General features: G+C 46.0%; 2 protein-coding genes, 1 long non-coding RNA gene, 1 other non-coding gene and 1 pseudogene across 8 annotated transcripts; 4 read left to right on the forward strand and 1 right to left on the reverse strand.

The window, feature by feature from the left end:
• Positions 1 to 28,429: 28,429 nt before the first annotated feature.
• LOC119436368 (F-box only protein 7-like) lies at positions 28,430 to 84,499 on the forward strand. Of its 4 annotated transcripts, XM_037703187.2 has the most exons (12): positions 28,430 to 28,638; positions 29,533 to 29,598; positions 34,983 to 35,145; positions 48,530 to 48,701; positions 55,739 to 55,822; positions 56,197 to 56,292; positions 59,477 to 59,529; positions 59,641 to 59,767; positions 59,860 to 59,900; positions 60,892 to 60,963; positions 61,025 to 61,069; positions 84,258 to 84,499. In XM_037703187.2, the coding sequence occupies exons 1-12, from the start codon at positions 28,586 to 28,588 to the stop codon at positions 84,438 to 84,440; spliced, it is 1,155 nt and encodes a 384-aa protein (XP_037559115.1). In that variant the 5' UTR covers positions 28,430 to 28,585; the 3' UTR covers positions 84,441 to 84,499. The 4 variants fall into 4 exon arrangements, with proteins under 4 accessions (XP_037559115.1, XP_037559114.1, XP_049513162.1 ...); XM_037703186.2 differs by having other exon boundaries at positions 28,433 to 28,638; positions 60,892 to 61,069; XM_049657205.1 differs by having other exon boundaries at positions 28,434 to 28,638; positions 29,533 to 29,603; positions 60,892 to 61,069.
• LOC125940743 (uncharacterized) lies at positions 79,810 to 84,079 on the forward strand. Its single transcript, XR_007463944.1, has 2 exons — positions 79,810 to 81,074; positions 83,033 to 84,079. It is a non-coding gene; the product is annotated as an uncharacterized LOC125940743 (long non-coding RNA).
• Positions 84,500 to 84,813: 314 nt separating the features above from the next.
• LOC119436366 (ras GTPase-activating protein-binding protein 2) lies at positions 84,814 to 119,400 on the forward strand. 2 transcript variants are annotated; one of them, XM_037703184.1, is made up of 6 exons: positions 84,814 to 84,902; positions 86,064 to 86,200; positions 101,906 to 102,077; positions 113,758 to 114,138; positions 114,262 to 114,445; positions 118,829 to 119,400. In XM_037703184.1, the coding sequence occupies exons 2-6, from the start codon at positions 86,106 to 86,108 to the stop codon at positions 119,383 to 119,385; spliced, it is 1,389 nt and encodes a 462-aa protein (XP_037559112.1). In that variant the 5' UTR covers positions 84,814 to 84,902; positions 86,064 to 86,105; the 3' UTR covers positions 119,386 to 119,400. The 2 variants fall into 2 exon arrangements, with proteins under 2 accessions (XP_037559112.1, XP_037559113.1); XM_037703185.2 differs by lacking the exon at positions 84,814 to 84,902 and adding an exon at positions 84,924 to 84,988.
• On the forward strand, positions 102,161 to 102,260 carry LOC119437960 (small nucleolar RNA SNORD16). The gene has a single exon (XR_005189593.1). It is a non-coding gene; the product is annotated as a small nucleolar RNA SNORD16 (small nucleolar RNA).
• Positions 119,401 to 119,900: 500 nt separating the features above from the next.
• Positions 119,901 to 121,597, reverse strand: LOC125940741 (tigger transposable element-derived protein 4-like; annotated as a pseudogene).
• Positions 121,598 to 138,595: the final 16,998 nt, after the last annotated feature.

The following is a 138,595-nucleotide window of genomic DNA, read 5'->3' on the forward strand; positions in this document are numbered from 1 at the left end:
AATCATACGTAACTTATCGATCTCGCGTTAAAAAAACATACATTATAGATTTGGCGTTCTAAAAAAATACATAACGCTCACGCAGGTAATTGCTCTGTAAGTGACGCATTTTATCGTCAATTTTTCAAAGAATTTGGAGCGGGCGAAGAGGCGCAAGAAACACGCCCATTCGTGCGTAAAGCGCTAGTGGTGAATCGCCACCGAACGGCGTTTAAGAGGAAGCTTTAGCTCGGGCCCAACTCCGACGGGACCTGTTCAAATACATGTAAAATGCAGAAACGCATTTCTGAGATAAGCCCTTGACTGATTTTAATGAAATTTGTTTCATTTGAGAGAGAAGGTTAATTCTAGTGACTGTTAGAAGAGGAATTTAGATTTATAGGCTGAATACTTTTTGAAGAATTTTCAAAAATTCGGAAGTTCAAAAAAAAAAAAAATAGAAGCACGAAGTTTACAAATTAACAGCTGTGCATCAAGAACATATATCGCGGTTCTGTAAACGGCATCCGTTAGATCATATAAAGCGGACAAATTCGATATGTCAATTTATATATTACATGAATTTGTTACGTTGTGTACAAGGATTCGGCAAACGCTGGATTTTCAGGTTACTATGTTTTTGAGATTCATGTGTAACATATCGATTTTATCCGCTTTAGATGATCTGTTAGATGCAATTCACAGAATTCTGATATTATTTTTCATTGCTTAGTTACATAGTTGTAAACTTGATTGTTTCGTTTCCTGAAAATTTGCAATTTTTGCCAATCCAATTTTAATAAAAAATATTACTATAATTTTATAAAACGTATGTTTTATAAACGTACATGATTGGCCGGGAATCGATCACAGCTTCTACTTCAGTTAAGGTTATTTGTAGCTTTTTCTCCGTAAGATATCCCTTTCCGACGCACTTCTTCAACGTTGGCTTGACAGACCTGATAAGTCTCTCGTAAAAACCGCCTCACCACGTCACATGATCGGCGATAAAGTTTCATTTTATCTGATGGTTAGCGATGTAGTTACAAACTTCTTCATTTATCAATGACTGCCACAATCTCGAAAGCTCTCTCTTGCTCTTCTTGAATGCTAAGGCGTTGTCGGAATATATAACAGAAGGACCAGAGGTGAACAGCTCGAATCACGGCGCACCTGAACAGGCAAATATACACTTTGGCGTAGTCATCTAGATGTTGAACGTAGAGGGGAGTGGCGAAATCTAGTCCTGTTATCTGAAAGGGTACCGAAGTGGTCACTCTTTCAGGTGGTAACGGTGCAGTTGCTTCGGAGAAAGGTCTGACGTTGTAGCGTTAACATACAATGCATCCTCTGATGATCTTCTTGACTAGCTGTCGTCCTCGTAATATCAAAAATCTTTCCCTTATTTGTACAAGTGTATCTCGAACTCCTGCATGAAGAAGTTGTCGATGGTGCTGCATGACGAGGAGCTCGCAGTAGTTGTGGTCCTTTGGTAAAACGATTGGTTGATTTTCATCGTAAGATCTCTTACTGTATGGTAGGCGTCCAGCGACACGAACAACTCCATTGTAGAGGAAGCAGGTCACGTCCCTAAGTGTAGAGTCCTTTATACAGCAGTCACGTGCATGTCTATACGGACGGATCGACTACATCGACCAGTTCTGGCGGTACTGTGTTTATACCGACAATAGGGTAACAATGCGATTCAAGACCTCACATGTCACGACGTCCACGGCTGCAGAGCTCACGGCTCTGCGCAGTGCACTTCAATTTATAGACGCAGAGAGTCCTGGTACATGGGCCGTGTTTTCCGACTAGAGACCGGCTTTACAAAGTATGCAGGCAGTTCTCCGACGTGGAGCTCACGAACAACTAAGGTATGAAATTGTCAAACTTCACCACGACGTCAAACAGAAAGGCCACGAAATTGTTTTCCAATGGCTACCTGGCCATTGCGGGGTCAGTGGAAACGATCTCGCTGACAAAGCTGCCCGAGAGTCACATGAAGAACAACACAGCGTTCTCATTCCTCTTTCCAGGACAGACGCTGGAAGGCAGCTTCGTCACCTGGCACGCAAGCTCTCTTTAACAGAGTGGAACACCCCAATTATAAGACGCACGAGGCTAGACGAACTGAACCCTTCGCTCCAACTCCGACCTCCACCCGGGATTCACCGACGTGAGGCATCGCTTCTATCTATACCGGCTGTGGTTGGGAATGGCTTTCACGAAGGCGTACTGTGCTTTGATTGGAATGACCGAAAGTGCCACGTGCGACGTCTGCGGCAGCGAAGAGAACATAGAACATTTATTGTGTCACTGCGCTTGATTTCAGTTGGAAAGACAAACTTTATCGAACGCATTGCGACGACTTGACGATCGACCGTCCCCATCGCTCGTCAGCCCACAAAGCTGTGAAGGCACTGTTGTCTTATTTGAGGACGACTGGCCTATGTGAACGCCTTTGAATTGCTCAGGCCCTCCGCGTGCGTGCGCGAGCTCACCGTGTCCTTCCTCCCCCCCCCCCTCCTCTCGCTATCTCATCTTTCTATTCCCTCTTTCCCGTCCCCCAGAGCAGGGTAGCCAACCAGACGCATTTCTGGTTAACATCCCTGCCTTCTCTTTCTCTCCTCCTCCTCCTTTATACTCTGAGCTACTTTGGAGACGCGGTCAATTTCTTGCGAAAAGGCTTAGCTTTGAACCTTTTTTATCCAGTGTAGTTCACCGGCTTGTATTTCTTCTGAATTGAGGGCTCCCCGGGACACACTTTTCCGCTTCAACTTCGAGGCAAATCATAGTATACAATCTGTAACACGGTGCAGTCGCGCAAGAGAGCTGTAGTTGTGAATGTCCATAAGTGGTTCGGTTTGAATGACGACTTGCAAGGATGGTGCCCGATGCCTACGCTCCTCCGTGACACTCGGTGGAAGATTGGTTAAGTTTGGTCTATGGTGTGGTGGTGTCAAACACCCCGTGAACGAGGCGCCAACGCCGGGCCAAATTCCGAAGCCTACTTATCAGCTTCCGAAAGTAACCCCACGAAATCAAGGACAATTAATAAGGAGCCCTATGGTGCGCCAGCGAACGCCGGTTGTGGTCCAAAGACTGAGTCAGAGCCCACAGTTGTGAAAACAAAACAAAATATATTCTTCAAATAAGGCAGTTACATACACACATGCACACTTCGGTTAAGCACAACACAATGTAATTCAGATGGGTATTAACAAAACACAGGAAAATAATTAACGACAAGCACTAAGAGTCCAACAGGTACAGTACAGAATGAATAGGAACACAGTGTCCACTCGTACTCACCCGTGCTGGTCTTGAGGCGGACGATCTCGGCGTAGCTCGAAGCAAATCTCGAAGAAGGTACTTCTTCCGGAAATGCAGATGCTCGACGAACTCGTCGACTAGTTTGCCGGGGAATTCCCTTCTTCCGCAGACGGTCATCTTCACGTCACATCTCTTCACCGGTGCGGTCTGATCCCCCTGCTGATTCCCGCACGGCGCTTTTATTGCCTTCGCCGGAACTTCTCCAACCTTCTGACGGAGTCGTGATCCCGTAGCATGAAGAAAGCTTGGGAATCTTCTAGACATTTCTCGCGTTTTCGACCGCAACCGCCGAAGTCTTCGAGGAGGGTGGTGAATCATCCGTTCGCGCACGCTCGGGCTGTCACCCTTCTCCTCTCTCTCGGCTCGCCGGGTGAGAAGGGTTTCGGCGCGCGCGATCCCTCTCTCCTCTTAACCTTCGCGTATCTTGTCGAAGCTTCAAGACTCCGTTGATCGCGTCGGCTGTCTGTGGCGTATACGCTATCCTTAGCGAACGCCTCAATCATCTTCATACCTACTTGAGGGCAACTGACTCCGACATCGTACCTCTGCTGTCTACCACGGAAGCTGAAGCAGAGCTTGAGCGGGTTGTGGACTGCAATGGGCCTCTTCGATTAGGCAATCCCGGACTGTCCGCAAACCGTCCGCGGCTTCCGGTCTGACTAGCCATGACAGAAGAGCACGTCACAGTCACGTGATCCAGCTGTCGGGGACTGTCCGTGATTTCGGTCGAAGCACCGCGACCGGAAGTCACTCTCCTGGCTGCCGTCGTCTGCTCTTTGCTACTCATATAGATAGCGCCCTACCCAGCAAATTCATTAGTGTGGCCTCATAAATGGTGCAGTCTCAGAGGACACGTCGCCGACACAAAAGTTAAAACTAAATTATGGGATTTTACGTGCCAAAACCACGATCTGATTATGAGGCACGCCGTAGTGGGGGACTCCGGAAATTTGGACCACCTGGATTTCTTTAACGTGCACGTAAATCTAAGTACACGGGTGTTTTCGAATTTCGCCCTCATCGAAAGGCGGCCGCCGTGGCCGGGATCACGTCGCCGACACATCCATAAAGCTTGCACGGTGGAATCGTAGCCTTAGCGCGTAGAACGTGTTCGCAAAGCACAGTTTATGTCGCGCTAGCTACATTGCCTAAGAAATTTAGGCGGAATTCCCACACGGACATAAGCAAAATCGTGGTGGTGGTGAAAACTTATTTATTAGCCCTAAATTGCTGCGGAGAGACTCCGAAATCATGGTCGTGCCACGTCGCTGTTCATGCAGAAATCACCCGCCGACATCTTCAGAGCTCGCGAGACCGTCTGCTAATTAAAGGCCCGACGCGTGTCTAGGATCGAGGGAGCGCGTGAACAACGTCTACTAATCCTGCACGTCAAAAATCAAACGCTCGAATTTAATGACAGAAGGGATCAACAGATATGTCAACAGCAATCCGCGAAGCTCCTACTGTATACCACCCCAGCTACCGGCGTGAAATAGCCACATGCAATATATGATTACTCGCACGCTAGTTTCACTTACCCGAAAAGCAAAATTTACCTGCTTACTGCGTGTATAGCAATGAGCATGACAGATTTCACGAAACACATTAAGAAAAGCAAGCATGTGCGCCTGATAGCTTAAAAAAAACGAAGACTAAAGCTACAGCAATTACACGGCTCGTGAAAAACTTGCACGATGGCACACGAAGCACCAATGTAAGAGAAGCGATAACTCAATCCACAGTAGTTGCCGTCTGGAGCTCGCAAAGTACGCAGAAGCACACGGCATCTTTCGCAACATGGCGTCAAACACCGCGCGCATCTTTTTAAGACAGCCGTCGTCTGCTAGCTAACTTGCGCTTGCCCTAGCAAACATCTGCTGACAGCTCCAACAGTCCGCGGGCAGTCAGGAACTTCCAGTCCGTGAAAAAACAAACGCGGTTCTGACAACTCTCAGACTAGTGGGCGGAGCTTGGGAAGCTGTCTGAGCAAAATCGAATGCGGCACAGCAGTCCAAAGCTGTCGGGGACTGTCAGGGACTGATAATCGATAGTCTTGGGCAAGTCCAGGGTGGGACCAATGAAGGAGACAAGCCTTACCACGCTCGAACTACTAGCCTGTCTCGTCTCAGCACGAATGTATGAGTATACATGCGTCAAGAGCTAGCCGAGGACATAACATCAGTGCAGTTTTGAACTGACTCAATGATTGCACTGTACTGCATTACCGGCGATCCTAACAGATGGAAAGACTTCATTCGCCATAGGGTAACGTAGATTCAGAGTAAAACCGACATCACATTGTGGAGGCACTGTCCTGGAAAGCAAAACCCTGCTGATTTTTTGAGAAGAGGAGTTTCGGCCCGTGAACAACAAACTCACTCTGGTGGACAGGACCCAATTGGCTTATTTGTGAAGAGAATGAATGGCCACCTGTCACAAAAGTGCGCTAAATCGAGGCGCGCGCCACTCAAGCCAGCGAAGAAGCAAACCGGCCCCGCTGCAGCTCCGACAGAGGGAGAGAGCGTATACGCCACAGACAGCCGACGCGATCAACGGAGTCTTGAAGCTTCGACAAGATACGCGAAGGTTAAGAGGAGAGAGGGATCGCGCGCGCCGAAACCCTTCTCACCCGGCGAGCCGAGAGAGAGGAGGAGGGTGACAGCCCGAGCGTGCGCGAACGGATGATTCACCACCCTCCTCGAAGACTTCGGCGGTTGCGGTCGAAAACGCGAGAAATGTCTAGAAGATTCCCAAGCTTTCTTCATGCTACGGGATCACGACTCCGTCAGAAGGTTGGAGAAGTTCCGGCGAAGGCAATAAAAGCGCCGTGCGGGAATCAGCAGGGGGATCAGACCGCACCGGTGAAGAGATGTGACGTGAAGATGACCGTCTGCAGAAGAAGGGAATTCCCCGGCAAACTAGTCGACGAGTTCGTCGAGCATCTGCATTTCCGGAAGAAGTACCTTCTTCGAGATTTGCTTCGAGCTACGCCGAGATCGTCCGCCTCAAGACCAGCACGGGTGAGTACGAGTGGACACTGTGTTCCTATTCATTCTGTACTGTACCTGTTGGACTCTTAGTGCTTGTCGTTAATTATTTTCCTGTGTTTTGTTGATACCCATCTGAATTACATTGTGTTGTGCTTAACCGAAGTGTGCATGTGTGTATGTAACTGCCTTATTTGAAGAATATATTTTGTTTTGTTTTCACAACTGTGGGCTTTGACTCAGTCTTTGGACCACAACCGGCGTTCGCTGGCGCACCATAGGGCTCCTTATTAATTGTCCTTGATTTCGTGGGGTTACTTTCGGAAGCTGATAAGTAGGCTTTGGAATTTGGCCCGGCGTTGGCGCCTCGTTCACGGGGTGTTTGACACCACCACACCATAGACCAAACTTAACCGATCTTCCACCGAGTGTCACGGAGGAGCGTAGGCATCGGGCACCATCCTTGCAAGTCGTCATTCAAACCGAACCACTTATGGACATTCACAACTACAGCTCTCTTGCGCGACTGCACCGTGTTACAGATTGTATACTATGATTTGCCTCGAAGTTGAAGCGGAAAAGTGTGTCCTGGGGAGCCCTCAATTCAGAAGAAATACAAGCCGGTGAACTACACTGGATAAAAAAGGTTCAAAGCTAAGCCTTTTCGCAAGAAATTGACCGCGTCTCCAAAGTAGCTCAGAGTATAAAGGAGGAGGAGGAGAGAAAGAGAAGGCAGGGATGTTAACCAGAAATGCGTCTGGTTGGCTACCCTGCTCTGGGGGACGGGAAAGAGGGAATAGAAAGATGAGATAGCGAGAGGAGGGGGGGGGGGAGGAAGGACACGGTGAGCTCGCGCACGCACGCGGCGGGCCTGAGCAATTCAAAGGCGTTCACATAGGCCAGTCGTCCTCAAATAAGACAACAGTGCCTTCACAGCTTTGTGGGCTGACGAGCGATGGGGACGGTCGATCGTCAAGTCGTCGCAATGCGTTCGATAAAGTTTGTCTTTCCAACTGAAATCAAGCGCAGTGACACAATAAATGTTCTATGTTCTCTTCGCTGCCGCAGACGTCGCACGTGGCACTTTCGGTCATTCCAATCAAAGCACAGTACGCCTTCGTGAAAGCCACTCCCAACCACAGCCGGTATAGATAGAAGCGATGCCTCACGTCGGTGAATCCCGGGTGGAGGTCGGAGTTGGAGCGAAGGGTTCAGTTCGTCTAGCCTCGTGCGTCTTATATTGGGGTGTTCCACTCTGTTAAAGAGAGCTTGCGTGCCAGGTGACGAAGCTGCCTTCCAGCGTCTGTCCTGGAAAGAGGAATGAGAACGCTGTGTTGTTCTTCATGTGACTCTCGGGCAGCTTTGTCAGCGAGATCGTTTCCACTGACCCCGCAATGGCCAGGTAGCCATTGGAAAACAATTTCGTGGCCTTTCTGTTTGACGTCGTGGTGAAGTTTGACAATTTCATACCTTAGTTGTTCGTGAGCTCCACGTCGGAGAACTGCCTGCATACTTTGTAAAGCCGGTCTCTAGTCGGAAAACACGGCCCATGTACCAGGACTCTCTGCGTCTATAAATTGAAGTGCACTGCGCAGAGCCGTGAGCTCTGCAGCCGTGGACGTCGTGACATGTGAGGTCTTGAATCGCATTGTTACCCTATTGTCGGTATAAACACAGCACCGCCAGAACTGGTCGATGTAGTCGATCCGTCCGTATCGACATGCACGTGACTGCTGTATAAAGGACTCTACACTTAGGGACGTGACCTGCTTCCTCTACAATGGAGTTGTTCGTGTCGCTGGACGCCTACCATACAGTAAGAGATCTTACGATGAAAATCAACCAATCGTTTTACCAAAGGACCACAACTACTGCGAGCTCCTCGTCATGCAGCACCATCGACAACTTCTTCATGCAGGAGTTCGAGATACACTTGTACAAATAAGGGAAAGATTTTTGATATTACGAGGACGACAGCTAGTCAAGAAGATCATCAGAGGATGCATTGTATGTTAACGCTACAACGTCAGACCTTTCTCCGAAGCAACTGCACCGTTACCACCTGAAAGAGTGACCACTTCGGAACCCTTTCAGATAACAGGACTAGATTTCGCCACTCCCCTCTACGTTCAACATCTAGATGACTACGCCAAAGTGTATATTTGCCTGTTCAGGTGCGCCGTGATTCGAGCTGTTCACCTCTGGTCCTTCTGTTATATATTCCGACAACGCCTTAGCATTCAAGAAGAGCAAGAGAGAGCTTTCGAGATTGTGGCAGTCATTGACAAATGAAGAAGTTTGTAACTACATCGCTAACCATCACATAAAATGAAAATTTATCGCCGATCATGTGACGTGGTGAGGCGGTTTTTACGAGAGACTTATCAGGTCTGTCAAGCCAACGTTGAAGAAGTGCGTCGGAAAGGGATATCTTACGGAGAAAAAGCTACAAATAACCTTAACTGAAGTAGAAGCTGTGATCGATTCCCGGCCAATCATGTACGTTTATAAAACATACGTTTTATAAAATTATAATAATATTTTTTATTAAAATTGGATTGGCAAAAATTGCAAATTTTCAGGAAACGAAACAATCAAGTTTACAACTATGTAACTAAGCAATGAAAAATAATATCAGAATTCTGTGAATTGCATCTAACAGATCATCTAAAGCGGATAAAATCGATATGTTACACATGAATCTCAAGAACATAGTAACATGAAAATCCAGCGTTTGCCGAATCCTTGAACACAACGTAACAAATTCACGTAATATATAAATTGACATATCGAATTTGTCCGCTTTATATGATCTAACAGAAGCCGTTTACAGAACCGCGATATATGTTCTTGATGCACAGCTGTTAATTTGTAAACTTCGTGCTTCTATTTTTTTTTTTTTTTGAACTTCCGAATTTTTGAAAATTCTTCAAAAAGTATTCAGCCTATAAATCTAAATTCCTCTTCTAACAGTCACTAGAATTAACCTTCTCTCTCAAATGAAACAAATTTCATTAAAATCAGTCAAGGGCTTATCTCAGAAATGCGTTTCTGCATTTTACATGTATTTGAACAGGTCCCGTCGGAGTTGGGCCCGAGCTAAAGCTTCCTCTTAAACGCCGTTCGGTGGCGATTCACCACTAGCGCTTTACGCACGAATGGGCGTGTTTCTTGCGCCTCTTCGCCCGCTCCAAATTCTTTGAAAAATTGACGATAAAATGCGTCACTTACAGAGCAATTACCTGCGTGAGCGTTATGTATTTTTTAGAACGCCAAATCTATAATGTATGTTTTTTTAACGCGAGATCGATAAGTTACGTATGATTTGTTCCACCGAATGACGGTACTTACCGTCTATGTCATTAGTTCATATTTAGATTGTTGTTCTAACTTCTTTCTCGCCGTGCCTAAGATGATTAAAAGCATCGTTAATGACGATTGCTGGGAACCGCCAACTCCTGCAATAGTATCGCTTCAACTGTCTGACGATCTGTAGGACGCTGGTAAAAAAAAAAAGAAAAAAAAAGTTGCAGAAGATCCTTTTGCATATTCTTATAAGATGAGAACACAAAAGAGTTTTTTTTTTTTTTCGGCTATCGGCTGTTACGGAGTGGTGCTGCACAGTGGTGTTGCCGAGTTGTGTTATAAAGAATGGGGCTATGTGAGAGGCCAAATTGTGTTTACTTACATGATTTGGTGCCGTCAAAATGGTGTCCACACCACTTTACAAGTCCTCTTCTATGTCATCGTCGAGACAATATGCATCACAGATCTCGAGTCGTCTTCAGATCTTGGCACCGGCGTCAGTTCCGGCGGAAGAGGTCACGTGCTTGAGTGAGTGAGTGAAATAACTTTTATTGGAGGTCCGGCGAGGACGCGAACTCGTCGCGCACCCGGCTAGTCCCACGTCGGGACCAGCAGGTCTAGCCCACCGGCCCGGTCACGGGCACGCCGGACAGCCAGTATTTGCTTGTCTAGAGCGGGGCTACGCAGAAGCAAGTCCCACTCCTCCTTGCTGAACTTGGGGTATCTCGATCCGCACTCCCAGAGCATGTGTGCTAGAGTGGAGGTCTGCCCGCAGGACGGGCAGGCGTCGTCGCGATATACGTCAGGGTAAACTTCGTGCAGAACGGCCAGACACGGATATGTGCCGGTCTGTAAAAGTGCAAGAGAAAAAGCTTGCGCCCTATTCAGTTTGGGGTGAGGGGGTGGAAAGACCCTTCTAGACATGTAGAAGAATTTCGTAACCTCGTTGTGGGTAGCGGGAGCATCCCTGTGGCCGTAGGGGGGAGGGGTGTCGGCTCCCCTTACAGAGGAAGCGCGGTCGGTGAGGTCGCGCGCAGCCTCGTGAGCAGACTCATTGAGGTTCGGGGGAGCACCCTCGACCAACCCTACGTGAGCGGGAAACCAGTAAATCGAATGATGTGTGAGAGTATCCGGAGACGCTAAGAAGACGAGCAGCTTGCTCGGCGATGCACCTTCTGAAAAGCCCTAACTGCCGTTTCGGAGTCGCTATCTCAGACCCACGACCGTCTAGCAGAGCGAGGGAGATGGCGGCTCCCTTGGCGACTTCGGGGTCTGAAGGGCGAATTGAAGCGCTATTGGAAAGCTTGCCGCTGGATTCGACCACGACGACGGCAAAGGTCTTTCCATCGCTGTACTCCGCGGCGTCGACGAAGCGTGCTCTGATGCCTTGTTGCTTGATCTGTTTGAGAATTGCTACTGCTCTCGCCTTGCGTCTGCCCTCGTTGTGGACGGAATGGATGTTTCGAGGCACGGGGGCCACTTCGAACTTGTCTCGAATGCACCTAGGGATCGGGGTACTGACCCTCGAAGATAGCGCAGGAGGGTAACAGGATGCGTTCGAGGATGCGTTTACCCGCCGCTATGCTGGTCAGGCGAGCGAGTTGCACGCGTTCTTGGGCTTCGGCAATCTCCTCGGTGGTGTTGTGTACCCCCAGCTTGAGGAGCTCTTCGGTATGGGTCCTAATGGGTAGCCCGAGAGCCCTTTTGACTACTTTGCGGATGAGAGCGTTGAGATTGTCTCGCTCCGCTCTGAGACAGATGTGCATAGAAATCGTGTACGTGAAGTGGCATAATACGAAGGCGTTGATCAGGCTGAGGAGACTGGATTCCTTCATGCATCGGTGTCTGTTTGCGATTCTGCGAACGAGGCGGAAAGCGTTATCTGTCTTTGCGATGATCTTGCGGAGAGCCGTTCCGTTCCCGCCGTTGAATTCGACAAACATACCCAGGATCCCAATGACGTCGACCCTGGGTATCACCCCTCCGTCACAAGTGCGAAGACTGATGCTGCTTTCGGAGACTGGCTTCCAATCTTTGGGTCTTCCTCCCTTCTCTTTTCTGTAAAGCAGAAGCTCCGACTTGGTGGGCGAGCACCGAAGTCCGGTGGGGCGGAGATACTCCTCGATCACGTCGATCGCCTCCTGCATGGCTTCTTCGACTCTGCCCTCGCAACCCCCGGCGCAGCAGATGGTAATGTCGTCGGCGTAGACGGTGTGCTTGACGTCCTCGACACGTGCCAACCTCTCGGAAAGACCAATCATACAGATGGTAAATAGTGTGGGGGAGATTACGGCGCCCTGAGGAGTGCCCCGTCCTCCGAGGGGCTCATCTTCGGAGCGGAAGTCTCCAATGCGAAGCTTGGCCTTCCTGTCCGTTAGAAAAGAGCTGACGTAGCTGTGGAATCTGGAACCCAGACCTAGGTCCAAAATGGTCTTGACGTACTTTCCGGGCACGGCTTTTGCGGAAGCATTTTGCGGACGCCAGCTGGGTGCGCGCTTTCGCCAACCTAGCCAGGAAACGCTTTCGCCTTAAAAATTCAGAGCCCTTACACTACTGTGAAGATGGAAGCCAGCGAAGCTGTGAGTATGATGGGTCTGCAGCAGTGAATATTGCTATAGTGAATGTATTATCATCATCAGCCTATATTTATGTCCACTGCAGGACGAAGGCCTCTAGCTCCCTGCGATCTCCAATTACCCCTGCCTTGGGCTAGCTGATTCCAACTTGCGCCTGCAAATTTCTTAACTTCATCACCTCACCTAGTTTTCTGCCGTCCTCGACTGCGCTTCCCTTCTCTTGGTATCCATTCTGTAGCTCTAATTGTCCACGGTTATCCATCCTACGCATTACATGGCCTGCCCACCTCCATTTTTTCCTCGTAATGTCAATTAGGATATCGGCTATCCCCGTTTTCTCTCTGATTCACATCCCTCTCTTCCTGTCCCTTAATGTTAGGCCTAACATTTTTCATTCCATCGCTCGCTGTGTGGTCCTCAACTTGTTCTCGAGCTTCTTTGATAACCTCCAAGTTTCTGCTCCATATGTTAGCACCGGTAGAATGTAATGATTGTACACTTTTCTCGTCAACGACAGTGGTAAGCTCTCAGTCAGGATTTGGTAATGTCTGCCGTATGCATTCCAACCCAATTTTATTCTTCTGTAAGTTCCCTTCTCATGATCAGGCTCCCCTGTGAGTAATTGACCTAGATAAACGTACTCCTTTACAGACTCTGGAGGCTGAGTGGCGATCCTGAATTCTTGTTCCCTTGCCAGGCTATTGAACATTACCTTTGTCTTGTTCATATTAATCTTCAACCCCACTCTTAGACTTTCTTAGTTAAGGTCCTCAATCATTTGTTGTAATTCGTCCCCATTGTTCCTGAATAGGACAATGTCATTTGCAAACCGAAGGTTGCTGAGAAATTCGCCGTTGATCCTCACTCCTAAGCCTTCCCAGTCTAAGAGCTTGAATACTTCTTCTAAGCATGCAGTAAATAGCATTGGAGAGATTGTGTCTTCTTGCCTGACCCCTTTCTTGATAGGTAACTTTCTAGTTTTCTTGTGGACAACCAGGGTAGATGTGGAATCTTTGTAGATATTTGCCAATATATTCACGTATGCCTCCTGTACTCGTTGATCACGTAATGCCTCTATGACTGCTTGTATCTCTACTGAATCAAATGCCTCTTCATAATCTATGAAAGCCATATAGAGAGGTTGATTGTACAACGCAGATTTCTCGATTACCTGATTGATGACATGGATATGATCCATCGTAGAATATCCCTTCCTGAAGCCAGCCTGTTTTCTTGCTTGACTGAAGTCAAGTGTTGCCCTGATTATATTGGAAATTATCTTGGTGAATATTTTATATAGTACTGAAAGAAAGCTAATGGGTCTATAGTTCTTCAATTCTTTAACGTCTCCCTTCTTATGGATTAGTATAATGTTGACGTTCTTCCAGCTTTCTGGTACACTTGAAGTCGTGAGGCATTGCGTATAAAGGGCTGCAAGCATTTCAACCATGATATCTCCTCCATCTTTGATTAAATCGACTGTTATTTCATCTTCTCCAGCAGCTCTTCCTCTGGTCATGTCTTTCAAGGATCTTCTAACTTCATCGCTAGTTATAGGAGGGGCCTCTGTATCCTGTTCATCACTACTTGGAAAGAACGTAGCTTGGCTGCTCTGGCAACTGTACAGGTCAGTGTAGATTTCTTCCGCTGCTTTTACTATGTCATAGAAATTGCTGATGATATTACCCTGTTTATCTTTCAGTGCATACATCTTACCTTGTCCTATGCCAAGTTTTCTTCTCACTGATTTCATGCTGCGTCCATATTTTACTGCTTCCTCAATCTTTTCCACGTTATGATTTCGAATATCCCTTACTTTCTTCTTGGTGATCAGTTTTGACAGTTCAGCGAATTCTATCTGATCTCTTGAGTTTGTCACTTTCACGTTCTGCCGTTTGTTTATTAGGTCCTTTGTTAATTGGGAGAGCTTACCTACTGGTTGCCTTCGTGCCTTACCTCCCACTTCAATTGCTGCTGCGGTTTCATTCATTATCCTGTTCTAAAGCTGCATATTTGCTTGCGAGCACCAGCCTGAATTGGTTTGCGTATATCCTTACTGCGTCTAGGTTATCCTGTTTCTTCTTGACTATAATTTTACTCTTTCTCTCTTCAAATTTCTCTCTGCAAACCCTACCTAACATTTCTACATCCTGCACTATGCTGGGATCGGCAGAGAGTATGAGATCTATTTCATTCCTTGTTTCTCCATTAGGGATTTTCCAAGTCCACTTTCTGTTGCTGCGCTTCCTGAAATAAGGTATTCATAATTCGGAGCCTATACCTTTCCGCGAATTCTACCAACATCTCTTAGTGTTCCTAGAATCGATGCCGTAGTTGCCAAGCCCTTGCTCACCAGGCAGTTTTTCCCCCACTTTTGCATTGAAGTCGCCCATGACTGCAGTATATTGAGTTGTGACTGTAATGCTGTAGAATTCATCAATGTTGCCCGCTATGTCCTAGAAATCCTACCCCGAATTCTCTCTTATCTGCAAGACCTCTGTAGCAGAGGACGTGGCCGTTAGTCAGCGCTGTATAAGCCTCACCAGTTATTATAACCTCACTAAGGCCAATAATATGCCAGGGAAGCCTGACTCGAGAGGGTGCGCGGGTTCAACGTTGCCAGGTTCAGTTTCCAGTGGCGGCCTGTCGGGACCCAGAGATTCGTAGCGTCGCAGGTCTGACCACCGTATTGGTCAAGTGATCTGCAGCCGCTGGGGACTGAGGGCCATGGGTTAATTGTAGAAGTCATCAAGGAGTCATATATATGTGTATATATTGCCGAGAGCTAGTTTGGCTATACTAGTCAAGGTGCAACCAAATTAGCAAGGCCCACTAAGCTTCAACACAGTCACGCCCTCACCAGCACAGAATGTGGCCTCCCTGGTGCAGTATTCAGCCACTACCTCCCAATAACTTCTACACTTAACCCATGGCCCTCAGTCCCCAGCGGCTGCAGATCACCTGACCAAGGCGGCGGTCTGACTGCGACGCGGTGCTAAGAATCTTTGGGTCCGGACAGGCCGCCACTGGAAACTGAACCTGGCAACATTGAACACGCGCACCCTATCGAGTGAGGCTTGCCTGGCACATTATTGGCCTTAGTGAGGTTAGAACAGGCGCGGATCCAGGGGGGATGTCCGGATGTCCTGACCCCCCCCCCCCCTCAGATTTCTGCATCGCCCCCTCGCTGACAGGGGGATGGCCCTGTCGCAAAAAAAAAAATATATGGCCACCAGCATTCTTCAAAAGTATTTTTCGCGAGTACCAGTGGTATCAGCCATGTAGAAGTAAAGCTAGCTCGCTCACAAGCTTAGCTGTATTCCGTAGGAGTGTGGTGTCGCGAAGTTGCCGTAGTTATTTTTTCTCATGAACACCTTGGACCTCCTGGCGCCTGCCGTGCCTTACTCGTCCCGTCGGTGGCGTCGAATGAACGAGGGGACGTCCCTTTTGCCAAACACGCCGAGGTCCGCTCGAGCGCCTTCGCGCCTGATTAACTTAGTTTCCCCTTGGGGTGTCAACGGTTGCCTCATTGGCTGTCATAGGTTCCGCGACCAACCTGCTTAATGAAAGAGATCTCTTGCTGAAGTGTTCATATATAAATAATAACAACTAACAGCTAAACTAAGAACTACGCATAGGCATCTTTTTTTAACTGTAGCACTCATTGTGATCACAGTTACACGTTGACAATATCCAGTACGAGCACAGTACCGTTCGTACGCTACAAGTTTTTCATTGTAACTTCGCAGTTTTATTGTCGTACATTTAGCATAGGAGGCTCAAGCCCACCAGATCCGTTTATCTGAGTGGGCGTTCTCGCGGAGCGGGGCGAAGCCTCGAGCCGCGGCTGTGAAATGGGGGAGCGTGACGTCAGCGGCAACGCCAGCGCGCGGGCCTAGGATAGCGTCGCGTGGTTAGAGAAACGGGAGCAGATGCGCGCCTTGTGTAAAAGGATGACGTCGCGTGGGAAACAAAACATGAAGACGCTGGCTCGCGCTCTCGCCTACTACGCCACATCGTTATTCTTGTAGGTGGCGTCGTGAGACTTCATGCGCGGTGATTCGCATATCGTAAACAACCAGCATAGTGGTTGCTGCGTTGGAGCGGACCGTTACGCTCGTATTCAAGAACGCTCCTTTAGTCAACACACCACCACGACTCAAGAGAGAAGATGGCACGGTCATCCCTCCACAGAAGTGGTCACTGAGCTTCATGATCATTCACGGGAATTCATGAGAATTGTCGCGTCTTTATTCTCGATTATTCTGCGCAGTACGACAATTGGAATTTGGAGTCTGATATCTCGGAGCACGGACACGCTAGAATAATTCTTCCGACTGATACTGTGTAGAAACTCGACTGTCTCTAAGTTTTCAATACAAACATACCCACTTACTGCAGTCAACCAAAAGATAATTGTTCAATTTTAGTTAATTGGGCTGCTCACAGCGATAACTACCATCTCACTTTGTGCCCCCTTAGCCACATAACTTATTTGCACAGGTGGTCTTCGCATGCCTCCCAGTGCCTAACTTTAAGAAAACCATAAAGCTTAGTTTTATTGCGATAGCAATTATATGGACACTCCAAAGCAGATTTCTGCCGTCGGCGTCGCCGTGAGGTTCCGTATGACGTCAATGGAGATGAAATTGTCGCCGCACGCCGCCGAACGCTGTATGTGCGAGTGAAAGGGCGCGAGGGACGCGCGCTTTCACGGGGAGTGAACGCACAGCGGAGAACAAACGCGCGTTCTGTGCCGTGCTCCCTTAAGGGCTGCAGAAGTAGGCGTCTCTTTCCTCCTTTACAATCACCATATATGTAGAGCAAACGCGCCTTCTTCTGACACACGAAAGGCCGTGGGGGGGGGGGGGGGGGGGGGCAGGGAAGGGAGGCGACGTTTAGCTGCGGCACCAAGTGCCTATTTATATCAGAGGCTCCGGCAACAGTCACCAACGCCGCACGCATTTTGTGCGAACGCGGGCAAAACGCCGACGGCGTCGACAACAGTGCTGTGTGTTGCCGGTGCTGCTGCATGTCCAAGTTTGTACAGCGGATAAAACTACTATCCTTACTTCGTATAGCTCTCTACTAAGTTGCTATCGCAATTGATGCTTCGCCTTTCGGGTGAAACTGCGACAACTTTTTATTTAACACCCTGTATTATCAGGCGCAGCCGCCAAGCCCATGGCTGTATGGGGTAACGTCCTTTTAATATAAGCTCGGAGAAACCGATACCTGGCTTCGCTACAGGTTTTCTTCCTCTTTCTGGGGTTTTACGTGCCAAAACCAGTTCTGATTATGAGGCACGCCGTAGTGGAAGGCTCCGGATTAATTTTGACCACCTGGGGTTCTTTAACCTACACTACAACGCAAGAACACGGGCGTTTTTGCATTTCGCCTCCATCGAAATGCGGCCGCCGCCGCGGGTATTTGATCCCGCGATCTCGTGCTCAACGCCTGAGCTGACTGAGCCAACACGGAGGGCTACAGGTGTTGCTTTAGCCGTATAAAACGCGGGTGTATCGTGAGGAGAAACGGTAAATTTCGGTAAATAAGAAAGGCTACTATCATCATCATCATTGACAGAAGCTGACCCCCCCCCCCCCCCCTCAGAAAAAACCTGGATCCGCCCCTGGGTTAGAAGAACTGGTGATGCTTATATACAGTGCTGACTAACGGCCACGTCCGCTGCTACAGAGTTCTTGCGCAGCAAACGCACTACTTGGCTTTCGCGCCGGCCAAAAACAAGACGCCAGTATCCTTGCTCTTTGACGAACATGCCGAAGACGCTCAATAAAGTCAATAATGATAATATAAACATTCACTATATATATGGTGGCGTGGAGCAGAGGTAGAACCTGTTTCTAATCTGAAGGTCGTAATTAAGTTAGAAGCCTCCTTCAGTCCACCACATTTTCAGGCATGGAGTAAGGCTAACACCGGCAAATATGTATATATATATATATATATATATATATATATATATATATATATATATATATATATATATATATATATAGCCTCACTCCATGCATGAAAATATAGTGGACTGGAGCAGGATCCGAACTTCCGACCTTTAGATTAGAAGCCCTGTGTTCTACCTCTGCTCCACGCCACCATATGTATAGTGAATGTGTATATATATATATATATATATATATATATATATATAATCATGATTGACTTTATTGAGCGTCTTCGGCATGTTCGTCAAAGAGCAAGGACACCGGCGTCTTGTTTTCGGCCGGCGCGATGTCCATGTAGTGCGTTTGCTGCGCCAAGTTTGTTGCGCCAAGATCTCTCTCGCTCCTGCTCTCGGCGGCTTATACCCACATATCCAACGCGGGTATGAGCCACACGTGATTTCTTTCTTACGTTCTTTCTTTCTCCTTCTTTGTTTTCTTCATTCATTCCTTACTTGTCTCTTTCTTTGTTTCTTTCTTTCTTGTCCCTGGCTTATACCCGCATATCGCTGACTCATACCCCCATATCCAATGCGGGTATGCGCCACACGTGATTTTATTATCGTTAATCGTGACGTAACTGACGAGCATGGGATGCTATTGATGTCATGACCTATCAGTCATGTCATGCATTCATACCCTTCCATGCCAATTTTGGTATATACCAAGTGAACGAGACGCCACAAGATTGTTGCCTACTTCCGGTGCACACGGACGCGATGTCCTATAACCTAGCCCTTAACAGCTTCGCTGTATAAATGTGCGTGGAATGCACTATGCCTACTTCTGTATCCTGTGGGTCAATTTTCAAACATCGCGATTCGTTTTCTTTGCTGATGCTATCTAATTATATAGACTGCTAGAAGGCAGAGAGCTTGTCCGGAACTTCCCGGTGCCTCACTTACCACCCTGCTGGTCGAAATTGTAATAATCACGTGTGGCTCATACTCGCGTTGGATATGTGGGTATGAGCCGCCGAGAATGAGCGGGAGATATCTTGGCGCAGCAAACGCACTACATGGACATCGCGCCGGGCGAAAACAAGACGCCGGTGTCCTGGCTCTTTGACGAACATGCATGCCGAAGACGCTCAGTAATGATATAATATACATTTACTATAGCAATATTCACTACAAAAGACCCATCATCATAGTCACAGCTTCGCTGGCTTCCATCTTTGCAGTAGTGGAAAGGCTCTGAATTTTTAACGCGCAATTAAGCATTTTTTGGCTAGGTTGGCGAAGGCGCGCACCCAGCTGGCGTCCGCAAAATGCGACCGCAGAAGCCGTGCCCTGAAAGCACATGACCTCTCCCGCCGGAACTGACGCCGGTGCCAAGATCTGAAGACGACCCGAGATCTGTGATGCATACTGTCTCGACGACGACATAGAAGAGGACTTGTAGAGTGGTGTGGACACCATTTTGACTGCACCAAATCAAGTAAGTAAACACAATTGGGCCTCTCACATAGCCCCATTCTTTATAACACAACTCGGCAACACCACTGTGCAGCACCACTCCGTAACAGCATGTAGCCGAAAAAAACTCTTTCGTGTTCTCATCTTATAAGAATATGCTTAGGGATCCTCTGCAACTTTTACAGCGAAAATGTTGAGGGCTCACTCTTCGATGGTCGCGTCCGGCAATATATAAAAAACTCTCATTGGCCGTATGCTGTATGTGCGAGTGAAAGTGTGCGAGGGCGAGGGACGCGCGCTTTCACAGGGGGCGAACGCATGGCGGAGAGCAAACGTGACTTCCCAGTGGAAAAAAAATTAAATTATTAAATTATGGGGTTTTACGTGTCAAAACCACGATCTGATTATGAGGCACGCCGTAGTGGGGGACTCCGGAAATTTGGACACGCTGCGGTTCTTTAACGTGCACCTAAATCTAAGTACACGGGTGTTTTCGCATTTGGAAGGGGAGCGGTGGGCGAGGAGAGCATCCATAAAACCCCTATATATAAAAGGTAGCGTCACGCTTTGAAGAATGCCGCCGCCTCCTCGCACACCCTGTCCGAGGCCGACGCCGCGTCGGTATTGGCCTAATGGCATCACGTGGACCGTCGCGCCGCCGGGCGCTGGCTGCGTTTGTTTACGATCACGCTCCATCGCCATTTTGGCCCGAGAAGCGTCTACCGACTGGCGAGGAGCACAACGATAGCGGCGAACACAGTCCGCGATCGTCGAATCTGATCAGCGGCGAAAGAGAAACGAGTGCACGTGTTTCAAGCGGTGTAGGCGGCGCAGCGGTCGAAAAAGGAGCGCGAAAGAGAGGAGAAACGAGGAGGAGGGAAAGCGGAGGAATAGAGTGTCACTACTTTGGCTTTAAGCATCGAGGCACCCTAGGCCGGTATTTTGTAGCGATGCCTTTAAAGTAATAATGCCTTTTCGCGCTTATCGCGCTTTGTCAGTGGTCAGAGCGACGGTCCGCTCGCGTTATCTACGTTGATATCGTGAGCGGACCGTCGCTCTGACCACTGACAAAGCGCGATCAGCGCGAAAAGGCATTATTACTTTAAAGGCATCCGCTACAAAATACCGGCCTAGGGCCGGTATTTTGTAGCGGATGCCTTTAAAGTAATAATGCCTTTTCGCGCTTATCGCGCTTTGCCGGGCCGGTATTTTGCAGCGATGCCTTTAAAGTTGTAGCGATACCTTTTCGCGCTTATCGCGCTTTGTAGGGCCGGTCTTTTGTAGCGATGCCTTTAAAGTAATAATGCCTTTTCGCGCTTATCGCGCTTTGTCAGTGGTCAGAGCGACGGTCCGCTCGCGTTATCAACGGAATCAGCCGGCCGTGAGTGGTGCATGATTAAAAAAAAATTAAATTATGGGGTTTTACGTGCCAAAACCACGATCTGATTATGAGGCACGCCGTAGTGCGGGACTCCGGAAATTTGGACCACCTGGGGTTCTTTAACGTGCACCTAAATCTAAGTACACGGGTGTTTTCGCATTTCGCCCCCATCGAAATGCGGCCGCCGTGGCCGGGATTCGATCCTGCGACCTCGTGCTCAGCAGCCCAACACCATAGCCACTGAGCAACCACGGTGGGTGCGCGGCGCATGATAAGACAATTCCAAAATAAGTCATAAGGCATCGCTACAAAATCGCGGCCCTAGACTGCGTGTGCGTACCCGCTCTCCCACTGCAGTGCATGCGTGCAGCCCTGCCGGCCTCTGCCGCCTGACGTGACGCCGACTCTCTCTAGGCTCTCGCCCGCCTCTCCCTAACAGTGTCAACAACGGCGTGTCTCTTCACAACCACAATCTCTCTCTCTCCGTCACATAGGCAGCGACAGCGCTTCTGTGCGGTCACACAAACAGTGCGCACAACTGTGTCGACGGCTGCGGCGCTTTGCCCGCGCTCGCACTAAAGCTATATATAGCTCGCACCGAACGCGCGCGGCGTTGGTGACGTGTTTATGAAGAACGTGCCTACCTTTGCCGTACACACTATGGCGGTGTACCGTAACGACCATAAGGCAATGGTCCCTGTGGTCACTGAATAAATGAAAACGACCGTATCATATACGTTTCTCATCCTTTAATAGTTCAAATAACCAATTACACAATCACATCGTAGTAGTCATAACTGGAAATACAGAATTCCCACGATAGTACAGCTTCGCTGGTCTTCCATCTCCACCCCAGTAGAAGGGCTGACAGGTTTTCTTTTTCTTCCTTTCTTCTTCTCTTCTTTTTTTTTTCTTTTTTTTTTTCTTTTACCTGCGTCCCGTCAGACATTCGAAGCGATACTATTGCAGGAGTTGGCGGTTCCCAGAAATCGTCATTAACGATGCTTTTAATCATCTTAGGCACGGCGAGAAAGAATTTAGAACAACAATCTAAATATGAACTAATGACATAGACGGTAAGTACCGTCATTCGGTGGAACAAATCATACGTAACTTATCGATCTCGCGTTTAAAAAAAACATACATTATAGATTTGGCGTTCTAAAAAATACATAACGCTCACGCAGGTAATTGCTCTGTAAGTGACGCATTTTTTCGTCCATTTTTAAAAGCATTTGGAGCGGGCGAAGAGGCGCAAGAAACACGCCCATTCGTGCGTAAAGCGCTAGTGGTGAATCGCCACCGAACGCGTTTAAGAGGAAGCTTTAGCTCGGGCCCAACTCCGACGGGACCTGTTCAAGTACATGTAAAATGCAGAAACGCATTTCTGAGTTAACCCTTGACTTATTTCAATGAAATTTGTTTCATTTGCAAGAGAAGGTTAATTCCAGTGACTGTTAGAAGAGGAATTTAGATTTATAGGCTGAATACTTTTTGAAGAATTTTCAAAAATTCGGAAGTTCGAAAAAAAAATATAGAAACACGAAGTTTACAAATTAACAGCTCTGCATCAAGAACAGATATCGCGGTTCAGGGGCGTAGCCAGAAATTTTTTTCGGGGGGGGGGGGGGGGGGGGCAAGCTTCTGCTTTCCTCTACGTCACGTGATCGATAATAAATATCGGTAGTTTAAGCAGACTCTATACATGTATATCAATGACATGGGACCGCCCCCCCCCCCCCCCCCCCTCGCGTGTGCGTGTTCTTGTGAAGAAATTAAGTAAAAAGTAAAGTAAGCTCAGTAAATACAGTAAGTACGACAGGTATAGTGGGCGTTTGGAGCAACGGTCTCTCATCGCGCCACTGAATGGACCAGTCTTCGAAAACGCATCATTGAGACGACCCGTGCGATCGGAGAAGACATCATTAATTGTTAATTTCCGTTAAGCGTAGGTGGCGTCGTCCTCGTCGGGGCGAAGTGCGTTTCACAAGTCAAGGACGGCTATACGCGTGAAAATGCACGTGTGACCGGGCTATACCTACTCCCATAGCAATAGCTTGTTCGCTGCGTCTTTGCGCTAGAAAACTTAAATACGCGCAAAAACGCGTAATGCTTTTTTTTTTTTTTTTCGAAGCTTTTGTCGCCCTGCTCCCTCATACGAGAGAGTTGCATTTCCTGCGGCAAGTGCATGGGTCGCTGTGTCTTCCGCTGTGTGCGAGCGTGCAGCCGTCATTTGCCTTTACGTCAACAGATTCAGAATTGTACAGAATATTTCACCACACAGCATAGATATGGCATGTGTACGCATTTTAAGTAGTGCGTGCAACTCATTTCTGCTTCACTTACGCCGGTGCAAACAGGAAGCGGCCTTGTACCTCACAGAATCTCGACTGATTGGTGTACTAGTGATGCAGGAATGAACTCCGGTCTTGTTCAGTGCATAGTGCCCATAATCAATATCTCAGGACGCGTGAACTCCGACGAGAACTGTCAGCGCCTGCAACTGTCAGCGCCTGCGAGTTTACTTGCGCTGTACTGCGCACAGCAGTAATTCATGCTTGTCGGCTGTCTGTTTCGTGCATTCTGTTGCGAGACGGTGGAATTTCACTGCTGTCATCAACTCCTTCGTGTGTACATTGCTGGTTTGGGATTCCACAACAAAACAGCAACTACTAGCCTTCCGTAATTGCTGGTTTGGGATTCAACAACACAACAGTAATTACCAGCCTTCTGTAGGGGCGCAATCGCAAACAAGAGACGTTTCTCGCGCAGACTAAGCCTACGTTCACACTTGCGAAGCGGCAAGCGGGCGGAATGGCCAAAGCAGGCGGAAAGGCCAAAGCGGCCGGAAAATTTTTTCCGCGCCTGTCCAAGTTGTTCACATTCGTTTTGCTACCGCTGCGGCCGCCGCTGCCGTTTTCGTCCAGATCCATCTAGTCTGCGTACGTTTGTCGGCGTGGTGGCGCTCATTATCGCATTATTTCGAGTGGTATCGTGGTATGTTCATTCATTGATCCACGTACCGTCATCAAAAGTGATCATTTTACTCAACTTCGCGTGTCATCTGCGATCTTCGGTAAATACCTCGTTGGCGTTCCGTAATTCTCACACGGGCGCGGTATCGCTGAGTCACAGGTTGGTGCCTAGGCGTGATAATATTTCTTTATTAGCTTTTACTTACAAGTTGTAATAACATTTCATCATTTCGTATTGTCGGCGCCTCCAGGACACCAAAGGGGCAACGGGAACACCCCAGCTAAAACCCGGGCTGGCCCTTGTGTTGGGGCTCGCCAAAGCCTGCGCGTCCTACGTGAGACCTACGCTCTCTATCGTCGCGACGAGAAAAGCACCCCGCGACTTCTGCAACATACCGTACACGTGCGAGGAGAATTATGGAGCGCCAACGAGGAATCTGCCTAACTATGGTCTGCCATGGAAGTGGAAGAAGAAATGGCTTTTATACTTCTACCTACTGGTTTTCTAGAAATGGACAATGAATAAACGGAATACGCGGACACCTCGGAAACGGCGGTGGTGGGTTCGCCTGGCTTTGCAAAAGCGCGAGAAGTTGGGTCACGCCAAGGCTTCGTTGCCGCACCTCCGGTCGCGCGACGTTGAATACTATCGCGAGTATTGCTGACAGTACGTTTTAGTGCCGCTCTTGTCGGAGAGCAAGGGTTGGTTCTTGATCGCGTCGATCAGCATTACAGCCTACACTTTTGGTGCCATGTTAAATTTTACGACCGGTTGTTTACATGCTAGTGTAGCTTCCAGTGAAGCAGAGCGACTTTCCGCCGCGTTTCCGCTTCGCCATGGCGAAAAAATCGGCCCGAGACCGATTTGGCTCGCAGCCTGTTTTTCTGCCTGTTTTGCCGCCTAGGCGGGCGGATTTTTGCAATATTTTGCCGCTTCCGACAGCTTTGATACCAAGTGTGAACGTAGCTGCGCGAACGCGGCCTAACCGGCACCTGAATGGAAGCGGCGGAAATGTGTACCGGAGATTTAGACCACCTGGGGTCTTTAACGTGCACCTAAATCTAAGTAAACGGGTCTCGAGCGTTTTCGCCATCATCTAAAATGCGGCTGCCGCATATGTTGCTTCAGAATGCGACCACCACATTCTCGCCCAAAACTTCACAGAGTGTCAAAGCCTTGACAAACACCGTGACAGTTTTTTCCATATGCAGACATGATTCGCTGTAAACTACCAACCCAAACGGAAGCGCCCAGGAATGAAATTGTGATAGTAGCACCGGTTTCATGAATTATGTCAGCGCGAAGCGACGAAAACAAAGGGGGGGGGGGGGGGGTTGACCGCCCCCCCCCCCCTGGCTACGCCCCTGGCGCGGCTCTGTAAACGGCATCCATTAGATCATTTAAAGCGGACAAATTCGATATGTCAATTTATAGCTTAATTACGAGAATTTGTTATGTTGTGTACAAGGGTTCTGCAAACGCTCTATTTTTATATTACTAAATTTTTGAGATTCATGTGTAACATATCGATCTTGTCCGCTTTAGATGTACTATTAGATAGAATTCACAGAATTCTGATATCGCCTTTCATTGCTGAGTTAGAGTTGTAAACTTGATAGTTTCGTTTACTGAAAATTTGCAATTTTTGCCATTTTTTAATAAAAGATTGACGACATAAATGGAAAATTCGAAACCAACGCTCACTAGATTTTAAGTTTTCTTTTAAATGCAATAAACCTCGTCAAATTTGGTGCGGTGGTTGCCGAGAAAAACGAATTCTCCTTTTGCATGGAATTAGATAGGAACCCCCCGAGCTTCCGAGCCTCTTCCGAGCCCCCGAGCTTCCGAGCCTCTTCGGAAGAGCGCGCCGCTCGCGTTTCCATGCGACTATGCAACCCATGGTGCAACCATGCAACCCATGGGGATAAAGAGGTGGAATTGGCATGGAGAGCACGCCGACAAGCCAATCGGGAGCATCGTAGGACCGTGAAGGGCCTTGACGCCGAGGCCTGTGCGGCTGCCTGGGCACTATATCTCGATGTAAAGCACAAGGTGCAGACGCTTGTGCTGAACAAGAGTGCAGACCACAACCTTCGCCTTGTCCAATCTATAAGAATGGAATGGAAGTCAGCGGCAGGGAAGTTCTGGACTTACGTACGGTCCCTGGACCTTCCTCGACATCTGCCAGGTGGAAATCTCGCGCATTCGGACTATGCTTCAGTACAAGGAAGTCGGCGGTCGTTACAACTGTCCTGACTCTCGGGGGAGAGCCGGTGGCTACACGTAATGAATACAGGTACCTCGGGGTCACTCTCTGTGCCGATGAAGACAAATACAGCTTCCACGAGCCCGCACTGTGGCAGACGGCTCTTCGGGCGCAACGTATCCTCCGCCGGCGGTGCTTGTGGGGCTGTAACCGCTTCCTGATGATCCGCGATCTATAGAAATTGGTCCACGTACCCGGCCTCACCTTTGCAAATGCTGTTACCTTCCTCTCACTACCAACACGAGAGTGGCTGGAGCGTCAGCAGCGGGAGGCTGGGCGCACTGCTCTTGGATGCCATGGCCAGGTAACCAATGAGGACGTGCAGGGAGATCTGGGATGGTCGAGCTTCGAGGCCCGGGAAGCTGGAAGCAAGATCGCCTACCGTGGCCGTCTCCTCTTCCTGCCACGCACGCGGGGGGCTCGCCGAGTTTTCGAGTATCTCTCGGCGACATGCATGAGAACCGACTGGACACGCCGAGTGTGTCAGATGGAAAAGAAGTACGGATTCTTTGGTGAAGAAATCGCGGCCGACACTCCAACCAAGTGGTCGGTCGAGGTCCGCCGAGGCGTAAAGGAAGGTGAAACCACCATCTGGAGCAAGGAAATGGAGTCGAAGTCCACCTTTGAACTCTGCCGCGGGGAAACAAACAAGGTATCAGTACGGAGTGCTTCTATGATAACAGCATTGGAAGCAGCCTCCTGTTCGAGGCGAGGGCAGGGGCACTGCGCACTCTCGTATACCGCAACCGCTTCCAAGAATAAAGACACCGGTATGTGTACCAAGTGCAGGTTCTGCGGGGCGGAGACTGAGACGCAAGAGCATCTCATCCTTCGATGCGCTGGCCTGCAGACTGCTGCGGCAGAGGACACAGATCTCCCTCGGGCGCTTGGTTTCCACACGCTCGAGGCGGATGATGGAAATCACACCGTGAATGGACGCAACGTCGGCCGGAACTGCGTTGTGGTGGCCACCAAAAAGCGACTGAGTGATGGACCAGTGTCAATGCCTCCTCCAGTGTGCGTCGGATGTGACTCCAGATTGCATACTGACCTACCAAGTGCGAATTTTCTTTCTTTCTTTTTCTTCCTTATTTATTTATTTATTTATTTATTTATTTATTTATTTATTTATTTATTTATTTATTTAGACCCTCCAGGCCAGGACATTGCATGTGTCCACCCGTTACAAAGGGGCTGGCCGCCACTACATCATCATCATCTAAAGTCCCTATATAGGAAAAGTACCGCCATCTACTCTCTCCTCCGCCGACTCCTCTCCTAAAACGCTTGTTTTATAGGATAGGATAGGAATAAACTTTATTTGTCCAACGGTTATTGCTGTTGGTGCCCGGGGCTAGGCTGCCAGGGGTCCATCGCTGGAGGAAAATCTTCTAAAATCCCTGCAATGGCCCTGGCCTGCTAGACGGCCCACTCCTGGTCTTCGGGTGCCTCGCTGAGGAGGGCGGCTTGCCATCTCTCAGCGAGGCGCCCCACTTCAGAGGGCCCTGCTATTGTCTTCCCCCTTCCTTTATGTAATTCTTCCTCATGGCGTTGGCATTCCCAAAGCACATGGCCCATATCAGCCCGTTCGTGCTCGCACCACGGGCAGCCGGGCCACGGGTGCAGCGCGGGCCACAGGCGGTGCAGGTGGGAGGGGTTGGTGAAAGTGCCCGTCTGCAATCGCCTCAGGTCGCCTGGGACCTGTTCCAGCCACCCGTGGGGTTGTGGATATTTCTTTCGTTCCTTCCTGTAGTGGCCAAGCACACCTCGGTACGTGGCCGGAAACTCCTCGACATCGCGGTCGGCATCCCCGTGGTCCCCAGCTCCGTCCGCCGCGATTTTCGCCTCCTCAAAAATTCTTGCTCCGTGACGCCGGGTATGGTACCCCGGGACACAGGGGGCACTTTCGATCCCGATCGAATTCTCTCTCGCGATTGACCCCCCTAATTCCGAGCAATCTTTTCTTTGGCTCAACTACTGTAGCTCAACGTTGCGACAAGAACTTTATGGATAATATTCTTTGCAAACATTTTGTGGATCCCAGTCAAAATTATGAGGCCAGCATATGCAACACACTTCAATTTGACTTCAACCACAAGGGGAGGTGTTTCACTAATATAGTTATAAACGTAATATGCCAGGCTAATAATATAAAGCGCTGGTTGTAAAAATGCGCATGCCAGAGAAACAAAAACGAAACTGTAGTATATAGCTCGAGCCTCGTTGGCAACCTGCCGCGTGCTCCCGTCATGCTCCCGTCTCCCGTGCTGCGCAAATGAATTCGGTGCTGCTGCTGTAGTCTCCAGCAAAAAATTTGCACGAACTCCAACCTTAGACGGCCTCAAAATAGAGGACATACCTAATTTTAAATGTGGTGACTTCTGCAAAGGTCTCTCCATGTCAAGCCTAGGGGCTGACATGTTTGGAACGAAAGCTTTGGCAGTGATGAGGTACGTAAACACGGCATATAGGAATACTTTCGCTTTTGCAGAGTACGTCCAGATTTGCACTGGATCACCTAGCTTTCTGCGTTCTCTTGAAGTCTATTAACTTTAACTATTCTTAGAGTGGGGTGATGACATTAATGTGAAATCGTCTTTATTCCATGTGTCGTTTTCGACATCAGCGTTAAGCTTGCATGTGCGATAAATTCACGTTTTGTTAACTTTCGCCATGTCCTTACGTGTTATTATAACCAGCTTTGTAATCGTTGTGGGCCATCAACATCGGATCGGCGTTAATCGAAGTTGAAGCCTTTCAGGAACACAAGTTTCATGTTTTGCATTCGTACTACCGGCGTGACGCGTTTGTGTAGAGCTTTCTTTCTTTTTGAAATTCGTTTTGAACTGCGTTGGTTTGTTCTCCCCGCAAAGTCGCCTTGCCCATTGTCTTGCTGCACCAGATCTGATTGATTGTGGCCTTAAACGTGTTACACTGAATGTGTGGATACATTGAAGCTATTTAAAGCGGCAATAACAAAGATCATGTTTTCGGTGTCGGCGCGTCTATTTCGCACCGCGCGATAGGCACGCCATTTGAATGGCCGAGTTGTGTGTGTATTACCACGCCGGAATTAAATGCGAACGGTAAGAAACTAGAGCGCAGCGCTTCTTACGTTTAAATACCTCAAATTGCAATCTGCGATCCTTGCTTATTTTAGTGCTATATGTCCTTTAGCTCCAAAATGTTTGTGATCACATCAATGTCGCACACTTGTGAATGTTGAAAGGAATTATATTTATCCTGATTGCAGCGCAGTAAGCACACGGGGCAGCTGCGGACTCGCGACATCATTATTTGAAACCTCAAAAAAATTTATGTATGCATCTTACTTTGTTGCCCAGACGTCAACAGTACAAGCAACAAACAGCTACACCCGTGCATGGTCAGTTCTGCGTCTGGGTTCCAAAGTAAGGTATATATATTTCTGTGTGCTTTAAATCAAATTGAGTTGCAATTCATCACTGTTCCTGGATGCTTCAAGTCATCCTGTGTGGTGTGCTGTAATAAAATGAATGTCAGTTAACTTAACCCAATTGTCAGCTTTGTCTTCTGGTTTGTTTTTACTTGTGTTTGCGTTTCATTTCGGCGTCGTAGTACCTATGGGCTTCCATTTCAGCCGGTAGCAACAAGGAATACATTTTGGCGAGTATTACTATGTGATCATAGGTCACGTGGCATAAGATGAACAATGCAATAGTATACACCAAAAATTTATCAGGAATGCACCCCTTGAGTGCCGCTTAATTATTTTCTGGCTATGCCTTTGGAGACTGATAGTTCGTTTTAACATGCTGCCGAACAGAAACATCAAAATTCGTTTGCAGAAAACTACATTCAATATGTAGCATGAAGACTGCATTTTCAATTTTCGTTGCATTTGTCAATTTTTGTCACTGTTGGGAGTCTCAAAAAACTGAATTGAAGGTATTGTAAAAACTTGCCTCAGTCATGTTGCACTTGCCAAATTGGAAAATGCAAATTAGCACGTTGGCTCATTTAGCTATTTTTTTACAGTAGCAGTGAAAGCTGGGCAGACTATTCTGGATTGTCTTATTTTTCAATGCCAACTGCTACATTGCTTTACAAAGGCGTCAAACTTTAGCACATGCTTAGAGTTGCTCATTGTTCTTATTTTCCAGTAATATGAATGCAATTCTGTTCTTGTTGCCTCTCTATTGCATTCATTCATTTGGGTTTCAGTAAGGTAAGTACAAGGCACTATATGAAATGCTTTTTGCCACGTGGAGTTATGACCCTGTGCAATAACTTGGCTAGTGATTTGATATTTTCAGTTTCAGCATAGCCTGTGCAGATAGTAACATTTTTTATTGGATTTACCAAACATAGTACCTGGAAGTTCCAGCAGTAGCTCAAGGTGCCTGGTTAGCCAGCCTGCTTTCAAAGCTGATGAATGTTCAACCAAGTGCAGTGGTAGTGGGCATTCCCCGCCTTAGCAGTCATTGCTTAAAAAATCTATACGTGTTCAGAAAAAAAGTGTGAAGAAAAAGAAAAAAAATAGAAGCTTGTGAATTGCAAGGTGTTAACATCAAAGAATTTTGGTGTGATTAGTGACGTATACCTTTTCATTACCATTATGGAGCAACTGTTTCCCCATGGCTAACGTAAATTGAAGAAAAATTCACATATATTTTTTTTTTCTAGCATGGTGAAACTTTTGAAACAGTTCAAAAATGTTCACAAAGCCAATATTTTGTATATTTCATATACTACATTAGCTCTAGACTATGTGTCTGCCTGTCTGCTATTAGTTTTGTGTTTTGTTTTTAAATTGAAATTGACATTTATTCAAATGTGACGTTTTACACACTCAGGAGGAGGGCAAAAGGTGACAATGCCTGATTGGGTCCTCTCTCCTATCATTTGGAAACATGGCCGTGATTTTGTAGTGATGCCTTTTTTGATGCTATTCCTTTTCGTGCTTTTCATGCTTAATTAGCGTTCAGAACAACGTACTGCTTGCGATCAGCCGGCTGTAAACGGTGGATGATAAGAGTGGCATAGAAAAGTGAGTGCAAGGTATTGCTACGAAATTAGCAGCCCAGATCTATGAAAAGGCTATGCCTGCTTTAAGGTAGAAGAAAATTGCAGTGTTTGTGTGCCGTGAAGCTGAATTCTGCTGGGAATGTACTAATGCTAATATCGAAAAACAAATGTTCAGAACCAGTTGGTTATATGGTTATAAGTAGCAGATGGAGCTCGTAGCAGACTAGCCATACGTGGGATGTTTCTTTTAAAAAATCTGGACTTCCCTTGGGTGTCTTTTATTTCAGGTGTGATTATTCAAAGTATACCTGTAGGATGTAGTTTGTGCCACTGGGGAAGTGCTGTTGTTGATTGTGGCATGCACGATGCAGCATATCTAGTAGCATGAATTGTCACCAGAATGTTGTACCAGAATGTTGTATGTTACCTTTCAAGGTTCAAGGTTGCCCAGTGGTAGTTAATTTCTGTCATGGTGGTGTCACTGCAACAGACACAATGAGACATTGATTTAACATCATAGTTGCATCATATTTAACTGATGCTCAAGTAACATTTGAGTAACAAAAACTGCTTTTTATCTGCAGTGAAGCTTTTAATATGACTACATGCAGTGGAGAACTTTTCACCGTATTGTGGCTCTGTCGGCAATTATTAAATTTGTATTAATTTGTGCTCTTTCCTATGGTTTCGAGGTGACTAAATATTCACTGTTTGCAAACTACTGGGTGTGTTGAGTAAAACGTTGTAGCATTGAGGAATGAACTGTGCTTAGGAGGAACATGCTGGAAAAGTTTTGAAGGTTGCAGATGGGGGTATTGGGAGCACTGTAGAATGTTTCTAAGTTGCCCTTTGGAGCCTTTAAAGCACTCTTTTGAGCAAATGATTAAGTTGTAGTGTTGCTGTAAGCAAATTGTTTTACATTTCTGCTTTTAACTTTGCACACATATATAGGGGAGACCCTTTAGGCCTATAGAGCCATTGAAAGTACGTTTTTAAGTTCAGGAGTATTCATTTGAGAGCATTAATTGGATGTGGTCATACATTCAATTTTGCTGGCAATGGTGCAATAACTGTGGCTCAACACAGTGTAGAATTGAAAAATATCTCCATGGGAACCAGAAATGACACTTTACCGAGAAAAATCTCTGAGGCTATAAGGACGACTGTGCCAGGAGCCATGGCCTCTTTTGTCTCAAACTCAGCTTCACTGGAGTTTGTGTTGTGGTTGTGTAATGTCACACAAGTCTGCTATGGTTCTTGGTGTTGTATAAAGTCAGCAGTAGACAAAACTAGCGGCTTCATCGCATCTGTAGATGTATATCCCTGCCTGAATACACTTGAAAAGAGCAGACGCTCACTCAATCAAATGTTGCATGCATGTGTTTGGCATGTGTGGTAAATTTCCCCTCTTGTTGACACACAATGCTGTGCTCCAGTAGCAGGGTGCACAAATCAGGATTCTTGAAGGTTTACTGCAACAACATTTTCTCTTTGGTTATATTGGCTAGAAATTGTCCAGTTCTTGTCCAGTAATTGTCCAATTCTTGCATTAATAGTCATCAAATAGTATCTAAGCAGACGACACATACACCTGGTAGTTAGCGGATATGATGAAAATCCCAGACAGCGCTCTATCTCAGAGATCTATGCCATGGAGCCACGCTGATTCTGGTTCTGTCACTTCCGGCGAGTGGTGATAGTAACATTTTTTTTTTTTCAGTTTTGCTTTTAGAATATTAACATCTATTTTTGTGAGATTTTCGTGACACATCCACTCATATTTCAGTCATAAAATTTTGTGTGGAGCCTGCAAAATGATGAGGCTTTACGAGGCTAAATATAAAGTATAAATAACCTTTTTTTCTATACTGTCTGAAAATACGCATTAGGCGTGTGTAAATAGTGATTTCTGAGACCGAATCGTATACGAATCGTATACTGCCACAAGCGAATCGAATATCGAATACGTTTTTAATAGTTTTTGAATAACACATAATCGTTATCACAGTTAATATAAAACAATGTTCACATCCCATTATTCTTAAAGTCAGCAAATTTCTGTGATTACATAGTACGTTATGAAGCATTATTAAAAGCACAAATGGAGCATTATGAACAAACAAGTAGTTTTTTCACATGCACAGGGCTTTTCAGAGAGTGACAATGATTGCTGTACAGCGTGTAAAGTATGGCGGCCTAAGTGGTGTAGCCAGCTCCACTACACAAGTTCTCAAAGTTTTATTGCGATAGCAATTATATGGGCACTCCAGGCCCATTTCTGCCATCGTCATGAGGTTCCGCATAGAGTCCAAATGCGATCAAATTGTCTCCGTGCGTCGTATGCTGTATGTGTGAGTGAAAACGTGCGAGGGTGAGCCGGCGATCGCGGCTCACCTTCGCATGCTTTCTAGCACGCAAGGGAGGAAAACGGGAAGGAAGCGCCCTGTCTTCCGTTGCGCGCAATGCTCCGGGGGGAGGGTAAGGAGGGGGGGGGGGGTTCTGCTCCAGACGGCCCGGGGAGAGGGGGCGCGTTCTACTCCGGGGGTGGCCACGCGCGTGCGCCCGGGCCGCTGTATCTTGTAAGCCATCTGCAACGGGGACATAGTCCGCCATGCGTTTTCGTGACTTAGTTCGCGTCAATGCGAGATGCAGCACGAAGGTCAGTTCGCTCGCTGCAGCTGCCATGCTTCCTCACCCCAGCGTTCTGACAGTGAGTTTCCGGGGTCATCGAGTGAGATGTGTTCATGTTTGCTTGTGCGTGAGTGACACCATGCTTGTTAATTTAGTTTGTATGCCTATGTTTACAAGTTTGTACGGCTGATAAAACTACTATCCTTACTTCATATAGCTGTCACTAAATTGCGGTTGTGATTGATGCTTTGCCTTTCAGGCGAAGCTGCGACTTTTTTTATGTCTATACTATGCCCATGTGGGTGAAAATTTACCGTACTTCTTCACCAATTTTATGTTCATTTGGGCTTAGTTGACATTTGGAAATATTCGAAATGTATTAAAAAAATATTTGCATTTACCGATAGTGACTATTCGATTCGTTATTTTAAAGATTCGAATATTTGCAAACCCCTAATACACATATTTAGTGATCCAAAATTTTGTTGCAGTTGAAGTTCAATTTCGCCATAGTAATGCAGAATGCCATGCACACTTGACTAGAGGAAATGATAGGGTTTTGTTATAGCTGGAAAACTGAAAGACTGAAGCTAGGCACATCTCTTGGCACCAAATCTAGACCAAAGTATTTTTCTATGTTCGGCAACTGCAGTGTATGGCTTAACATTTTCTTTGTGTGGCTTACAAGCACAGCAATAAATCTGAATTTTTATAAATGCCTCTGTGCATTTGAGAATGTTTCTATAACTTTGTTGAATGCCATGCAACGAAATAAAGCAATCGCAACATTTCATTAACCTTGTGGCAATGATTTCTGTGACTGTGGCTACACCTAATTAAGGATTTTTGTTTGCTAAGCTAGTATTTGGCAAGTTTCCATTTTGATGAGTTGATGAGCAATGGTATAACAAAGACTGCTGCTGAACATTTGGACAAAGGGACTTGTCTTTATCAGTGCCTTTCGACAAGCCCCCTGTCGAAAAGTAGGCTTCAGCGGCATTCCTTCTTTGACTACTGCTCATCACTTCAAGCCTCCATCTTCCTATGAACTTCTGTCTTGTTTGCATTTTGATGAGTTTGTGATTAAATTGAACTAAATAATTTTGTTTAAATATGTTCTTTTCTAACGCTTCTTTTTCATTGCCTCATAATGTAGGGAACAAGCACGACCACAGTATTGCTACCAGGTACAAGATTTCACCATGCCGCTCCCGAAACAGTTGGAAGATTTGCACATGACATGCAACATAAACCATCCCCGTGAAGCTCTGGCCGTTGCAGTCCATGTGCTCATGACTGAAGTTGGGTTTGAGCTAGAAGTAAGCATTTCACTATAATTTGCGTGATTTTCTTCTTCATGTTCTTTTTTTTATTTTGCTATTTTGACTGCGTTGCTATTCTGTTTTGACTTACCAAGCAAGAGCAATGCTATGATTTTAAGCAAGAACCATAACAGCTGAAATTTTGATGTCTGTACTTAACAAACACCCGGCGCGGTGGCTGTCAGCTAAGGCATTGCATTGCTGAGCACCAGATCGCGGGATCGAATCCCGGCCACGGCGGCCATATTTCGATGGAGGCGAAATGCAAAAACGCCCGTGTGCTTGCGTTGTAGTGCACATTAAAGAAGCCCAGGTGGTCAAAATTAATCCGGAGCCCTCCACTATGGCGTGCCCCATAATCATAACTGGTTTTGGCATGTAAAACCCCAGAAAGAAGTATTTAACAAAATGTAAAAAGAGCAGAGTGATTTTTTCAGAAAGAATTTGGTATGGCTACACTTTGGAACTTAGAATAGTTGTTGGGACATCAATAATCTCGGTGTCTAATGTACAGCATCTGCATGGCTTGAATTGAAAGCAACTTCAGATATTAATTGTCAGAACAAAAATATATTTACATTCAAAATGATTGATAGTCATCACTGCTACTGGCAGTTCCATCATTGTGTTAGTTTATATATAAATATAGCGGGTGTTTCAGCGAGCACTCAAAAAATTTTGAAGGTTGCCTGTGGCAGATAGCACAAGAGATGCAGGCGGGCCTGCATCCCTTGACCTGGTGATCTTGCCGCCGCGGGCGTGACCTTTCCCCCTCCCTTCATTCAAACCTGATCCCGCCGCGTACGAACGGTCAGTGCTGCCGTCCATCATGAACAAACAACAAAGCAAAATCACGCAGTTTTTTACCGTAAAATAAATGTTTTGGGTGAGCTCTGCCGTCTGTTACCCTTTTGCTTACTTACCCTAAGCGTTTATTTTTCTAATTTTCGTGCCAAACCTGCATATGACGAAATCCTCTTTATAACGAAGTTTTTCGGGAATTTGTCAATTTTGTTATATCCAGGTTTAACTCTAGCATATTTTTCTGTGTTTAACATGCATTCGCATAAAACCCACACCCCCAATAACAACACCCCAGAAATAAAGAAAAGAAAGGTCTCCGCGTATATATCACAGAAATAACTGCACACAGCAATGTTCAAATCTTCATAAAAACAGTCTTGCGGATGCACGACTCTTCCACGTCGTACCTTCAGCGAGTGCACTGTTCCCCACCTCTTTGAAGACGCCGATAAGCTTCGGCTACGCTTTAAATTACTGGAGTTCTGGTTTGCCGGCGCCGCATGCACTATTTTCCAACTGCTAACACAGCGAAAACGCAAAATGGCAATCTGAAAAGAGGAGAATGGGCGACCATGAAAGAAGGTACAGAGAGCTTCAACATGCTTTTGTGGCATTCCCTAGGAGGCTAAGGAGATAACAAGCTTTATAGACAGCGGAGAACTTTGTTTTGAGGTCTGGCTTCATGTCAGTGCAGCGCACTTTGCTGTGAAGTAACACATGAAGCCAAAATTTTGCCTTTAATCTGCATCCTGACTTTACTGGTAATTTTCGGAATTTTCAGTTCAGGGGGGGGGGGGGGGTTATATGTACAAAAATATGGTACTTGCGTGCACTCTGCATCGCTGTGTGTATGCACCCATGCGATCGGTGTTATCACGCGAGATCAGGGCATTGGCTTGCTGACTGTAAAGTGTACTAGAATTCTAGTATACTATACTGACTGTAGTCCGTCTTTGCACTTTAGCACTTTCCAGCACCTGTAGGTGGCATGGCGGAAATTCAAAATGGCGGGGATAGCAGTGATGGAGGTCAACCTCACGTGCAACCTTGTCGCATGCGATAAAGGTTGAAGTTTGTGATGGAACCAAGGCCATAAGAATCAGTACATTTCTTGTTGTGTTTTCTAATATCTATCTCTGTAATGTTCGAAAATAGGCACCCAGCAGTTAGTCGGACGCTGAGCACGGTATTGCTCAGGGATGAGTGAAGCTAGCGCTGGCAGCCATGCTAGCTGCTACCTGAAACAAGTCGCGTCAATTCACAATGAAAGACATGTATCACTGGGTCACTTTAGTTGTGCAATGCTTTTTAAGAAGCCTAAAATTACAAGGAAGCAGGGATCAATTTCACAAAACATGTTGCTCCTAAGTGCTGATAGGTCAGTATCACGACTGACTGGAATCTGCAGGTACGAATGGTTCTATCGTAAGTACTTTTTTGGAATATGGGCCCAGTTTTTTTAGTGCCAACTAAAAAGATGCGTACGAGACAGTCAGCTGTGCCAGTGGGCGTTGCCTTGACCGTCAGTGTGTGCTATAGTGTTTTCGCATGCTGTAGGCCGATTTTGCGAAAGGGTGACGCTTTCGGGTCACATTTTTTTTTTAACAAACTTCTTTCGGCTAAATTTTATATTTCTGTTGGAACAGCATTCTTCTTGTGGGGTCTCACACGTGCTCTTGGGACAAAGGAACGACAACACAGTAGTGCAAACAATCAAAAGAGCATTTATTGCACCTTTCATACACTAATACACACTAGCCGAATTACTACCAATAGAACATTCACATGGGCGCGCGACAAGTCAAGGAAGTCCAACTCACCGCGACGGGATAGCAAGCGAATATGTTCGTCCCATGCTATGACACCATCGCCTAGTTGTTCACGTGTACGGTCACGTGAACGGTGGCGCGTTCGAACGATCCGTGTTCGTCCATACCGGTGTCCTGCTCTTAGCCTCGCGAGACGGTCCCGCGAAGTGGGCCGGCACACGCGCGAAGCGTTCGTGCGTGTTCGTCGCCGATCCCAAGCCAAAGATGAAGCGCCTTCGACCTTTTTCTCCCAAGTCACCCCGCCGTTCGGTGGCGTTAGCATCGCGACACTCGCGCCATCTCTCGCAACACGCCGCAACCACGACGAACCTTTGTTCGCGACGCGCGCGTTGATAGACCGTGTGGCATGTTTCGCCGGAGTATGTGTAGTGATTTAAGGTTGGGGGGGATGTGGGGATGCGCGACTCTCGTGCATCCCCACATTCTTCAGCTGCATTCACTTGAATCTGAACCCTATATGAACAGTAGAAATACTAAATGCCGCCGCAACATTCAAAACACTAGTCAAAGTGACCCCAGAAATGTTTTCGAAATATTCATTACCCACAACCTTTTCATTGCTTACATTCTTCCTCCAATCTGCAGCTTTATCGCCCACAACTTTACTACCTTTGGAAAATTGCGCAAGCTTATCTTCACCAATATTCCACGATGTTTGCATTGTGGTACAGTGAACATGTGGGTATTTTTCGTCCGTCGATCGTTTGTTGCCATCACGAAAAGCGCACTGTAATCCGCTACTATGGCCGTCAGTCTAGCCTTTGCGTCTTATCTCACACTCTATCGCCGATAGAGCCTATGAGTGTCAACATATTGATGACGAGCTTCCTATGACGGCTTGTCACCACCCACTCTGCCAGCCGCACTGCTTAGACTGCTAGGCCTAACCAGCGCTCTTTTGTCGGCAATCGGCAACCAAAGTTGTGATTTCATTCCAATTGACACAATGGCAACCTTGTTCATGGCCACCGTGTTTGCAGGATCGCGCACACAGTTCGTGCCCGAAATGCTGTGCTGCGTTTGTAATTTCGGTTATTATACTAGTGCTAGGGGTAAGTGGCGGTGCCGCAGGTAAGTCAGAAAAATCGGGCTTCTGAAAAATTTCTCGGTCTCTGTTTCTGACATTTTTGTTTCTAAATAAATATTTTTAAACACCTGAAAAGAAGAATTTGCTTGGCAGTAACCAATGTTGAGTTCGATACTATATTTTGGATTTTAATGCGATAGCTTTAAGGGCCCTGTGTTGCAGAAAATGCGGTGCGTGTGTCGGAGTCGGCGGTGTTTCCGTTGGAGAAAATTTATATTTAGGTATATGTATGTACCACGCCTTGCAATATGACATGTGGTATGTGCGGGTTATATTGCCACACCATTCTATCACTAAAGTTGCTCGTACCTTGTCGTACATTCTTGACAAAGTTATTTCTTGGAATTTTGAGAATGACAGCCTGCAAACAAATGTGGTGAAATAAAACACCAACAGTGCATGCCTTTTAGGTCACATCTTCTCAGTCTGAAATATTAAAAGTGTGAAACAATAACATCACGGATTGAAGTGCTGCGCCAATTGCGCCATCTTGCGCCAAACCACCGAGCTGCGTCAGCTTGCGCCAAAACAAGTAACTTCTAATGAAGTCGCTTAATTTTGCAGGATGTTCGTGTTCAGTGGCAACCACACAGCCATGTCTTGGCTAGAATTTAGCCCTAGAAGCCAAGCTAAAGCAATCCGTTTCGGCGTAGGTGTCCTTAGAGTGGGGGTATATTTGGTGGCGCATTGTAACTTGGCATAGGAAAACGAAAATCCTTTGTGCTGTACAATGCATTACGAATGTTCTATATGTCTAAATGCGTTTGCATTATATGCAGATCAGCTAAAGATAAATTGAACTGACACTCTTTTTATGGGGCTGTCAGGAAATAAAATCGCGCTCTCAGCTCAATGAATAAGTCATACGGTCTGTAGTTATACATTTTAGGGCTCGCTTGTACGCACTATTGGTAAATCTGCGTCAGTTAATAGCGAACACCATGCGTGTACCGTCGAAATATATTTCACACGTGTGCGACATCTGGTTATTGGGATGGTGCGCTGACAAACGAGCTATTTGGTTTCGTGGAACATTTTGACCAGAAATATCCAATGGCAACCGTAATCATAGCTCAGATTTGCACTCTATATTCTGCACAACCACACCATACAAAGTCAGACTTTTGAGGCCGCAAAACGCAGACCGAGGATGTAAAGTTTCGGTTTTAGTCTACTGTAGCGGCCAAATGGTGGTCCTAAAGGGTCGGAGAATACCCGAACAATAGAAATTGCGTTCGTGGCAATGATGTTCTCGACGCGACTTGTGCAGATCATGTTTGAAAATTTTAAGAAACCATTGTTTGCCATTCCAAATATCGGTCACCGTTTTACATTGACTTTATTGGGCAGCCCTAATAATCGAGCTTGTTCAATATATTAGTCGGTGATGCTGATCGGAAAGCTACTGAACATGTTTTTTTTCCCGTTATTCTTTTAATAAATGTCAAAGATTTTTATTTTTTCCTCACAAAGTTATGTGAAATACTGGAAAACATGCAATCACCAACAAAGTAACTTCGCATTTATTCTGTGGTACTCTGCTATGCCAATTGAATGTCACCATGATTGTCACCAATGCCAATGAAAAAAAAAAAAAAGAAAGAAAGAAAAGCCTATCATCATACAATGGATGCTGTTTGCATAAATCCCTTGGTTCTTTTTTTCTTGCCTACGTTTAGTTGGCATGTCCGGTAAGGAACTAAATTGTGATTTCCGAGGAACGCATGTGGGTTTCCTTTGTCGGGTGTATGACATTTTTTTCCTTTAGTGAACATTCCTCCACCTTGCGGGCTTCCTCAGAACTGATTCGCCGTAACCTAATAGTGTTCTGAAAAGTCAAATGAAGAACATCTTGATTTGTCTGTATTTCACTCATTTGAGCCGTACCTAGCATGCTCCAAAACGAACAGTTCCTGCTCCAAACCTGCTCCAATGTGCCAAATTTGCTGCTCCCAGAACTGCTCCAAAACTCCCTTGGACGCTTCCATCTCTGTAACAGAAACCTGAAAATGGTGCCATTTTTTTGGCACGGCTGTGCACTACCTCTGTGATCGGCCCATGCAAGAGGCCGCGTTTCTACCAGAAAGCTCACCTTCGTGCATTGCGTTCACCGCCAGCGTTTCCCCGTAAACATTACGGTTACATAAACTGCAGTTGCCAGGAAGCGTGAGAAGCTGTCAAGGATCATTGGATGCTATTGTATTCCACTCTTAAAGGCAAAGCTTAACTGTCCTTCAAGTTTTTGTAATACTCCATTATAATTAAGCATGGCCAGACAAATTTTATATTTACTTTGTTATAGCCGTGTTCGTTATTTTGAGGTTTGACTGTATACTTTCCTTTTCCTAGAATAGCGACAAGACGCTGTTCATGACTTGATGAGAATGCCTGCCATATGCGTTCTAGCCCATTTCTATTCATCTAGAGCAGGGGTTCTCAAGCATGTTGGCCCCAGGGAACCCTGCTAAGCTTCATCAAGTGCCAAGGAATCCCCCCCCCCCCCTTCCAGTAAAGATGCTAGGCGTAGCACGCAACATGTTTGGGGCCAACGGTGAGGGTGTACAAGCTACAGTATAGACCACTTATAACGTAAGCGTTTATAGTGCAGAACTGGCTACAACGCGGCCTTTTCCGACTCCCGTTTACCCTCCAATAGAACTCCATGTATACGCATACCGCTTGCAGTGGAGTCGCGTGAGACAAAATACTGGTTATAATGCGGCTTTCGCGGGAAAATCTCGCCGACAAGGGCGGCAGCGAGCACGCTTCTCAACAAGGTGCGTGCTCCGGGCCGGCGTATGCATTATTCAATGCAATCAAACTGTCGTTAATTTGGACTTATTTGGCCGCACCTCGGTTAATTCGGACTACTTTCTGAGCTCCGTGAGCGAGGAGCGCCGCAAATGTGCGGCGCAAAAGAGCAAAATTGGTGCTAGCGTCCAACCGAAACGAAGCGGCGGAGCCATCAGTTGAAATCGTACGTGAATGACAGCAACGCCAGAACGCTTCGAGCCTATTTGTGTCTTTAAAGCCTGTATTCTTGCATTTACTGCTGCGCATAACACTGCGTTGGCCGCAGGCTTTCGTAACTGCGTAGTTGTCATCCACGATCGCGTCGATAGTGGCCGCGGTTGTGGCAAACAGTAGTTTCGTGTTTACTCGGTACGCACGTCGTCCGCGTGCCTAAAAAACCTTGTAGTCGCCATCGATGTTCGCATAGATAGCGACCGCGGTTTCGACTGCCCCCCCCCCCAAGGTGATGCAGCGAATGGTAGATAATTCGTCCAGACTCGGTGCATGTGTCGGGCGCGTGCCTTCTGCACCGCAAAGTCGCCGTTCATAATCGCGTTGATAGCGGTCATGGTTTTTTCCGCAGCGGTTGCGGCAAACAGTTGTTTCGTTTTGACTCGGTGCAAAGCTGTCGAGCTTGAAAAGCAGCGGCTACATCACGATCATGTTTTCGCCAGATCACTGGCGAACACGTAATCGCGATGTGCGTGCGATAGTACAAAGCGTGTCTACATGCTTGGTCTACATGTTTTGCATACGTGCAGGGCTTGAAAATCGTTGTTTTGGTTATAGTGCGGTACCGCTTATAGTGCAGATATTCGCGACTCCGGCGACTTACGTTATAAGCGGTCTACACTCTATTTTGATGGCGACGTGCAATTCACGTGGTGCAAACTGGATGCAATCGTCATGACGCAAGACAAGATAGCATCGCAACCAAGGCATGACCAAGCCACACAACAAAAATGAACTTATATACTTCGTTACAGCTGAAAACTTGGTTAATTCGGCCATTTTTTTTTTTTTTGTCCCGTGAAATCCGAATTCACGAGGTTTAACAGTATGCAAAGTAGAGCCAGCACTAATTCTAAGACCTCTTGTGATGAAAGGTTATAAATCTCCCTGTGCAATATGCACTGAAAACTTATTCTTTTTATATAAAGAATGAGTTTTCAGTGCATATCGCACAGGGGGACATTTAATTAGTTATACTTAGAATTGGAATTAGTGCCGGCTCTACTTTGCGTACTGTTACACCTTGTTAATTCGGATTTCATGGGAATGGAAAAAAAAATGTCCGAACTAACTGAATGTTGAATTATCGCGGGAATAAAGAATATAACAAATGCCTACTACGTCAACCCGCTTTTATTTACTGAATGAATCTGCAAATCCTCTTTCTATTTTGCACAAAAGCAGTTCGTAAACCGCAATTCTCATCATCTCGTATCTGATTAGCGCTCGCAGCGGCGAAGGCCTTGCGACCTCCTTTGAAGCACGGCCGCTACGCGCTTCTTCATCTGAGGCACGCTTTTGACTACCGCGCGCACATACATTAATTTTAGATGCGTAAGCATTTGTATGCTTACTCAATGAGAAAACAGTTTGTGCGTCAGTCTGTCCATCTGTCTCTCACGTTAGACAATCGCTTTCAAGATAGAGCCCGCAGCAACGTGACATGTTACCTTCGCGCCGCCTGGCACTTCAGCGCAAACAAAGCGGCGAAAGCACAACGTGTGAAGTTAGCATCAGTCGGCACTGTCTGTCCGCTTCGCATATCGCTTTCAAAATATGGTCCGCGCCGCCGTGCCAGAGTACATTTTATCGGTCCGTGCCGCCGCCGGAGTCCTTTGATCACAGTTCATAATGGTTCGGCATGGGTGGACAAGGAGCTAAAGAGTGATAACGGCTTATGATGATTGGAACGTCATCAGCGCACATGGCACCGCCACCTGCAGTACTTTGCTTGCGCTATCAATGCACCTTGCGCCACCGTCTACACCAGTTCGTGACGCCGCAGCGCTGCCGTTTGTACTGGTCGGATCAAGTGCATTAACACTGATAATGACACCAGACCGCGTGGAGATGAGCAAGTGGCACAATGCTTACGCATACGTAGAGAACTCCCAGAGGAGTTTCTGCTTGACATTTTTTAGCCATTGAGCTGGTCGCCAACAAATTCTAGATGGTGCGCTTCATCCTGAACATTTCTGCACTGAGTCAAAGCGAAACTACTGTTTGCCCCAACCGGTGTGGTACGAAACTGTGGCCGCTATTGACGGTGACCTTGTAGTTCTGAAGGCAGGCGGCCAACGCACGCACCAAGACAAAATGAAACTACCGTTTGCAGCAACAAATACGGACAAAGCCGCGGTCGCTATCGTCGTGATCATGGATGGCGACTACACATTTTTGAAGGCACGTGGCCGACGTGTGCACCGAGTCAAAAGGAAACTACTGTTTGCCGCAACCACTGCAGACGAAAGCGTGGTGGGTGCTGACACGATCATGGATGGCTACTGCGCAATTATGAAGGCACGTGACCAGTCGCCAACGCGGTGTTATGAGCGGCGATATATAAAGGCTTTAAAGGCACAATTAGGCACGAACCATTCCGGTGTTGCTGTCACATACGATTTTCGCTGATGACTGTAGCGACACGGACTTGGCGAGCGCTGAACCAGGGAATATTTATCAGTGGCTCGCAGAACGTGCTCGCAGAACCCAGGGTCGAACCCCTGGGTTCCACGGAACCCACTTTGAGTACCCATGGTCTAGAGATTTCTTCCTCATGATCTGGGTCCTCTGCGGCTTCTTGGCTTAGCCAAAAAAATAAAAAATTGGGGGTTCTATGTGGCAAAACCACAATACAATTATCAGGCACATCATAGTGAAAGACTCCAGATTAATTTTGACAGATTAATATTGACCACCCAGTAATCTTTAATGTGCATCCAATGCATGGCACATGGGTGCTTTTGCGTTTTGCCCCCATCGAAATGCAGCCGCTGCAGCCGGGATTTGATCGCATGACCTTGTCCTAGTGCTTGGCTTAGTTGAGCATACTTCTTCACAGCTTCGAGAGACTGACTACTGATTCTTTACTGCAAGTCCGGTACAGTCGACTTCCATTAATTCAAACCTGATGGGACTGACAAAATTGATGGAATTATCCGGTGGGTCGAATTAAGCAAGATATAGAAAAAAATGGCAAAACACACTGCTGATTCATTCAGCAGTATTTGCTTGATTCTAACACGCCTCTGAATCAAGCGCATGCCCACATTCTGTGTGCCCAACGTAGAAAAGTAACATAGAAATGACATTAATGTTCCTAAACAAAGTAGAAAGCTAATGTTCACCTGATTTATTTGCAAGAAAAACGGGCAAGGGTATAAGATATGTGTTGCACAATGGCGGCCAGTTTTTTTTAAAAGTCAGCTTCGCCGTAATACATCAGTATCATGCGGTAAAGCATAGGAACGCAGCACAGGCAATTTGTGGCTCAATCTTCCTTTAAAAAAAAAAAGAAAAAAAGTCAGGCGTCACACTCGGACATTGTGAGCTACCGTTTTGCTTGAAAATCTTCCCAGGGCTGGCTGAAAATAAGTGTTTTTTGCAGGAGATGGCGTGTGTTCACAACTTCACTGTTCTCTAAGTTCCGCCAAGAGAGAGATTTCCATTAAGGGTTGCTTTTGGTGTCTGTCACATGCATGCTGACTGCTCAAGTTTGAATAATCCGGCTAAGCCCAATTTCAGGTTTGAAATAACTAAAAGTTGCACTCATAGAAATGCATGGGCGCCGGCCGGGGCCTTCAATGGGGATCGAATTAATCGAAAAATCGAATTAATAATGGTCTGCTGTACTAGAAATATCCTCATTAGCCATTAAATATACACACCCAAGACACATAGCCAAGCTGTAAATATTTTAGTTTACAATAGTTAGATGCACTATGTGATCGTTCATGTGCCAATTAACACTGTGCTTTATCAGCAGGGGTCCACACCTCATGTGATGTGGCATGTACAGTGGAATACAGCGGTTCCCGTGGTACGATCTTCACGGGAACCGGAAAATAAAGCGTATCATCTGAAAATCGTATTATCCAACGTATTATCCAACCAAATCGTATTATCGGGAAAAGAAAAAAAAAATTTATTATCCTGGAAAACGTATTATGCAGAATCGTATCGAGATTCCACTGTAACATGATATGACATAACTGTACACATAATCTCCTTCATGCCTGTACATGTCTGTCCTTATAGGAACCCGCCGTGGTTGCTTAGTGGCTATGGTGTTGGGCTGCTAAACAAGAGGTCGCGCGATCAAGTCCCGGCCACAGCGGCCGCATTTCGATGGGGGCGAAATGCGAAAACACCCATGCACTTCAATTAAAGTGCACATTAAAGAACCCCAGGTGGTCCAAATTATTCCGGAGTCCCCCTCTACAGCGTGCTTCATAATCAGGTCGTGGTTTTGACACGTAAAACCCCATAATTAAATTTATTATCCCTATGGGGCTGTCTAAGTGCCATTGCCATAGCAGCCTGAACTCACAGGTTCAGGCTGCAGCTCGGTGCACTTTATCTCGGTGCACTACAGCTTAGCTCTGAAATAGAAAACATAGCTTACATTGTGGCACTGTGTTCGAATCACACCCAAGAGGACCAAGGTTATTTATTTGTTAGCAGCAGTAGCTGCAGCAGACACCAGATGCCAAGAATGCCCAATTCCACATGTGTTGCTGTTGCGGTATGAGGTTATTGGGTTTTACTGCATTTTCAAAGGCATTCCAGACTGGCATAGAGGTGTTCGTACTGTAAGCATGAAAACTATTTTAAAACTGATATTTTGTTGATTCAGTAACTGTTTGCAGTATTGATTGATGATCTGGCAGTGAAATTCGCAACAATCAAGATGATAAACTTTTTGTGCTCTTTTTTTATGAGAAGCTGTACGGGCAGCATCATGTTTAAAACTGGACTGTGGCAGGCACTTGGCCCATGTACTGAAGTCAGCTACATTCAGCATTTCCATAGTATTCTTGAGCGTGGCTGTCTCAGTCCAAAAAGCAGGTTTCTGGGGCAGCATGAAAAGGTCCATTTTTTGGTTATGTACGAGGGCGAATCAGAAAGTCTTTGCCCCTACTTTTTATTAACCAAAATAGGGCACATACAGGTAATTACAAATATACATACTATTCTACGTACCTTACACTATTTTTCCAGATAGTCCTCACACCGGTTCAGACGTTTGTCCCATCACAGCACTAAATTTGTGATGCCCCTGTGGTAGAATTCGTCCGGCTGACTGAGGAACCATCGTCGGACTACTGTCGTGGCTTCACGGCCTTTTGCGAACTCACACCACCACCACCTCACCCTTCTCAAAGCAAGACACTTTTTCCCATATGTGGGCTGCATTTCCTTGTGAATTTTGATGGGTGTTCATCTCTTGCTCCATAGCAAACGAATCACAGTTCTTTGCTCATACGCCGTGGACGTGTGAAGCTCAACCGCCATCTTCAACAACTGAGAGGAACGCCGTGCCCCGAAGTTACCGGCAGATAAGGCCGGACCAGTCCAAGAAAGGCCCACCGCTGGGAATGGATATGTTGACTTCGCATTTACAGCTGTAATTTGGCTAAAAAAAAAGTAGCAGCAAAGACTTTCTGATTCGCCCTCGTATTTTTGGAAACCATTCTGCATATAATAGCTGCCAGATCCAAGTTCGTGCTCCCAATGTGCATTATATCATTTTTAGAACACTAATGCACTGTATGTGATACATTGCATTAGTGTGCATTAAAAGACTGACAGCTGGTGTTTATGGTATGTAACTTTCTTCAGTGCAATGCAAAGTGTGCTGTCCAGGGTGCCCAGTCCAGCAGAAATTATGTGGAAAATGTCATGGTATATCCTTAAAAGAATTCTTCATTCTGTAGTCATGATATTAAGTAGCCCTGTGCTGGAAACGGCATCAGGGGAGCATGATAGCAATAGTATGCCGGCATAAAAGCGAAACCAACACTTGTGACCCCAGCCATAAGAAACTAATCTTTGTTTACCAAGGTGATCTTCATGTATCTCATGCTTTCAGAACTGTTAATTGTTTCTACGGTAATTTACATGTGTTTATTCAATTTCCTGTCGGCCTTTTATTCTCTGACCATTTCCAAGCCTAACCAAGATCTACCAGTAGTGTACCTCTGGCTAGGGTCTGGCAGTGCAAACACCCTTTTATGAATGGAGTACTAATTAAGGCACGAATTGAAGGGGTTTTGTAACTCACATGGAGACCACAGACCACCATTGAGAACACTAAAGAACTTGAAAAGCGACACACGTACAAAAGCACTTTGCACATCTCCATGCAGTGAAGAATGCGGCCAGATAATGCTGTTCTGTTGTTCCACTTCTTATGATGGCAGCATTGTTTGTGAAATGTAAACTTTATCGTAGTATGCATTGAAAAGTGCGCAAACACAGGTGTATATGACAAAAGCATTTTTAAGCAAGAAGCACGATGCACTTAATGACACCAATTTATGATCATGTGGAATGGCTCCAATAGAACTAGTATCAAAGTTTCATATTAAATTGTCATGGCATGCAGTTTTGCAGCTACTTTCTGTTCGCATTTAGTTATAATTCTTCTTTCAACCATTAACATTCTGTTTGTATCAGTATACAGCACATTCTTCTCATTTTCACCTAATTTGGTCAATTGTTGGTCTTTTTATAAATATGCAGTTTGTTTCATGTTCTGTGTTATTTCAGGACATCTGTCCTGCTCAAGAGATGAGGAAGGTAGAAAATTTATTAACTTAAATGATTTAATACATATTGGTTTCATGGCTTGCAGGGCTGGCAAGAAACATTGCCTGACGGGAGCACAAGGGACCACCCTGCCACTGAGAACTTCTTTTGGGAGAGGAGTGACTGCCTGATGAAAATTGGCTACAGCCATCCTACTTGCCCTGCTGTGTCCTTCCTTGTGGCATTTGTGCTGTTTGACCCAAGTGTCATCATCCATGGTAAGTTGTTGCTAAAGATTACATGTCCAATTATTGTTGGATGTTTAGTGTTGGTTCGAAATTAAAGGGGTCCTGAACCACTTTTTATAGAAGACAAATGAATTTGACATTAAAACAGACTTTTTCAGAAATACTTTGCCGTAAAAAGTACTTCAGTGTGTTCAGCAGAAGCGGAGTTATTGGCAATCAAAGATCACCTATGATCCCCTTTGTGGAGCTCCTGGTCCTTCTTCAGTGCTTTGCAATGCGAAGGCTATGGTGGAGCGGGATGGTGTCCACAACGCTCCGCCTACTAAACATCACCGTGGCGCACAGTCCAAATTTTATTTTGGATGTTCACATAGATGCTACTCCTTCCAATTTAAATGCCTACGACGTGGCGAACTCAAAGGCTATCCCTCAGCTTATGGTTGAGTTGACAGTGTCTCATTTCTTTGCTGTGTTACTAGATAGCTATGCGCGGCTATTGTTGCGCCAAGTGACATGAATCGCACATTTCCTTCTGCATTTATCTCTCCAACAATCGGAAAATTTCCGAGAGTCGAATAGGCTACATCTTCTTGTTCGCTCGTGCAAGTACGTTGGCTGGGCACACATCGTAAAAGTGATGGAAACCGCGCTCCAGACTCACGTTTAAAAGATTCCGAATGCAAAGAGCTTCAACCATGGTAGCGACACACCTCGAGGATGTGCTACTCGGGAAGCAGATGACCGTTTGTCAGATGTAGGTGCTCGGGCCTTGAGTCACATCGCCCACAGATACCAATCAGAGCATGCTGCTGTCCTGCGGCACCCCGCAGCAGCTGTGGTACCTACGCTACGCTGCAGACCCTGCAGACGCAGCTACATGCAAGTTGCAACTGTAGTGGCTAACTATGTACAAGACGGTGCTGGAGTGCGTGCTCGAGCTCATGCGCGCCAGTCTGGCCATGCTATGTGGTGCGGACCAGCTTTGTCCTGCTTGACCAACGGATAGTAGCCACATCCAAATTGCGCATTTTGCGTAATAGCTCAATACGAAGTGAAGTCTGCAAAGGCATCTAGCCAGGATCGGCCAGGAGCGAATGCATGCTGGCAAGTGTACATCTGGTCTGACATTAAGTTTAGTCTAGTTCGCAGCTAGTTGAGTGTTCAAAACAATAGAAATGAGCGAGACCCAAGGGCTACAACAGTGTTGTAGCCGTTGGGTCTCGCTCATTGGGTTTCGCTCGTTGCACGTCAAAGAACCCCAGGTGGTCAAAATTAATCCGGCGCCCTCCACTACGGCGTGCCTCATAATCAGCACTGGTTTTGGCACATAAAACCCCAGAAAGAAGAAGGGTTTCGCTCGTTCGGTCTCGCTCATGGCCAAAGCTTCATTCCTACGCGGGTGGGCGGACGCGGTTAAGCGTTAGCAGACAATAGTCGGTGATAGCACAACAGTCGTATTTCTGGAAGTAAATAATTCCTATTGAAATTCGAAATGCAGATTTTTGCTTACTCCAGCCTGTTTATTAAATGGCATCAGTAAGTATACTGTGCAATCTCGTTGATACATTCTTCACGGGAACCAGAAAGTAAAGCGTGTCATCCGAAAATCGTGTCATCCAACGTATTATCCAACCAAATCATATTATTGGGAAAAGAGAAGAAAACGTATTATCTCGAAAAACGTATTATGCAGAATCGTATCAATGAGGTACACAGTAACAGTGGGAAAAAAGCACTGATCTACACATCCGCTGTTGGCCAATAGCAGCCACATATTGGAATCTGCCGTATGATGAAATATGGCAGCCTGAAAAGAGCAAGGAGAATGCTTCATTTAAAGAAAGAGTGTTCGAGGAAAAGGGGACTACGCGCTCCGTTTGCAAGCTCCACGCGCCGCGCATGACTGCAAAATTTGGCTAAGATGTTCGCAGCAGCGTATGACTTTTTTTTCACCAAGCCTGAGGAGTGGTTCAGGACCCCTTTAAGGAAGGTCTTTTTAAATTATATAGTAACCACTAACCCCGTTTATTCGAAGCTGTAAAAGCTGCATAAAATTTTTAGATAAGTGGAGTTTTGAGGTAAGTGAAATAGCTAAACTAGAAGCCTGCTGGCCGAGCAATGACCACATGGAGCCCTTCCAAAATGGGGCCTGTAATATTCTCTATCACTTTCGCATGCCACGGCAGCGGACATATTGGCTTCTACTGGCAACAGCATGTCAAGACACTGTGCCAAGACAAGCTTGCCTGACACTGAGTCAAGACAATTGATCCAAATGCAAGATTTGAAGCCAGTCATCCTAGGAGTTCATTACCAGTTGCAGACATACAACAAGTTGACGCCACTAATTTTTGTAGCGTAATGAATTCTGCACAATTTTCCTCCAAGAACTGAAACTGAACTGCTGAAGAGCGCAGCTGTCACGTCTTTAGCAGACGGCCACGAGTCACGTGCCGTTTATGTGTCACCATTGCGTGAGCATGAATCGAGCGTCCTTATCAAGCCTCAGTCTAGTGGAAATGCTGTGGGGTCGCATGCTTACCACGTTTAAGCGCAGCACCTGGACTGATCGTGCCTACTCAAAAGCGCTGATTATCTTGCTCAAGGTCACGATTAATACGCCATAACCTTATTAATGTGTCGCTGACAACGTCCTAAATATGAGGGGTTAAAAAATACCAGCAGAACTCACCTTATGATAACTGTCAACGGTAATGCGATTAGCATTGAAGAAATGTAGCTATGCAACGTATTGCCACTGCTGAAACGCATCATGTATGACGCATGTACTACAGCAGTACTCTTTTGCACCTCCCTCTGGTCACGCTGCACGAAGTCCTTTGCATGGCCTCCAAGATTGCACCAGTGGCGTGCATGCATTTGAGCTGTGTGCTGCAGCTGGGCTCCTCTCTCGAACTACCCTATGGACGTGCTGCGCCACCTAGCGGCCCCGCCGCAAGGCTCGTGCGTGGCCTGCTAGATGCGTGGCACACCGATGTGTGTGAACGCTGTGAATTGTTTCCTCACTGGCCGCATACCTCATTACTCATTAGAGTGCACTAGAATATGGTAGTACAGATATGAAAAGACGCCCCAACAATCCCAGATGCACTGCGAAGTTTGGCAGAAGTCACATGGACATTGGTGAATTCTTCCATGTTGTCAATTTCTGTAATGGCGACATTTTGAGCCAATTAGAAAGGCCATACCAGCTCTCTGGGCTAATCGGAGCTGACAGAGTGGCTAATTCAGCAATATGGCAGAACTCACTGATGTCCAGAATAGCATCCAAGGGGGGGGGTCTATTCTTGTGGCTCACACAGCTAGACTAACCAGTTTGCTAGTCCATCCTGCGATGCATGCAATTCTCCGCACAACAAGAACACATGACGCGACTTGTTGCCACTAGCATAACATGTAAAATAATTTATCATTTGCATGGGCTTTTGTAGTTAGACTGGGAGCAGTGTGTTGTCGTTGTCACAGTATGTGAGAACTTGTTCTGTTGGTTGTCGCCATCCATGGTCACCATCTTGTGATAGCATTGATCATGACGCTGGCTAGGTTGTCTCTGATAGTAGGCTGTTGCAAACCCTGTGAATCCTGTGTTTATTTTGGGTTTGTATCGGATTGCACGGTGCAAGGAATTTTCGGACAAATTTTATTGGAAAAAAAAGGAAGGGAGGGGCGTTAGAATTGGGTAAATACTGTAATAATTCATCCTGAGCTACTGTTTTTGCTTTAAAATCTTCTTGGGGCAGGCCGAAAATCAGCGTTTTTGATGGGAAATGAAGTGTGTTCGATTAATTCACCTAAATTTGCTGTATATGATCCCCAAGGAGGGCATATAGAGTAACTCTACATTCACTGTACCCTAAGCACTGCCAGGACAGATGCGGCCGCTATTGGGTCATCACTGGAGTCACCATTAGGATTAGGTGTGTGCATGCTGAGCACCCAAGTTCATATTATCCAGTGAAGGCCAATTTCAGGATTGAAGTAATAAAAGTTTAAGCCCAGGGAAATGTATGGGCGCTGGCCGAGACCTTTGGTCGTTTACACATGTGTACTGTTACTGTGCATTAGGTTAATGTTAAAGAATCCCCAATGGTCAAAATTAATCCAGAGTCCCACACAATGGCTTGCCTCATAAGTATCCCAACAGTATCACAGAATTTGATTTCTTTTATAGACATTAAAGTGTAGTATGAAGTTAAGCTGGAGTGTCAAATTGTGCTTTTGGTATAGCATAAAGGTTTCTCTTACCACGCCTTAAAAGACACAGGAATAAAAGATGGGTAGCAATGCCACACTGTTGTGCTTATGCCAGCTTCCCATGACTGTTAACCCATTATGACCCATGATAAAACTGCCGATGCAATTCAAAATTTGTGAATAATGAAAGAATAATACAAATATCATGTCTTCAAAAAAAAATTATCGGGGAATATTTATTCGTTCTCAAGTTACAATGGTGTACTACATCTAGTACACTGGGCGCCTGGGGATTCAATGGCCGATGCAGTTGTCATTACGCTCCTACCTGCTTGTATAAAATTTTTGTTATCAACCCTTTTTTAAAGCACAAAGTGGCTGTGCACTTCTCACATCTCCATTATGCTTGGGCGTGACAAGGTCAGCATCGCAGCTGCTTCGTGATTTTTTCGGGGTAGCGACCATCACCATCCACCACTATCGTCCAAACACACATATACAGTAAAATCTCAGTGATACAAATCTCGCGGGGTCGCGTGAAATATTCGTATCACCCAAAATTCGTATCATCAAAACTTGCACAAATCAAGAATTTTTAGCAGAAAAAATTCTTAATAGTGGAACCCCTTGATACGTTCCTCGCTGCTGCGTTTTTCCGGCTGCTACGTCGTGTTTTTGCAGTCGTGACCTAAATCCTACATTGACTTCCATGTGTCAAGTTCCCCTTGATACATCGCCAATCTAATTTTCTTACGTTGCGTTTGAATGTGGCAGTCACGTAAATTTAGCGGTGCAGCCAGCATGTTGCCGAAATGGCGCGGTCGCCGTATCTTGAAAGCAATCTGCAACGTGCGCAAAGTGCGCACCTGCGCGGGCTTCATCTTCAAAACGATCTGCAATGTTGACAAAGTGCGCCTAGTGCCTGATAGCTTAGTACGCGCTGTGCTTTCGATTAGTGCTTTCGTTTAGTTCGCTTTGAAGACAGCGTAAAGGGCAATTCGCTCGCTGCTGCTGCCACGCTTCGCTTACTCCAGCGTTATGACGAGTTTCCGCAGTGATCGAGCGAGATGTGTTCGTGTTTACCTGTGCACGCGGGACACTGAGCTTGTTAATTTAGTTCGTAAGCGAATGTTTACAAGTTTATACAGCCGATAAAGCTACCATCCTTACTTCATACAGCTGTCTACTAATTTGCTATCGCAATCATTGCTTCACCTTTTGGGCGAATCTGCGACTTCTTTTTTTTAAATTCTTTTTTTTTTTTTTTTTTTCGCGGTCCCGTGAAAAATGTATCCCCGGGGTTCTACTATCCATTTGTTTGTGTTTTCTTCTTGCCCAAATCGTCAACAATTGCCTTCTGGAAGGCGTAGAAGTGTGTGCACGTGATCTCACGAATGTTTTCGCACGCCACTGAATGCTTCAGCACGTTGAGTGCAGGGAGCGTTTTGGCCGTCGTGGCTGCTGCAGTGGTATCCTTCATAGCTCTCTACTAATTTGCTGTCGCAATTGATGCTTCACCTTTCAGGCGAAACTGCAACATTTTTTTCTTTCTCGCTCGTCAAAGCATCAGCTAGGCTGCGATGTAGCCCGGTCCGCTCGACGGGGAACCAATAAGTGAATGCGCAGCCACATGACGTAGCCAGTTGCTTGGCGACTATGGATCCCGCCAATATGCCACTGGGCCAGCTTGTCTGCGCCGGTCGCTCTGCTGCCTCGGCCGCCACCGCCGTTGCTCACGCGTTTGTATGATCCGCAGCGGCGCGGCAACGCGTTCGTAACAGCCGATGTTTTTCATATTGTGCGCAATGTATTTCGGCCGGGGACTGTTACGAATTCGTATCACACCAAAATTTGTACCAGCCATGATCGTATCACCGGGGTTTTACTGTAGCGACACCCAGCAAGCATGGCATCAACGATGCTGGCATCGTGAGTGCAGATAAGGTGTCCTATAATGCTATTCCGGTGAAACCATTTTCATGGAATATTGTTGCAGGCTTTGCTAACCTACCATCACAGCAGACGTCATTCACGGAGAAAGCATCGATGTTGTCGTCGTCACCTTCCTCCTCACTCGTATCTTCAGCTTGTTCTGGTTACACAATCACAATATCGGTGTCCTCTTCAATGTTTTCTGCACTCCCAGCTTCATCCAGAGGATCGCACAAGCAACAAAATTACTTTCTTCCAAAGAAAAACTCTGTATTCATGCTGGAACACAACTGAAAAAGAAAGCGCCGATTTGTATCTGCTAGTGCCCAGTGTACTATATATATATATCTAATACACCAAACTTTGAATGTGTGTCCCGTTCTTTGAAACAAAGCCACAGATTTGACCATTTGTTTCTAACACTCTTAACATATGTACTAAACACCATAAAAAGCTCAATACAAATATATAAAGCAGGCAAGCAGAAATAAATGAAAACCGAGTACTCAGCCCTATTGGTCGTGAGCCTGCACTTTTGCTGGAATTGGCACGAAAATATTACACATGGATGAAGCAGTAGATTTTACCCTGTGTTTGGATGTGTGTGTGTGCCCTCTGGGTACGAGAAACGGAAATAGCCAAAACGAAATAATCAGCTGTTCAAGAGGTAGGGATGCGAAACCAAGTGTACTAGTGCTAGTACAGTGGGCGCTAATGGGTTAAGTAGACTCAAAAGCAATTTTTTTTTTTTGGTGGCAGATAAGATTCTGCATCTTATTAATCTAGATGGTTATCGAACCACAGAGAGGCTTTGGATAGTAACGTTCTCTGACGGACAGTAGCTAAATTGTAACTAATTGCTAAAACCATCAAGAACAGTTCATGAAAACATTCTTGTTTGCTATTTATTTCTTTTTTAGGACTGGTTGCACTTGAAAACAACACGGAAGGCTTCTCGCTTAACTTGAGGATTTCAGACTTCATCCAGAAAGCATTTCTGTCAGGTGGGTGGCTCTGCACATCTCATTCTCAATTTTGCTTTTCTTATTGTGTGGCAATGATTCATGCCTGTGCACCATGCACATTGTAGAGCAGAAGATAAAGTAGCTGTTTTTTATCAATATTAATTAGTATAATCAAGTGTGTGCATTATCCAAAGCAAGTCACATTGTAGCGCTGTAAAATAGGCATTTCTTTAAGAGTACTATGCATCAGTAGTTACTGTTCTGGTGGTGGCTTCCAATTAATTCTGATAATCTTTGTGCTATGAGCATGGACATTTTTACATAGCATTTTACACTAGTACTGCAGCCTCTATTAATAGTGATTGTGATATCTTTAGCCAAATATGTAACTTTTTAAAAAAATTCTTCTTCAGATCCAGAGCCGAACAAAGTGTATAAAAATCTCCCCACATTGTCACGAGTTGTGAAGGACTCTGTGGCACTTCCACTGCTTGGATGGGCCCAAAGTGGTTTGTATTATGTTTCTCTCAGCCAGTGATCATTGCCAAGAGGATGTTATAGATTAGTTCAAAGCCAATGACTGGAGAAGTTTTCTCTGCTCTGAGGCACACTTTTTACTGTGCCCCAGAGCACTAAAACATCCTGACCACTTTGTTTGTTTTGCGGCATGTAATATTTGAGATTTGTTAGAATACTGCAGATAAGTTTAAAGCATCTTAAGCTGGTAGCCATGGTATTGGCACATAATTAAAGCAACACAAAATGGAATTTCAGTTTTGTATGTATGTTTAGACCATGCCATATAATGCTCTATTTTGGCAGGGTTCAGCACTCTTTATTTATAAAATGCATAAAGAGATGAAACAGCTGGCGACACCCGTCGACATTTGCCTTAACTAACTGCTGCAAGCCATAGCTCAATAACATACATATAGTTTATTGATAACTCGCATTTTTCTTGGCTGTGTAGAAATTGCAATCTTGTTTCATTCCATTTACATAGGAAGCATGCTTATGTCGTATTTGTATCGATGAGACTTCTAAAAAAAATGCAAGAGTAGACACGTTGTCGTACCAATCCTCTTAAAGGGGCCCTGGACCACTTTTTATTGATGTGGATAAATGCATTTGAAGTTAAAACAGGCTATTTCTGAAATACTTTGCCGCAAAAAGTACTTCAATGCGTTCAGCAGAAGCGGAGTTATTGGCAATCAAACACCCCCTTCGCAGTGCTTCCACTCCTTCTTCAATGCATTGCACTGCGAAGGCTATGGTGGAGCAGGGCGTGCCCACAACGCTCCACCTACTGTACGTCACCATGGCCTGCTGTTCAAATTTGACTTTGGATGTTCACGTAGACGCCACTACTTATGATTTTGGCGCCTGCAACACACCAAATGTAAGCTAGACGCGGTTGCCCTCAGCGAGCCACCATCGTGGCATTCGATGTCATTAGATACTGTCACTAAACAATTTAACGTGATAGCGTTAAAGGCCCCGTCCCGTGTTGCAGAAAATTCAGCGTTGGCGTTGGTCTCACCGTCCGCTGCCTAGAAAATAATCCCGAACCACCCCAACCACGCAGGCCCTCCACGTGGCACAGAGGTGCTGGTGAACTAATCGAATTTCTCAAAACAAAATGCGTCAGAAAAATCGTAAAAGCACGATGTAACCACAACCTGCAGAAGTGATAGCGTCAGATTGTAATTTGAATATACGAGAAAACCTAATTATCTTGAGCGGAAACTCAAGCCCCTTTTCCAGCATTTCTACCACTTATACAGCAGTGCACCACGGTTTGCTGTTTGCAAAAACACCATCCAGATGGCGTTCGCCTCCTTGGCAGCCGCATGCAGAGGTGAAGTTAGAGAAAAAAGAAAGCTGCAGTAGCCGGGAAGCCTGATAAGTAGCCAGGGATCTTTGAATGCTATCATGTTCCACTCTTAAAGGCGAAGCTTAAGCATCCCCCAAATCTTTAAAGTTGTTGGAACATTTAACAGCATGGATGGCACCGAAAACAACAATCTTTGGGAGTGTGTTGGTGAGGTACAGCAGAACCTTGTTCATACATTTTGGAAAAAGTGCAAAAAAAAAGCACACTAACTGGGAAAATGTATGATCCGAAGTCACAAAAAAATTTGGCAGACTCGACTGTAACTGACATCAAGGTAATGTGAAGTGTTGTGCGAATTGTTACAGCACGAGATGTCAATGCATGCCAGGCTGGTGGGGCCGGAGCAGCCCGAGACGCACATTGTCGTTTTTGGGGCTTCTGCAAGGTTTACGTTTGTGCTCCTTGAATTTGGCCTGGGTCAGCAGCTTCTTTGGGTGGGGCATTTCTTGCGAGAAGGTTTGACATGCCCACTTGGCGAGACATGAGTGAGATATGAATGACACTCACTTCATGCCACCTGCAACAGTGAACGGTGGCGCGTTTGGGTTATTGCCTTTTAAAAGAGTGCATTACGGTTCCAGCCTTACTATGCCACGCACTGTGAAACAGGTGAAGGTTCTTATTACAATAGGGTTGATAGCAATAGCTGTGAATGTGACGTGTGACAACCTGTTAGGAGAATTGCCGCTACCAGAAGAGGAAACTGAGTGCGTGCCGGTAGTTTCACGTTACACTGGCGGGCGAGTAGGGCGAGGAAGCTGCTGTGGCAGGTGCCTACTGCTCTAGATTGCACATGCCTCGTGCCTTTCCTTGTTCACCTGGTATCTAGCAATCATATCAGTTCACATGGGATCAGCGATCTAGCAAACATTGATCATATGATCATAGTTTGGTGATGTATTCTACATTGGTGCCGAAAGATCCTGTTTTCCAGGAACATATTAACTGGTAAAAAAGAGGAGCAATTGTGTTATGTAATTTTTTGTGTTAACAATCACAAACATTGGCGCCGGGAATCATATGAACTGGGATCGTATCAATGAGGTTCTACTGCAGTGAGCTCTGGTGAAAACGGGATCGAGTGACATCGATAGGGGGAGCAACTAAGAATAGATCCAAACTGAATCTTAAATGAACGTGTGCGTAGTGTGCAGCAAGTGTTTGCGTTATACTATGCACATCATTCGTGACGTCGTCCCCTGTTTTAGTGGGTAGTCATTTTCAACGTCGTTATTTAGACAATCCCAGCATGGTAACTGCGCCAACCGCACTGCACTGCGTCAAAAACACCACTACGGTGACTGAATCCATCACAGTGTCCGTCACCATCTGTCAGCGATTCCTGGAAGCGTCCATCAAATTCAAAGCACCACAGCAAATGCTGCCACCGGCACGCACGCTGGCTCAAAGCACACACGCCCCACATACACCACAAGCGCAACAGTCATACCCTCTACTTGTGTAAGAGCCACACCCTGCCAAGATTCCGAAAAAAAAAAGGGGGGGGGGGGGGTCCTACATGTTCAACTATGGTAAATTGGCATAAAACCCAGGTTGCAGGGAGTCTGGATTCTAATTTCTTGAAATAAGTAAAGTATTACATTGTTCTTAGTGGCAGTCAAGTGAACAGATTGAAATGATTTGCAAAGAATGCAGTTGCTGTTCTCAATAATTGTTGGTTTGAGTGGCCAAGAATTTCAGGATTTTCTTCAACATTGTTTGCACTTTTAGAAAATGCTTGCATTTTTGCATATAGTGAATACCTGGAAAGTAATTTGCATAATTTTTATTGTTTTCAGTCACAAATGTTGCTCCCACTTTTGGATTCATGACCTTGAGCTCTGAAATCCAGGTACATGGCAATTATTTTTAAGCCTCTTGACGTTTATTTTTTATGATGCCATTCTATTGCTAGACTTTCTGGGCGTCACCTTGATTGAATGTGCTCTCTTTTGCTCATTAGCTCCTTATTCTGGGTTACCTGAATGTGCGAGACCTGCTTGCTGCATCTAGAGTCAACACAGATTTATTTGAATTGGCGTCCCATCCTGTACTTTGGCGGAAGCTGTTTTTGAAGAACTTTCCCTCTGGTATGCCTTTTTTTTTATGAAAAAAGAAAACTTTACTTTCTTTAATATTTCTGGCAGTGTTGCTTAAGGCTGTTACTTGTCTTTATTTACAGTGGAAGTGTCGCCAACTGACAATGTGTCTGACTGGAGAGAGGTATGTTGGCAAGTAAATAAATTGCATTGGTGTGAAGTAATGCTAAAAAGAATGTGCTTTATGGGAAATACCAAGAAGTGCTCTTTCCTGCATGTTGCAGTTGATGGTGGTGGATTTAAGTTTTGTGTGCTAGGAGAGAGCAAGAAAGAGTGCTTTAGCCTCATTATCTATTGGGGTTCGAGGATGACCATTTTGGTTGTCTTGAACAAGATGTGTGCATAAGCACACTTGAAGAATTTTGCATGAGGTTCTGTTCTGCATAGGAACTTGGAATGCTCGTAATTTATGCAGGTTCTTGAAGTGATTGTAAGACTTGAACTTGCGTGTGGTTCTAGCTTCTTTTTTTAGCTTTTTCTTTGAGCTTATATTTCCTTATTAGCTTTAGCACACAGCAAAAACCTGTGTGCAGGAATGCGCATATTGATTTGTAAGTTTTCATGCACATTATTACCCTGGTAGTTAATCAAGAATCTCTCACAACTCAAGGAGGCCAACATTCCACTTCGCTCAAAATCTGTGGTTAACTGACTCAAGCATTGAGGTGCATGCATGGGCTTTTGTTGCTATACAGCTTCCTTTCAATAAATGATAAATCCAGCTTAGGCACAAGTGTACACTTTTGCTAATGGGAACCTGGTAAAGGTGTGTAGGTTTAGGAAAATTATTAATCTGTTGTAGCAAAACAATGCATAAAAAGACACATGGAACAGTAGAACTGTAGTGCTTTGTCCCTGCCATTCTTTTGTCCACAAACTTCTCTTTCTAACAGCTCTGCTGTAAATTAAGGCATGTTGCAACTGCTGTTGCTGTGAATGTGTTCAGTTATTTGGATGAGGGCAATTACATGACGATTTAGCCTTGGCAGTCCATATACTTGCAGATATCATTAGCAGTTATCTTAATTTGCTGTTGTGTTGCACTTGTGACTAGGGAATAGCGACTTTTAGTGGTGTTTTTATGAGCTGTAGGTACATATGCCTGCCTGCTGCAGAGATACAAGCGGGAGTACTTGCTGCGCAAGGAGCAGCAGGAACATGCTCTACGGATACTGCCACGCATGCAGGTGCGCCTAGTAATGCCCAACCCCCTTCGAAACACTCACCGTCCCTTTCTGCTGCCCCCAGTGCCCCAGATTAGTGACGACGACTTCGACTTCGATATGTTCATGCGTGAGTGTCTTTACTGCTTCGTTTTTGTCTTCTCGTGGGCCTAATTAAAGCAGAGATTGCAAGGCTCTTATTCTGTTATGCAAAGAGAGAGCAATGGTGGGCATCTGTGATTACTCCACTGTTCTGATAACATGTTGAGGTGGACAGTGGTTAAGTCCTCTTGAGAACAGTGCCTTCTTTCTTCTGTTTGATTTTCTTATTCTTTCTTTTTCTTTTTTGTTACACTTCTCTCTTCCTCCTCATTATTTTGTTCTTTGCTTCCATGGCCATGTGACGAGCATTGAGCATAGAAATTTCTCTGTTAAATGACAGCCATGGGTTTTCAGAGTAGAGAGAGAGAGAAAGCACTTTATTTGCACCCGTCAGAGAGTATGGGTGATCGGGGTGAGACGCAGCTCCCCCTTTCACCGTCTACCTCCCCCCTAGACGTCGGCCGGAATCAGTTGGCTTCCGGCGGCGGCCTGGGCTTGACAGATATAAACAGAGTAAAAAACATTGTGCTAATACACAGGACATAACAGAAGAGACATAATTTGTGACAAGACTTGACTCAAGACACTTTGTTGAACTGTGTGAGAAGAATGGAGACTTGAAGGGCTTGATCTTTAGTTAGTCACAACCATATGAAGAAACAGACAATGAAGCCAGAGAAAGCATAGGGGAAATCTGTTATGTTTAATTGAAATGTTGAAATAATCAGGTAAAAGGAAAACTTGTGGCAGGTGAAAGCTGAATGCACATCTTCTGCATAACATCTGCGGTGCTTTACCAATTAAACTGCTGCAGTGTTTATCCTTCCATCGGCTTTCTTGGGTATTTGTGTATGTGTAAAAGAATAACCCTGAGACTGCTGGCCAGTGCTCTTCACTGCCAAAATGAGGATGTAAAACGCCCTTTTATCTGCAGCCGTTGTGTAGTATGTGAGCTTAGGAGTAGGCAACTTGCCAATAAACCCTCGTAAGCTAACTCATGGCATCAAGACTGTTAAACCATGACACTGCGATAACTAGCAGGTGTCCAGGTAACACCACCTGATCTTCCAATGTAAGTAAGTAAAACAGTTGCATTAGGTGTGAAATAATGCTAAAAAGTATGTGCTTGATGTGAAATACCAAAAAGTGCACTTTCCTGCATGTTGCAGTTGATGGCGTTGAATTAAAGTTTTGTGGGCCAGGAGAGAGCGAGGAAGAGTGCTTTAGCCTCATTTTCTGTTGAGGTGTGAGGATGGTCATTTTGGTTGGCTTGAACAAGATGTGTGCATAAGCACACACTAAAGAATTTTGCATGAGGTTCTATTCTGTGTAGGAGCTTGGAAAGCTCATAATTTATGTAGGTTCCTGAAGTGATTTTAAGACTTGAACTTGCATGTGGTTTAATTCTAGCTTTTTTTTAGCTTATGTTTATTTCTTAGCTTTAGCTTGTGTATTTGTGTACTTGTGTACTTGTGAGCATGTGTACTTGTGTGCATGTGTATAGGTGTCTAGTTAACACCCCCTGAACTTCCAATGTCAAAGCTCTTCTTAGTACCTGGTGCTTGAGGCTTTCGAAAATGCAGCTTTGGATCACCATAGTAATTAATATACTACAGTTGTATCTGTTTATATCTGTTTATAGGTGCTTACTTTCATCATCAGTCCATCTGTCACCTATTTAGCACATATGTCCCGAAGTAGCAGCTTCCTTTCTGGCACATGAGGGAGAGGGGAGTGGGATGAAAATGAATGCAGTCATAGTCATCCTAGCTGCCGGCCACAGTTATACTTATCGATCGCCACCTGCCCCCTTTGCAACAGCTCTGATGAAACAATAAGGCATATTGTTATGGAGTGTCGTGGGACTCTACCGCCAGTAGCGATGAACCTTGCCAGCTCTGGAGCCGACAGCCCCGGCATGGTCACGGACGACAACGAAGCAATGGCAATGGCGATGGGCTTTCGCTCGGAGGGACAGGACCAGCAGTGGGAAGTGGTAGAGGTGACAAAGAGGAGATTAGAATTTTGGTGGCGCTCCAGAGAAATCCATACAAGTCAGTGAACTGATTCAGTAAAGTGTACAATCGCATATGTGAACTCCGACATGAGCATGGGGTGAACCGATTGTTCCCCATTTTCGTTTCCGTTTCCTGGTTTTTCAAGTGATAGTTTTCTGTTGTTCTTTTTCATTGTTAGTTTGGTGTTTATATGTACTCTTATTTTTAACTGGAGTCTTCTTATGAGTGCCAGATCCGAACTATCGTTGATCACCCGATACAAAGGGGAAGGCGGCATAGATCGTCATCATCATCAACGAGTCACTGTTTTAGCTCCTTTTTTCAAAATCCAGCTCCTAATCTAGCTATTTTAGCGAAGTCTAGCTTTAGTCTAGCGACATTTCGGAATCATTATTCTGGTGTGAAAAAATACTTGCTACACAAATGCCACACATGTTGCAGTTGAAGGTTAGGCATACTGCGCCATCTAGTAGCTTTTCGAGAAGATGCAAACCAGACCAAGATATTGACCCTTTTCGCAGTGATCCCGTGGGCGCTGCCATGTTTGATCACATGGTGATGCGTCCATTGCTTGCCTCAACTGCCTCCCCATGTTTACAATGGATGTGTATGATGCCGGTGCGGCCTTGCAAACCTCTGTTTTAGGAGATATCGTAGACAGTGACTGGGTGGACGACACGAAGCTTTGGCCGCAGTTTCAGAGAACATGCAAAAGCGCTTTCGGAGCTGATTAAGCTATGTCCAAACGGCGCGAGCAGCGTATATGGTGCTTGCTCTAAAAGCGGGCTAAGTATGTATTCGAAACTATCCAAACTTTCAGCTCATGAATTGAATCAGGATTATGGTGTTTTGGTCTTCGTTCTTTATTTGGCAAATATTTTGAAGCAGCGGCTTGTCATGTCTCTGACTCAGTCTGGTTCCTCGGTGCGGTCACTATCTGATCATTTTCTGCCTAATTGCTGCTGGTGGGTGTGCTCAGTTCTGATAGATTTGTTCTTGCTGTGCCCAAGGCTTGCAACGTAACTGTTTTGTACATTGTTAATACCTTGTAACAAAGATATATTATCGCTAGTAACTCGCCTACTCTTGTGGACTGTCACGAAACATTCAGCTTCGACCATTTGTGAGCTATTGGTGTAGTACCGTCACTTATTGTGCGCATATAGTGTGCATATAGTGTGCATATATTCAAGTGTGCGCCCATTCACTTATTCTTGACACGTTGGCGAAAGAGTGGGTGTAAGTTTCCGTGCTGGTTTGGGTAGATGTGTGTAAATACTGTGCGCGAAACCTACTATGACAGGAAGCAGCGCTACTCCCGTTATCATTGTTTAACGAACGGTACTCACTCTTGCTGACATACCGGGACTGAAGCCCTTTCTTTGAAGGTTAGAAATACAACGCTCGTGGATGAGCAAATTTGTGTATCCTCGAGGAAAGCCGTACATCTCGAAGTGCCGGAAACACGTACGGACAATTGCAGCAGCGGTCCGCGAACTTGGCCCCACATATTCATTACATTCCTTAATATGCCAGTCACTATTTTTGCAGCCAACTTCTGTGCACATCTTCAATCCACAGGATTCAAAACAGAGTGAATGGAGCACAGTGCATTAGCGAAAACTCAGTTGCATTTCCGACAGCTGATCGCACAGAAGCGAGGTAAAAGCGGTAATGGTTTCGTATTCGTGCGCGGTCGCTGAGGAGACGTATGGTGCGCCGCCGTAAGCGCCATCTCGTTTCTCTACAACAACCTTCTCCGCGAAAAGGGTCAATATCGCGTCTTGAGAGAAAGGAGGAAATCATTGAAAAGAGAGAGAGGAGGCAGTAATACAAAGAACACTGCGAACGGCTCTACCTCGCTGTGTCACTGGGGAAAAGAGCACATAAACAAAGGAGAGGCGATGCGGCTTCTGACGGGTGTCGCTTATCGCGCAGGGTCTCCGATGGGCATCGAATTAATGCTCACGGTACAATATTGTACATGCATGCGTATGCATGTGGCAGCATATCTATTATTCAAACAGCACGTGGACACAGCACGCTCAGACACTTTAGGTTTCTGCGCGGCAACCGCGAGGCACCCCACACCCCAGCATCCGACTTCCTCTGCGGATCACGCGCGCTGAGCGCCGAGCGGATGGAAGAGGGGCCGCCGGAATTCGGGATATGTGTGACGCTTCCAACCACAAGCAGCACCCTCTGCCTTAATCCGGTTTCCATCGAATGTGATCAATTCAAACCCACAAAAGGTGCCATTATTGGCCGCGAAAGCGCGGCGTGCCTAGGCTGCTTTCACGGATGGGAGCCTGGTGTTTCTACTCATTTCACGTGCCATCCAAACTATAGCTGCTCCAACTGCATCACCATCACGGCCGGTCATGGGCAGAAAGAAGGCACGTGATAGAAATTGATTCCAAAGATTGAATGCATTGGTTGGTAAACAGAAACCGAGGGTAGGTTGGGGGGCATTTTGCGTTTATTTACTCGCCTTAATGCCCCTTGTTTGTTCTTCCCTCTCCGGTGCACTGTCCTGTGTTGATGTTACTACCGTTTTTGCTTCCATGTGAAATAAGCAAATTTTTCACCAGTGTCAAAGAAATCGGCGCAGCTTATTTAGGAAGCTAGAGCAACGCGAACAAAGACTGATGCACTCACGCCATAGAATGTGCAAGAACATCTCAGAAATATCCACTGATGACAGCCATAGCGAGCACAGTCTTGCTCGTTCAAATTTCTCCCTCTCCTCATCAATCGCATGCACCTGTGTCCGGATGACAAAAAAATTCTACGTGTTTTCTGGAGGCTTCCTTGCCTCCAGACCAATGAGGACGCGTGCCCTGGCGGCAGAGTGAGAGGGCGCTTGTACCGCCGATGTTAGATGTTTGTGCACCTGTATGCTTTGGTGTAAACGAACTAACAAATACGCCATGCCCTATAAATAAGAAGCGATGATCGCCGGTTATCAACCTGTGCCTTAGTTTTGTTTTCGAGAAGCGCTACCGTGCGACCTCTGGGGTTTCGACGCTACTGATGCTGAGCCAGTGCGGTGGATCGACCATGCTCCATTCATCGGGACGGCCACATCGTGATCCTGCAGTCATCGGATTGTCTCTGCGGCCACTGACTCCAGATATCGTTTTGCAGTGCTTTGTCGAACACTTAGCTTTTTTATGTGTGGTTGCTAATTCCTCTTTATCATTGCTCTGATTGCGAAAAGTAATTTGAGACTGTGGTGTACATATGGTTTTAGGATTATTAGACACTTGGACAACATGGCAGACAAGAGCAAAATGTACAAACAGCTCTTCAGAGACTGCTGGCTTAAAGAGGACAAGTACAAGGAGTGACTCATGGCAATACATGAGCGTCTTTGGTGACCGTGCAAGCCTTGATGCTTTGCGAAAACTACGCCTGCTCTAAATTATCCGAATCAAAACGGGAGCACATTTATTATTCGTTCATACATGTTCTGCGTAGTTACCTGCAAGAAAACTTGACTTGAGAGCTGTGTTTAATCTTTTAATATAATAGAGCTGCCAATAAATGCGTTAGATAGCCAAAATATGTTAAAACAGCGCTTGAAAAAAATTAGCTACTTTTAGCCCCTTGCTGGATTTTTTAGCTACTTCTAGCTACTTTCACGTTACCATCTAGGTACTTTTGCTCGCCGACACTTGGCAATAGAGCCAAAACGGCCTTAAGCCTGTTTCACATGCAAGCGAAAACACTTGCGATTCCTGCTGCCGCGGCACAGAAACCTGTTTCAAGCGGCAGCGGCGACACTAGTGGCTGATGGGGCGAGGTTCGAGCAAGTTGGAATTTCATCGCCGCGGCAGGGGCGACAGCATCGTTTCCGAACCAATGATGGCCCGCCTCGCCACGTGACCAGTCGAGGACTAGTGCGGGAAAGCCTGCGCATAATACGATATTCGCAGCAGCGGAAAATGCGCGGCGGCGATACATGTGAAACGAAGCCTTGCGAAAAGCTTCCCTGTCAAAAAAAGCAATTGAAGCAATTGACTTCAATTGGGAAATTTCCAATTGGTACCAATTGGAAAATTTCCAATCTTAAATTAGTACATAACTGGACCAATTGAACCAACTGGAATGGGACCAATTGGTTTTTGTTGGAATGACCTGTTGTGCCCAATGGGAGCCAATTGATTTGAAACCAATTGATTGGAATGACCAATTGCACCAATGGGCAATACCAATACACATATATACCCCACAAAACAAACCTAAATAGGATTCCAGCTGTCGGAAACAGGTTTATAGCCTTAGTACTGCATGCATGTATAGATATAACTCATTTCAGTTTCCTTGAATGGGTTCATAAACTACTGAAAGTATGATTTCCCAGTTGGTTACGTTCTAGCTAGTTTATTCCTATTAGAAGTCCAATTAGACTAAGTTGGGAATGTAAGGTGGGCCTAGCTGGTTCAAACTTGGTTGCATCCCGGACTCAGTCGTAACCAATGTGAGGTAAGGATTTCCCATTAGGCCCAGTTGATTCCAATTGACAAGTCTAATTGGACTCAATTGATTTCACTTTGACTCAATCGTAACGAGTTGGAACTAGGGATTTTCCAATCGGTTCCCATTGGGTTCAGTTCATTTCAATTGGCAACTCCAATTGGTTTCTCCTCTGACCCAATCGTAACCGGTTGGAAGTAAGGATATTCCAGTTGGTTCCTATTGGTCCCATTTGATTCCTATTGGCTATATGGTAACGCACATTTAGGGTCGTACTTGATTCTAACGCGCACGCAATTTTTGGACCTGTTTTATCGGAAAAAATTGCGCGTTGGATTCGAGTAAATACGGTATTTGTGGCTTGAGGGGAGCGTTTGATGTCTAGGTTGACTGCCGAACTTCCAGGCAGCCGCACTGTAACTGGTATTTCGTGTCCCGCAACTGCACTATAAGCGATACGCATATATATATAGTGCTATGGGAAAATGAATGGGAGTCTGAAAAGACCGTATTATATCCGGTCCTGCACTATAAGCGGTTATGTTATAAGTGGTCTATACTGTATATACTTAGTGATGTCACCACGCTTTCATGTATAAAAGGGAGGCCCGTCTAGCAACTCATTCAGTTCATTCAAAGACTGCCATGGGTAGACCATGGAAATTAAAGACACCAGATGAACAGCGTGAAAACAATCCTCGACCATGTGTGGTGTTTGATACAGCTTCGCTGGACATTCACGTTCGCAGGGCAGGATGGCGGCAAATTTTTTTTTAGATGCCTGATTTTTCGTACCTGCATGCTTATTCAGACTTCCCCGCAGTAGAGCCACGTGCCCTTAGAGTGAATGTAGAATGGTAACCAAAATTTGAGACACAGCACCCTTTTTTGGACATAATCCGCACGCATGATGCTGCAAACAAGGCAGGTGTGAACAAAGGTGCTGCCATGTCGAATCGGCACCAAACTGCAACTTTGACTGCAGACTGCCATGAAGTGGCACTGGTTAGGACTAGTGGCCTAGGCAGTACAACTGCAACGGAACTTTGACCTGTGGAGTAGCTGGCAACAAACCATTGCGAGAAGGTCGCCATCAATATGTTTGCACTAGTGGACCTCATCGGTGATCGAGTGTGAGATCATACGCATAGCCTAGACAGATGGTAGTAGTAGTGGAACTGGGCCTGCATGTGGCCCTCTCTATGCCCAAAAAATTGGTGGGCGACTGTACAATAGAACCTCGTTGATATGATTCAGTTTAGTATGGTTTCTCGGCACCAACGTTCGCGACCAAGAACACAAAAAATTGCTCAATATAGTTAGTTATTTCTTGCCAGTTACTATGTTCCCGGAAAACACAATCTTTTGGCACCAATGTTCAGTACATCGCCAAATTGTGATTGTATGACACGTACGCTGGTCACTAGATCCCGTGTAAACAAGAAAAGGTGCGAGGCACGCGCAAGTGGGAGCAGTAGGCACCACCACAGCAGCTTCCCCGCAGTGCTTGCCCACACGTTCCAGGTGAAAATGCTGGCGCACAGTTGATTTCCTTTTCTGGTACTAGCACATATTGTGGGTCATCGACATTACATACTGCACGCTTTTAATAGGTGACAACCCAAACACGCCGCCGTTTCCTGCTGCAAGCATTGAGAAGTGAGTGTCTGGTTTCATATTCGTTTCATCGAGTCTGGTTTCATCATAATCTGGCATTGCCCACCAGCTTTATTTTGTTTTGGTTTCTTGTTGCTGTCACAATGGCCTATGCAGTAGTAAAACTACAAAGCGCAGCTCAGGTCTCTCAGGCCCCATCAGGTCGACGCTCTTTGGCATCTCTCGTCGAGTGGGCACGTCCCGCCTGAAGGGACTGTTGACGCAGACTGAATTCAGGAGCGCAAACATAAGCTTGGCAAAGCCACAAAAACAATGCACGTCTTGAGCTGCTACGCGTCGCATTACATAGATGTCGACTGCAGTTGAGTCTGCCAAATTTTTTACTGACTTTGGATAATATATTTTCCCAATTAGTAAGGTTTTGTTCGCATTTTTTTCCAAAACATATTAACGAGGTTCTACTGTACTTGGCTAGTGCAACTTTGAAATACATGGTTTTCCTCCATGTTGAAATGGCATGCTTCTTCCTTATGACCATGTCACACTCATCATGGCCTCCTAGTTCCTGAGATTTAAACCTGCTGTACTACTCTAACTGGATCATTGCTAATAAGGAATTAAAAAAAACAACTACACAGCATATAAAACTCTCCCAAGGCTTGTATTGTAAAAGAAATGGTGAACATTAACATGCAATGTGATGGAAGCATGCAGCAATTTTCGAAACTGCATTCAGTCAAATATTATGGCTGATGGTGGTTTAATTAAGTTTTATAAACCAGCAGTAATATAAACAGTTTACAAAATTTGGTGCAAATATATAACATTCTGTCTTGAAATATTTCTTTTTATAAAGTCATTGTTATGTTCTCAAATACCTTGACACCTGGTACATGGCTATAACTGGTATACAGTAAAAGCTCGATGATACGATCACGGCTAATACGAATTTCCGGATGATACGAATTTTTCTGTGGTCCCGGCCGAGCCCCATTACTTTGCAACGTGCTAGAGAACGGTTGTTACGAATCGATTTTCGGCCTGCGTCGGTTGATACGAATAAACGCCGCCCCACTGACACCTGGTACATGGCTATAACTGGTATACAGTAAAAGCTCGATGATACGATCACGGCTAATACGAATTTCCGGATGATACGAATTTTTCTGTGGTCCCGGCCGAGCCCCATTACTTTGCAACGTGCTAGAGAACGGTTGTTACGAATCGATTTTCGGCCTGCGTCGGTTGATACGAATAAACGCCGCCCCACTGACGGCCTGCGAAAGATAACAGCGCGCAGTCACGTGCTTTCTCCCGTTATCTTTTGGTGCGGAGGCGCGGACGCGGCGCCGGACAGCGCGGACTCCGCGACTGGGCGCGAAGAGTTTGAAGCGGTGGCGCTTTTGTACTTTTCCTCCTTTTCGGCAGCCGCCCATCGGACGGAGTGGCTGCTGTGGTTCGGGCCGCGTTCTTTGTGTTTGCGTCATTTTACCTAGTCGCAGCGAGCTATGTCTACCGAGATAGGATTGTCTACCGAGATAGAACGACATTAGAGACTTTTTCTTCAAGAAATAAATGCTTTTTACGTACATGTGCCTGAGTGAGTTCACCTCTGACTCTTTAATTTAGCTACAGTCGAATTCGAACACGCTTATTTCGAACATACCGCGCACCGACAATGCTCTTAGCAGCGCGCCAAATGCGCCAAATCACGCGGCGGCGCCTCCGACCGGCATTGCTCCGACACCGCCATAGAGCAAAAGCTCAGGAGAGACCCCTCAATGCCACGCGCGAAGGAACGGGGGAAAAAAAATAAAAAAGAACTCGCGGCGGAAATTTCACCCTCTCTCAAATTGCAAGGTCGCCGTTTCTGCATCGCGCCGGAACAAGCGTGTACGTGCCGACTAGAGTGTTCTAGACAACCGTATTCTAGCACACACTAGTGCCGACGTCTCAGCCACGCGGATAAAATGGCAGTGAACCCTTCTCCTCTATTTTCTAGTCACATGTTGACCTTGCACGCTGCGGCAGCAGCGCAGAGGGAAGCAGCGGCGGAGGCGCAGTCGGGCCAATGAAACTGCTCACGCCCGCAAACGCTCGCTTCCAGAAAACGAAACTTCAGGGAGCGGCTAAAATAAGCTGGCGCCAGCACGGCGGCGGGCGCGCACGGAGATGTGCGCACGGAGTCGAAGGTGAGAGAGCTACGAGGGAGTTGAGAGGGAGGGCGAGAGGAGCCACCGAAGCGGCGGAGTTGACGGGGCCGAATCCGCTTCCCTGCCGCCCTCCTCCCTCACCTTCGACGGTCTCCGCGCGCACCCGTGTGCCGGCGCCGCCCGCTCCCTGAAGCCTCGTATTCTGCCGTTATCGGGAAGCGACCGTTAGTCGGCGTGGGCAGTTTCGTGGCCCGCGCTTGCTATGCGCTTGCGCGCCGCGATATTTCACGACTCGCACCGTTCGTGCATCGTGCACGAATACTTCAAAAATACGTCCTTGTAATTAGAACAAATTTTCGGGCCCCTTCGAGTTCGAATTATCGAGATTCAACTGTAGTTTTAATTGTGTTTCGATGATACGAATTTCGGCTAATACGAATATTTTTCGTGACCCCGTGAGATTCGTATCATCGAGCTTTCACTGTAGTTAATACTTGAACTCAACTTGCGAATTTTGATCCTTTCAGGGACGGCATGCCTATTGTTAGCAGTTGCATGTCGGCAGCTTAAAGAAACCAACAACTAGTTAGACTGATCAGCGAAACTATTATGCAGATGAGATCATGCTTTGCATTAACAGAAGCCTAGCATAATGTCATCACTTAAGTGGGGAATTATATAACGGAGCCTTGCATTAATTTGACTCCAGTTAATTCGATCCCACCCGAAGGTCCTGGCCGACGACCAAACATTCGTTATTTCAATCCTAAAACTGTCCTTCGCCGGATAATTCAAACTTGACCAGTCAGCATGCATACGCCTGACCCGTATGGGCGACCCCAATAGCGACCACTTTAGTGGCAGCATGTCATGGCGGAGCTTAGTTCCGGCACAGTGAATGCATTTAATACACGTCACCTCCCATAAAAAACTCCTCTTTTCGGCCTACCCTAGGAAGAATATTAAGGAATAATAATAGCTCACAATGTCTGATTATGGTATTTACCCGACTCTAACACGCTCCTTTTCTTTTTCTAAGAAAATTGGGCTGAAAATGGCCTGCGCAGTGCTATCAGGTGCAAAACCAAAACTTGTGGCGTCCATATGCTTTACCACATAACACGGCTGTATTTCGGTGTAGCTGACTTTAGATAACTGGTTGCCATTGTGCAACTCGTATGAGACCCTTGCTGATTTTTCTTGCTAAAAAATCAAGTGTGCACTAGATTTATACTTTGTTTAGAAGCTTTAATGTCATTTCTACGATAGTTTTTGACTGTGGACACATAGAAAGCGAGTCTGCATTTGATTTGAGAGTGTTAAAATTGGGCAAATACTACTCCCAATTAGCAGTGTGTTCTGGCATTTTTTCTGAACCTTGTTCAATTCTTCATTACTGCACCATAAGCATCATAATGCATCATAACCTTGATTAATGCATCATGTCTGTGGTGGTGTGTTGGTAACTGCGATAAATATTAATGGGTCAAGGGATAAATTGTTAGTGTGAAGTAGTTTAAGGAATTCAAGTCTCTGTTTCTTCTAAGTTTGAGTGGTTCAGTATTGTTAATTTCCATAAGTTCGGTGGGGGAATCAGATCTTGAAAATTTGTTAAATATGTTTATGACCGCTTTTGTCTGAATTCTGTCAAAACTATTCATATTAGTTTTTTTGTATGGATCCCAAACTGTGCATGCATATTCCAGCTTAGGTCTCATTAGGGAGAGATAGCATAACATTTTAACGTTAGAAGGGGCTTTTGTGTCTCAAAAGGCATAGTTTTCTGAAGGTTTTCTAGAGAGAGCTTCGAAAGCCACAGAAGAGAGTGAGCAATTTTTTATGCAAGATTGTGGGCTGCCTGCTACTGTAGCGGAATAATATTTAGATAACATGTTCATGTCTTCATTGTCTAAAGATTGGGAACATTTCCTTATCATCGTTAAAAAGTGTTACAGTACCCCTTTAAAGAGCTTGTGAAGATAACCCCCAAAAGGTTTCATTATACGTAAAAATTTTCTGCAAGGAAGTGCTGCAGGGCTTGAAAAAAGGGATTATCGAATGGCACCAAATCTGGGGCCCGGAGTATGGCAGGTCCATCAGAACACACATCTTGGATGGAAAAATTTCCATCCAAGGCATTATTGTGCAAGAGGCAACAACCCTATGTTGCCCCCTCTCCCCTCCATATTTTTTTGTCCTATCTCGTGGAAATGTGTCCTGATGGTTGCAGTAGCAAGCTGTGGTGAATGTGGTGTCCCTGTGGAATAATCTCCCTGAATATTATGCCTACCAAACACTTGGCATGACTCCTATGTTGACTCACAGGTGTTGTGATTAGGGGAATGTACAGACACTTTCTACCTCCCATTACTGTCAAGTAAAGCCACGAAGTTGTGTGCTTGTAGAGGGAACAAGTGTGGATGCTTTTTCACATTGTTTCTTTTGCTATAGAGTCAATTGGTGGCTGATGCAACATTCAAGATTGGCCATCTTTCCATATTTGCATGCTGAAGGAGTTATGAAGCTTGGGTTATGGTTGTAGGGTTATGGGGTGCCGACAGTGATACACATTGGCACTCCAGACAGTGCAGTTGAATGAACGCTTGATGACCATGGTGCAGATTAGGCTCGAGGGAAAAACTGTTGACAACTATGTATACACTTAGAAAGTATTTATAATGTCTACAACCAACAATTTGAGTAGGCCAGCTAGTGGTTCCTGACCTCACTGAGGGTTCATTGAGAATAAGCTTGGAAAAGAGGGGTTTCCAACTTATCTGCTGGTGCATGGGTAGCTATGGTGTCTGCCAAGGTGAAAGATGTTTACCTGTCTTCAAGAGGGTGGGTAATTGGTGGCAGAAGCTTCCTTGTGCCACTCACTTGGGACCAAAGGACTCTCTTCCTCTAGGCATACCTGTATCTTGGGTACATGTTACATTCACTCTCTGTCACATAGACTTCAAGGACCCCTCACCATGTTTGGGAATTCGAAACAAATGACTTCGGCGCGTAGATCACTCAGTGGTGATTGTGTCTGCAAAGTATGAAGCTGGTCCATGTCACAAAAACTGTTGAAATTTCAAACGGTAGTCCTCATGCATTTTCTCTAGAGAGAGCTGCACTTCAAGCGAGAGTCAAGGTCACATGCACAAAAGCCTAACACAAGGCCCTGCCTGCAATGTCACCGACCATGGCACGTGACTTAGGTTAATAATTCTATGTAGAATGTGTAACACTACCACTGGAAGTGCACCACACAGCAAAAAAAGGGAGAATAAAAGAGAAAAAATTTGGCAGAGACACTAAAGACTGCTTATGTGTGGCAATGCGAAAGCATTATAGTCCCTTTGGTGAAATGATTTTTTCCGTGGGTTTCTTGTCCACGCAAGCTCTCACTTGCATTCTAACTGTGCCTCGGTAAGGCCAAATCAAAAACGGGCCAAGTGTCTCAACGTGCTCGCTTGCCCGCGAGGAGTTCATAACTCAAAGGACCACTCGGCAGTTCAGCGGCGCCACCTCCTCCCCATTGGCATAATCTGTTTTTATGCCTATATGGGCGAGGCCTGAGCTATTTTGACCTATCACGAAGAACTAATGGAGGGTTTGGAATAAAAAGTTGCAGTTTCGCCCGAAAGGCGAGGCATCGATTGTGATAGCAAATTAGTAGACAGTTATACGAAGTAAGGATAGTAGTTTTATCGGCCGTATAAACTTGTAAACGTTCACTTGTTAACTAAGTTAACAAACATGATGTCATGTGCACTCAAGCAAACATGAACACATCTCGCTCGATGACCACGAAAACTCGCTGTGAAAACGCTGGAGTGAGGAAGCGCGGCAGCAGCAGTGAGCGATTTGACTTTCGCGCTGCCTCTCGCATCAACATAAACGAAGCGGCGATAACACAGCGCACACGCAGCTATCAGAGCTCGCATTCTGTCCCATCGCAGATCGCTTTTCAGATAGGGCCCGCGCGGCCGTACCATACGCAGGCGGTGGAAGGCGGCACGCTTACTCCCCGCTTTCATCCCTTGTGCAAGTGAGCTTGAGCCGCCATCGTCGACTCACTCTCACATGCTTTGACTCGCACAACAGCATACAGCGCGCGGCGACGATGTTATCGCCCCTGGACTTTATACGGATCATCACTGCGACGACAACGGCAGGAATGCGCCTGGAGTGTCATGTAATTGCTATTGCAATAAAAATGAATTGGAATAGTATTATGTAATACCAGCCCAGGGTTGATTGCGGTTCTCTGGGTGTTCGGTGACATGTGGTGACCCAGAAATTGTTACCGCGTCAATTGGGCCGCATAATTTGAGAACATTTTGTGCTATCACCATGAGTGTCGAAGCGGTAATGTATAGTTCGATTGTAGTACCATCAATGGTTCCGGCTTTACAGGAAAGCATGCGCTATGCCGCCGCTCTACCCACTCTTTCATATTCTAGTACGCTATAGCAGCTACAAAGAATGCTTCTACTACGTGCTTTGTGTTGGTTTATTCTGTGTTTCGTTGTGGTTTCCAAGTGCGCTGCTGTATTCCATTATTCCACCAAAATTTAGATTGAGCTGCTTCAAACTGCTTTAAAATGAAATTTTATCTGCTCCAAATTGCTCCAAAATAAAATTTAGTCTGCTCAAAGCTGCTCCAAAATGAAAGTTTGTCTGCTCCAAGCTGCTCCAAAATGCAATTTTAATTGCTCTAAAATGACTTTGAGCAGTCCCACCCCTGTATGGGGTATGCATTGTGTTGTTTGTGGGTGGCAATAAGTTAAGAAAAGGTGTGTGCAGAGAAAGAAAGACCAGCTGATTCACTAGAAAAACCTAATAGTTACTAATACGTAAAGCATACCAACAGGTTTGCAGAATGCCCCATGGGCATAGTTTATAAAATTTCTTTTAGCTGTGGTCGCTTTTTAGTGGGGCAGACAAGGGCATTGCATCAATCAGAGATTAATTAAACATAAAACGTTTCTGCACTGATGGAACATTAACATTTTGTTACACTGTCGCGATAGGAAGTGTACTCTTAAATTTACAGATAGTATAGTTATGTTTAGACATGAGAGTGAAAAAGTGCACCTTATGGTTGAGGCATGGCTTATCATTAATAGTGATAGCATGTGCATAAGTCAGCCCTTGATTATCTTGCACAAAAAGGAATTGTCATGTCTAAACAGTTACTTTTGTGAGTACCTGTACATGATCAAAAATTGACAGATTGGCACTGCCTTCCCCGAGCATGTGCAGATAGGTTTTGTGTCTTTCTGTTTGTTTCTATTTGTGTCTGTGTTTGCACGTCTGTCTTCAGTAACATGAATTCCTTTCAACTTGCTCGACTTTCATGTTATGCTCTTCGCTTTGTGGTGCAGGAAGCTATTACATTTCCTAAGCATAGCGCATTATAGAAAGTTTTACATCTCCCCAAACTCTTGGTGCAGGTCCGCTCACCAGACATGAGGATTCAATGTCACACCCCTATGAGATATGGTATAATGTTGGCGAGCCACCGCACCACGGACAAGCGTCCCGATACAGAGTCGGATAAATTTTACTTAATTTTGAAAGATTTGGGGAAATGTCAGAGGATTTGAGAAATTGTACGGAGGTTTGTGGCGTCCTCCCCATTTAAAAAGATTTGTGGGGGACGCCATATTTTTGACGTGTGCCCCACTGGTGAGCGAGAATGTCTTTTGAAGTTGTTAGATGAGGTTCGTTGATGGAATGGGGATGCTCCGCTCCGTTGATAAGTTCCCAGGCTAGAGCATCTGCCCTTTCATTCCCTTCGAGCCCGGCATTTCCCAAGTACCAGACCAGTCGATGTTTCTGGGTTAATCCATGTCCCAGAAGTTTGATGACCATGGTGGGTAGGCAGCCGTTCATATAAAGCCGGCACGCTTCCTGGGAATGTTCGAAACTGTTTGAAAATGTTCGAGGCAGAGCTGAAAAATTGCCTGGAAAAATCTGCAACATGTGAAAAGAGAGGCAATGCCCACATTGAGATCTTGCATGGTCTACCTTCTACGGGCGCCTCCGACTGCGCACTAGAGCCCTCGGCTAACAGTGCCACCTAGGGACAGCCGGGTGCGTGTCGCATTACATTTTTTTGCTGCGGAGCACGCCGAATGGGATGGCCGGAGCAAAACCTGCCAGCGCGCACAATCTCCGAGGCCATGACCAGATATGAAAACATCTCTGCAGATAGGAACAAGCAACAAAAGAAAACCGAGAACATTTACGCAATAGAATCAGGACAAAAATATAGTAAAAAATGGACACGTGTCTTAACAAACACACTCATTGCACTAGTGAAGCAATGCATCAAAAATAACTCTGCAGGGAGCTCATTCCAAGCACTGATAGTGTTAGGAAAGAATGGCAATTTGAATATATCAAGGTCACATTTACACTCCCTAATATTTTTTTATAGGGTCACGCCTTGCTGACACATAAAATGGTTGCTTAATATGCCTATTTATCTATTCCAGTTTGCTCATTATAAATGCTGAAGAGAAACTTAAGCCTTTACAGCCTTCGACGAGAGGAAAGTTGCTTCCAGCCCAATCTGTGTGTAATCTGCGATCTTCCTATGATCAAATCATAATTGCCATTCACAAACCTCGCAGCCTGTTCTTGTACACGTTCTAATTTATCTTTTAATATGGATGTAAAGGGGCGTGCCTCCTTTTTGCTTAACACTCAAACGAAAGCCGGCATATATCTGCTATCATTAACCTCATATTTAAAACCGGTGTCTTCCCACGTGAACTTAAACGCGGTCGAGTCATTCCTGTTTTCAAAAAAGGTGATCGCAGGCTCATGCAGAATTATAGACCTATTTGTGTTCTTCCATTTTTTAATAAGGTTATTGAAAAAATTATCGAAAAGCGTCTAACAAAGTATTTAAATAAATTTAGTATTCTTTCCCCCCATCAATTTGGCTTTCGTACTGGTTTTTCAACTAATCTAGCACTCATAGCTCTTACTGATTACCTTAAAAAAGCAATTGATGAAGGTAAATTTGCTGCCTCCATATTTGTTGACCTATCTAAGGCCTTCGACACTATTGATCGCACAATTCTTTGCACTAAGCTCGAAGCCATTGGAATAACAGGTCTGCCACTACTTCTAATCCGCAGTTACTTACAAGATAGAAAACAAGTCGTTAACATTTCTGGGTACTACTCTAAAGAAGCTACTACTAATATAGGTGTACCGCAGGGGTCCATATTAGGTCCCCTACTTTTTTAATTTATATTAATGATCTGCCTAGTTGCCTCTCCTCTTCAAAGTGCATTCTGTACGCTGATGACACTACTATATTTAATTCTAACAATTGTGTAAAAACACTAACAAGTAAACTAAACGAAGATATTCTGTCAATCTCCGCGTGGTGTGAACATAATAAGCTGCAGATTAACCATAATAAGACCAATTTTGTCGTCTTTACATCGCATCAGAGATCGCCTGAGCACCTTCAATCCATTTCCATCAACAATCACCTAATCACTGCAGTTCATCATTGCTCCTATTTAGGTGTGGAATTTGATCGCCACCTTAAATTTCACCTTCACATAGCTAACGTAAAAAGGAAAATGGCATATGGAATACGCGTTCTAATTAAAGCACGGCCATATTTCTCATTTTCTACTCTGATGTCGCTGTATTATGCTTTTGTTCATTCTCATATAAACTATAACATTGAATCATGGGGAAACACTTATAGCAGTCACCTAATGTCATTGCAAGTCATTCAAAATCGAGCTATTCATCTAATAACATTTTCATCTCGTAGCATTAACGCTAGTGAGTTATTACACGCTCATAATATTTTGAATGTGACTGATCTTGTTAAATACAACCTGGCCATTTTCATTTTTAGGGCAATAAACAATAATATTCCAGTAACCATCATACCACCGACGTCTCTTATGAATACAAATAATACTAGATTTGCAGAGAATATGAACTTTATTTTACCCAGCGTTCGCACCAACTACGGCAAGCAGTCATTACACTTTTCAACTTTATCTCTCTGGAACACATTACCATTTCCTTTAAAATTGTTAAAATCTCACAGGTTTCATACAGAACTTAAGCGCTTTCTTTTAGCTTTATCCGACTCTCATTTTTTAGTGTAGTATGTTTTCTTTTCTTTTCTAACTTTTTTTTTAACTTTAATCGTGTTTCTCTATTTCCTGCATTCTTTTCATCTTCTTGGAAATGGACCCTTTGTAGTTCTCCCTATTATTGTCTAAACTGCAGCCTTGTTCTTATGCATTAAACTGCTGCATTTTTTTTTTTTTTCATTTATGCCTTGTTATTTAAAACCTGTATTATCGTAAACTTTACATGTTGCCATTGTTTGTATTAATAATTCTTGTCATCATGCATAGGAGGTCCCATTTCAGTTTTTAACTACGGGACCTCCATCTGTATATACTTACCATGTAATTAACCCCGTTTTTGTATTGAATAAACTGATTCTGATATAATATATTTAGCACCTGCTGGGTTTGAGTGTATGAAAGGTTGTTGATTTTTAGTAGCCGTGTTTCCATGAATACGACAGTGGCACATGGCATTGCATTTCCCACCTGTGGCGTGCATGTAAACAGCGGTAATGCACTAGGACGAGAACGCAGCGCTGACGTTGCTCAGTATTGTGAACGGTAGCTGTGATGTTGACAAGACCTATGTCAACCTATGTTATGTTCAAAGGAGCGTAGCTGATTCAGCTAATTTGTATTTCATTAATTTTGTTGCAAAAACACATGGTGGGAACCAGTAAAACAGGATGGCAACAGATAAGGACGAAAAGTCCGACAGCTTTAGGATCGACAGAATAATGGTGAAAATGTATATGATAAGGTACGTCAACTAGGGCTTGTAAAATAAGGAAAAGCATCGCACCTCTTGTGAAGCATGCCCGTATGCACTGCTATTTAGCCTTTCTTCTTTGGTTAAGGAAGTTCATAGAACGAACTAAAGAAGGGATCCCCAAACACGACTCAATTCATTATGTTTGTTCGAGTGGCTTCATTTAAAAACATTAATGCCTGCATGCCAACAAGGATTTGTAAGATGAGTTTGTCTCATGATTTGTGAGCAACTCTTGTTTTCATTACATTTCCTCTGAATGATTTCGCTCATTTAAATAGAATGTTTTGGCCTAAAAAAATACAGTTGCCTGTGTTAATTGTTTGTGAAAGTTACCACAAAAATTCCAAACTTTGAGCTGCGAAACAACAGAAACTCTAGTTTCTTCCTGGTTTTTCTCTTTAAAACTAACACCCGGTTTTAGCCCCCCAAATTTCAAAAAAATATAAAACCCCCGCAAACAAAGGACCTTACCTATAACTTATTGCAGGAGCCTGTTAGGTCTTGAAGACAGTTGCTAAAGCTGCAATCACAAAGCTTTAAAAAAAAAAAAAAAAAAACTTGTCACCAGTCGACATTTGTTCTTCCAATTTTTAACTTTTTGCAGCATGTAATCACTATTCATTAATATTGGAATTGCCAGCCTTTGTACACAATATCACAAAAAGAGATTGTAATTATAAAAAATCCTTAAGGCTTTCAAAAGTGACTGCTACGGATAGACATCTTTGTTGATAAGCTCCAGTGTGCTACAGAAAAAGGGGTGCCATAGAAATTACTTGTTGGTCCAGCTAATTTTGCTTATCTAGATTGCCTCCACTCCATATAACAAGCCATTCATTTCTTTCACAATGAAGTTTGTGTATATATAGCTCCTCTAGTTCTACACAATACCGCCAGTGCCAGGGTGCGTACAGGTCCTTGAAATCCTTGAAAACCCTTGAAATTGAAAAGTGCATTTTCAAGGCCCTTGAAAGTCCTGGAATTTTTTCCTTCCTTGAAAATCCTTGAATTTCGTGAGTGATGCACTCTGATATCGACATTGCGACCTCCTTTCTGTGGTAGATCGGCGTCGATCTGACAAACTCCCCATTTCAGAAACAACACACCGGCGCGAGCACACATGGTACCGTTTTGCAGAACTGCAAAAAAAAAAGGCATCACCGCGTGAAACTGCGAACGGAGCGGAGTGAGAGACCCGTGCAGCGCTTCGGTGCTGGCACTGCTGGCAGAGTTTGCGCTGCTTTCCTCATCCTATCGTTCCTCCTCGCCTCGCCCGTGGGACTGCCACTTTCACTTTTGCGCGCGAGGTGAAGCTAAAGAGAGCTATAGTGGATCAACTTTACCACTGACGCTCAGTGCCTTTGGGTGGAGGTTTGTTATATTATTTATGATAATATAGGTGCAATAACATTACCGTATTTTCCGGTCTATAATTTGCACCTTTGTGTAAGACGGATCCCCCTCAAAACGGCAGTTTAAAAAAAACGAATATAAATCACACCGGTGTATAAGACGCACCTGTTCTTTCGGTAAGTGCTTAAAAAAAGTTAGTGATGTTTTGCTCCGTGAAAGCGGGTCACACGCAAGCGTATGGGTGCCTTAAATTTCCACTCCAAGCGTATTTCTGCCGTCGTGGTTGCCGTGATGTTCCGTATAAAGTCCAAGGGCGATAACATCGTCCCCGCGCGCCGTATGCTAAATGTGCGAGTGAAAGCGTGCGACGGTGAGCTGAATCGTGTACAAGGGAGGAAAGCGGGAAGGCAGCCCGGGAGGGGAGGGGGTGGGGGGCTGCCTGTACTTCCGTAGCAACTGCGTAGTTTGCGCAGCGGCGTGCACCATATTTTATCTGCAGATGGGACGACTTCGGGGTAGAGCGACTCGCGGTCGGCCTACCGCCGTTTGCGTTGCTGCTTCATTGTTTTCGCACGGCGCTCGGGGACTTTATCACGAGAAGCCGGCACCTCGATAGTGCGCACAGAACCCGTAGCAATTAAGTCAACCAGCGCGCTTCCTGTGGCCATAACATCGGATCCGACTTTGACGGCACTTTTTCCGGAAAAAAAATGTGCATAGGCCGCACCGTTCTACAGGATGCACCGACGAAAAATTCAGAAAGAAAACGCGTCTTATACACCGGAAAATATGGTATGTTGAATGTTTTAGAAAAATTTCATGAACCAACCCAGCTGATGCTGCAGAAACCTGAGCAGCTGTTGTGAGCGTTCGTTGTGTTAACTTTTAATATTGCGGACTTGAGAAATGATCAAGACAGGTTTAACAAAATTGCAATATACATCTATTTGTTATAATACAATGGATGTGTAGCAAGACTACTCTGAATGGTTTGGAAATGTTCGGTAAACTTGCCTAGTTAATACTGGAGAAGTCAGAGGAGCAGTTGGGAGCATTCATTGTGTTTTGCAAACTTTTTTTTGTTGTTGTAAATTGCAAAGTGATCAAGGCTAGACATTATTACCATCATTGGGATATACATTTATTTCTTTTTATTTTAGTGCAATAACCCTATCTTGAATGTTATGAATATTTTAGGTGAACTTTACCCAGCCTATACTGGAGAAATCTCAGCTGCTGTTGTAGGCGTTCATTTTGTGTTGTGATCTTGAGAAGTTATCAAGGCTAGACATTTTTATTATAATTGTGATATACTACATTTATTTATTGTAAGTGCAATAGAACTAGTTATTTTTGAAAATGTTAGAGTAAAGAAATCCTACTTTGGATGCCGCTTTGAGTCTTTGAAACACCTGTGACAGGTCCTGGAAAGTCCTGGAATATCCTTGAATTTTTGCCTTGGAAAGCTGTACGAACCCTGAGTGCAAATACCAGGACCAGTGCAAATACCAGGGCCGTGAACTGTTTGACATTCTGTTGCATTTTTACAGCAAAAATGCAGCAAAACTATGCTGTTTTCACAATTTAGGATGGAGTGATGGATTTCTCCATACTAACCATCATCCCCATGATAGCTGAACGATTGCAGTGCCCAGGTTCCCTCTTGTAATTTTTTGTAGGAAACTAAGTGTGGGCACTGTGTGGGAGCCTTGAGTAAACAGGTGCTGCGTTCAGGTGTAGCCACTGTAGTTCAGGGGGCAGAATGCCTGGTGCTGTTAAAACGGTAGATATTTATTGAAATGGGGAAAGTAAAACATTTTTCTTTTCTACAGCCATTTTTCTGTCAAAAAAAAAAAGTCAGAATAAAAAGGGGAAATAAAGAAAGTCCGGCAGCCCCTTGTGCAGACGGCAGCTAAAGAAGGGGAGAAAATAAATTTCACATTGGAATAAATTCGCGGGGCACGTCACTCGATGCAACTATGCCCGATGATCGATGAGTCGACCTGTGTAGCATCGGTTGCATGCCACCTGTAGGCACCAGGGTGAGCAGCAGTGTGCACTTATTGAAGCTTGGAGGAAGAAAAAGATACGAGAGCATTGCGTCACGCAGCCAGCCTTGGCAAGCGAACGCTCCGTGAAGCCATCCCTTTGGCCCAACACGTGACCTCTTGCGTCGAGATCACTCGGCAAGAATGGAGATTTGCCGAGACGTTTGGTTCCCAGTAGCTATGCGGGCTATGCCAGTAGTTTTTATTCGGTGCGCGCTTGTTCGGCTGCCCTTCCGTGGCTCTGCCAGCAGAGCGGGAACACTAAAACCAACCGCGCACATTGACGTGCGATCACGTGTTGGGCCACCACACTCGGCTTCAATCGCGTTGCGTTCCCTTCCTCCATGTATTGAAGGTCGCTATCGCACCGTGACTATAATTGCCTGCTAGTGCACTGTACCGTGGCCACTATTGAAGGGACATTACACATGGAGCGATAGCTCATTGCACAGATGTGATCAGTTTTTTTTTTTTTTTTTTTCAAGAGAACCGCTTGGTGGCCTAGTTAGTGCATATCTGTCAGAAGAAACCCAACCACACAAGGACTGATCTTGGGACACAATGTGTCCTTGTGTGGTTGTTTTCTTTTCTTTTTTTTTTCTTTTTTTCGCGCAGACTATTTTCTTACGTTTCTCTAACATCACTGTCTTTCTTTGTAGCACGGCCCCCTAGGTTTTCTCCACCCTATGTGCCCCAGCTGCCTCGGCGACCACCAGATCCAGCCTTTCCAAGACCCTTCTTCGGCCAATACGGCGTTCTTCCACGCGGTGTCCTCCCGCACCAGCATTTTGGCCCAGGGTTCGGGTTCCTCTGAAGTTGAAGTAGAGCTGTATTTCTTCTAATGTTGTCAAAAAGCTGGAGTACGAAGCAAATGGTGCATTAAAGAACGCTGTGAAGGTGCTCCGCTGTTGTGACGTTCCTTCATTTCCGACCTAAAGTACACTCACTGAGTTCGCATGTGGTCTCAGTTCTGTGTGATGTGCGCAAGATTTCCAGTAAAGAGAAAACTTGGAAGACTTCTGAAATGACGAAAATAAAGGTTTGTAAACGTTTGTTTCCAGTAAATTTTTTTTGTGCATTTACCTGTGTGGATAGTTAGTGGGCAAATAGTGCTGTCGAATATAATTTATTTTTACTCTAATTGCTTTTCGTGTTGCTAGTTCGAGTAAAATGTTCTGCATTAGCGATTTTTTCTTTCTTTTTTTTTTTTTTCAGCAGCTGCAGAAGCGCCACTTGACGGCGATGGGTGCAACGACACTCCCAAGTACGGGGTTCTTTGATTTATCTGCAAAACTGTGACCGGCGTGAGTAGAGTTCGGTGTTATGGCTGCATGCTGGACGTAGTTGGCGTTGAAGTTATCGCCGCTCTGTTGTATTTTGCTATTTTTAAGTATGCGGGTGGTAATGCTTCGTATTTTTTTTTGCAAATGTGCAAATTGCAAATTTAGAACAGCCCCGATTAATATATATGGTAGATGCATCTGATAGACGTTAAGCCTAACGTCAAGGGACCTGCGTTGCGTGGTCGTTGAATTCTTTTGGAAAACTGCTCTTGTATTTCGTTTAGAACGTTTTTGATTCGCGTAGTTTCCGTTCTATTCGTATTCAAGGTTTCTCTCATGGCGACTGCAAGGGATTACGCTTTAAAGCACGCCCGGGACCGTCACAAAGAACGGCGCAGTTTTTTTTTTTTTAAATAATGGTTGAGAAAATAATTCCGAGAGGCACATATTAATTCTATCACACGTGCTCTTGCTGCCCTAGTAATAGCCTAATTGTACGCCTTAACTACATAATGAACTGCCTAGGGATCGTCTGCACACATTGTTCGAAAACGTGTTGGACATGTGCTGTGGACTCGTCGAAGTTTGTACGATTATGTGCGGTAATTTAAGATTTATCAAAACCTACCGATGTTGCTCACTTTAAAAGGTGTTGCGTATCTGCTTGTGTGAGTATACTAGTGAGTTTCAAGTTTGCTCGCGATATCGGTGGTGTGATTTCCCACGTCGAAGAGTAGTGACGCTGTCGCTGCATGCTTTGCTGAATATTGGAGCTGTACACCAAGGTTTACGTGCTGTTACCGAGCTTCCTGCATCGCGTTACTGCGTACTTGACGATAGTCTCGCCCAAACGTGCACAGATGTGCGGGCAGCGCCTGCAACGCAATACAAAGGGCGCTGCTGAGAGTCGAGGCGAGCACGTCATGAGCGCGTTGTCGCTGGAGGGCGTCCCCCTTCAATCCTTTTTTTAAATAGTTTTCGAGGCTTTGTGTACAAGGCCGCTCGTTATTTAGGGTGCAAAACTGCCGGTATCGCGGTGTGATATAAGCGTGCATGTTGTGTGCGTGATAAACCCAAGGGGCTGCATGGCTTTTGTGCACTGACTGAGCTAGCGTAATTAACGTCCAGAAGTTTACTGTCGTGTTCTTTTTTTTTTTTCTTTTGCTTCCCCCTTATTTGTAGACATTGCTTCCATCTCCAAAGCCTTCTTTTGGCTACTGAGTCATGGTCATGGAAACTCCGACCGCTCTTCACATAGGGCGGGAGTTTGTCCGACAGTATTACACGGTGCTCAATAAGACTCCCCTACATTTGCACCGGTGAGTACGTCCTGCCTACGTGAATCAGGCACTTGTTCTTGGCTGTGAAGTGTGTCTACACGTTTGTCCACTGCAGATTTTTGTGCGAACTGCATGTATCTTTTAAATTTGCACTTATATGACTACTTAAACAGTGATGTGGTGCTAGTTGAACAGGAATGTACTGCAGCATCATGCTGCTATTACATGCAGTGATGTCATAGCTGCTGTGTGGTGTACTTGATTTAAGGGCACAAGCAGTGTAAATGAAAAGCCTAGAGTCTAGTCAAGAGTACCACAGCAATGCCACTAGTGACACACACAATGTGTTTCATGGTGAGTTGTAAGGCAGCATTAATGAGTTGACTGGAGAAGCTGCTTGTACGCATTTCTGCTTGCATATACTGCACAAATACCGAATTGTGCGGGGCATTGCTCCATGCTGTGTGGCGACGTGCATGTTTGTTACACTGTACCATAGTGGCACTTGGTTAGTGCCCAACTGCGTTGCTGTAGCCTTAGCCGAATGGTTTTCAATGGGAAATTTAGTGTTGGTATAACATCTTTGTTACGCGTGGTTAGAAGAAAAAAATGCAGACCCAACTCGCATGTTGGAATCAGAGAAGCAAAGCTTTCCTAAAGCACTTAAAGAATTGCCTTGCAACTGATTATATTCTGCAAAGTGTTTTGCACGGTAATCGCAATCTGCCTGCCAGTGAATACAGCAAACAAGGCACTGCGCAATATACTGTCTCCGGGATTGGCCCCCCTTTGCTATGGCACTGTATCCAGGGTCTGTGCACAGACTAAAGTGAGTCGATCCTGGAGATAGTGCAATAGTAAACTGCACTTTGCTCAGCAAAAGGCCGACCAAGCAGATGTTCCATACCCTAGGAAAGTAGGCATAGAAAGGTGTGCTTTGTTAAAATAAATGTGCTGTTGACTTACATTCGTTGCAATGAGGATATTTAGGGACAATTTGTTTTATCACTGTGTGATTCTGTAAAAACATAGGCCAGCAGCCAGAATCGTAAGGGTAGTAAAGATGATAGTGCTGTCCTGTGTGTGTGAGCTATTTGGCAAACAAGCAGCAGAATCTAACAGCCACAGTTGTCTAGGATGGTTTGCGAAAAAAGCTTCACTTTATAATTACACATTCTGAAATTCTGATGGGGCATGTTGCAAAGTTAATCCACTAGGTTTGAAGCTTTTCATTTCTGATCTATTTGTCAGTGTTAACTAGTTTTGCCATTAGGTTTGAAGCTTTTCATTTCTGATCTATTTGTCAGTGTTAACTAGTTTTGCCATTAGGTTTGAAGCTTTTCATTTCTGATCTATTTGTCAGTGTCAACTAGTTTTGGCAGCGCGGGAGGCATGTGTAAAGGCAAGCAAGCAACTCCAAGTTTATATGTTAAGGATAAGTTGGTCGTAGTTGTACAAAATGCGGTGAAAGGGGAGTTTGGTTTGCTGTTTTTTTGAAAGGAAATTTTTTGGGTAGTGTAAAATAAATTGGCGCAGAAAATCGAGGATTGTGACGTTCTGTAGTTATTATCACAGTGCAAATGTTCCCAGATGCTACAGGTATTTGCAGTGATTAAAAATGTATATGCTGAAGCAGCTGAAAATGTTTTAATAGAACTGACAAGGAGAAGCCCATAAAATTGGTAGGTCTAAAAAAGTTTACTATTTTGTTGCGCACTACATTTTGTAGCTTTAAAAGCCATTCGAGCTTTCTGCAACTTTCTTTTTCGTCATTCTGTTTGTTCCTTAGTGTGTATGCATAGTAAGTTGCACGTGGGCACTTTATAATACCTTTATTTAGCTGCAAGTTTACCCATCGCCTCCAATACTTTGAAATGGTTTGAGTGCATTAAAAGTGATTTTTTGTGTTGTTTGTCAGTTTAATAGCCAAAGTGTAAAGGCAAACTTGCACCTCTCCACTTTGGCGTTACCTGGAGACTACTTGTGACCTTGTGGCTGATGTTAGGGACATATAAGCAGCATTTACATGAATGCGACAAGCGTATCATATCAAATTTCAAGCATGTCACATCTATCGCACCAAACGGGGTTGGTTTGACTTGGAGGATGCGCATGTAAACAGAAGTGTATCGTATCAAGAGTTAAGGTAAAGCATTCGTTGCAGGACGACAGTGGGCCAACCATCCGGCACATGTAAACGGAAGTGTATCGTATGAAGAGTTAGGGTAAATCATTCGGTGCAGGGCTGCTATCGCGCAAACAGCTCGCTTTCCGCACGTTCGGTTTGACTGCTACGTCACAAAGTGGGAAATCTGCGGCACCGCCCCGCAGTCTCTGACGGCCGCTGACGCAATCACAATTCTGATCAATCCAGAGAGGGCAAGCGAAGGAACGGAAAAATGAGCTGTTTGCGCGATTGCACCCCAGGACGACAACGGGCCAACCATCTCGCGGCAGCCGCTACCGCACTGCTTACGCAATGACTGCTTACGAAGCAGTCCATACACAATTTCTTTTCGCTCGTGCATCAATTGCACATGTTGAAACAGTGTCAGTCATCTTTGTCATTAATGATTTACATTAACATTGGTGAGTTACTTGATTTGTGTCATTAATGTAGCCAAGGCAGCTTCAAAGTAATAGTAGTCGAGACGGCCACGCTCGGCTACCACTGTACACTGCAACTGATGCAGAAACGCTGGAAAATTTTTATTATTCTGGTACTGTAAAGTACGTTACTGCAAAATTGTCCACATAATTTGTCCATGAGCACAAATTAAGGGGAACTTGAGGTATGCCGCCATTGTCCTGCAGGTATTTTCGATGCATTTCACAATGTGACAGCAAAAGCAGGGTTATTGGCAGGAGAGTGCTAACTTTCAACTATAACACTAGGTGTCAGTTTGCTGGACAACAAAATGCAACAAAGTATATGTGATACGGTAAATTAATATGCTACGCTTCTGCCGTATCCATGTAAATGCAGCTAGTTTGAGCGCTGTTCACAGCTTCAACAGTGCTCATGGAGATAGCTGAAATAACTATGACGCACACACTCCTGCCAACTGCACAAATCTGCCAACTTTTACGATTTTATCGTAAAATGTGATTTTTAGAGCTTGTTTACTATTGTCGTATTGACACCAGCTATTTTATGGTTTTTCAGTTGTGGCCAATTTTTAGGGAAAGACTTGTTTTAAAAGAATACAAATACAGTTGTTGATTGATTTTTTAGAGGCAAATTTACGGATGCGCTTCTGACCTACTAACAACAGTGCCATTCTTTGATAGATCCAATGCATACCAGCAACTGAAATTTCAGTCTCCGTACTGGGAATATTTGGGCATTTCCATTTATTTGGGGTGCTGATTATTATTCTTCTTGTAGATACAAAGCATTTTACCCATAGAGAACTAAGTTCATGATGTTTTTTTAATATGCAGTTGATATCTTGACTGTTACAATTTTAGTATTTTCATCAATATCTAGTATTTTTGGGCTTCTTACTAGTATTTCTCAACTGTTAAGGTTGGCAGGTCCGTAGATGCCATGTTCTGGATGCCACCTATTAGGCTGTGACAGGTATATTGGTGGTCTACATTTTCAGTACAATTCATAAAATCTGAAAAACACTCACTGAGAAAAAAAAAAACTGTTCAGATTTATCCCCCCCAATTATGCAATTTAACGCACATCTTGGAATCTATGAGAAGTTAAGCTTTCATGGAGTGGTTAATCAAATGCTATAAGTTTGCCCATTTCATTCCTACGCTTTTGGCATTGAGGATACTGGCACGCATGCACCCATCCTATGCTATGTGACACACTGCAATCATCTCGGAGCTAGTTGGCGTTGGCATGATAGAAATATACATGCAAGTGGGGCCTAATGGTTTGAACATCGAGCTGCTGTGCAGAGGGACTAAGGCTCGATCCCGCTATCGAGCACGTAATTCAGTTTTCTTTTCCTTTTTTAAGTGTGAGCTATTTGGCAAGACATCAGCAGCATCAGAAAAGTCTGGGAGGGTACGCAAAGATAGCTTCGCTTTAAAACTCTGAATTTCAGTGCTCTCAGGTGTGATCACTTGACTGCCGTGATGGCATTTGCACAAAAGGTGGGAAAACCAGAGCACGAAGTGTTTGTTGTGACAACAAACTTGCAGCCCAATGCGGTGGCTCAGTGCGGCAGCTGCATTTCGATCATAGTGCAAGAAATATACTTTAGGTGTTGACACTCGCCGCCCACCGCGGCAGAGGAGCGCACACAGCCGCACACACACTGCGGCTGAGCCGTAACGTAGGCAACCTAGGCCATTGCATGCCAGTGTCTTAACAAATGCTCGTCACTGCGTCCACCGATTTTGCCCGGAACATTATCTGGTCGCGCAGTTGGGCGTAATGTCAACAACTAAAGCATATTCCTTACACCGTGATTTCGATGGAGGCATAGTGTACTTATATTTCAGAGCATGATAAAGAACCCCAGGTGGTCAAAATTATTCTGAAGCCCTTTACTATGGTGTCCCCCGTAACCCACTGTGCAGTTTCAGTATGTTGGACCTAACAGTTCAACTTCTTGCACAACCGGGTCATCATCAAGCTGAAGTTCTTAATTAAATATTTGAAGTAACTGCTCTAAAAAAACTTGAATGTACCCTTTTTTTAATGATGTGTACCATCAGTGTTGCAATTTTAGTGATTTTGTCTCTAGATTTTGCGAACTTGCTGTCTGTTTAGTGGTGGGGGGCTCTTTTTGGCTATGGTGAAAGAATTAGTGACATTTTAGTGACTTCAAAGTTGAGAAAGTTGCTTCGAAAATGATTTCTTATTGCATGCGTTCTTATTCAAAAGCTACATTAAAGGCAGCCGAAATTGGTTGTATGGCGTGTGGGCTCTATGACCATGATGAATGAACGGTGATCTGCACTCACAGAGGCCATATGATATGGTTAATTGCACCAAGGCAAACAGGCTTCATGTTGTGCTCACAAAATGCTTTTTTCGATTTTTATAAAACCCATTATATTGGGACCTAACACTGGGTGCTGGAGTTTCTCTAAGTACACATTTGAAAATTTTAATATCGCACGAGCTTCGACCGCACAGCATCTCAGCGACCTTTAGCGGCAGGATCAGCAACAGAATGCGCGTGCACGCAAGGCGCTTTCAAGTTCAAATGTATTCTGCTGCGTTCACTTCAGGAGCGCTCCTCGCTACTATAAGACCGTTGAAATGCTGTGCGGCCAATGCTTGTGGGATATTATTAAAAAGTGCAAGGGTGTACATCTGATTGGTGGACATTTGCAAGTGTAGTTGTGAATTAAATTACCAAAACATACTGTAATAGATTTTATGGTGAGATTTAAAGTGCAGAACAGCTGTAGAAAAGAGTATATCGGAGTGGCTGGGCCCCCGCAGGGGCGTCTGCGCAAGCAGGCGTTTGGTGAGTTGCGCCACCACGTACCCGAGCACACGAGGGTTGGACCCTCCCGCGTCTAACCGTGCGCGGCTTAGCCGTGTCCGGGGAAAAGGGGATCCTGGGGGTTGAGCCGACGCTGAGTGTTTGGACCTTTAAGGCCCCTCAGCAGAGGCAACACACCCCTTTGGCCTCGGCTTCACGTAGACGGCACCCCCGGACTGACCCACCCGGGGGAAATCGGTAGTTGCCTTTTCCTGTCTCTCTCTCTCCCTCCAACCTTCGTCTTTCTCTCTCACTTTCCATCTCTCCTGTCCTCTCTTCACTTCGTTTTACTTCCAATTTTCCAGGCAGCAAGGGTTAACCTGGTGTAGTTTATCCATCCTTGGATCTATTATATTAGGTTATAGTGGCTATGTACAGCTGACGTCTGCATCTCCTTCGGGTCTTGTAGCGTCCCCTTGTTGGGCTCGGTGGTGGGCGGCTGGCATAGTTACCGAAATTATTGTTACCTTATGGCTTTATCGTCATTCCCCCGACTCCCTGATCGTTCTCACAAACGAGGGCGCACCGAAGATATTTTTCAATTCTATGGCAACCGAACAAAGAACTTCCCACGCTTTCACGTCATCCACTCTGATAAACTTGAAAAGACAGTAAGAATGATCTCACCCTTCCTCGTCTCGAAATCTCTAACCGAAGTTTTCGGTCCGGGTTACAAAGCATCGAAAATGGCCAGTGGTGATCTGCTACTCGAGCTCCGTGATCAGAAACAACATGAAAAACTGCCCAATCTAGTGTCCTTAGGGGATGTTCCAGTAACAGCAACCCCCCACCGTACCATGAATACCACCCGCGGCGTCGTATCCGATGCTGATTTGTTGGAGCTATCTGAAGCTGAACTCCTGGAGGGCTGGAGTGATCAGAACGTCATAAGTGTCAAACGAATTAAGATGAGGCGAGACGGAAAAGAAATTCAGACCAAACACCTAGTACTTACTTTCGACTCAAGTGTTCTGCCCGAGTCCATCGAGACCGGGTACCTCAAGATTCGAGTTAGACCATATGTGCCAAATCCTCTCAGATGCTTCAAGTGCCAAAGGTACGGTCACAGTTCGCAGAACTGTCGAGGCCGGCCGACTTGTGCCAAGTGCAGTGACAATGAACATTCCTCTGAAACATGCCAGAACACTCCGCACTGTGTCAACTGTGATGGCGAGCATGCCGCATACTCGCGGTCGTGCCCGTCTTGGAAGAAAGAAAAAGAAATTGTGACAATCAAAGTAAAAGAAAATATCTCATTCAAGGAGGCACGCAGGCGGGTGTCATACCTGCCGAAGAGCAGCTTTGCCGAAGTGGCGCGTCAGGGGGCAGCGTCGCAACGGCTTCCGGCGGCTGTCCGGCTCACACGCAGTGAGCCGCCAGCAACGCCATCCGCCCCCTCGGCGGCTGCAGCTAGCGCTGCTCCGCCTACTCACAAGAAGGGGCCATTGACCTCCGGGCTGGTGGCCTCAAGGGCCTCGTCCCTCGAGACGAGGCCTTCCCGTCACACCAACCGCTCGCAAGAGCGCGTGTCCAGCGCCTCGCAAGAGGCGATGGACACAACAACCAGCCAGACGGCGCTGCAAGCGCCTCAGGAGCGGCGAGAATCCCGCGATCGCTCCAAAAAAGAAAAAGCCCGCATCACAGGGCCCGACAAGGGCTCTGTAAGTTAAGTTAGTCTCTTTCAAACACACAGCACAAAAAAAAAAAACACTTTCAACATGAATACACAAATAATACAATGGAACGTCAGAGGACTCCTACACAACCTCGATGACGTCAAAGAAATCCTACACAAGTTTAATCCTAAGGTGCTGTGTGTTCAAGAAACACACCTCAAACATACACAAACAAATTTCCTCCGGCAATACGCCATTTTCCGGAGAGACCGAGAGGACGCGGTGGCGTCGTCCGGTGGCGTAGCTATAATAGTCGACAGAGGGGTGGCTTGTCGGCAACTACTCCTCCGAACCCCCCTTGAGGCAGTTGCTATCCAAGCAGTGCTGGTTGATAAATTGGTGACCATTACGTCTGTATACATCCCCCCGAGTTATCAGCTCTCTAGGGCAACATTTCAGAGCTTTATAGATGAACTTCCCCATCCTTACGTAGTCGTCGGAGATCTAAACGCGCATAGTACACTGTGGGGCGACTCTCGTTGTGATGAGAGAGGGCGGTTAATAGAAAACTTCCTATTCTCCTCAAGTGCCTGCTTGCTGAACAAGAAGGAACCAACATACTACAGCGCTACACACAAAACATTTTCCGCCATAGATCTTAGCATAGTGTCTGGCACACTTCTACCGTATCTGGACTGGGAAGTCATTAATAACCCCTATGGAAGTGACCACTTTCCTATCGCTTTAAACCTTACAAAGCAGGCTGAATGCCGTGCATACGTTCCTCGATGGAAAGTCGATTCAGCTGACTGGGCGCGGTTTCGCGAAATAACACATTTGCCCTGGGACGATGTCCGTGCACTTGGTATTGACGATGCAGTAGCATACTTTACAGCATTTGTAATTGATGCTGCATCAGTATGCATTCCCCAAACAAACGGATCACCTTCGAAACGACGTATACCATGGTGGAATGAGGAGTGTAAGGAAGCGCGGAAGAAGCAGAACAAGGCTTGGAATCTCCTACGTAACTCCCCCACTGCAGAGAACCTAATTAATTTCAAGGCGATTAAGTCGCAAGGAAGAAGAACACGCCGCCGTGCAAAACGGGAAAGTTGGCATAAATATATCAGTAGCATCAATTCGTATACAGACGAAAGAAAAGCATGGAATAGAGTAAACAAATTAAAAGGTCGGCAATCTCATCCTCTACCGCTAGTAAATATCCAGGGAGGTACCCTCACAGATCAAGCTGATTTTCTAGGTGCACACTTCGAACATGTTTCCAGTTCATCCCACTATTCTGAAACATTTTTAAGATATCAACGACAAGCAGAGCGACTGCCCTTAGATCGGAAAAGCACGCGAAACGAACCATACAATCACCCATTTAGCATGGCTGAATTTCAGGCTTCACTGAAAGGTTGCAACAAGTCTGCGCCAGGAACCGATGGAATAGTATATGATATGATTAAACACTTAAACCCTGAAACTCACAAAACACTCCTGTCGCTTTTCAATGCCATGTGGTCTACAGGTCACATTCCGTCCGCTTGGAAACAAGCCATCGTAATCCCAATTCTCAAAGAGAACAAGGACCCCTCTTTAGCCGTCAGCTACAGACCCATAGCGTTGACAAGCTGTTTGTGCAAACTCTTTGAGAAAATGGTAAACCGGCGCTTGATTCATTATCTTGAAGATAACAAAATACTAGATCCTCTGCAATGTGGATTCAGGGAAGGTAGATCTACTATAGACCACCTTGTCCGTATGGAGGCGAACATCCGGGATGCCTTCATGCACAAGCAATTCTTCCTATCAGTATTTCTTGACATGGAGAAGGCCTATGATACTACGTGGCGCTTTGGAATTCTCCGAGATTTGTCTAGAATGGGTATCCGCGGTAACATGCTGAGCGTTATCGAAAATTATCTATATAATAGAACATTTCGTGTGAGAGTTGGCAACGTCCTATCCCGGCCATTCACTCAGGAGACAGGTGTACCTCAAGGTGGGGTGCTGAGCTGCACTCTCTTCATCGTCAAAATGAATTCTTTGCATACCGTTATACCGCGCACAATGTTTTATTCTGTATATGTGGACGATGTACAGATTGGATTCAAATCATGTAATCTTGCAATCTGCGAGCGACAGGTACAGCTTTGCCTAAACAAACTGTGTAAGTGGGCGGATGAGAATGGATTTAGTCTAAATCCACAGAAAAGTACCTGTATCCTTTTCTCAAACAAGAGAGAAATATTACCGGATCCCGATATTTCTCTGAATGGAGAATGTCTATCTGTAAACTCTCAGCATAAATTTTTAGGTATAATCTTAGATTCCAAGCTCACTTTTATCCCTCACCTGAAACATCTTAAAGAGAAATGTCTCAAAACAATGAACCTACTGAAACTTCTGTCCCGCACATCCTGGGGAAGTGACAGGCGCTGCCTTTTGAGCCTGTATAAAAGTCTGATACGATCGCGCCTTGACTACGGCGCAATAGTCTATCACTCTGCTGCGCCTAGTGCTTTAAAGATTCTCGATCCGGTTCACCATCTGGGTATCCGCCTGGCTACAGGTGCCTTCAGGACAAGTCCAGTCGAAAGCCTGTATGTTGAGTCCAATGAATGGTCCCTACATCTCCAAAGGACATATTTAGCTTTCTCGTACTTCCTCAAGGTAGAATCAAATGTTGAACACCCATGTCACTCACTTACTTGTGACGTATCCACTGCCAGGCTTTATCGTAACCGCCCAGCTTTGAGGACCCCTCTATTCCTGCGTTTAGAAGCAATGGCAGAGGAAACGGGTGTCCCACTTAGAGAAAGTCTACTAATGGCCCCTACTCGCTTTCCACCACCCTGGGAATGGCAGACCATCGAGTGTGATATCTCTTTTATACAAGTATCAAAACATGCACCTCAAGCACATATAAGTTCTCACTTCCTTGAACTTCAAGCGAAGTACTGTTGCGAAGAATTTTACACAGATGCCTCAAAGTCTCCATCTGGTGTGGCTTATGCAGCTCTGGGAGCGTCGTTTTCAGCATCGGGAGCATTAAATCCACACACCAGTATATTCACCGCAGAAGCATTCGCCATACTCACAGCCGTAAAACATATAAAGGAGACACATATCACTAAAGCTATTGTGTTCACGGATTCATTGAGTGTAGTTAGAGGCCTAATGAGCTTACAAAAACTTAAGAACCCTGTTTTTAATGAACTGTACTCATTGTTATGTGCAGCGTACATGTACAACCAAGTCATTGTCATTTGCTGGGTACCGGGTCACAGAGATATTAAAGGCAATGAAGCTGCCGACGAAAATGCCACGTCAGTTGCCGTTAGTGACACGGATATAAATAAGCCCATAGGAGTCGCAGACCTCAAACCCTTCATACGACATCAGTTGAGGAAGTATTGGCAAAGCCAGTGGGATACTGAAGTATTAAATAAGCTCCACATGATAAAGCCAAAATTAGGGAACTGGAGATACGAAAGGACAGATAGACACAAAGAAGTACTTCTCTGCAGATTAAGGATAGGCCATACCTACGGCACCCACGCTCACCTACTGACTGGAAGCGAACCTCCAACATGTAGTAGATGCGGCAATAGCCTTACAGTTATACACGTTCTTCTTCAGTGTCGGGAAATAGATGCAGAGAGGAAAAAATACTTCCCCTCCCTGTATCGTGATCACGTACCTCTCCACCCAGCATTTTTTCTCAGCAATGAACCGCTTTTCAATTTTAACACGGTCTTAAGCTTTTTAAAAGAAACCGACATCTTAAAAATTATTTGGCCAGGTTATTTGTAGCACCACCTCCTCTTTGGAGGTTGTAGCTGCAATGTAAGCATATTTGTAGAGCACGTACGTGCCTCACGACCCTTGCCTCCAAGGGTCCTGTTGAGGTACTAGTGCTACCATCTCCTATGCGCCTCGCTTAACCATCCATCGTTGCCAACATATTATGATCATAGGACATGTAACTAATCATTGCCATTATTTTAGTACATTTATATTTTAAGCAATTTACAGAGACTTATTTTAGGCCCGTTTACAGCCGTGTTACATTCTTTGATCCCATTAATACTTCATTACACCATGTGTTTGGCGCTCTTTGGCCAGAACTGGCCCTTGCGCCATTAAAACCCATTAATCATCGAAGTGGCTGGGCTCGTTTCCATGAATCTGAATGCACTGCCTCCATTTCTCAAGCTTTCAGAAAAATCAATACTGCACGGAGCTTTCAGGTAGATCAAGAGGCGAAAACATACTATTTGACCTGTATAAAGGTAACATAATTATTATTGCCATGTTAACATGACCAAGATTGTGTCGCATAATGCATTTATCCTTTCACGAGTCCTGAAAACTAGGAAGTTCGTAGCCATAACCTGGACCAAGTGCGTCTTTGTGGTAGGAAAGTCAGGTGAACCATGTTCTTTTTTAAAATGTGAAGGTAAACACAGGATTTCAGCTGTCATCATACATTGTTTTTTGAAGTACATTACTAAAGTAAACATCCTCTACACCCTGCTTTGGTAAATTCACTGTTACTCCTCACCTGCACGGACACCGAAAAGTTTTGGTAGATGCATTAAGCCATATAAGCCTATTATATAGTGTTCCAAGAACCCCTACGTTATATAACATTAACTTCAGTTTTAGCAACCTTGGAGCCAAATTTATTAACTTTTTTTGTCTTTGTTTAGCGACATGCAGGGGAATAAAATGGCAACAATGTGTACCATCCCTTTGCAGTGCACCTGCAGGCACTGCTAAGTTGTTGGGAGGACACATCTGCGACAACCTTTGTCATGGACACAGACTGCATGCATGATTGTTACTCTGTAGACGAGAAGTGCTTTGAAGGCATTGCCAGCTTCTGAGAATACTTTGCTGCTGTTGGCGATAAATGTGTTCATACCATGCAGTCAAGCATTCCTCGCTACTGTGCATTCTGGTACTGCGCTGAGGCTGTGAACGTAAACAAGAAGGTGGAACTGCCGGCAGTGTTTGACATGGATGAATAGTCATTTTCTGCCATTTTACCAATACAGCATGACACTCTTGTTGGCATAGTTCTCAGAACATCATACCGTGCTCTAGATTTTTTTGGAGGATGCATGCCTAAGACTGGCTTGTCTTTCCACATACTGCATTGGAACTACTGGCTTTTGCATCCAGTGCAACGTTGAAAGTGTATCGTTCTGTAATAGAGAAAGCATGCCACGACAGTTTCCAACATTGGTAAATATGTAAATGCATATTCCAATAAGTTGCAATGGCGATATACCTTTCTGGCACTATAAATGTTGACTGCGGTTAAGCATTCCTGCAGCCATAGTTTTTTTTTGCTCAAGGTTGTTTTTGAGGTATTGGAGAAGCTGAAAGGTAAATAACCCTAAAAAGGCTGAAATAGTTAATTTCACTGCACTGTAAAAGAATGCTTCAATAAACTCCCGATTTCTGGGGAAAAAATAAGCTAGGAAAGACACCCTCTTGATTTTGCCCCAAATACACTTCGAAAATGCAGAATCCTAAACTCTTCATGCCGCACAGCCGCATTGTAAATGCCATTATGTGCTAGCTAGCTTTCTTGCTGAAGTTATATTTAAATCTAAGCCCTTTGTGTTTAGGCAGTTGCATAATGGCCGGTTACCTTAAGTCAGCTTTCCCGCAGTACAGCATTACGCAGTCAATAGAGAGTTTTAGAATAGGGGCCCCAAACGTTTTGGGGCCCCAAAGAAATAGCGTCGACACCACTGCGCATGCGCGAGACGCTAACTGCGTTTGGGTTTTGCGTCGGGCACGCTATTTCGCCGATTTAGCGGGAGCCCCAAAAGCAGCCCCAAAAGTTTTGCTTCAACAAACATGGCGGCACCCATCGAAGCGGCGGCTCTCCGAGTACCAAAGTCTGCTTGATTCGTGGTAACGCGTGAAGTTTCTAAGCTAGGAGAAGTGTCTGCGGTTATCGCTTTCTCTCAACTAACGTGTGTAATGAAGATTGATTCATTAGACGCAGCTGATTCTGAATTCGATTGTCGATTCCGTGGCTCGTAGGCCTAACGTGGATTAGCTTGGCTGGTGAAGGCACGTCAAGTTGGTTACTCAAAATTAGGCGCAATAAATCGCTTGCTGCTAACAGAATAACATCTTAATTGCAATTAAACGCAAAACCACGAAAGTCAAAATTACTCTTCCTATCATAAAATGGTATAGTTTATTTTAATATTTAGAATAGTTTTTCTTTGACACCGTAGTGGCGCTGCAAGCGCTACACGCTATTCGCAAACGCAAAGCCCTATTCTAAAGCTCATCACTCTTGCCTGCTCCAACGCTAACACCCGCAAAGCTCTTTGGGGCCCCAAACTTTTGGGGCCCCTATTCTAAAACTCTCTAATATTGTAGGGAAGCATATTAAAAGTGGAAAGCGGCCACTGTCACAGGACATAGTGGCACATGTGCATTCACTTAGTAGTATGTCACATGCACAGTCCCCACTCGCATTACAAGCACTGAGATGCCTAATAACTGTACTGGCAGCTGTTCATAGCTGTTTGTAATGTTATGTGGTGCAGAAGAAAACAAAAAAACTTGTATTGTGGTCATCCTCTCCCTCTATCCTCCCCCTCCCAAATTTGAAGGTTTACAGTTTGGCAGGTATGTAATATGCTTCAATACAACAGGCCAGTGCATTGATGAGCTAGCACTTGACAGAGCAAGCAATACAAGAATAGGCAGCTGTATATGGTGTTTTATTATTTACAGCTTTAATAACTTGTACTAAGTACAAAGCATCCTGCTAAATTGCATTAAGATGCTGGGTGTTTTTATTATTCTGCCAGCTTGTAGGAATGCAGTTAATGTATGCACAAAGACTTGCAAATCACACTGCTTTTGGAGGAAATTTTACTTTTGAGCTATTATTTTACCCCAAGCTAGCCTTTGAAAAATGACAGCATCAAAACAGCTGCGTTACTTGAAAGAAAAGAAAAGTGATGGGAGCATAGTTATTAGCATTATAATTTGCTAGGTATTTATTTTGGATGTTTTTATTTTATTCGAAAAAAAATCTTGTATGTCACTTGTGTACCAGTATGTTTCTGCGTTTTTGTCCCACTATGTTCCAATTTACATTGTCAGATACAAATGTGAGGACTACACCAGGAAAGCATTTGCCATTATCTGTGTCATTTTTTCATTTCTGCACAACCAAAATAAACTGTTGTGATCATTTTATAATATCTGAGCTAAAAAGCCTGACGCTGGCAGTGTGTCACTTTTGAAAAACCAGACAATAAAATGGGAAAAGCCCACATTATTTCGTGTGGTTGTAAGGCATGCTTCTCAGGGAGAATAATTCTAGGCAGCAGCAGTAACACCAGTACAAGACTTGCACTGGAAGCCTATTTTATCAAATTGCACAGACTGCTGTATAAGTGAGCCGACTATTCAACTGCATGCTTTTGATTGTGAATTCTTGAGCACGTCCCTTTGGTCTGCGTGCATCAGTATGATATTGTATATCTTGTGTGCCATGATATATATGTATAGAAGATGTATAGTTAAGACAGTTGACAGTAGCGTTTGTGTTCATCCTCCTTTCTTTGTGTGCATCTTTTTTAGTGTAAAGTTCTAGCTAGTTTACCTTTTCACCAACATGACGTGTTAAACATCGGAGGGCATGTAACATTGAAGTTGGGTATACCCAATTCAATGTCATGCAGTGGTATGCATGCTACATTGTTTTTTTATTTGTAGCAGAAAGCAGCATGTCTCGCAAACAATTAAGTAGTTACTTTATCAGACGTCAAACAGTTCAGAAGCGCAGCTGGAAAATATCTAGCATTTTTTGCCCATTAGCAGCTTTACTGTGATGCAGGGAACGGCACTTAATCAGAACTGTGAAATGGGTTTCTTTTCATAGTGTGTAACGTGTGTTAAAAATGCACATCAACGTGGGGGGCTAAATGAATGCAAAGCTGTGGCATGGGGAAAGCATGCATGACCCACAGCTAGCAATAGTCGGTAGACGGCGCAATGCTTATCTGCACTTCACAGTGCACAAGGAGTGTTGCAGCAGGGTCTGTTGTCCTGCCAATGTGCAGTACTTCCCCGGGCACAAGTCGTAGGAGTAAGCTTGCAGCAGGCCCATGTAGCACCTTCCTTCAGTGATTTCTCACCACAGAAAGGTGCTCCTGAATTTTATTCAAATCAATTCGCAATTGTTGAAGGAGAGCATTTCTGCATTTATTTTGGTTTTGAGTAGAGAGTCACCAGAGTGGGCCTCATTAACTCTTCCTTTTTGAAAAGTGAATGTTGCAACCACCTTGGTTGCGAATGTTTACTCCGGTCTCTGCAATTTCAATGCACATTCTTTCTGCTCTACATTTTGGTGGTTGTGTGTCGGAGCTGTGTTGAAAGCTTTGTCTCCATATTTTCTCACCGCAGCTTTGCTGTAGTCGGCAAATATATATGCCATTCTAAACCTTTGTGTGTGCCTGTCTGACTAGAGCCGTTATGCATATAGTCTTTGTTAGTACATTTTGCTGCTTACTCCACTTCCATTAAACATTGCAGTGATTGGCAATTTTCGCGCTTTCTGCAATGTTTCAGATTGGTTTTCTTAGCCTTTGTACTGTCATTTACAGGTTCTACAGTCAGGATTCCTCCTTTGTGCATGGGGGCCCTGAAAAGCAGGAGTGTGTGATGGGTCAGCATGATATCCATCAACGCATCGTGCAGCTCAATTTCCGTGACTGTCATGCCAAGATCAAGCAAGTGGACTCCCTCACCACTTTGGGTGAAGGTGTTGTCATTCAGGTGAGCATTCTTGTGCCTAAACTGCCACATGTGAAAGTACTTACCATTTAGTACTTACCAAAGATTGCTGGCGATATGTGGCTTTTTATGATGATGTAATTTGCGCCGGAGGTCTTGTAGATGGACAAATGCCTGTTGTCCTCAATATCTGCTTGACCACTGTCGATAATTGTGTTCTGAAAAAGCCCTGCTGGTGTGTTCGCTAGTGCAATATTTTTAAAGTGTTGGCGGGTTTTGTTCTCACAAGCATAGTGGTTGCGTTTATGTATGCAGTAGAATCTCAGTAGTGTGATCACAGTTGATACAAATTTTTCAGAAGCCCCAGTCCAAGTCATTAGCTTACAACCTGCTAAATTTCAAATCTTCCGAACCGCATTTCACATCGTGGCAGATATGAACATTCAAGCAGTCGCACAATCCCTCGCACGCCGGCAGCACCAGACACTGGCTGTTGTCAGGCTGGCAGAGCGGCCGCACTGATCGCATCCGTTTGTTGCCAGGACGACCTTTGAAGGTCGTCCTGGCAACAACTCCCCCCTTTAAAGGGACACTACAGGCAAATATTAAGTCAATGTGGACTGTTCAAATACCATTCCAGAAACCTCTCTGTACTTGTTTTACGCATAGAAAAAAACTTAGTTTAAGGGCCCCTCACCAGGTTTGACGATTTTTAACAAATAAGCATAGCATATGTATGACATGCGCACAATCGTGTCTGCAAAGCATTGCAATGCTGCGCGTCGTAGTAACAGCAGAAATTTCAAAGCAAACGCCACGCTCCTTCACTCTCGATACAGCCCGCTCCCAGACAGAGAGCCACAGTTACATGCACACATTCCTCTTTGTCGTGAGTGTTTCATCACTCACCATGACTAATCATCCAAAGCAGATGGTGCAACACTGCAAGAAATGAAGTGAGGGGCTTAGGCCACGGTACAGTCACAATTTTTTTTAGGGTGAACACGGGAGCGTGTGGCTTTCTATATCACCAGCGCTGGGTCAGACGGCAGCCACAATATCGGTGCGCATGCTCGGGGAGGGTAGGCTCCTTTCGTGCGCATTACGTCATTGTAGTGCGCGTGTTGTCTGCTAGCAGTTTTTTCCCCTCAATAGAAACCAAATTATGACAGAAACCACAATTTTGATGCTTTTAATTCAAAACGTTGTGCTTCTTATGCTTGGCTTTATTGTAATTACTGCAACTTTTCACTTTGTTTAGTTTTCCTTCTGCTGTGTTCTTATCGTACAACGAACAGGCAAGGGAACACAAACATCCGAACTTTTATTTGGTGTAAGTTCAACAAAAGATTGATCCGTTTAGAAGTAGGAATAGAAGCAGGCATAACTTTCTCTTTGATGATGTTAGTATTTTGTCATACAGCCCTTTGCGGAAACGAGTGCTGCCATCCTAGAGGGCAGTGACGCGTACAGCGCTGGCACAAAGTCGTGATGCGCTCGAAGGTCCACTCATTCTTGTCGAACGGCTGCCCATAGCTCGTCCCCAGTTGTCGGGCGGACAGGTTTTCGCACCATGGCTGCTTTGATGTACCCCCATATATTTTCGCAGATGTTCATGTCAGCGCCTTTGGCCGGCCAGGAAAGCATGCCGATTCTGCAATTTTCTATATGTTCCTTGACAACTTTTGCCGTGTGAACCGACGCCAGGTCATGTTGAAACATAAAGTCGGCCTCAGGAAAGACGCTGTGGACGTAGGGCAGCAACACATTGTCCAAAATTTCTGTGCAGTATCGCTGCGATGTAAGGGCACTTTCTATGCGATGCAGAGGCCCGAGACCATGCCTTGACACCGAGCCCCACATGTTCACGCAGTTTCGGCCACTCGCGGCGACTCCCTACACATTGGCTGGCTCGTAACTGCATGGAAATCGTATTTTTGACCATCCTTCGCAAAATCAAATGTGCCTTAAGAAAAGTTTCTTACCGTGTGCCTCTGGTTCGCCAAACTCGCATCCGTTGGTCTTGGCGAGTTATAAAGGTCGACTCATCCGAGAAGATCACTCGGCCCCAGTCATCTGCCATCCATGAGGCGTGTGCTTCGGCAAACTGGAGACATGACTTCTTGTTCGAAGCAGTGACGACTGGCTTTCGTGCAGCTACAGAATTTCGCAATTCAGCACTTCGGAGGCGTCGCCGGACCGTAGCAAGGGAAGCGTCCACATCTAGCTGCTCCCGCACTTGCCTCGCGCACTGGAACGGGTTCTCGACGACAGCAGCTACCATAAGCGCGGCTTCATCCTCCGTCGTTGCCTTTGGTCAATGCCTGTGTGGGGCATCACAGAGTTGGCCTTCCTTGCTGAATGCCTGAACAATCCTGTTGTCGGTCTTTAGCGGCCTGTGCACGAGAGCACCGATAGGGCGCTGTGAATATCCCTTGAGCAAATATTGCCATGCTGAAATTCAGTTGCTGCTCTGACAAATGCGGTAATGTGCAAGAATATATTGTGACGGGGTGTCAAATAGATCAAAAAGGGACAGTATTTATGTACAGGGATTGTTGGCAGAGATGGCCAAGATGGCTGAACATGCGCAGCGTTTTCCGGCGAACCGTCGTCTTCTTCCTTAATGCAAGGAGGCGGCCCGTAACATCTAACCGCCCCGGCGGGCTGAGCGCCGTCTCGGCGTAGACTAATTACACGAGGAGGCAACGGAAAAGTACGGCTTCAGTCGGGGTACGTGCACGACGTCACAAGATGGCAGGGTAGATGGTGAAGAACTGTTCAGTGGGGTGATTTCATAGTTCACGTCACTAAGTTGCCGTAAAACCTTGTAAGGTCCGGTGTAACGCGATAAAAGCTTTTCGGAGAGACCGACGCGACGAGGAGTCCAGAGAAGCACAAGAGATCCCGGAGAAAAGCAGAGGTGCCGGTGGCTGCGGTCGTAACAGTCCTTTTGGCATAATTCTGAGTCATGTAGTCGCTCATGAGCTATCTGACGTGCCAGATGGGCTCGCGCGGCAGCATCGCGGGCATACTAGTCTAGAGTTTCGCGATCGTGGAGCGAACCGTGGATACCGAGGGAACGATGTCGGGGCCCCGGAAGCGGATGTAGGGCTGACAACGGCGCAAGCAGCGGAAACCCCGAGATTCGCGAGTTCGTTTGGCTTGGACGAGTGAAACCGCTGGTGTGCTCGAATCGCCGGCGTTAAAGCTGGTAAAGAGGCTAGCGGGAGCCATTGCCTCGATTTCACGAAGGACAATCCTCATCCATTCGGCCAATGGCTGCGAAAGGCTAGATTGCGGCCGCTCTTCACACGAAGACGTTGCAGCGGTGTTGGGAAGCCAGGCGAATGGTCGTTCAATACACGGCGGCTCTTAGCCTGCTCGAAGCGCTGACACTCCTCGATCATGGCATCGACGGTAGCACAATTTCTGCACGTGGGCAGATTGAATGCGTCGTCCGCTATCCCTTTCAGGACGTGGCCAACCTTGTCAGACTCTGGCATGTTACTGTCAGCTTTACGGCACAGCGCCAGCACATCCTGTATGTAAGACAAATATGATTCCGTGGACGTCTGGGTGCGAGTTGACAGCTGTTGCTTCGCAGCAATTTTTTTACTGAAGGCCTTACCGAATAGGTCACGGAGCTTTTGTTTGAATGTATCCCAGCTCCCAAAGTCGGCCTCGTGATTGTCATACCATAACTTCGCCGTTCCACTGAGATAAAACACCACATTGGCCAGCATGACTGTCAGGTCCCAGTGGTTGGAGTCGCTCACCCGTTCTTATAGCGTGAGCCATTCCTCAACGTCGATACCATTGGTGCCGTTGAACTTTCCAGGGTCTCGGGGTTGGACTACAACAATCGGTGTCCGCAGCGTAGAAGCAGATTCTGTACAGGGATTGTTTGCAGAGATGGCCAAGATGGCTGAACACGTGCAGCGTTTTCCGGCGATCGTCGTCTTCCTTAAGGGGGGACATGGTTTATTGAGAACTTTATTTCTTGATGAAATTTGATAAAACTGCATATGATCATTCAGTTTTTTGTGTTGATTTTAAATATCAATTATATTTTGCATATACATAGTGGTTGCCGAGATAATTAATAATTGCCTTCTATTGTTTGCTGAAACAATTAAAATTGACCTTCTAAAGCGAAAGTTGTAAAAAACATTTAGTTGGATACTACAGTGCATAAGGATAGCAACGCTGCAAGCAGATTAGAAATTGAACAATAATTCGTCATTTTACAGCTCATTGAAGTTGTGTTCACATTATAAATAAGAGCAAATGTAGATGTAAATAAAAATTTTTTGAAGTTGAAAATTTAAAATGTGCTTCTCAGCGTTGCCTTGCCAACAAGTTTAGCTTTGTGCTGCAAAAGAAATAATAGCTCTAGCTGTCCTAGGTCCAAAGATATTGATGCAGCAAACAAGCAAAGTGACCAAAAACCTTGTTTTGAGAAAAATGAGAAAAAAGAAAGCAAACTTTACTCAGTGCAATACAGTAAGGCTATTTGCAGCACTTCAAGCAAATGCATTTAGCTTCATATAGCAAAATAAAAAAATTAATAAAAAGGTGTCGTTTGTTGATTACCGGACCACCACATTTCGCGCGCAGCAAAAAATGTCATTGCCGATTACCGGTGCTCCGTGTGTCGTGCACAGCGAGATAGTTCACGAGGAACGGCGTGCAAGCATGAATGGCGGCCGGCGCTCATGCGCCGCGAACTCCGCACCGACGCGGCTTCGGCGCAGATTGCACACGAGATAACTCTCTAAGGCGAGACCGCTGTCCCGTTCACCCTTCCCACTGCGGCACCGTAACCTGCGCTTTACACAAGATGGCGGAGTATTTATAGAATCGAGGCTTACAATAACGAAGCGCGTCTCCAGCTAGCGCATCCGAGCCAGCCACGGCGGCATCAGCGTGGCGGCTTCAGGGTGAGCGAGAAAATGCGATTTTCACTTGGTAGCCGGCGTAGAAGTAGCCTCACAGTTTTTTCTGGAGTCTTCACCTGCTCCAAATCGTCAGGCTGCAGTAATTGTGCTCGAATGGAGCATTAACACAGGCCGCTTTCCTCTGCTAAGCCTATTTCGCAGTCACGGGGGGAGGTGTCGGCGGCGCTCAGCACGGCTGGCCGCTGTGCCGAGCGCATCTTTCAAAGCTACTGCGCACTTTCGAAAGTTTAACACCCCTCGTTTCTTCCATTCGCGGCATCTAGAAAACAGAATTTTACATTGTTTCGTGCCGAGTTTCGCACGCCTGAGCAGATGACGGCGAAAATCCGCCAATGGCATGGCGTGCTGACGGTCACGCGCCTCAGCCGATGAATGGAATTGCGCACCGGGACAACTTTTTTGCGGGCTATTTCTTCGTAGCCATTCAGTGCACAGAGTAGTGGTGGCGCGAAAATTTAACGAGAAGAGTGGCTTTTTCAAACAAGACCAAGATGGCTGCGATCGGAAACTTAGAACGGCAACTGCACATCATGGAAAAAGGTCCTTTTTTGCGCGTTCATCAGTAAAAATGCAGGTCGCCGACGTGATTCAAAATTTCGTTACGACCAAAATATTGGTCCAAGATGCGTGAAAATTTGAGGCCCGGATTCAGAAATGCTCCTAACCTTAGACCGTTTCCCTACCTTACGCAAGGAGTCCTTCATGCTACCTAAACGTTAGGCGCCCTCAGAAGGCCATCGCGAATTCTAAAAGCTTTCTTTTACCTTCCCTGCGGAAGGAGTGCCTCACTAAAGTCCCTAGATATTTTTTTTGCTTAGAATCTAGGGACTTTATGCATCACCAAAGGAAGTGCAACGTTACAGGCTTCTGGTTTCGAGATTACTTACGAAAATATGCAAAATATTTCTAATGAATTGCCAAAGTAAACTTCCGGCGCTGTTAGAATTGCATTTCTACTTCTATATAAGGGCATAAATACCATTTCTTTCGTCAATGACGTAAAAATGGCTCAAAAATGATGCACATGGCAGGAAAGCAAGCTCAGCCTAGCAACTTTGGCAGCATCTGACAGTTCGGTTGGTCAGGCGTCGCTTTTTCTTTTTGGCCTGCGTTCTGTTTCGTGCGTGTGTGCATTTGCCATGCCGGGCAAAACTCATTTAGCTTCGTACGTCTGAATGTTTAGGTTTGGTTGTTACCTCTCGTTAAGTTATGGTTATATTAAAGACTTGACATTATTAAATGGTAACGTATTTATTGTGAAAGTCTTCATCTTGTTGTTTCTCAATTGCCACAAAGACGGCCCGATGGTCGGTGAGGCGGGAGGATAAGGGGTTGTCGTCCAGTGACTTAAACACGTTTCGGGTGCTATCCTCATCTGAATCCACTCGCCTGGCCACTTCGTACTTACGACGCTTCTCGAGGCGTGCGGCTCGTTCTTCCTCCGTCTCTTCTGCGTCGTCTACACCGGGGCTTTTAATGGGTATATAAGTACAATCTATGCACCCAGTAACCCCGGGGAATCCTCCAATGGCATAGAACCTAGTCATGACTGACCTCGCTTCACTGGCGTTTGGAAGCCGAACGTACTTGGGATACAGACGTAGGCATATCAGCTGTGTCTTATCTCAAATGCATCGGCATATAGAGGGTTGGGATACACACACAAGGTCCCCAACAACAGTTTGCATGGCACCCGTTCCGTAAAAACGCAGTGCGATGAGGACCTTCAACAGAGCAGGTAGCGGCGCTCCTCTGTTGTCAGTGTTACAAAGCAGTTGCAGCTCTGTCAGTATGGTTGCAACAGCTCGCTTGGAATAACGATACCGGGCTAGAAGCTCCACTTCGTTGTAGTGTTCCAGTGGATAATGCCTGTCAATCACATGCCAGACTGGATTCAACGGCGGAGGCTTGTACACAGTCCCGTAAAGAAGTTCACTTGCACGCCGATGAAACCTCGCATAGCTTTCGAAGCTATCGTCTTCGTATAAATATCGCAAGGCCGTCATTCTCGCCTCTCGTTTTTCACAGAAAAACGGAATCGCAAAAGAAATGGCACAAAGTGCAGTCTTCGGAGCCAAACTGGACGTCAATACACGGCGGCGTTGGCTGCGCACGGCACCTATCCAAGCCGAGCGTACCGCGTTTAAAGTCCTGCGGAGAAGCATACGTTCAGGTAGAGGAGCGCGGTTAGGAAGCATGAAGGTAGCATGCTGGCTTCCTAAGCGTGAGGAAGCACCAAGGAGGCCCTAACTTAGTGCCCCTTAGTAAAGGACGTTCCAGAATTGACGTCGGGTCGCCTTACAGCGTGTAAGACGTCCTTAGTAAGGAAAGGAGCGTTTCAGAATCCGGGCCTGAGATAATGCATCAGACACTGTAGAATCCAAAAATGTTTTCAAAGTGATTTTTCCGCAATTTTTCGGTTTTGAAGACCCGTGTCCCCCCTTAGTTGCTTGGAAAAATTTCTCAACTCATTTGTTTCATTTGAATGAAATGTCTGTTAGTACCTCAAAATTTTTGTCTTTCTTGCTCAAAGCATAATATTTTCATTCCGAAACAATTTCTTGGGGTTGCGTTAGCTGCTTCAGAGGCTTTTGCATCGCGAAAAATTGCCAAAAAGTACGTTTTTTGAAAATCACATTTTCAGTTTCTATAACTGTTTTTCTGATTCCTTAATATCACTGAAAACCACGTAGAAGTGCTCTAAAAAATTTTTATCAGCCAAGGTGCCAAAAATTATTGCGGCAATCGCGAAAAAACATATTTTCAGTCACGATATCTCCGTAACGGCTCAACTGAGCACCGCCATCTTGATCTCGTTGGAAAACGCATTTCTCCGTCTTAAGCCGCTTCAGCAGTGATTCCACTCCTGCGCCAAGGTGCGCCAAATGGGATTTACTGCGCCATCCTGATACAATCGACGAAAATTGCGCCTAACTGCGCCAAACAGTCACGGATTTGGCGGCGTCTATGGCCGATAGTTGCACCCGTTAGTTGCACCAACGGGGAATTAAAACGTGCAACGCGATGATAGGGCTAGCCTTGGTTGCGAACAGGGGACGAAACAGCACTAGCTCGTGCGTCCCGATTAAGGGGGGGGGGGGGGGGGCGGCTTTCGCATCGCAAAAAATGGCTAAAAGATCGATTTTTTGAAAATCACATTTTCAAATTCTGTAACTCTTATTTTATCTGATTCCGAAATATCATCGCTGAAAACCAAGTAGAAGTGCTCTAAAAAAAATTGTATCAGCCAAGGTGCCGGAAAATTTCGCGGAAATCGCGAAAAAACGGCGTTTTTCAAGCCACGATATCTCCGGAACGGCGCAGCCGAGCGCCGCCATCTTGGACTCGTTGGAAAGCGCATTTCTCCGTCTTCAAATTTGCCGCTTCAGCTATCTCCTCCATACAGAAACAAGCACACAAAAAGCAAATGATTGAAGGTCGTGCCGGAGCATAGCCTCCTCGATAACTCGAGGAGGCTATGGCCGGAGTAGAGTGTACTAGACAATGGTCTACTCTAGTACACTCTAGGCCGGAGCCACCGATTGCCCGCTCCCGCCACGTGACTCCAGCGCGGTTCGCCATTGGTCCGGTTATAGGTCCGGTGCTCGCTTCGCGATGGCGTCGTCGGCACCGCTTGTTGCGGTCTCTTCGCGAGCTCTGGGCAGTTTCCGTAATCTCGACTAGTATTAGAGCGGGCGCTGCGTGGTCATCGCAGTAGCGTGGCCGATCCCGCTTTTTGTAGACGTCTCAGACCCGCGGCTAAGCATTCGGAGCATCGGCGACGCGGATTCGCGACCTAGCTTCGGGCACGGAATCCTCGGTCACGCGGCTAAGCCTTTCGCGCGTAGGCGTCTCCGACTCGGCGATCAAGCACAATTGCGCGCGGGCTTCTCAGATCCTTGCCTAAGCATTTCGTGCATCGGCGCCTCCGACTGCGCAACTAAGCACATCGAGCGTCGACTCCTCGAGCCCGCGGCTACGCATTTCGCGCGTCGGCACATCGCTCAGCGAGTCTCGACTCCTCGGACCCGCGGCTAGGCACTTCGCGCGTCGGCACCTCGGAAGGCGCGACTAAGCTAATCGAGCGTCGCCTCCTCAAGCCTGCGGCTAGGCATTTCGCACGTCGGCACCTCGGAAGGCGCGACTAAGCTAATCGAGCGTCGCCTCCTCAAGCCCGCGGCTAGGCATTTCGCACGTTGGCACATCGCTCATCGAGTGTCGACTCGTCGGACCCGCGGCTAGGCACTTTGCGAGTCGGCACCTCGAGCGTCGACTCCTCGAGCCCGCGGCTAGGCATTTCGCGCGTCGGCACATCGCTCATCGAGTGTCGACACCTTGAGCGTTTATTCCTCGGACCCGCGGCTAGGCATTTCGCGCGTCGGCCCCTTCGACTGCGCGATTGAGCTTACCGAGCGTCTATTATTTGGACCCGCGACCAGGCATTTCGCGCGTCGGCAGCTCGTACCCGCGACTTGGCACATCGTGTGCCGACTCTATTATCGTAATGCCACGATATCTCGTAACAATATCTATCTACCACCCCTTCATAAAGAGAACCTCATCATGAGATCTGCTCACTAGACCACTTGGGCTGGCACAGACACCTGGCTGCAGAAGTGAGGCATCATACAAAAGTACAGGCTGGAAAGCACCTAGCAGCTGCATCAATTGCTGCCTATCTATCAGTGACTCTCCTAACCTTCATGTCAATGGAAGATGATTCAGAAGGCTGCTGAGAGCCTTCATTCAGTAACATGGTCGATTCTACCAAAAGAAAACAATGCCTCACTGACTGCACTAGAGACTGCTATCAATGAGGCAGTCTGCAGGTACAACGCTAGAACTACTGTATATTTATGCCCACATAGTTCTGCACCTCACTTGGTTTGAAACCCAGGCACCATGCTCTTTGTAGAGCAGCAACAAAGAATGCCATACAAACATGAAAAACGCAGAACAAAGGCACAGCAGCCCAGAGGCCACATGATGCGGGAACGGTCCCACATTTGCGACGCAACAGCGGTGCTACCAATGCATTGGGTACTATGGGAGCTTAACAGCCGGGAAAACGCAGCGCCCGGGAACATAACAGCGGGGTTCTACTGTCGCTTGTTTGAAGCGCAGCATGACATGTGATTATAATAACTGCATGCCGCCAATGTGTCCATCATTTCTGTTTATGGATATACGGAATGACATCTGGGAAAACTAGCCATATATGACACGATATCAATTTGTGTGTGTGTGTGTGTCGCATGTACACTCGTTTTTTTATAAAATACTTCATTCAGGATGTGAAAAATCAGCTGCTCCAAGCTGCTCCCAAATGCCAAATTGCCTGCTCCAAAGTGCTCCAAAATGAAATTTCTGATGCTCCAAAAATTGCTCCAAATCAGAAGTCTGCAGTAGCATCACTGCTTCAGCCATCTCCTCCATACAGAAACAAGCACACAAAAAGCAAATGATTGAAGGTCGTGCCGGAGTTTCCAATTGACTGCGCCTGCCACGTGACTCCAGCGCAGTTCGCCATTGGTCTGGCGCTCGCATCCCGCTCGGCTCTTAGCACCTCGCGAGCTCTGTACAGTCTCCACTCTCCGTAATCTCGACGAGTGTCAAAACGGGCGCTACGCGAACATCGCAGTAGTGTGGCCAAAGCTTCCATTTGTGGACGTCCCAGACCCGCGACTAAGCATTCGTCGCATCAGCCGACGCGGACTTCGCGGCTAAGCATTTCGCGCATAGGTGTCTCCGACTCGGCGATCATGCCCATTGATTACGATTCCTGATTACGAAGACAACACACTAAAAAAGTGCAATTTTCTCAAAATTCTGCTGCGTATTTCTTCCAAATATTTTGCGGTGAGGCAAAGAAAGGCCTTTAGGAGTGCAGGGGAAAAAACTGAGGTATTGTGCAAGTTGGCCATTTCATTGTCACGTCCCCTTTAATTTCCCGTTTTACATTTTCGGTTGATACGAATTTTTGCGCTGTCCCGATAAATTTCGTAATCGAGATTCTACTGTATTAGTGGGCACAAGTTGTTTTTCTTGGGTTGCTTTATAATCTTGACGCCTTTTAATCCTGACTGACTTTATAATTGAATACACACAGTAACGTGGTTAAGGAACAAATGCTAGACACATGGAACACATGACAAACTGCAAATACAGCCTTTGCAACTTAGAGGCTTGGCTTGACCTGTGATTTGGGCTCGGTCAGTGACTGCTGGCATTGCTACATTGTTATGAGGAGTACTGACATTGCATCTAAACATAAGCATTGCTCTTTGTGCTTGTCTCTGTAGACAAATTAGCATGAAGTTGAGTAGGTGGAGTGAAGGCGCACTCAGTTGGGAATGTCAGGTACGCCTCGCTGGTTCAAACTGGCAAGTCCAATTGGACTCAATTGGTTGCATCCCTGACTCAATCGCTGCAAGGCATTCGAAATTCAAGTTTTGGTCGTTCTTATACATTGCAACTACAGGACAAGTGGCAGTGCCATGAAGCTGTCTGAATTATCGGTCGGTGACTATATATTGTCTACTATAATACAGTACTAGGTTTGGAGACTTGCTTTCTGAGGCTGTTTGCTTAGTCTGAATGTTAATAAGGCCGGTTTTGATATTGCTTATACTCAGGCTAACGTATAAGTGGGGTATTGTGTGAGCTTAGCTATCTGCATTTGAATCCTGTGATCAAACTGTTCTGGTGCGATGCTTAATGGAATTTCTGTGGACGGTCATTTTTCTTGTGTGGATTCGTAGGTGACGGGAGAGCTATCGAATGCTGGCCAGCCGATGCGCCGTTTTATGCAGACATTTGTACTGGCACCCCAGCAGCCTTTGAAGTACTACGTGCGCAATGACATCTTCCGTTACCAAGATGAGGTATTCACAGAGGAGGAGGAAGAGGAAGAAGGCAGCACGGCTGCTGAGCAAGTGCAGGAAGAGGCTCCCGAGCCCCTAATGACACACCATCAAGCTGCACACTCGGAAGTGGCCCAGCACCCTGCTGATGCCTCAACCCCTCTGGTGAATGAGGCATCCCTGCCTCCTCGGGGAGAGCAGCTGGGCAACGGGGGTAGCAGCCCACCTTCCAACAGCGTGGTCGCAACTTCTGGTCGGCCTGCTTATTTTGAGTCACAGGTGAGGCCAGCTGACAGAAGTGAGACATTGGCCCTGCTAGTCGCGACTTACCAGACCAGTATTGTAGACTTGAAATCTGACAGCCACCCGTCACACTAACGAATTCTCCTTGCTGGACTGCAGGTCATGCGCAATGGGACGGCACATCTAGTCTCGGAAGGTGAGATTTCTTCACAAGCTTCCCTGACAAGTGGCAGCCCTCCAGAAGCACCTTCGTCAGCCACCACTGTTCCTACCAGCAATTCAATGAACTGGAAAGACGACGAAGCCCCAGCACCACCTGCCGCACCACAGGTCAATCATCAGGGTGAGCCTACAGCTTACTTTATTATAGGAAATCTTTTTTTTTACTTGTACAGTGAAATTAACTTGCACCTAGGTTATCTTGACTCACCTTATGGTTCTGTAAGATGTAGTCAAACCTCGTTATAATGAAATTAAGGGCATAAATGAAATAACAGATCTGACGAAGTTAATAAAATTGCTGGTGAAAATTCTAATTGAAATGCACGAAATTAAATGCTCATTTTAACGAAGTAAAACTGTCTTGCCAGTGGATACAGTAGAACCTCGTTGATACGTTTTCAAAACGTATGCGAAAAATAAACGTATGATCCGAATCTAGTAAAAATTGAAACTGACAAGCCCATATTGAGATGCAAGGGCAGAAAAAATTTATTTCTTGCAAAACATAGTTATGGGTCGAATCTCGTTAATTCGAACTGACGCTGTGGTCCTGTCAAGGTTATGTGTATTCCAATGGGCGAGAACGCTCGGTAATTCGAACGCGAAAGCATTTGCGACAGTAAATTCGAACATAACCGCACACTGACAATGCTCTCCACAGCACGCCAAATCACGTGGCGGCGCGTCCGACTTAGAACACTGCACAGGTCGATTTTTTCAGCCCAGGCCCGTTTTTACGTTGGGCGGGCCCCGAGCCCGATCAAAACTTTTATGGCGAGACCCGGGCCCGGAAATAATCTACGTTACCCGCCCGGCCCGGCCCGCCACCCCTTTACCTTAGGCCCGAGCCCGACTCGTAACCGACCCGAACCCGGCCCGAGACCGAAAAATAATGTTTTTCAGAGTTGAGACGCCCGAGAATAACTCGCTGCACGTTACATGCACACCACCAGAAAGCCCGAGCCCGGCCCGGGCCCGCGTCAAAAAACCCGAGCCCGTGAACAAACTGTTCTACCCGGCCCGTGGGCCGGGCTCGGGCTTTCGGGTAAGCCCGAGCCCGTGCAGTGCTCTACTCCGACTGACAATGCTCAGACACTGCCATAAAGCAAAAGCTTAGGAGAGACCCCTCAACGCCGCGCAGCGAAAATTTCCTCTCTCAAATGGTAAGGTCACCGTTTCAGCGTGGCGCCGGAACACGCGTGTACGTGCCGACGTCTCGCAGCCAACGCTGCGAGACGTCAGAGCACTGCAGAGAAGCCTCGTGGCCGCTGTCTGCCGCTTAGCGCTTCACAAGCACATGAGAGTGGTCTTTTTGCACACCTGAATGATAATTTTTCGCTGCAGAACGTATCATACGACCGCAGTTTGCCGCAATGCTGAACGTTGCTGCCAAATAATTGTATTTTCCGGGAACGTATTAACACATTCCTCTATGCCATAGGGGTTCTCAAGCATGTTCGTTCCAGGGAACCCTGCTAAGCTCCATGAAGCGCCAAGGAACCCCCCCCCCCTTTAACCGAATTAAAATGTCCTAATTAACCGAATGTCGAATTACCCAAGGTATCAAAAAGACAATAAATGAATGCTTACTACGTCAACAGGCTTTTTATTTACTAAATGAATTAGCAAATCTTGTTTCTATTTTGCACAAGAGCAGTGCGGCACCCGCCGCGGTGGCTCAGTTAGCAAAGGCGTATCGTGGCTGAGCACGAGGTCACGGGATCAAATCCCGGCCGCGGCGGCCGCATTTCGATGGAGGCGAAATGCAAAAACTTTTGCCCGTGTACGTGCTTGCGTTGCAGTGCATGTTAAAGAACCGCAGGTGGTCAACATTAATCCGGAGCCCTCCACTACGGCGTACCTCACAGTCAGAACTGGTTTTGGCACGTAAAACCTTAGAAAGAAGAACAGTGCGGAAGCTGAAGTTCTCGTCATCTCATGACTTACTTGAGCTAGCAGCGGCGAAGGCCTCGCGACGTCCTTCGCAGCGCGGCCGCGGCGCGCGTCTTCATCTGAGACACGCTTTTCACTACCGCGTGCACATCCCGATTATTTTTTCGCTAGTGAGCTGGTCGCCAACAAATTGCCCGCCCATCGCGATGGGCGGGCAATTTCATCTTCGACAGTGCTTTTCATCTTCGACAGCTTTGCACTGAGTCAAAGCGAAACTACTGCTTACCGCAACCGCTGCGGAGAAAACCGCGGCCGTTATCGACGAGATCATGGTCTGCGACCTTGCGGTTCAGAAGGCAGGCGGCCGACGCCATAGCCGACGCACTCACCAAGTCAAAACGAAACTACCGTTTGCTGCAACAAGTGCGCACAAAACCGCGGTCGCTATCGACGCGATCATGGATGGCGACTACACAGCTGCGAAAGGCACGCAGCCGACGCGCGCACCGTCAAAACGAAACTACTATTTCCCAGCAACCGCTGCTGCGGACGAAACTGTGCTGGTTATCGACGCGATCATAGATTGCGATTACGCACTTATGAAAGCACGCGGCTAGTCACTAACGCGGTGTTACGCGCGGCGATTAACACAAGAATAAAGGCTTTGAGGACACAATTAGGCAAGAAGAGTTCCGGCGTTGCTGTCACGTATAGCGTACGATTGCCGCTGAGGACCATACCAATGAGGACTGCATCGCTTCGTTTTTGGACGCTAGCGCCGTTTTAGCTCTTTTGCGGCGCGCACTTCTGGTGCTCCGCGCATCAGTTTTTTTTTTTTTTATTATTATTCCTCCGAAGTATAAGGTCAGTGTGCACGCTATCGGCACCTACCCTATCTACAAACGGGAGAAATGCGCACGGTGGTAAGTTAGAGCCTCCGAGATTCAAGTGCGAAAGCTTAGGCGCGCTGCCCATGGCTGCTCGTTTTCGGAGATTGGGTGGCTACAAGCTGTTGCGGATTTATTGCGCAGTTCGCGCGTTGCCGTTACGCACTGTGATGTGCTTTTTGACACTCGGGCATAGGTAATTGAGGTTCTGTGGATCAAGCGCACCTCGTGTTCGCCATTTTCGCCACTTGGCGAGCGCGGGACCACGGAAAACTTATCAGTGGCTCGCGGAACCCCGAGCAGGGGCCTGCGGAACCCCCGGGTTCCGCGGAACCCACTTTGAGAACCCATGCTCTATGGGGTTATGTTTATTTTTCGCGATTGCGAACGTAGGAGCGGGAAATCGTATTGAGGGGGAACGTTCCGTATCAACGAGGTTCTACTGTATTCGCAATGTGAGTGAATGGTGGCGTCAGTGAGAGAAATGCTTCACGAATTATAGGCACTGTGGCTCCGTGAAATCGGGCACGTTCACGCGTGTGTTGACAACGTTCCAGTCCTGTGATATTTTGTCCATGCACCATGAAACAGTTCATTTAAAATTAACAAAGTATGTTGCATGCTGTGTGCACAAATTGAGTGCCACACGGACAAGATGAGCCTGCATTTGTTTTTGTTGGATGTGTGTCTTAGAAAGGAATACAATCGCCGACCGATTTTCTGGACCTCGTGTGGACGGAAAAATAGTCTGAGAAATTGAACAGTCTGGAAAACTCGTTCACCCCCCAAAAAATTAATTTATTTGGCTTGGAGTAGCATAAAAAAAAAATTCTAATCATGCCCTGCCTCATACTGTGCTTGGAGGCAATCAGATTTGCTTGGATTTGCACAAGGCTGACGTCGTCTCCGTGTACAGTCGACAAAAGCGTCACTGCATTGGCAACCTCCGTTGGTGGAGATAGCCATGGAGATCGAAGAAACGAGCCCCATTACTTTGCTCTCACGAAGGCACATGAACTGGCGCTGATCACACAAATGTGAAGCCGCACACACACAAAGGTGTGATGTCTCTGAGACACACCTGCTCTGTGGACACCCCACGTGCAAAATTGCAACCAAAACTTCATGACGATAGTGCTGACCTTAAAAAAGAAAAAAGTGCCGTCCCCTGGAGCGTTTTGACAGCTAAGGAAGAGCTGGCATGGCCTCAGACTAGATGGAGCACGCTTTTTATTGATAAAGTGCACCTCCCAATCTTGAAGGCTACAGAGCGGGCCACTGGAAGCCAAGCCAGCAGAAAATCCAACATAGTGGGCTTCAAGACCGGGTAGCTTGGCTCGGAACGAGAATCGAACTCGAAAATCGAACTTCGGGGCCGAAATTCGTTCGAATAATGGATAAGAATAGTTATTTAGGCGAGTTGGTCTACGTTCATGGTGGGACTTTTGTGGCACTGAAGTCTGGAAATAAAAATATATATATGTGTAATGGAAGGGTTAGTAAGAGGACGAACACAACCACTGCTGCTGTATCCCTATTAGACCCTACATCATTAAAATGGCAGGTGTGCAAAATTCATCACTTGGCAGACCAGCCCCAGTGTGTCTTCCTGGTGCACTTAGGTCCGGCCACATTCCATCCTCATATAGTCTTGCATTTAATTCATTTGGCTCTAAACATGAATGTTTATGTACAGTTTTCATATGTTTCTTTTGGCCATGCAGCACTCCCCGAGACAAAGACTTATGCCAACATGGTGAGCAAGAACTCCGCACCCCTCTCGTCAGCTGGATTTACATCCCTAAGTCCTGCGGCACCTTTTGGTGGTGCTACCACCAGTGGGGCAGGACATGGTCCTGCATCAACAGGGCACCCTGGAGGGCGATTTGGAGGTGAGCCCCTGCCTGGGGGCCTGCCACCAAGGCAAGACCAACGGCAGGGTCCACGATCTCAGCAGCAGACACGGCCACCACGTTCCTCATTGCCACCACCCCCTAAGCGGGCAGAGGGTAGCCGAAATGAAACTGTACTCGGCAGCGATGATGGCACTGCGCCACCACCTCTCCGCTCTGGTGCCAAACCGCAGTATCCCGACAACCAACAGGTGTTTGTGGGAAATCTGCCACACACTATCACTGAGGAGCAAGTGCGAAAACGCTTTGAGGAGTTTGGCCATGTGCTTGAGTTCCGGATCAACTCCAAGCCAACGGGCAAGATGACAGCTGGTGGGAAAGCTGTACCTGTGAGTACATTTAAATTTTTTCCCAGTCTGTGTCGATAACATTTTTGAGTTTGACACTAGTTTTACTGTCGGGAGTCCCGCTACAACGAAATTCACGGGACACGCGAAAAATTTGGTTGTGGCGAAACTTCGTTGACGCGAAATGGGTATGTATATACGTATGCTAAATGGCAAAGCCGCGAACGAAACCAGAACCATCGTCTGGGAAATCTTTGTGATGGCGTAGGGGCAAAGGTTGAGACGTACCGAAGGCAGTTCATATGTCAACTTCACGAAAGAATGCATTTCGTGCCGCTGTTACAGCACTTCTCGTACATTGCAGCCGACGCCTAACCCAACGTGCGTGCCCGACCGATTGCGAAGCACTCATTTTGCGACACATGCACCGTCGTAATGAAGCGGCTGAGATTGTCACAATGTTACTGCATATTTATGACAGTCGAGAAGCCTGGGAAGCTTGCGCTTACCAGAAGTGTTTATTTCCAGAAGTCAGTTAGCCTGGATTTCTTGTGCTTCACCGTAAGCAAAGGCGGTACGCGAGTCTCATTCTGTTAAAAGAGCCATCGCAATGTCATTGTCGTGGGTTCTGGTAACTTTTTTGATGAGGTGAAAAGGGTCAATTACTTTCAAAGCAGTCGCCGGAGTCGGTGTGTCTAGCGGATTGTCATTTTCCCCAGACGATGAGGCGTTAGCATCTTGTTGACAACTGCGGCTCGGGCGCTATCTTGAAAGCAATCTGCGACGTGCACTAAGTGAGCGCCCACGCGGGCTTCATCTTCAAAGCGATCTGTGATGTGGGCAAAGTGCAACTAGAGCCGGTACAGTCGTGTGCGCTGTGCTTTCGACGTTAGTTCGCAGTGAAGCGAGAGACGGCACGGAGGTCAATTTGCTCACTGCTATTGCCGCGCCTTCTCACTTCAGCGTGTTGACACTGAGTTTCCACGGTCATTGAGCGAGATGTGTTCATGTTTACCTGTGCGCGGGCGACACCGTGCTCGGTAATTTAGTTAGCGAATGTTTACAAGTTAATACAGTCAATAAAACTACTATCCTTAGTTCGTATAGCTGTCTACTACTAATCTGCTATCGCAATCGATGCTTCGCCTTTGGGTCGAAACTGCGAGATTTTTTTTCCTTCAGCTTTCTGCCTTGGTGATCATATGTGACTTCTCCTCGAGAGATAAATTTACGCTTCTTCATTGGCGTAGCCATTTTGACCGGACACAGACCATAGAAAACGGCAGCGATGCGGTGATCCCCTGCAGTCTCGCGCAGGCACGTGATGGCCACACGTGGCTATGGATTGCAGTGGGTTAAATCGGTACTTTGAATTGATTTCGTTCAAGCGGGCATACAATCGTCACAGCTCTTGAAGGTAACTACAGTGCACTCCTCTTAAATGGAACTTGGAGGAGATCCATAAAAGTGTTCCATTTATGAGAAGTTTCATTTAAGCGAAGTACATGTTTCATGAAGCACAACTTTATTTAAGTAGTACTAACCCCTACTTATCTACATGGAGAAGGAAAAAGCAATCAGTTGTGATTTGCTTGGCATGCTTGAGCTGCTTTTTCACGAAGTAAGTGCCCATGCTTGACAGGCTTGCCAGAAATTCTGGACACTCTTTACGCTCAAAATAGCGCTGCAAAAGTTTGACTGCTCCTTTAGCTGCACTGTCTGGGACCACTGCACTCGGAATAAGGTCATCGCACTCATCACAGGAGGAAGGTTGATCTTCGCCTTGTGCTTCAGCAATCAGTTCCTCGAGGCTCTCCTCGCGACAGATGCTCAAATTCTCATCAATTGCCTCATACTCCGGCCGCGTAAAATGGGCAGAGGGCACTACCTGAGTGAATATGGCATCGGCGTCGGCAGGGATTTCCTCTTCATGAAGCATTTGTTCTTGTGCTTCAAAGCCTGCATGGTGGAAGCACCTCTGTAGTGCGGTTTTCTGCACTTGTTCCCAGGCATGGGCCAGAATGTGGATTGCCGACAACAAATCCGTTTTGTAGCTCTTTCCATTGTCTGTGCAAAGTAGCATTCGGCGAAGCAGCTGGCGACTTTTAAGAACTTTTATGTTCTGTATTACGCCTTGATCCATTGGCTGGCAAGAACTCAAGAGTGATCGACTTCAAACCTTCCACCTTGCCATAAGCAGGGCAATTATCCACAATAAAGACAACGTTCTTGCCTTCCTTGGAAAATCTTGCATCTTCCTCTCGTAGCCATTTTCAAAAATTGCCATAGTCATCCATGCTCTTCCGTTAGCATGGTACGTAACGGGAAGGTCTCGGAACACCCTTGAAACGTGGGTGCTTCGACTTTCCCACTACTAACAGCGTTAATTTCTCGTCCCCTGCTATGTTAGCGCCCACCAGTACAGTAATTCGATCCTTACTGCGTTGTCCTCCTGTACAGGCTTCACCTTTGAAGGTGATAGTCTTTGATGGAAGCACCTTGTAAAAAAGGCCCATCTTGTCGGTGTTGAAAACGTCCCGCGGCTCATAGTTTCGCAAAATTTCCTGCAGCCGCCCTTGTTGCCAGTAGGTGCAAACTTCTCTGTTGACAGCGGCACTCTCACCCGAGATACAGTAGCCGACTGATTTTCCGGACTTCGCGGGGACTGCAAAATAGTGCGAAAAATCGAACAGTCCGAACCCCCCCCCCCCCCCCCCCCCCCGAGAGATAAGATCTTGAAGCTTAGAGCGGCTTAAAAAAAATGTTGCAGTTGCGGCCAAAAGGCGGAGCATCGATTGCGATAGCAAATTAATAGACAGCGATACGAAGTAAGGAGGTTAGTTTTATTGGCCGTATAAAGTTGTAAATATGCGCCTAATATCTAAATAAGCATGGTGTCATGCGCGTACAGGTTACATGAACACATCTCGCTCGATGACCGCGGGCAAATTGACCTTCGCGCTGTTTCTTCTCTCGCTTCAACGCGAACGTCGAAAAAAAAAAAAAAAAACGGCGCATACGAAGCTACTGGCACTCAGCGCACGCCCTTTGTACCCATCGCAGATCGCGGGCGCACACTTCGGCCGCATAGCAGATCGCTTTCAAGATACGGTGCCTGCGCGGCAGCTCCGTCGGCAGCAGCCACAAGAGCTGAATGCAACTCCCCACCGTCTCCGCCGCCTTCTCCCCGTGCCCCGCGAGCGAACAAAGTCCGCGCGCGCCTCCGGCCGCCTTCCTCTCTCGCGTGCGTGCGTGCGTGAGTTGCCGGCTGACCCTCGCAAGCTTTCACCCGCACACAGCGTACGGCGCAACCGAAACTTAAAAAAAAAAGAAAAAAAAACGGATTCCGCTTAAGTGATATGACGATAGTGCCAAGCTGGACGAAAAAAAAAAAAAAAAAAGCAAGTGCCGCTTTTTGGAACGTTTTGTCGGCCAAGGAAGAGTGGGTATGGCCTCCGAGAGAGAAGATAGCATGTGTTTACTAATCTTGAAGGCTATAAAGGGGGGCACTGCAAGCCAAGCCCGGCCAAGCCAGCGGAAAATCCAACATGGCGGCCTCTAAGATCGGGTAGCGTGGCTCGGAGCGAGCGATTTAGTCCGAAAAATCGAACATTGGCACCTAGATTCGTCCGAAAAATCCGTCGCGAAAATGCATTAGCTCTATGGGAATCCTGCCGGTACATCTATGAAGTCCGGAATATCCAACAAGTCCGAATTTTTGGAGTCCGAAAAGTCCGTCGGCTACTGTAGTTTTAAAGACGAGGCCATGGTGCTTCTTAAATCTGCTTAGCCATCCGTCGCTTACGGCAAAATTTTCAATGCCCATTTGCAGCGCTATTTCTCGTCCCTTCTGTTCCAAAACGGGTCCGCTTATGGGGAAATTCGCACTCCGCTTAGCCATCCGTCGCTTACGGCAAAATTTTCAATGCCCATTTGCAGCGCTATTTCTCGTCCCTTCTGTTCCAAAACGGGTCCGCTTATGGGGAAATTCGCACTCCTCGCACGCTTAAACCACAAAAAAAGAACCTTTTCCAGTTCTTCATAAGGTGTCGTCCGCATTCGTTTTGACGTAAAGGTTCCATTCTTGACGGCACTTCAATCGCTTCTTTGTTCTTAGAGATCCGCGAGAGCATCGACTTGGGGATACCGAACTTCTTTGCCACCTCTGTCTTGGACAGGCCGCTTCCATTGAGCTCCTGGAGAATTTGAAGCTTCGTTTCAAGCGGCAGTGCTTGATACGGCCGTTTCTTCGTGTTCTCCATCGTGCTGCACGTCGGCACACTCGTAGGCCTAACACACCAGCCACTGGCGCAACAAACGAGACCTGGCTACTGGATTGGCTTGTCCCGGCTACGCTATTGGCTGTGAAAATTACGTATTTCATGGTTGCGAGACTAGTTTAGCAGTTGCAACCAAAAAGTCGCCTGTGCAGTGTTTAACTTTTGTGCCGTTTAACCACCCAAGTAATATTATTTAGTTCCGTTTATCGGTAATTTCCGTTTAACCGAGTTTCGTTTGAGAGTCCAATGTATGTACTAGGCAGTTCCAATTTCAATTCAGTCCCAGTTTTGTTCTCGAAAAGTTCGTTGAAGCGGAAATACCGAATAGAACGCCTTCGTTTTGAAGGGACTTTTTTTTTTTTTTTGTTACTTTCTATGGGCAGCTGACGGGGAATAGGAAAATCTTCGTTTTAGCAGTTGTTTTACGGGGATTCGACTGTATATCAGTGTTGAAATACATATTTCTAGGCTTGTGCAAATATCAATTTTTTGGTTCAAAGCGAAGTCTAAGCGAATATCAATAAATGTTGAATAATTTCAAAGTAAACAGTTTGAATAGCAGAATTTGCATAAAATCTTGATAGAAGTGCCACATGTTGACTGATCTAAAAAAAAAAATAAGAATGGCATTTCACTTGCAATGAATGAAACAGTTTCATCCCTGGAATCAGTGTAGATTTAAAGTACTGCTATTCAGATATCTTTATGGATTAGTGCAAGTCAACACTTTTACAACCCAACACCATAGAACATTTGTTTACATGCTTTAGTTCAGTACTATCCGTCTGCTTAAAGTTACGCGATAATCGAGGCCACAGGAGCGTTTTGCGTTAGCCCATCGCAGTGCAGGAATGGTGCGTAGTGTCACCTTGATTGCACGATGCTAGCAGTTTAGGCTGTGTTGCACAAACTTGGGGCAGTATTTTTGGGTGATCACTTTTGGAGAGGCAAGATTTTGTGTGGTACTCGATACCATATGCGTTTAAGTATACGGCTGACAAGTGTTCTTGCCAAGGCCCGATCACTGCTGTGTGCGGCGGCTGCTCTGAATCACGCCCATGCGTCACCCACGTGTTGGCTCTCGCGATCTCCAGATTAGCCAGGAAGTCATGCCACTCTTTGTGCACGTTTGCAACGTGCCGCACAAGACAGATTGGCCGCGCCAGCCAATATATCGTGAAATGAAAACACGGTATGGAGCTGTGCTGAAATTTCGCATTAGGGAGTATCATTATCGCTGATGGATTATTTTTAATGTGTGTTCATTTGTTTAGAAAATTTTGATATTCAAGTCGAAGCAAATATTAAATAGCATATATTTGATTGAATATTCATAAATATCAAATATTCGCACAAGCCTACATATTTGTCAATTAGTTTTATGGTGGCACTCATTTGCATTCGTATGTTGTGCAGCACAAATTCTTAGTGCTGAAAGCAAACTTTCATGCAAGGGCTTCGGATGCCTTGCCCTTTCCTAATTTCATGTGGGTTGCAGGGTGTGATGATGACTCATGATGATTTATGCTTAAAAGTAGTCTTAGCACATGCTTTTGCACTGTTGCTCCTGCCTGCATTACTCAAGGGAATTGGTTTAATTGATCCTGTCGGCTTGGACAAACCTTGTACGAAAAGAAACCTTGCATTGTGGAAAGGCTGCGTGCGTTTATGCATCAAGGTGCCAGGCACGGATGAGTCTTTTGAGTATACTGAATATTTGAAAAATTAGATAGCTGATTTTCTATTCATGAATTGAATTACCGTACTTACCCGATTCTAATGTGCACCCAATATTTGCAAGTTCCAGTTAAGAAACTAAAAGTGTGCTATCATAATAAAAGTTCGTGATCTGAAAAATGTGTGCAGAACTTATGTTCACACTATGAAAATTTATTTGCAATGCCCATCGTCACCACTGTTGGGATATTTATCTTCTGTGCCATCCACTGCCTTCGAAATTCTACTTTTCTTGAGTGATTTCACAACCCTTGCAGACAGGATGGTGGCCCACACCTCGACTAACCGCTTGGCCAATTCATCCAGTGATGTGCGCTTTAGGTTATTGCTTGGTGTAAAAGTGTGTCGGCCATTTATTAGCTAGCCACTTGCTATAGGGTTCACAAACGCACTCTTTAGTGGGCTTGTTAATGCACACGTCCAGCGGCTGTAGTTGGGACCGCGTCGCGCTGGCGTAAAAATTCTAGCAGTGGTAGGTGTCCACGCCGCGTGTACACGCAACGCAGTCCCTGCGCTTGACGCCATACGCGCCCAAGCGCGTGTGGACGCTTTCCAACGCTTAAGAGCCGAGAAACAGGAAAAATTGAGAAATGAGAGTAGTGTTGAACTGCACACGATATTATTTTAATTCTTACGTGTGAAATAAAGTCGTAGCCGAAGCATCGATTGCGATTGCAAATTAGTAGGCAGCTATACAAAGTAAGTGGTATAGTAGTTTTATTGTCCGTAGAAACTTGTAAACATTCGCTTATTAACTGTATTAGCAAGCATGGTGTCAGCGCGGACACGCGCTGGCGAACGCTGGCGTGAGGATGCGCCGCAGCAGCAGCGAATGAAGTGACCTTCCTACTCGTGTCTATCGCTTCCACGCAAAGTGATCGCCGAGAACACACAGCACGCACAAAGCTACGAGCCGCCGACGCACCTACACTGCCTAGACCACCGTGGCCTACTCTGCCCGAAACGCAGATCGCCTTCAAGATACGGCCCGCGCGTTAAAACAAGGTGTTTATTATGAATAAGGAAGAGACGCTTAATTCTGCAGCCCATCAGGGAGCACGGCGCAGTGTCTTAGGGGAGATGGAGAGTAGGAGGCACCCGCGCGACCACGCGCCACCGCACAGTACGCATTTGATGCCAGAGTACAACGCTGCCAGCTCCCCCTCGCTCCCTCGCCGGTGCCTCGAGCGGGGCGGAAGAAGGCGCGATTCCTCCCTGCTTTTCTTTCTTGCGCGCACAAGATTTGGTCGCGGTCGTCGGCTCCCCTCGCACGCTTTCACTCACACATACAGCATACGGCGCGCGGCGATGGCGTTATCGCCCTTGGACTTTATATGGAACATCTATGCGCCAAAACCAATTTTAGGGTCCGAACGCATCATAGACCCCATCTTGAGATAGCAAATACGGATCTCAAAGGCCATGCTTTTGCTGGCGGAAACCGAGAATACGTCATAGGTGTCGCCCCCGGCACTTTGGGCAGCAAATCCAATCAAGCCAACAAGCCAAGCGACATGAAAAGTCAAAATGGCCACTCGGGCCGGCAGTTAGCAACGCATGATGCGGGAGCGGCCCCACATTTGCGACGCAACAGCGGGGTTACCAATGCATTGGGTCCTATGGGAGCTATGCCCAGACCGGCCGAAAACGACGTAACAGCCGGGAAAATGCAGCACCCGGGAACATAACAGCGGGGTTCTACTGTAGCTTGTTTGAAGCGCAGCATGACACGTGATTATAATAACTGCATGCTGCCAATGTGTCAATCATGTCTGTTTCTGGATATACTGAATGACACTTGGGAAAACTAGCAATATATGAAACGATATCAATTTGTGTGTGTGTGTGTCGCATGCACAGAAAAGCATTTTTTTTCTCCACGAGATCTGCAATGGATGGAAATGTTCACCAAGCTTCTCATAAGAACGTACAAATTATTAAGGTCTTTGAATGTAAATTGCAACTCACTTTTTCGCAATACTTCAGGATGTGAAAAATCAGCTGCTCTCAATTGCCAAATTGCCTGCTCCAAAGTGCTCCAAAATGAAATTTCTGATGCTCCAAAAATTGCTCCAAATCAGAAGTTCGCAGTAGCATCACTGCAGGCATATCAAAATACAGTGCTGTATGAATTCGCAACCAATTTTGTGGCGTTGGCAACAACCTACCACCCGAGCCAATGTCATCACCACTGTATCACAAGATGATGACAGAACAAGTTCTCACTTAAGGGGGGACACGACTTTTGCATAGGGAGAAATAACAAAAAAAAATTGATTTCATGATAATCACATTTTGAGTTTCTATAACCCTTTTTCTATCTGATTCCGAAATATCACAGGAAAACACGTCAAAGTGCTCTAAAAACTTACTACAGTGTAGACCGCTCATAACGCAAGTCGCCGGAGTCGGGAATATCTGCATTATAAGTGGTACCGCACCATAACCAAAACGATTTGCAAGCCCTGCACGTATGCAAATCGTAGACCAAGCAGCCACGCGTAATCGAGAATCAAAGCGTGCGACTGGGAGTTTTTGCATCCATTTAAATTTAGGAACGTTGAAAGGTTAATGTCCAAGTAACCACGATCTTCCAGGAAGTAGACAAAGTAATAATTTTTTTACATGTCTCAGTTTCGCCCGAAGGTGAAGCATCAATTGCGATAGCAAATTAGTAGAGAGCTATAAGAAGGAGGGATAGTAGTTTTATCAGCTGCATAAACTTGACGACACATTCGCTTACTAACTGAATTAACAAGTGTGGTGTCGACGCGCACAAGCAAACATGAATAGACTCGATGACTGCAGACAACCACTGTCAAAACGCGGCCGCCGCAGCGAGCGAAGGTTCGTGCGATCTATCGCTTCAACGGAAACTGAGCGGCGTAAGCACAGCGCATACAAAGGTCAGAGCCGTGGGGAGATCGCTTTCAAGATACGGTGCGCGCGACAACACCGACAGCCGGCACAGGCACGAACGCATTTGCTGGCAGAGTAGAAGCCGCCCCTCCATCCCTCCCGTGCTGTCTTCCCGCTAACTGAGCGGCGTAAGCACAGCGCATACAAAGGTCAGAGCCGTGGGGAGATCGCTTTCAAGATACGGTGCGCGCGACAACACCAACAGCCGCACAGGCACGAACGCATTTGCTGGCAGAGTAGAAGCCGCCCCTCCATCCCTCCCGTGCTGTCTTCCCGCTTTGCTCCTTTCGTGTGGGAGATTGTGTTGCCAGTTCCCCTTGCAACCCGGTTGCAAGATACGCATTTGGTGCCGCAGCACAGCGTATCCCCCCCCCTCCCTCCCTCCCTCCCATACCCCCACGGCCTTTCGCGCGATGCGTCACGTTTGCTATCCGTGAAGGTGCGCATCCCCCGCACGCTTTCACTAGCTCATATGGCGCACGGCGACGATTTTATTTCCCTTGGACTCGTGCTCCACGTCTCATTCTCCTCCTCCGCATCGCCCTCGTTGATTTTCTCTCCTATCGTGGGTGCACCTCGTTGAGAAGCGTGCTCGCTACTGCCCTTATCGGCACAATTTTCCCGCGGAAGCCGCATTATAACCGGTATTTCGTCTCACGCGGCTGCACTGTAAGCGGTATGCGTATACATGGAGTGCTATGGGAAAATTAACGGGAGTCTGAAAAGACCGTACTATATCTGGTCCTGCACTATAAGTGGTTACGTTATAAGTGGTCTATACTGTAGTTGTATGAGCCAAGGTGGCGAAAAAGTTTGCGGAGACCACGAAAGAACAAGCCACGATATCTCCGGAACGGTGTAACCGCACGCCGCCATCTTGGTCTTGTCGGAAAGTGCATTTCTCAGTCTTCAAATTTGCCTATCGCTTTAGCTATGTCTTCCATCCAGAAACAAGTGAACTAAAAGCAAATGATTAAAGATGGTTCCGGAGTCTCCGATTGGCCGTGCCTGCCACGTGACTCCAGCGTGGTTCGTTATTGGTCCGGTGCTCGCTCCGTAGTGGCGTCGTCTGCTCTTCGCACCTCAACCACCATGATCTCGACGTGGTTGGAAAGGATGCGGCATGGACAGAAGCGCGGCTGACCCCTCCGTTACTGGACTTCTCGGACCCAAGGCTAAGCATTCCAAGCATCGGCGACACGGACTTTGCGTGCGGAATCTACGGACATGTGGATAATCCTTTTGAACATCGGTGCCTCGGACTTTGCTTCCCTCTGAAGGATGTGATAGGATGTGGACGAGTCATACATCTGCAAATGGAGACAGTTCTTGCGAAGATTTGAGCGTTGGTGCATGCAGGTATTTCCGGGGGTTATGGTCAGATTTTTTTTTTTTTTTCCGGGATGTTGTAATTAGGGGCGAAGGTTACATGCGGAAAAATACAGTAAATGTGTGGAAGCCTGGCCAGAACATTTGGTTGGGATCGAATTACCCCCCCCCCCCCCCCCCCCAAAAAAAAAACAAAAAAAAACTGTACTGTAGTAGATTTCACATTCGCTGTACACTCGGCCACAAAATATTGCGGGGCATGCGAGCGCGTGGCAAAACGGCTCACCAATGTTGTCAAGACCAATGCATGCGCGTCCCCTCCGCAACTGCAAGCGTGCATGTTTCTGCGCTTCCTCCTCGCGCACTAGCAATGTACCAGTGTAGCAGCGAGGTGCTCCTCTTGCGATTGGCACTGTGATGTAATAGGGGAGTTGCGAAGCAGTGAGAAACAATAGTGTCAGTTGGAGCTCCATCAGCGCATGCATCACTTGCGAATCACGCCACCTGAATCTCCCGCAGCTCTTCCACTTATGGCATGGTGATGTTTACTTGTGCCAGCACTGCTTGGATGCAGTGGAATTCCTGTAGCTGCCTGTGCATTCCATTCGGTGCAGTGTGTGTGTGATGCATGTCATTCACACATGGCTGTTTCTGGCAAATCATATTATGGGTTCTGCGCAAGGTGTTGTTTTTTTGAGATAGGCTCAGGCTCAAATTTAAAATTGCAGCCCTTGCACAAGAAGTATACTGTATGGCTCACTGAGCTGTCCTCTCCGCTTCACACTCTCTTGTAAAAGCTGGTAACAGCTACATGAACTCTTCCGTTGCTCATATCTGCACAAATTTTCAATTGTGTAGTTGTTGCACTTGCTTCTTACAAGCATGAGGTATCAACAAATTAGGTTTTAATGAAGGGGGACTGATTACTGGCAGACAAAACATAACTTAAAGCCATTTTACTAATGGATGCATTTCACCTGTCTGGTAATTCAGGCACACTGAATAAAGTAATAGTGGATAGGAAGCTGGGGACACCATCTTGTTTTATGCTTTGAAAGTTGCCTACTGTGAAAGCTTTAGAGCAGAGCCAATTGCATTTGTATTAGCCACTGACAGCTGTGTAGGTCCAGGCAACCCTAGCATTCACTGCAGACTGCAGAAAAAAAGAGAAAAAAAAACTCGTCATGCTGCACAGCCACATCGTGATTCATTACAAGCTAGGTAGCTAGCCAAAGTCAGATTGGAATCCAAGCTGTTTGAGTGCAGAACTAAGTTCTCCTCTGATCGGAAGGATGTGTTGAGGAGTGTGCGTAATAACATCTTGCTTTTCACAACTCTTGATATCATGAGCATCACGCTGAGCGAAAAATATTCTATATGCCACTAAAGTTGCTCACATTTTGTCTTACGTTCTTTACAAACTTATTCCTCGGAAGTTTGAGGATGACAGCCCACAAACGTCATGAAACAAAACACGTACAGCGCATGCCTTTTATGTTAAAACTCTCAGACTGAACTATTAAAAGTGCGAAACAATAAAAGACCCAGCCCACGCAAGAGGTTGCATTTCTACCAGAAAGCTCGCCTTTGTGCGTAGCGTTCACCGCCAGCGTTTCCTGGTAAACATTACGGTTACATAAGCTGCAGTTGCCGGGAAGCATGAGAAGCAGTCACGGATCTTGAATGCTATCGCGTTCCACTCTCAGGTGAAGGTTAAGCGTCCTCAAAATTTTTCTGTTCGTGCCGTCCAGGAAAGGCGAGCAGTTCGGATTTTGCACGACTTGCGCATGCGACGTGAGCGTGGCTTACGGCGGTGAAGGTGACATAAAACTGCATTTGGCAACTACTAAGCACCAAAGCTTCCTACGTGCTGCTGAGAAGTAGAGGCCCATGAGCAACATCTTCGGCAACAGCAATGAAGTGTACGTGTGGGCACTGCCTTTTCACTGGATTTCTCGGGAGTGCAATTTGCCGCTGAGTGTGAGTGTTCACATTAGGCCACTTTTGCGCCAGAGTTCCCAAAGAAAGCGCTACGGATGTGGCAGAACTAAGACAACTGCCATTGCCGGTGAAATGGCTACAGAGGCGTAAGGTGCAATAGTAGAAAGCCTGAAGTGCTGTGTTTTTGCCCTTGCAGTCGACGGCAGCAAACTATTGTGCACACAAGCACTTCAAGAAAAGGCTACTGGCTGAAAATTGGAAACCTCTTGCTCTTGACGTATTGCGTTCACTTGATATACCTGCGTTGAATTGCAGACAAGATCTGTCTACTCTTGTAAACTAGACAGATCCCATGCGCTTATGGAAAAAGAAAGGGTGGGGGCACTTGCTCGGAATTTTACGGTTTAGCTAATTCATAAAAACTTCCAAAGCTAAGAACATTTTAAAGATAATGCATCTCTGTAATAAATTTCTCTATATAGAACCCTACAGAACGTTTTGGCATGCTGTGGTAAGAAATGCCACCAGCTTTCATCGGTGTAGTGTAAGGTGCAGTTAAAGCATGTCGCACCCTAGCGGTGAAGAGGGTTTCTGGTGGCAAATTACATCGCAGGAAGAAACTTGCTTTTAATGTGGAGTCGCAACCACTTATTGCTCACATTGGTCTAGAAAAAGGTACACTTCATCTTTGTAATGCTTGGCCTAAATTTCAGAATGGCCTGGCCACAGAACACTTTTGAAAGTTCACAGGGCAGAATAGATTGCTCAGCAGTGTGACAGAATTGTAGATAGCAAATTATACCTTTAAAGAACGCTGAAGTGTGCTTAAGCATATTGAATGCTGACATGTTTAATGCACAAACGTGCATGGTAAACATTATACAAGGTTGTCAGGTTGACTTGGCTTGCTGCATGGTTGGGCAGTAGCTACTAGATTGCCCAGAACTGCTGTAGTGACTTTGCTGGTTTCAGTTTAGAGGAGGAGGCATTGGTGAGGTTTCAGAACCGAAACATGCTCTTGCTGCTCTTTGTCACAGTGGCCATGTTAGCATGCCATTGTGTAGGTAGAGTCGAAATTGGGATCATCAGTGTACATTATGTCTTGTAGGATGAGTGGCAGGGCCATGGTGACGATGTTGTCTTGACTAATTGGGCAATTCAAAATTTTTGGTGTCCAACAAAATTTGTCTGCAACTGTAAGGTCGCTACATCTGCATGAAACTGACAACAGCTGTCCCCCCCATTTACGTATGAAACTAATTTAAGTAAAGCAAGAAATGGCAGAAAGCATCTCAAAGGACCAAACGGCACTGTTTTCCTCACATAATTGAAGTGGCTGGCAGCATTTTTCATTTCTTGGGGAAATATTGCTGTCAAAGTAAAAAGGCAGTAAGAAGATTAAAGCACTCACAGGAAGTGGGACACAAAGTAGATGCTTTCAATGCAGAGGATATTTTTGTCTTCCAAGTGTTGAAAATTATTTCTGACTGAATTTGTAGTCTCCTCAAGCACAGCTACATGTTGAGAGTACACACATGTTTCGTTTAAAGGGCCCTTTCGTCTGGCCATTTCGAACTAACAAGCGTAGTGCATACAATGCACGATTGTGATTGTGCCTGCAAAATATTACACTGCTATGCGCCGCCGCGAAAAGAGCTGAAATTTCAAGCCAGGCACCTTGCACCCTTCTCGCTGGCACTGTGCTTCCAGCTGTGGAGTTGTCAATCGCACAAATACACCTACGTTGTTCGCAGTGCTCGCAAGCGATCACAGTGACACGTGACTTTGAGAATTATTCGAGGAAACAGCAGTTTGATCTGTTGCTTCAATTGATCACTTAAAGTTTAGAGAAATAATAAAACCTGCAAACCGCATGTCTGCGTGTCTTTGTTTCACTCAAGAGACTGCACTTTCGTTTCGTCTGCTTGTTTCCATGTCGTGCAGTCGTTCGCGCAGAGAACGAAACTGTCATTTTTCTACCATGTTCCAGCGCGCGATCATGCTGCTGTGATCCACTTGCGTCTGCCTGAGTGTTCGTGTAGCACTGACTTGTACCGCTAGTAAGGTGTTCTCGTTGCACAGCACACAAATTGTGCACTGTGCGAAACATAGACACACACAACAGTTTGCACCAGAGGACTGTCACCACAAGTGCTCTGCGCGGCAAAAAGTGAGAGAGAGAAAAAAAAATAGGCGGGGCCTGGTACGTATGCGTCACGTGATCCTCCATCTTCATATGGCAGAGCGCAGGAAAGGAATTAAAGTCATTCATGGTCACAGCACTGAAATCCTATCTTGACTATTAATGAACTATTTTGAAAAATTATTGCGGTAGAACGCTCGATAGAGGGCACATTACAACTTCCAGCGTATAACCAAGAGTTGCTGGGTGGCCCTGTCACCTTCAAAAGCCTATCTTACTTGTGCCATAAGTATCCTAAACCATATTTTCCAGTTTTCCCACTTGCTGTATACTGCGTGCTTTCTTTTACTTAGGTGCACTGTAGCAGCTGCAATACTCTTGTGTAACTACACCAGCAACACCATTGCAGCTTTTGATGATGAGGTAATTGCGTCTTAGGCCTTGCAGATGGACAGAAGCCTGTTGTCCATTATATCTGCCTGACCACTGATGATAAATGTGCTCTGAAAAAGCTGCTGTGTTGCTGTGTCGGAGAGGTGGAGTGGGTAAGCAGTAGGCGTGGTTCTCCAGGTATTTGAGTTGAGGATTAGTGATTAAAGTGGGGGGGGCTTCTAATTTGTATTCGGTACAGTAAAAGCTGCTGACATGCATGCAGCATATTATATGCAGGGTGTCTACCAACCGGGAAAACAGGGAATTCTCAGGGATTTTGAATATTATGGAAAAACTCAGGGAAAACTCAAGGAATTTGTGCCTCTATCAGGGAAAAATTATGGTATGGATCGGCGAATATACCGTATTGTCGAATATTCAATCAATCATTCTATATTCGTTATTCGATTCGAATTCAGGGTATTCATATTGTCGAATTATTCGGCACTCCCGAATAGGCAGTCAAAAAGCCACGCACGGCTGGTACACATCTTGGAGGCTATGCTTCGCGTCGTGGCTGCCATACATCAACCATAAATCTCGAGGGCTATGCGTTTTTGCATTAAAGAGCCTGAAATGTGCGACGCAGAAGAGCAGAAACGGCGCTAGCGCAACAACCGAAACGAAGCGGCGTAGTCCCGCATGGCCATAGGCAGCAGCGGAAATCGTACTTGAATGACAGCAAAACGATGGAACGCTTCGTGCCTATTTGTGCCTTACATAGCGACCCGCGATTTCGTCTGAGTTGTTGGCAGCGAACGGTAGTTTCGTTCTGACGCGGTGCGTGCGTCGGCCGGAATACGGCCACGCTAGCGCAAGTTGCCGCGAGGTCCACCGTGGAAATCGCGTCTCGCCGCGTGGCAGCGCGATATGATCTCGCGCGCTCCATCGGAATGCGGAATCACCATGAGCGAAAAGGGTGCGATAACGACAGCGTACCAAAAATCCCTCCATAGAACCACGAGAGCGACGATCGTCGATTGATAACCCGGCGCGGAGCGGTGGAGGTCCGGTTGCCATTGGCTCCGTGACGTCACCCTCGTCGCTCTCGGCACCCACGGCAAGCCGTAAACCCCCGATTCCTGCCGCTTTTGCCGCTCGCAGCATGACACGCGCGTTTCTGCCGCTAGCTTGGCCGTACCCTTAAAGGGACTGACATCCGACGTTTATGGGCCCAGTTTTCTATGGCGCAATGAAAAGTTCACCTTCGGTAGTGTTTACACCTGCAGCGGTTACTTACAAAAGTGCGTGGATATTTTGTAAGCAGAATTTTTCGATCTGAGCAGCCTTAAAAAAAATAGTCCCTCCTCCAGCAACAAGTGATAGCAATGCCGATAGCCTGCCTCGCAAATTGTGAAAGCCGCCCATCGTCCTGCTTTCACTGGAAGACGTGCAACTGTGGTTAACCACCTATATTGTCACCTTTCCAGCCACTTTAAAGGTAAATAGACTGGTAGAATAAGTTTGCGTTGCTGTACAGACTTTTCTCAGCTGCACCGCGTTCTTTTCCCAAGTACTCGCCTACGTCATGGCTGGCTGGCCCCCGTCGTCGTTAATTCAGTCGATAGACGAGCCAAGCCAACTCATCAAAGGCGAAGGCAGCGCCACTTTTCTACTCACTACAAACGAAGGCTTATCTGCACATTGTACGTTAAAAAAAACTTATTGAAATGCAGTAACATTCTTTCTATTATATTAATAAAAAGACCAGGAACAGCATACACTGGTAGGTCACGTGGTAGACCTCTTAATAGGTTCATGTTTTTGCCGCATGGGCGCCAAAGGTCATTTTTCACGACTTTTAGTGAAGAATTAAAAATATAATCCACGTTTAAGGAGAAAAACAGGGCCTGTTCTAGCCAATACGATGGACGATCTTTCCATCCGCGAGGTTATCTCAATTCAAGTTCTGAGCGGTTGCCTGTCCCTTTAAGCACCGCAAAGTCGCCGTTCATAATCACGTCGATAGCGGCCGCGGTTGCAACAAACAGTTGTTTCGGTTGACTCGGTGCAAATCTGTCGAGGATGAAGCGCACCGGCTACATCGCGATGGACGTTCGATCTGTTGGCGGTCAGCTTACTGGCGAAAAAATGATCGGGATGTGCGCGTGGTAGTGCAAAGCGTGTCGCAAAGATGGTGCGCGGCGCGGCCGTGCTGCGAAGGAAGTTGCGAGGCCTCGATCGCCGCTGCGAGAGCTAATCAGTCACGAGATGGCGAAAATTGCAGCTTCCGCACTGCTCGTCACCTGCAAAAGGATTTGCTCATCCATTACATTAATAAATCGTGCTGACATAGTAAGCATTTGCTTATTTTCTGGATACCCTGATAATTCGGACATTTTTTTTTTCTCAATCCCGTGAAATTCGAATGAACTAGGTTTTACTGTAATATGTGATATATACTATTCGAACTATTCGATTCGAAATTATTTGACCAAATCACTATTTGCTTCAAACCTCAAATTCATTATTCGCCCATCCCTAAAAATTTGCTGTAATTTTATTGAAAGAGAACGAAAGTTGCAGTAATGGAGGGACGGAGGGGAGGCGACGTTTAGCTGCGGCAGCAAATACGTATTTATATAAAAATGTGGTGAGGCGAGAAGGTGGTAAAGACTTTGGACACTGCTCGACTAGTGTCCCATTCTGATCTCGTCGAAAACTTCCGAGCCGCCCCCAGAGGCACAGGCAACAGTCCCCAACGCCGTGCGCGTTCGGTGCGAACGCGGGCAAAACGCCGACGGCGTCGACAACAGTTCTGCGCATGCTGGTGCTGCTGCATGTCCAAGTTTATACAGCTGATAAAACTACTATCCTTACTCCGTATAGCTCGCTACTAATTTGCTATCGCAATTGATGCTTCTTGCCTTTCGGGTGAAATTGCGACATTTTTTTTAACATGCTTACTAAAGATGACAGCATCAGGCAACATTGTGTCAGCCCATCTTGATGTAGAAGAAAGTTCCGTTTCACTCAGGGAATTTAGCACAATCACTCGGGGAAAACCTGGAGAACTCAGGGAATCTGAAAATGTCAACTTGACACCTGATATGTGAAAAAAAAAAAAAAAAAAAGTACTTGTGTTCTGCTTTCACTGTGATGTGCAACCTGTAGAAATGTTGCAGTAAAGTAGTAGCTGGTCACAGAGTGCAATGTTGGATATCAAAAGACCTGTACATGTTCGTGGTGCAGTCAGTGCAGCATCATTATGCCACCAATGTACAATTTTATTGTGGCTATGTGTTTGTAATGCATTTTTTGGTTAGTTTATGTATATGTGTATTCTCCCAATTTTTGCACGAAACTCGCATTTTACTATTACACCGTGGGTATCAGCTAGCGCAGCAATCCCGTTCACACTTGTACAGTTACGGGGGAAGAAAGTACAACATTCAAAAATGTGATTGATTAATTACCATGACCAGTTATTTTCCTTTCCAAATGTTAGTCAGTGACCTATTACTAAAATTAAAGGGCCCTGAACCACTTTTTATCTAAGTGGAGAAAGGGCATTTGAAGTGAAAATAGGCTTTTCAGAAATGCTTGCAAAAAGTACTTCAGTGTGTTCAGCTGAAGCGGAGTTATTGGCAATCAAACACTGCCTCTGCTGTGCTCCCATTCTTTCTTCAATGCCTTGCACTGCGAAAGATATGGCAGAGTGGGCGTACCCATGCTTTGCCTTCCACTGTCACCGTGGCACGTCAGCTAAATGCGGTTGTCCTCAGCAAGCCACAGTGCGCTTAGCCAGTGGACTCGTGGTAGCACCCCGCGGCGGCCGCGGTATCTACGCTGCGTAGCCCACCCAGCTACCAATAGCAGCCGCGTATGGGAATGCGCTTTATTACGAAATAAGCGACAGTGGCTTAGTGGCAATGGCTTTGCGCTGATAAGCACGAGGTCGCGGGATCAAATCCTGGCTACGGCGGCCGCATTTCGATGGGGTGAAATGCAAAAAATGCCCGTGTCCCCATGCATTGGGGCCACGGTACAGATCCCCCTGATTAAAGGGAAACTGAGACATCCACCCAAATGTAGCAATTTGCTACAATGGAAACCCAACCGGGTTCCTCGAAAGAAAGCCTCGTAGTTAAAGAAAAATTCGTCCTGATCCAGGACTCGAACCCGGGACCCCACCGCCTTTCCGAGGCAGCCGCTCTACCATCTGAGCTAACCAGGCGACTAGCAGATGGCAGGGTTGAACTACGAGGCTTTCTTTCGAGGAACCCGGTTGGGTTTCCATTGTAGCAAATTGCTACATTTGGGCGGATGTCTCAGTTTCCCTTTAATTACTTATCTCCACCTAGCGGATTTCCGCAGAACTATTACGTCATACACTTGCCTTTGCTTCGAGTTGTCGACAAATTCGACTTCGCCCTGCCATCTGCTAGCCGCCTGGTTAGCTCAGATGGTAGAGCGGCTGCCCCGGAAAGGCGGTGGTCCCGGGTTCGAGTCCTGGACCAGGACGAATTTTTCTTCAACTACGAGGCTTTCTTTCGAGGAACCCGGTTGG

Source organism: Dermacentor silvarum, chromosome 1 (assembly GCF_013339745.2).
Source record: "Dermacentor silvarum isolate Dsil-2018 chromosome 1, BIME_Dsil_1.4, whole genome shotgun sequence".
Taxonomy (NCBI): domain Eukaryota; kingdom Metazoa; phylum Arthropoda; class Arachnida; order Ixodida; family Ixodidae; genus Dermacentor; species Dermacentor silvarum.

Coding starts and splice junctions, on each gene's coding strand:
- LOC119436368 (XM_037703186.2), top strand. CDS start 28,586: ATGTCAAGCCTAGGGGCTGACATGTTTGGAACGAAAGCTTTGGCAGTG. Junction 29,599..34,982: donor TTCTGCGTCTGGGTTCCAAA/GTAAGGTATATA, acceptor CTCATAATGTAG/GGAACAAGCACGACCACAGT. Junction 55,823..56,196: donor CCAGAAAGCATTTCTGTCAG/GTGGGTGGCTCT, acceptor ATTCTTCTTCAG/ATCCAGAGCCGAACAAAGTG.
- LOC119436366 (XM_037703184.1), top strand. CDS start 86,106: ATGGTCATGGAAACTCCGACCGCTCTTCACATAGGGCGGGAGTTTGTC. Junction 102,078..113,757: donor GTGAAGGTGTTGTCATTCAG/GTGAGCATTCTT, acceptor GTGGATTCGTAG/GTGACGGGAGAGCTATCGAA. Junction 114,446..118,828: donor ACCACAGGTCAATCATCAGG/GTGAGCCTACAG, acceptor TTGGCCATGCAG/CACTCCCCGAGACAAAGACT.